General features: G+C 37.6%; 3 protein-coding genes and 1 long non-coding RNA gene across 11 annotated transcripts; 1 reads left to right on the top strand and 3 right to left on the bottom strand.

Annotated features, from left to right (window-relative positions):
• Positions 1-2,082: 2,082 nt before the first annotated feature.
• Positions 2,083-6,006, bottom strand: C14H15orf48 (chromosome 14 C15orf48 homolog). The gene is made up of 4 exons (XM_064389496.1): positions 5,848-6,006; positions 5,436-5,524; positions 4,619-4,679; positions 2,083-3,982 (listed from the first exon to the last, which is right to left on the bottom strand). Exons 1-4 carry the CDS (start codon positions 5,887-5,889, stop codon positions 3,914-3,916), a joined length of 261 nt encoding a protein of 86 aa, XP_064245566.1. The 5' UTR covers positions 5,890-6,006; the 3' UTR covers positions 2,083-3,913.
• A 1,619-nt stretch (positions 6,007-7,625) lies between these two features.
• On the bottom strand, positions 7,626-14,557 carry AFG2B (AFG2 AAA ATPase homolog B). Its single transcript, XM_064389494.1, has 8 exons — positions 13,279-14,557; positions 12,201-12,386; positions 11,429-11,593; positions 10,756-10,965; positions 10,126-10,353; positions 9,105-9,239; positions 8,328-8,453; positions 7,626-7,967 (listed from the first exon to the last, which is right to left on the bottom strand). The coding sequence occupies exons 1-8, from the start codon at positions 14,353-14,355 to the stop codon at positions 7,815-7,817; spliced, it is 2,280 nt and encodes a 759-aa protein (XP_064245564.1). The 5' UTR covers positions 14,356-14,557; the 3' UTR covers positions 7,626-7,814.
• Positions 14,558-20,927: 6,370 nt separating this feature from the next.
• On the top strand, positions 20,928-107,203 carry LOC135281132 (uncharacterized). Of its 7 annotated transcripts, none has more exons than XR_010347886.1 (16): positions 20,928-21,120; positions 23,473-23,561; positions 26,564-26,717; positions 42,883-42,963; positions 48,224-48,438; positions 54,962-55,077; positions 55,533-55,624; positions 66,094-66,192; positions 68,433-68,754; positions 69,328-69,518; positions 70,706-70,849; positions 75,823-76,010; positions 83,738-83,848; positions 85,127-85,213; positions 86,105-94,953; positions 100,485-107,202. It is a non-coding gene; the product is annotated as an uncharacterized LOC135281132 (long non-coding RNA). The 7 variants fall into 7 exon arrangements; XR_010347885.1 differs by lacking the exon at positions 20,928-21,120 and having other exon boundaries at positions 23,298-23,561; positions 86,105-86,180; positions 90,432-94,953; positions 100,485-107,203; XR_010347883.1 differs by lacking the exon at positions 20,928-21,120 and having other exon boundaries at positions 23,298-23,561; positions 68,642-68,754.
• DTWD1 (DTW domain containing 1) lies at positions 89,386-97,620 on the bottom strand. Of its 2 annotated transcripts, none has more exons than XM_064389758.1 (5): positions 96,665-97,620; positions 95,746-96,024; positions 94,547-94,690; positions 93,419-93,692; positions 89,386-89,679 (listed from the first exon to the last, which is right to left on the bottom strand). In XM_064389758.1, the coding sequence occupies exons 1-5, from the start codon at positions 96,665-96,667 to the stop codon at positions 89,450-89,452; spliced, it is 930 nt and encodes a 309-aa protein (XP_064245828.1). In that variant the 5' UTR covers positions 96,668-97,620; the 3' UTR covers positions 89,386-89,449. The 2 variants fall into 2 exon arrangements, with proteins under 2 accessions (XP_064245828.1, XP_064245827.1); XM_064389757.1 differs by lacking the exon at positions 96,665-97,620 and adding an exon at positions 96,354-96,629.
• Positions 107,204-107,927: the final 724 nt, after the last annotated feature.

The raw sequence follows: 107,927 nt of genomic DNA, 5'->3' as shown, positions 1-107,927 counted from the left end.
GCCCGGACACCTCCAGTGCACACAACCGTGCAGTGTCACAGCCCTGAACAGGGGCCACAGAGCCAGCCTGGCGCACCAGGGCAAACCTTGGAAGTCTTAAATGTGGAAACCAACACCAAATCCTTTGTCATGCACCTGTTGCTAAGAGATGAGGGTTTATTTAAACTAATTTGGTAACCCGGCAGTGAAGGCCAGCACTAGCCTATATCCTGATACCCAGACCAACTGTCTCCAGGGCTCCCAACTAGTGCTCTGCCACCCCCACTCTTACACCTTGCTCACATGGCCCTCAGTCCCCACCAGGAACTGTGGTGATGCTGCAGGACAGCTCTCACTTGTTGGGGTGAAATCTGTCCCAGGCCCCAGGCTCCCCATGAGGGGCTCTCCCATGTCCTAGGTGAGCCCTGAAGGGCAACACCTCCCCAGTAATGGCTCAGAACAAATGCACAACAAAATTATCTAAAAGTAAACACTAATTGAACTAAATCCCTTGTTCATCTGGGCAAGGTCCAGCATGAATAGGGGTGGCACAGCCTGGGTGAGGGTGTGTGATCTTTGGCCAGGGCGAGGCACACAGGTGAAGGTGCTTTGGATGCGGTGTCAGCTCACGGCTTCGCAGGGGCCATTACTGCGACGGCTGCTTCCCCACGGAGAGAGCTTTGGGCAGACAAGCTGCCTGCTCCCTGCTCACATCAGCACCTGAGGGACAACACTCACCAAGTCCAACCCCAGTGCCCCAGGCCAAGCCAGCACGATTGCTTTTATTTCTATTTCAGTGACACTTTTTATACTTTTTTTAGGATTTCACTGTCCGTGTGCTCCCGTCTGGCATGTGGATGTGCTGGACAGCAAAGGCTTCAGACAGCAAAGGAAAACCACGCCATGTTTGTTTAACCTGAAAGCTTTTTCAGAAGTGTCCAACACCAAATATTGGCTGGATTCAGTGAATCATTCCCATTACTCTTGTTTGTTTTCCACATCTAGTCCTAGGGACAGCCCCCCTCTGCGCTAAGGCAGACAGAACTGCAGGATGAACCATTTCCTCCAACAGTTGCATCAGCCCCCTCTGTAAATTACTGTTTTCTGCAGAAAGTCACCACTGAAGTAACCAGACAGTGCAGAACTACATTAATAGCACCTTGTGGCAGAGAAATGCAGGGGTCAGAAGGAGAAATGCTGACACTGGGGCTATCACATGTAGATAAAAAATCCCCAGCACAGCTCTCTGATAACCACACCACCACAAGATCTGCAGATTAAAGGCCTTGAAGTACTACTGTAACAACAAAAATTTGCCATGTATATACAATGAATTGCTAAAAGCAGTCTTCTTCTGTTCTTCCAGAAAGCTATTTACATATAGGCTACATAGAAAAATTTAGAGAAGCATGACTGTAGATTCTAATGACAGATTTCCAACAGTGATTAGAACTATTAAAACACATTTCTAATGGTATCTAACCTATACTGCAAACCCTAACAAACTAGTGACCACTTTTATTAAACTCCATAATTAATAGGAAATTTGGAAGTTATATAGTTCCATGTAAAAGTACTAGATATGGTGAGCAAAGATAGTGGTTGTTAAAAAAAGCCAGCATCAACCAAACCAAAACCAAGAACAGAATGGAACAGGAGACTGAGAGAGCAAAGGAAATAGAGAGAGATAAGAAAGTTGTTAAATTATTTCAATAGCCTCTAAATTGTTCGTGTAATTAAAATTAATGGGTTTGCATGACACAGATTAGGGAAGTTTACTGTTCTCATAAACATCAGCTCAGAAAATGTAACCAATTGAATCTTTACTGTTTGTAGAACAAGGAAATAACCTGTACCTTGCTTTATAGATTTATGTTGAGTAGCTGATTGGGGAGACACAGTAATTGCTCTTGGTGTATGCTACTTATAAGAAAAAACCCTCTATGCAGGAGACAGATTTTTAGGGATAGTCAGAGAAGACACAAAACCCCAATAGCTTCAACAACATTCATAATCTTTTTGAACCGCCAAAAAAAAATTGATTCTTATATTGTGTGAAAACCCTCCCCAAAAATCCGTATTAATAAAGAAAAACAGAACAGCTTACAAAGCAAAACAGTTTTATTACCAGAGCTGTTATGCTTCAGGACATGATAAAAGAAGCAGCAACCTGTACTGACAGCAGTCACACTGCTTAATGTGCTACTGGAAACATCACTGAAATGTGGCTAAATACAAAAATTAACTAAAATTTACTTATTTTCCCAATGTTGACATATACTTAGGTCATAGTATTTGCAGCCAAAAAAAGTGACTTACTGAAGAACAAACTCAATTAATGCATCAACTCAGGGCACACCACTTTGTTTTTGCTACAGTCCAGTAGAAATATGGAAATACAGAGAAATATTTTAAAATATTTTCTGTTTTAAAATACTTAAAACTTCCTCAGAGCTCTGTATTTTTGTGGTTCTCTGCTATTCAATCTTCTTGTAATATCATTCCTTAAATGCAAGCTAAGGATTTATTCTGAAGACTACTAGTTCCTCTCACTCTAAAACATAAATGCTGCTGAGTCATCCTTACTAGATAAACAAATATTTATGCAACATGTAGATTATTTTTTTCCTCAGTTGAAGAAAACAGCTTCTGAAGCCAAGCTACCTTGGAGTTCAGGAGACAGCTTTTCTAGATGAAGTCTGTCTTTGCTGCAGCAGAATAACCTAAAGCACTTGACTATTACTCATTTAAGGGGACTTTTCTCAATTAGCAGCTGTTTCACTTTTGGTTTCTTCCTCACAGAAAGGATTATGAGTTCTTACCATCCATTAAGAGGAACTGTAGAATAGATTGAGAAACTGCTTGGAAGAGGACACATACAGAAAATATCTACAAAAGGACTGTTCTGCCATTGGATGCATGTCTCATGATTTTACTGGGAACATTCTTTCCCTGGCCAACCCATAAGCAAACACACAGAAGCTTAAAGAAGAACTTCATAGAATCATCCCTAATTTTAATCTGTTAGTTTCTGTTTGATAAGAGAGATATTCCTAATAGCATGTAGAAATCTTTAAAAATATTGTTAATTGTGCAGTACATTGCAGCTTGCACTTGAACAACATTGCACAAAAAGAAGAAATCAACACTGTGTAGTTTTGGATAATGCAGATTTTCTAATTCTAGTACCATAAAAAAAATTAATCATGAACAATATTTAAATACAAAAGAAATTACCTGATTTTCATTTCCCTTCTAGCCATGCTTAACTCTTAGGTTTTGAGGTTCTAAATCTGCAGTCTCAAATACACCCTTACATAACCTACTGGACTCCTCAGTGGATAAGTTTCAGTATTTGCAGCACAACATTAGTTTTGACTTAATCTGTCCCCACATCTAACACAGCCAAGGAATGCAAGTGTACTGTATGACCACATATGCTGCCATACAAAGACATCCTCTGGCTGTGACTTTGGTCTCTATATAACATAGAAATAGAAAGGAAGGAGACCAGGAATCCCAATTCAGAAAGGCTTTTGGGCAATTTACATTAAATGCATAAACTTAGAATTAATTTTATTAAAAATGAGTAAAATGGCAAAACTAATGTATTTTGAAACAAATCCTGAAACTCTACAAAAACTTGAAGTTTTGATGAAGGTTTTTTTGATCCATAATTACCATCTGAATACTCAAAAATTTACATCAAATGCTTATTGAAAATAATTATTTTGAGTCAGATTTTTGGACTATATGGATGCTGTATGCCAGCTTCTAAAGCAACATGAAACTCCTCATCCAGAGTCCAAAAAAATGTAGGGAGACCCTAAAAATGTAGCAGAAGCATTTCCGCACACTGATTTCAGTAGTCAAGTTTGTGCAGAAGTGATTCCACTAGATTCATAGGGTACTTTTTTGAGGCAACAGAAACTTCTCACTTCGTAAGCTTTTTGACCTCTTCCAGCTCTTCTATAGGTCGCCACTGCTGATTGATTGTTACCAGCTGGAAGACATGGAAAAGATGGAAGTTAGTAAAATCCCAGTGAGCATTTCCTCCACTCCCACACCTCCCCATATCAAAGATCAGCTTATTGCTGAAGAAGTTCTAGTGGCTTTATATTTTACATTCAGAAATATGCAACAGATGACATAATAATTTGTTGAACAAAATCACTTGGATATTAAGTAATCATGCCAAATAATTTTACTTTTCCTTATCCTAAGTGCTCTAATAAACTAAGATATTTTTCCTTCAGGCTACACTACTTAAACATTCTTATTCAAGTCTGTAATTCAGGAACAAGGTAAGGGTAAACAGCACTTCCTCCATACTCCAAGTTTCCACTGTTATCAATGGAATTGAGTAAATGGATGTTTGGGGTGGGAATGGACATAGGACAACAACCAGAACAGCATGAATTTAAGATCAGACCTACAGTGCAAGAGATCCCTATCATTAGCTAATAGGATGAAGACATAAAATAATGAATTAAGCATTTGTTTCCACTTTTAATTAGATACACATCAACTTTACACTTGTTCTCTCGTTCATATTTTGCTAGTTCTTACACATTGAAAGAAGTGACTCCTTGTGTTGGAAATTTATGCTATTTATACATACATTATATGTACAAATTACCTTCTGAGGCTTGGCAGGATCAATAGTTTCCCATGGTTCTGAACTGCCAATCTTGTGAATGCTTTAAAAGAAGATAAAACAGGTATTATGTTTTAAGGTGTGTCCCTGAACACACTTTCATATGAGCAGCCTATTGTCAGTAGAGCTATTCACTTTTATAAGGAGCTCCCTAAAACACAAATTTACAGATTTGGGCACTATATTTTAAAATCTGGATAGGAATCAATGATGGGTTGCTTTGTTTGCAGCTTCCAAAGCACCAAGCAAGCCAGCACTGCCCACATATCATTGTGAGGGAAGCAAGCTGAAAAATCAAAACTGAGTAAAGACACAAAGTAAAGGGACTTTTACCCCAATAGTTAAAATACTACTCCAATCACTTTAAAATAAATAAATAAACTCCCAAAACCTTTAAGAGTATAGGATTTGCTCCATTTATCAGCCAAGCCACTGGAATACTATCAAACACTGCTCTTTATATACAAGTTGATAGCCTGCTTGCAATATATGTGCATCTCATCTACCTATGTGATTATATGAAATTCTTGATTAGAACATTTAAAACTTCTTATACCTAAAGCAAAGAAAAAAATATAATTATTAAATCAAAAGTTAGGAAATAATTTAGACTACACTCCAAATTAATTTTCTCACTATTTACAATCTGCAGATGCTTTAGTCATTATCAGTACTCCCAGTACTCTGGAACATGTGCCTGGCACCTTTTTTTTTTTTTTGTGTGTAAAACATGATGGTCAAATACTCGGTTCAATAAAACAAGTTAGGGTAAACTCCAAACAATTAAGTTTTTCCTTACATCACATCAGATTTGCGGAATAGGGAATAGACACAAAAAGAGAACGCCCCAGCTGCTGCCAAGGACAATATTCCGGCCAGGGGAATGAGCTGAAAGATAAAATAGAGAAAAGAGCTGATCTTATTTCCTAGACCCACAAACAGGGTGAGCAAGGGTTACACAGAACTAGGCAGGGATCACCTGTTCCTCTACATTAACTCTATATTACTCTTTACACCACCTCACTTTTGATATGCGAATTCCACTTCTATCTCTACATTGCCCTCCTCCACAGCTCACTTTTAATACACGAACTTTATGCGGGTCTCATTCCTCGGGAAATCAAGCGGCAATCCTGGTGCAGCCCCCCGAGCCCCCCGCATCCCTCCCCGCGGGCGGGTAACCACGGCCCCGAGCCCTGAGGCAAACTCACTTCTCTCTTCGTTTTAAGCGTGTGCAGGATGCCCTTGCTCATGCTGGCGGCTCGGAGCGGCTGCGGCTCTGGGCTCTCGAGGTGCCGCCCGGGCCCGCCCCGCGCTCTTTGAGCCCCGCGCCCTGAGGGGGCGGGACAGCGCGCCCCCCAGCGGCCGGCGCGGGGCGGGCCCGCAGCGCCCCCTGCCGGTGCCGCAGCGAGCGGCCGATCCTTCTCTCCGGGGCTGCAGCGCTCCCACCCGGCTTCTCCGCTTCTCCTTTGTCCTCTTGTCTGCCTCCTTCTCCAGACAGCTGCCCAAAGGACAGGGTGTCTAGGCAAAAGCCCAGAGCCTGCCTCTTCAGAGCTCAGAGAGGTGCCTATAGTGACCAAAGGAGGAGCCCGGTGTCACCATGTCCCCTTGTGCTGCAGCAAAAGCTCAACCCGGGCCCAGGTTCTCATCACTCTTGTGCTCCACAGCTCCTATCGCTTCCCAATATCCCTCTCTGAGAAAAACTGCCAGGGGCAGGCTGGAGGTGAGAGCAGCTGACTCCCGTACATTGGTTTCTCCCCTTCTCTCAGCCTCTTCAAGGAGAGGCTGCCTTTACTGCATGTTCTGCTCGCCCCCTGCAGCAAGAACAGAGACAGGGCAGCAGCAGCTCAGCTGTGCTTCTAGGGAAAAAGTGTGGAAATGAAGCAGCAGCATCTCTGAGGAGCTGGCAGCACCTTACTGTAACAACTTTGAGATCCAGCAATTCCAATGAAAACTCTCGAACACTGGGAAGCAAATCAGACAGTTTTCATACTTTTTCTCAGAAAACTTTGTGTATTTGGGAAGGTCATGAACACTGTCTATTTGTTTTATACCAATAAAGCTACAGGATGGGCCTTTCTATAAATTGGCGATGAAAGCCAAGCTGTAGGCAGTTGTTTGTATCTGAACCCTTTCCTGGGTTTCAACAGCTTCTACCACTGCCTTTTGCCTTCCTCATTCACCAGCTGCCTTGGAACTTCCCTTTGTGATCCATCTCACTATAAACCACACACTGCAGTCCCTAGTGTGCCTGTTATGAGAGAGAAATAATTGTTAATGGGCTTATAATTACTGAACCTCAGCTAAAATAAGAAACTGTCTTTGACAGTGGTGTATTCAGTTCCCAAGCATTTTCACTGGGAAAAAGGAAAGGTAATAAAAAATAATAAAAACCTTCCTACTCTAGTAAGTTAAAATGCATACTTACATACATGTAATGCCAATTTCCTTAGAAGTGTCTGTGTATTTTAGAAGGCCACCTACAAAAATGTATTGACAAGGAATGGCTGGGTGGGGAAAACAATTCTGCAGAAATTGTCATGATGCAAACTCTCTTTTCTAAAGAAGAAATTATAATTTGAGTTGATTACATACTTGGTGTCTGCTTACTCAATCCAAATGTTTGTACAGTAAGCAGTAACTCATCCAAAATTACTCCCAAAACCCCTGACATCCAAACCTACACCAAGGAGTTAAGCACTGGCAACCCTTTCACTGCCACTGTATTTTGGAATCTGCTTGTAAGGATGTAAGCCTAGGCAGGCACATGTAAAACACCTTACATTTTATATAGGGTGGGACTTCTTCCTATTTAACTTCCGGAAAGCTTTTCTACTTTTTACATATTTGCTGTCCTTTGGAGACTTCACAACACATCTTACATTTTCTTATTATGTCATTTTGTACTTAAAAGTAGGAAATCTGCAGTAACACTAAGCTGTTCCATGGTCTTTTATCTAAGTATTTCAATTACTTGTTTCATTGGATGTAAACCTACCCAAAGCAAACAAGATTTTAATTTATTATTCATTATTTAAATTACAAAACTTTTCAAAAGTGACACTTTCATACTGCCTGAAAACTACAGTAAGTACAGTATTAAAAAGCAGGAAAGATGCAAACCTTTTCAAAATCTCTGTAATATATTTTAAAATACTTATGCCACTCCTTTATAGATTCAAGGGGCTAATTCTTGATTAGAGAATTTTTCATAAAATTCCAAGTCTTTTATGTTTAAAGATGGTTTTACAATCTGCAATGATTTCACAAAATGTTCCTGTTTTACAGCAGTTGCTTCAAGTCCATTCTCTTGCAATGCCAACAAAGCAGCCTTTAAAAGAAGAAAAAAAAACCAACTTAGTCCTTATCATGCTTTAAATTGTAAAAGAATACTGTAAGTATTCTAAAATATCTTACAAGGAACAAAGCATTAGTTAAAGCATCTGAAAACAGCATTGTATAACTTATGTTTATTTAACAACAGATAAAGATCCAAGTAAGGTCACCATAACATTTTATTTAAATAATGAACCCTTGTTCAGTTTCTCTGTTTTAACCATTTTCTTTGGATTTTCAGTGCAAATTGGGAAAGTACCTCTACTACAGATGGCTCAGTAACATCTATGAGTTAGCTCTCTTTTTTTCATTCAAAGCTGTTATTTAGAGTTTATTTCACAGGAATATTTCTTACCTCCTTGCACAGGTTTTCAATATCAGCTCCAGAGAAGAGGTCTGTTAGGACTGCCACATCTTGTAATGACACATCAGTATCTAATGGAATTTTTTCAGTGCAGATTTTCAAAATGGAAAGTCTTCCCTGTAAAATGGTGCATATTATGCAAGAAAACAAAACCAAACAAAGCAAAAATTAATCTTTCTCCAAAGCAGTACCAAACTCGAAATTAGAGCCAAGGAAAATCCAGAAAAGCACCAGAACTACCTGGTTTTTGTGGAAGAATAAAATGCTATTAATGGAGATAATGCACTTCTGGTTGTCTCATATATTTAAGGTCTATTATTCACAGTCACTCCTTGCTTCATGAAAACACAGTATTTTAGGCTGAACAGGCCTGATTTGGCATGCTTTGGGACAACTTGTTTTTGTGAAGCCCAGGACAAATAGCTACACTAGCCTTGGGAACAGTACACAAAAATTATTTAAAGCAAGGACAGGCAACTTATTTTGATATTTCCTCAACTGTAGCTTGATTTTGTAAATATACATTTTCTCTATTTTCCATATGCAATATGATAACGACCTACACCAGTTAAAATATTATTGGTTTTTAAAATACAACTATCTTTATTAATTTTAATTTTTTTTTCATTGTACCTTGAATTTGGTGACTGATCTCCAGTGAAACACCCATCACTTCTTAAATATGTTACAGGAATATGCTCCCTTTGCTGTTAAAGTATGCTGGCAATTAATATCTCTCCCTTTAAAGCCACATATGGTGTGTAATACCTTCAGATCTGGAGGTGGAATATAAATCATCTTGTCCAGCCTTCCAGGACGGAGCAAGGCATCATCCAACATATCTGGTCTATTTGTTGCAGCAACTACCATGACATCTCTGTTCACAGTTTCCTGAAACTCTAGCTGAGTAAGAGATCATGTAAACAAATTAGTGCAACATGGTTCAGATAGATATTATCAAAAGGTATTAGTTAACTACTAATGAGAAGAGGGGAAGGGCAAAAAGATAATGTAATTTTACATGTAATTATTTTCCCTTCAATATTACTATTCTATCTTTCTTGAGGTAAAAAAATGCCTTGGTGCAGAGCAGATTACAGCAGACAAAGAAGAAATATAGTTTGTTATAGGCAATAAATACTTTCCTTTGACCAGATTGTAATGAAGAATCTTTTATATGCAAAAAATTCAGTATCCTACAATTCTGGAACTGTTTTCTTTATTATTCCCTCACAGAGTATCATAAGAAGAAAAAGCTTATATACAAAAAAGCTAAATATTAAATGTTGTGAACAATTCACCGACAAGTGAGGGTACAAGTTTGTGTTTAAATATCTAAATGATCATAACTGCTGCTTTTATATGCATCACGTGTGAGAAAGAGCTGCAAATGAAGTAGGGGGAGTACTTAGAAAAAGTAAGCTCAGGGAGGAACTTGTTTAAGAGCAAAAATCACACAATCAATCTAAAAATTTACTTTAGTGTCAAGAAAAGGATTTTTGTGACAGAAGATGAACACACAACTATGAATGGCTAGTAATGCTCAATAGCCTGTGTGGGTATTTTGGTCACACAAAGACTCATTGAGGAACAGTGTATATAAAAACAATCAGCAGCCTATATACAGTATATTCTAAAAACTAGTAATTGTGACAGAGTAAAACAGCTTCTTGCATGTTTTTAAGTTCAGGGGTTTGAAGATTAAAATGCGAATGCCAACAACTAAAATTTTTGGAACAACTGGACAGCACTTCTCATTGTTCCTATACAGAAAAGGGAGCAGAAATACCTTCCTTTCCTCGTCACTTTGCTCTTGGCACTGAGCCTCAAGCTGTAGCTTGCCTCCTCTTCTTTCTGTAACTTTCAGCCCAACCCCATCCAACTCATTGAGAAGAACAGAGAGAACTCGCTCTGAGACACCACGGCCAGCTCTGCAGAGTGCCCGAGACCCCAAGATAGAATCAATCTCATCTAGGAATATTATTGCTGGGGTATTTGCTCTTGCCTGGCGAAAAACCTATTCAACAAATGTTAAAAAAATAAACATTAATGCCTGCATTCCATCAGGTAAGGTGAAAAAAAAAATCCCATTTACATATACGCCGTATTTTATTTAACTTTAAAGGTGAATTTTTAATGATTCTTAAGAACTGTTCTGGCTTACATTTAATATTGGCAAATTCTGCTTCTTTTTTATATTCCTAAATGAACTGAAAATAAAAGAATAGAAATGCTTCTGAAGTTTAATTTTAGGGATAGACTCTCACTTTATCTACATGTGAATCTGTAAGCCATTCTTATTTTATAATCAGATGAGAGCTCTATCATCCTTTCAACAACAAAATTTAGGTCTAAGTAATACTTTACAAAAATCAAGCAAAAATACACTACAGAACCTTACACAAATTAAAAACTGTACCTGAGACAAAATCTTCTCTGAATCTCCAACGTAAGGTGAGAAGAGGTCAGCACCACTCACAGACAGAAAGGAACAGTGACAACTTGTGGCCACTGCCTTCACCAGCGTGGTTTTGGCACACCCAGAGGGCCCATAGAGAAGAATACCCTTGGGATGAGACAGGCCCATCCTGGCAAATGCCTCAGGAAATTTCATAGGCCACTCAACACTCTGGCAATACATAAAAAAGGGATGAAATTCTTAGTAACAAGCAATAAAACTGCTGAGTACATCATTTCCTCTCCTTGATACAAACATTAATTGAAAGTCAGAGAATAGTGATTTAGTCTTTCTTCATATATTGCCCCCTGCTTAAATTTTCTATTTGAAACAGAACTAAAAGCAAATATGAAGAGATAACAGCCAAGAGCCATCTCTGGATAAATATTTAGGAATGGAAAAATTATCTGCCTACAAGTTAAGTATTTTTCAGCTACTAAAAACATGCCTATTTTCCCATATTACTATGCTTAGTGGTGGTGTCTTGAGATTACAAAATAACACTGTAATAATGTTTAAAATACAATTTATAATCAGGTAATTTGCAAAATAAATAATTTTCATAATGTAGGGTACAGAATATCTTGGAGTACATTAGAAATTAGGTGTTATCTAAATTAGTTTAATACATTACCTGTTTTAACTTTAATTTCACATCTTCAAGGCCACCAATTTGCTCCCAAGTCACAGGTTTACACTCTGTTAGTCCAACTGCACTTCGAAAAGAGGATGGTTGAATTTTTTTAAAAGCTTCTTGGAAATCTCCCATGTTAATCAGGGCTTCAGTTTCACCTGAATCCTGAAAAAAAACCAAAACAGAGCATAGTAACAACATTTTAATGCAATACTTAAATACTGCATTAATATACAAAACGTTTCACATAAGGCTAAATACAACTAATAAGGAAGTCAATTCCTGACTAATGAGCTTAAACACTGCAGACACAAAAATGCAACATAAAGTAAAATATAACCTTTTTAATAGCAAGTTTTTACACAGGAAAAAAACAATTTTAACAGAAATTAACGTTTCAGGTAAAGTTATGATTGCCTAAATTATAGCTCCATTAGGCAGTCATCTGCTAAATCAGATAGTTGCTTTCAGAGTTAACACACATCACGTCCTACAATCTTATGAATAGAAATAAAAAAGTTGCAAAAGCCATTTTCACCACACACTGAACAATGTAACACATTTTATCTCAAACAGGCTATAAAATGCCACTATTAAACCACAGATGCAGTAACAGAACTAAAGTGAGAACTGAAAAGACAAGTAAAAATAAAATATTTATAATATGCTTGGTGTGAGTCTTCAACTTGGTGAGCTTTTCAAGTAAAGCATGAATGAGGAAAGGGTAGTACAAACATTACTGCCATTGTTCTTGACTGATTTGCAACCATACCAAAGAGCTGTGGGACACAGCCTGCATGGCAGCTTCTCTGCAGAGGGCTGTAAGGTCAGCTCCAACGTACCCAGTCGTCATTTCTGCCAGCTTAGCCAAATCCACCTCTGCAGAAACGGGCATGTCAGATGTAAGCAACTGCAGGATGGATCTTCTCTGTGTAACTGTTGGGGTCCCAATAATAACCTAAACCAAACAGAATAAACAAAAATTGTAAGTAGATAATTTGCCATACTCATTTATTTTACAGACCTAAGCAAGCAATTTTGTCTCTGCTTTACATTGGCTACTGAAAATTTATATATTCTTATATCCCAACTAAAGAGTTTTACAGGAAAGCTATTGCCAGCACTATACAAATGACAAGTATTTAAAATGCCATTAACTTTCCAAGCGAACAGTGTTTGCATAAAGAGTTTTTGATAAGACACTGTCAAATAGCATCTACCAAGTCCTGTAACACTGAAATAATAATTTCCTTACATTACAAGCACTAAATTAGATTAATACAATACCAAAAAATGAAATAGATAAACATTCATATGTTACTGAAAACCTGGTCAAACTTCATCATAAAAATACATCTCAACAATTTATAAATCCCAGAAAATTAAAGAACTTTATTAAACTGGTGACCTAGGAGTGGGTTTAGCCAGGAAAATAAACAATACAAGCACAAGCACTGTGTGCCATATAGCTGTGTGGTTTTCTTCTTTGGACTACTAGGATAATGGAAGTTTCCCAGAGTAGACCCAACCTCTGTTACTGAAACCTGAATAGAAGTTTTGACACAACAGGTTACTAGTTCTGCGTCACAATAAATTTTTAAGGAGAAATGCACAAATCTTCAGTCTAGGGTTTAAATGGAAAAAACCCAATCCTGTAAAGCTAAGCATCTGTAAGCAAACAAACCCCCTGAAGATCAGGTCAATATCTTTATGATAAAGAAACAAGGCACAAACCTATGGAATCCCACTAAGAAACATGACTAGAAGACATTAAAAAAACTACTAACTGCCCCCTTCCACCTCAATAAGGAAAGAAAAACATGAGTGTATGAGTAGCAGGGTTTATTTACCTCTCTGTCAAATCTGCCAGGTCTCCTCAGCGCAGGGTCTAAGGCATCAGGCCTGTTTGTGGCTGCCACAATGACCATCTTGCCCTCGCTCCCCACGCCATCCAGCAGCGTCAGCAGCTGAGCAACAAGACGATCTTCAGGAGCGTTGTTTGAACTTCCTCGCTTTGGGCATAAAGAATCAATCTCATCAAAAAAGAGAATGGTTGGGCCCTCGTTTGACATCTCTCTGCCCTTCTCAAAGACTCTGCGCAAATTCTCTTCACCTTCTCCTGGTCTTGAGCCATGGAGGGCTGGGCCACTGATGCCAAACAGATACGCACCCAGCTCCTTCGCTACTGCCTTTACCAGGAGAGTTTTCCCTACACCTGGGGGCCCAATTAACAGAACTCCATTAGGCACAGAAAGACCCAGCTTCTTGAAAGTTTTTGGAAAGCGGAAAGGTAGATCAATCATTTCTTTCAAAGACTTCCCCACATCATCCAGTCCCGCAATTGGAGTTTTTGCAGTGTCTTCTGACAGATGTCTGTACCACTCTAAAGTGATCACCTCCTTAATTTTTATGCTTGTTTGGGGAGTTATCAATCCAGCTCCCTCCTCCAAAGGAGACGCGGACAGTATTTCAACATACACCACGGGATTCTCGGGACTCGGGGCAACAGTAACAACATAACGAGGCGAAACATACACATTTCTTAGCAGTTCTCTGATTGTCTCCTGCAACACCGCTCTGGGAGTCGACTTTTTCAGCGCGGCGCTCCTGAGGACCACCCTGACGGCCGCCGCCCGCAGCGGCCCGTGCGGCAGCAGCTGCAGCCGGGCCAGGCCCAGCGAGAGCCCGCGCAGCCCCCGCGCCGCCAGCCCCGCGCTGCTGCAGCTCAGGTCGGCCTGCACGTACCCGTCCGCTCGGTCGTGCCGGGGCCACGCCGTGCACACGCAGCAGCCGCCGGGCAAGGAGATCCTCAGCGGGGCGCCGATCCTGGCCCCCAGGAAGGAGAGCGCGGCGGGGCCCAAGCGGCACCGCTGCGTGCCCTCATCGCGCGGGTCCAGCGGGAGCAGCTTTAAGACCGCCGCCTCCATCGCTGCCTCCGAGAGGGAGGGCAGCAACCTCCCCGCTCTGCGCCGGCCCGTCGGCTCCTCACTCACCGCGTCTCGCCCTCCCGCGGGGCTCTCGCTCGGCCAGCGCCCGGCGCACCGCGGCCGCCCGGCACTGCCGACCCGCGGCGGGCGGGACGGGACCGGAGCGCAGCCGAGCCGCTCGCGCGCTGACAGGCTGCCCCGCGCATGCGCCACAGCGGAGCACGCGCACTGCGCCCGCCTCAGCCCCTCACAGGAGCCCGGAGTGGGCTCGGTGGGAAGGGAGCTCGGGCATCCTCGAATGGAGCCTGTGTCCCAACATCGCCCTGTCAGCCTGACCGCGGCACTCAGTGCCACTCCAGTCTCTCCTTAAACACAGCCGTGGTGATTGCTAGGCAGGTCATTCAGTATCTAGTTGCCCTACCCGCGAAGGATTTTTTCTTAATGTTCACCCTAAGCCTCTCCTGGCGCAGCTTGAGTCTGTGGCCTTTTGTCCTGTCTGGGAGAAGAGGCCAAGCCCCACCTGGCTACAGCCTCCTTTCAGGGAGCTGTGGAGAACAAGAAGGTCCTGCCTGAGCCTCTTTTTCTCCAGGCTGAGCCCTCCATGCTCCCTCAGCCGTTCCTCAGGATTTGTGCTCCAGACACTTCACCATCTTCATTGGCATCCTCTGGACCTGCTCCAGCCCCTCAATGTCCTTCCTGAATTGAGGGGCCCAGAATTGGCCCGAGTACTCGATGTCCACCACCTCCCTCATGCCCTCCCCAGCCACTGCCCTGAGCCTTCCCTTTGAAGGGCTGTCAAAGCAATGCTGGTGAGGTGAGTGCTGTGCCCTGGAGACTTCTTACACCCTCATCCCACAGACAAATACACCGACCCCCTTTCTCATTGCCATCTGGCTTGTTCTCCACAGAGCTGGTCACCACTTGTTTGCCACCCTTTTCTTGCCCTCTTTTTGTCTCCTCAGCGCTGCCCGTTTATTCGGGGCTGCTGGAACATGTTCCCAAATGTTTGGCATCCCCATTCCTGTGCCCCTGCCAGTGCTTCCCTCTGCTCCTTTGTCACTAGCGGTCACTGTTGACTCAGCTGTGGGCGCTGGTTAAAAAAACATGGTGAGCCACAGCACTGGTTTGAGAAGCTGCTGATACACGTAATTAAGACACGGATATTAATTCAACATTTGGTAAACCTTTGTTGTGGTTCGTGCTCTGACAAATGCTTAGTCAGCATTTAAGAAAAGTTTTGGTCCCCCACCTTCTTAGATCATACCATGAATTGTGCAGTGCTTTTATAAACACTTTCCAGGAGGTCTGTCAGTGTTGTGGGCTACAAGATAAAATTTAGTATGTGCATCCTTGAAAGTAGCTTTGTTTTAAATAAAGTCACACATGAGCTGAAAACACACACAGACTTTGAGACCACAGACATACAAGAACTGGGATCTCAAATTCTCAATGCTAGTCAGACACAGTTAAATTCACAGAAAAGCCAGAGAAGGTGGTTTACAGCACAACTACAACCTGTCCTGCGTTGTATTCTGAAGATGTCAGGAGGGGCAGTGTAAGAAAACCTTTGTGATGGTGTCCTTGTTAATCACATTCCTTACTGAACCAAGGCTCTACACAAAATATTTCAGTAAGCCATACGAATAAAAGCAGGCAGTGTTAAGAGAACCAGTTCATAATAATTCTAAATGCTGAATAAGAACTCACAAAATTTTGTAGGGCTGCACAGTGTGAAAAACAGCAAGCCTTCTCTTTAAGCCTAAAGGGCAAATGCAAAAGGGCCTTTAATAGATTTCCTTTCAGTTCATGACCAAATTTTCTCATTTCAATGTTTATTTTCTATTCCTCTACTCCTGGATATCTACTTAATCTTTCTTTTCGTGGCACAATTCTGTACTGCACACATATGCAAATGTTTATATGGAATATGCTCATATGGAATATGTAGACTTATCAGGTATTTGGTGTAGGACATACTAATGTCTGTCCAGAGAATGTACAGACAAAAGATTATAAGGAGCTTTCATTCCAAAAAGGCAAATGTATTTTCAAGCCAATGTCTTATAAACATATTCTCTTGTTTTATTTCTTTCCATCAAAGGTTCTCATAAACATGAGTGCCCTCAAGTACGTACTCGATCAAACAAAAAACATACTCTGTTTAAAATGGCAGATTTGTGTCTCAGAGTTTCAAACTGTAAGTGGTAGACCCTCTGCTTGGTTTTAGAAAGTTGTGTTTAGGAAAGGAAAGTATGGAAAATTGAATATTTGTAATGAGCTCTGTGGTTTATATTCATATATAGTTATTCCCTCTAATAGACTTATTGTAACATCTGGAAAATCTGGTTTCTTATGAGAAAGAAAACACCTGCAAATCTCATCTTAAGTAACAAAGTAACAAAAGTAAGTGTCCAATGTAAAAACTCTGCTATTGTTGCTTGATGAGCACATTTCAGTAAATTTTCACTTAAACTTCTTTAAGTTTTTACTGTATTTTATTGCTGTAATACTGATTATCATACTTTAAGACACTGATAGTTCAGTTCTTTTTAGTATAGTGAAGTAAAGCCCCCCAAAATTATGTCCTATTGAAAGAGCAGAGGATTGGCTTATTCTGAACAAATTGTGGAATCACGTGTATGTTATTTATATATTTTCTTAGAAAATTTTGTTGAGTGACATTGCTGTCATGTCAAATGAATACTTTTTAATAGCCATGCTCCTAAAATTTACAAAGTGGCAAACAATAGTCCTCCAAGAATCTAGTTTAAATTGGCAAAAACCAAAATTGACAAAAGTAATGTTTTAAACAGTTTTCTCAGTGTTCACTAGATGGCAGCTCATCTTCAAGAATGGCTGTATTTCTCCTTTCAGATCTGATCATTTGGAGGGAGTAGTCATCAGTTCTTGGAGAAATCAAATATTATCCAGCATTGTCTTCGCTCTATTTCTAATATGAAACTGAAAAACCAGCACGGTGAATGTTCAGATAATTTTCAGCTTCATTACTTTTTCTTGTTGGGCTCGTTGCTCTCTATTTGTAGGGAAGCATGTTCCTTTTTATTTATTTATTTTTTTCATATTTAGTGTGCTGGGCTAACTTCTTTTAAAGGAGAGCATGCCATTGTTAAAGGTTTTAAAAGGAAAGAACAATATTTAATTGGTTTTTTCCCTCCTTAATATATGTAGTAGGTTTTGGTGGACTAATGTTCAAAATTCCCAATTATTATAATTCAAGAAATAAAATAATTGTCTTGTTACAATAATTCCCTGCATACAAAGTAAATAAAATATTAAACTGATTATTTTTAATATGTTTTATCTTATCTATTACCAGAATGGAAATTTTCATTTTAAATTGACAAGTTAACTGTGTTTTTAACATAGTCTTTTTTCATGGTAGATGGATTTGAAGATGTGGTCTGATTGCTTATTAATCAAATAAGGGTAGTTCAAAGTGAGTAGCTGGCATGTATATGCTTTGGGGCAGGATTTCAGTATTTGTGGAGGTTCTTTGACTAAGTATAGATGCTCTATTACACTTAGGCCAGATATTGCACATTTCAAACACCAGGCTTTGTTATAACAAAAGCTCATACAGAAACAGTAAAGACATGCTTAAAAATGGAATGGAAAGACCTTTTGTATGTCTGCATGTCTTTCTGGGAGGGCCACCCTCAATGTGTTTACTTAATTTTCTAGTGAGTGTCCAGTCTTGTATCTTTACATGGAAAAAGTTCCCATTGCAGTTAGGAACTCTGGATGGGCAAGGCCCAGGGGGTGGGCTAGGCCCAGGCCTTACAGTGTGGAAAATCTTTGCCTGCTGACAGAAGTTTTGGTGAAATCACTGCACCTTAGGGGGATACCATTGGTGCTGCATCCCTACCAGAAGTCATTGCCATCATGGCAGATGAATCAGGAGGAATGTGTGCCTGCACCTGGAGCCTGCCAGTGGAAACTCGCTTGTCTTAAGTTGCCAAGGAAAGGATTTTATGCTCAGGTTCTACATTTCTTTGGGAGTGACTGGAGTCCCAACTTCACCTTCTCTTGAAACTTTGGGGTGAAAGCTTCTCAAAGGGAGAATGGACAGCTGCAGATAATTTAGCAGGATACATTTTTCAATTTGTCAGTATTTGTCTATAACACCTTTTGATTACTGCCTAGGTGTGCTTGGTTGTCTGTTCCAGCAAAATATGTAATCCAGTGGTTCACTAAATCTTCTTTTGGATAAGGAATATTGAGATCCTTGTATGGTGTTCAGTATAGGAATGAGAGTAGATTGGTTGAGAATTAGAGAAGGGCCATACAAACCTGAGGGACTTAGCAGCAAAGTGGCATGTTAAATTCAGTATACAGCTATGAGAGCAAAGGGGAACAAAGGGAAGAGCAGTCAAAGGGAAGGGTCACTTTATAGCATCAGGATAGATGATTCCATGCTTGATGTGCAAAAAGCAAATCAATTGTTAGCCTTAATTTAAAAAAGGACCAAGAATATAACAAAAACAGTCTCAGTCCCATTGTGTTTGTGGTATCCCTGTACTTCAGATATTGTGTGTACTTCAGATCTCCTGTCCTAAAAAATACGTATTAGAACTGGGAAAGGTTCAGAGGAGGCAGCAAGAATTATCAAAGCTATGGAGTGCTTTCAGTCCAAGAAATTATTAAAAGTAGGTTATGTCTCCTCAAGACAGGAGAAAAACTTAGAGGTGCCTATGAAAGAGGTTTGCAAAATTGTAATTTGGATTGGAAATGCCTGTTTTAAATGTCTCTTCCAATGCCAGAACAACTAATGCTACTCAGACCTCTGTTCAAAACAAAGACAAGGAGGAAATCCATCACGTGGTGGGTAGTAGATCTGTAGAACTTTGTGGAAAGATGCCGTGGATGCAGAATTGTGTGTTGGTGCAAGAGGAGACTGGAGAGTCCTTATCAAAGGATTCTGTTCATGAGAGTTCTCAGGACTGAGGAGATCTTTGTGAGAACAGAGCTCGTGGGAGATTGCTGAAGAGCCAGCCTCCTGCTGGTGTCAGAAACTTCCGCGAGCAGCACTTGCTGGAAACCAGGAATGTGTGACAGTGAAAGTGTCACACATGCTCACCCTTTCTGTTTATTTCTTAGCACTGCTCTAAGTTTTCTCTTTCTTAAAGCATCACATACTTGTTTCTTAAATTATGCAAAGAAATCTATACAAGAATTGGTTTCAGGCACACAAAATGTTAGGCATGTGTTTTGTATTCACATTTTCCCTCTTAGAAAATCCCACATAGCAGTTACACAGATTTGTGCATGGTTTATGTAGACTGGTCTTGCAGCTTTCTAGGGCTTTTCCCAGTGCTTCCCAGGAATTTTCCCAAATGCTTACAAGGAATCCCCACTGTAGTGTCTAGGAATTTCCCTTGTGCTATTAAAGAATTTTCACCGTTTCTTCATAGGTTTGATAGAAATTTTCATGGTGCTTTCTGGAAGTTTTCCTTCCTCGCTTTGTAGGAATTTCTGCCAATGGTTCCTAGAAATATTCTATTTTCTCTTCTGCTTTCTAAGTATTTTCTGAGTGTATCCTAGGAGTTTGTCTGGTGTTTGCCCCATGTTTTCTAGGAATTCTCCAGGTGCATCCAGGAATCCCCTCTGTGCCTTCCAGGAAGTATTTCTAAAGAATTTCTAGGAATTCTCTCTATTTTGTAGGAACATTCCTACACTCCAAGAATCTACCCAGACCTGTCTAAAGATTCTGCCCAGGCACTCTAGGAATCCTTGCAGTGCCTGCTTTTTGAGCAGGAACAGAACTTAAAGGCTTTAGATCTGAAGCTGGTTGTTCAGTAGATCTGTTTTCCCACCTAGAACTTAGCTTGAAAAAAATTTAACAATTTGTTTTACACTTCCCTTCCTCCACAGCACAGCTATGTGTTGTTCTTTTTCTCTCCTTTCCTCCAATTCAGATAGGTAGATTTTCTTTTTTATCTTTTTCAGGTTTTGTCATAGGCCATGTTACTTTCTTCAGCACAGCTGTTATCACTTCCTTGCACAGTCACAGAGCAATCATGTTGGACTGATTTTTAGATGAGGAATGTATATGTAATTGAATCTTAACTTAAAAACTCCAGCAAGATCAGGTTATTTACAATTTTTATTGATAGGAGTCAATTAAATATATTGATCTACGAACAAATATTTTAATATAGAGGTAGCACAAAGACTAAATACTAAATCAGCAGCTGTTTAGAATAATTAAGAATAAGATGTATGTGAAACATCTGTAATACCTTGGCCAGCGTCACCTGCACTCAGATTATTATTTTTTCAGGTACTTGTTTTGCTCACTCCATTTGGCTTTGGTTCCTAATAATTGTTTTTCATGGTTAGGTTCAATGCCCTTATTTAAACTATTTTTGTGAAATTTGAAATCCCTTTCCTTTGGACACTGTAAAATTAGGTAAATGCATTAGCAATTAAACCATTTGGGTTATCATGGGAAACAATCAGCTTTTAGGAGGGGAGCTCAGTGTTTAATTATGTTAGAAAGCCTTTGATGCACTTGTTTTCACTTCCTTTTGTTTTGCTGTTTTTGTTCTCAAGCCCTGTCAGGACTCTGAGTCCAAGGGGCCTTAATTCCCCTGACCACATTTACCTGGGCTCCCCACCCACCCCTCTGCCCATGAGCCCCAAGCTCTATTTAAGCTCAGACTTGGGGTTTTTCTGGGTGGGATGGCTGATATTTTTACAGCTATCTCTGGAGTGCCTGGTTTGTTTATGGATCTGCTCTTGTTGGTACAGCTTTGTTTGATGGCCTGGGCTTTTGGGCATTACTCCTAGGCCTGCAGTGCTTGGGCTTCTTAGAGTGTGCCTCACCATGCTTCTGATCAAACGGGGCTGCTGGTTCCTGGGCTCTTCCAGAGCTGCTGCTCCTTGTTCTCCAGATCTGTTTGTGGTGTTGCTGGTGTATTGATAGTATGTAGCAATGTGTACATTAGAAAGTTTCTTTACATTGATGGTCTTCCTTGTTTGGGAACTGTTTCCTTGTAAGGTTTTCTGTTTGACTTGCATGCTGTCCGAGTTCTCTATAAACCACTCTCAGTTGGTGTGGGTTTCTGAAACTATTTGAGTAGTTACCACATATTGTCATCTCTTGTAACTTATTGTTGTGGAGTCTTGTCTGCTTACTTTTATTCACAGTTTAATTATCTAGTGGAATGTAGAATATTTTATTCAATTTTAAAAATAAGGAAACAAATTCATTCTAAAAAGTCCTTGTGTTTGAATGTTACTATTACTATTTTTGGAGATACCCTGAAACTTTTGTAATTTCCCTAGTTGAGAGTCCTTACAAAGCGTGTTAATACTTGTCATAGCAATTCTTTAGTCTTTTATTTATGCTCCTATCTAAAGGGTGGGGGGGGGAGTACAAGAAAGCATTAATATAATATTTCTTCACTGGGAAGGAATTCTGTTACGTAAGGGTTATAGTTAGCAGTTGCCTCTAGATCATAATTTTGATTAGACTGGATGGAACTATTTACCTACGAGTCAATTTTCTTTCTGTGGTGAGGTATATGAGTACCTTCAATTTTCTGGGACATTTGAGGTCTTGGTATTATCTGAGAAATGCTGATTAAGTTGGCAAAATCTGACTTCACCTTAGCACCAGTAATTTCATACCGTTATACCCCATGCAGTGGTAAGTTTTGAATTCTGTTAGTTAAACCACTATGTTCTCAACTAAGTGTAATGTATTTTTGTTCTGCTAAAGAAATTCTCTTTCAAGCATCAAATATGCCACAGTACTTATAGAAGTCATCTGTGCTCTTTGAGAGGAGCAAATTACAAAGCAGAAAAGGACTAAGACAGCAAAAAGGTCAGTGACTTGTGACTAGGGTATCTTGGAATAGGTTCCCTGAAGGTAGAAATAAGTAGGAACGACAGTATGAAGGGGAAAGCAGGCATTTTAAGAACTGAAACCTGCAGTTTCTCTGTCTTTACAGGGATGCATGTATTCCTTTTGGGAATGTGAATAATTCTACAGATATTTTTGAACTGTTATGTGTCAGAATAGCTGTGTGGTTTATCCACATTTATGCACATCTCATACTTTAGCTGGAGAGGTATTTTTGAAACTTTGGAGAGATAGTCAATCCAATTGTTGGTAGGAGGAATTGTCTGTGAGGAGTATAATAATTTTAGTCTCTGCCTTTGGGGGGTCCTCTGCCTTCAACATTCTTCTTTCCTGAAATAAATATCTTGGAGCATAGTCATGGCCAAACATGTCCTCCCTTGTCATCATCCCTTAATTAATTATTCTAATCTTGTATGAATTTTCACTTCACTGTCTGTATTTTTGTATTTCTATATTTAAGATGTCTTCTCTATTAAGGCTTTAAGATATTTAAGGCTACTGGAATGTGTTGCCCTTTGTACTTTCCACTCCAATTTTTGATGACTGATCTTACTGATGTGAGACTGTTACAACTTGACAAAGGGAATGGGAATGATCTCTACATTGTTAGAAGAGTTCCATACCTCAGAAAACTTTACAATGCAAAATGTTTCACATAATATCTTCTCTTGTAATATACTGACTTTCAGGTGTTGCTGGTTAAGTAATGTCACCCAAATGCTGTCATGAACAAAAATGGAAGAAAACCATAGCAAGAATTTTCAGTGACTGATTTCCTTAGCTTCAGACTTTGGAAGTTGGAAGATGTTTCTTCTTTTTCTTCTAACAAGAAGGGATTGGAGATTCACACAGAAATAATGACTAAGTCATATTTCTAGATTCCTAGGTGTGATATAAAATTCCTTAGAGTGGGCCTGAATGGAAAAGGGTTCAATTATTGCTCATGCTGCTTCTTTAAGGTCTTTTTTCCCATTTATTCTCTTTCAGAGTTCCTCAGTACTTGGGTTATATTGCTTAAAATTAATTCCCTGTTACCTTAGCTATTTTCGTGGAAACGGAATTTCTTAGCTACCAAAGAAATGGAAACAATGGAACAGGGTCTTTCTGTGTTGTGTCCCACTGAAACAGGATTTAGGTTTGTAGATCAACCTTGTCAGTGGATATAGAAAATATATTTAAGGTATTGGGAATAACATGAATTCTGTGTGGTTTTTTTTCTGGCATTCAAGAGGGCGAAGCTGAACCTGGAGAAGGATGTTCTCAGGAAGAAATGAGGTACTGCCTGCATGAATAACTTGAAGGCATTGATGATTTTAAGGCATGTATTTTGCAATTACTTTGAATTTATATTGGTGTCCAGGTGTTACCAAGGGCCACTCCTGTTCTTTTGTAAGAACTGTAGAAATGTATTACTTTGAAAAATTGCAATGAGGATTTCTTTTTCCTAATAAGGGACTATTCTTTTACTTCAGTTTTTCCTGGTGTAAGAATTACAAACTCATCCTGTTTACAATGAGATCAACTTAGTGCTGTGATGCAGATGTTGTAATTAGACTTTGATCTTAACTCAAGTAGCTTTGTTCATTGAAGTAACTAAGCAACGTTCTACTGATGGCATCAGTTTGAGGATCTTGCCTTGTGCTTTATGGAGGGCTTGCTAAAACTGTGCAAAAGATTATTTGATTCAGTTACTTACATTGTTTTAAAATTTCAACCTAACTATGTGTTGAGGTAGGCATGGAATTAGCAGAACTGAAAAAAGGGAAGGCTAGAAGTATTTGCAATAGAAATACCTTATTCTGCAAAGATTTAGGTGTTTTTAACTGTGCAATGAGTATCAAGTCAGAGGCTTAAGAACACTCTTCTAAATTAATGTTACATGGATCATTGATACTGCAGACTTTCACTGCTTGTGCAAACAGAAATAAAGACTGATTTTTGTATTTCAACCTATGAAGCCCGCAGCCTGACCACAGGCATAGTTTGTTACATCACCCAAACTGATAGGGCAGCTTGAAAAGCACCATGAACATCAGTAGCCTGAAGGAAATGTTGTTTTTCCAGAATGTTTTCCCAAAGGAGATTCTTGTCAAGTATAACTTCATTGTAATTGAAAATGATGATTAAAATTTGTGAAAGATTAAAGTGAATAATTAAAAAATAAAGCCACTTGTCAAATTGAGTCTTGTTAATAGTAAGCAGCTGTTTGTTATCGTGGTGAATGTAGGTCTGTGAAGCAATAATTAACCTGTTGAGGTTGGTGTAGCTGCATCCAGTCACAGCAAATTGAATTATGGCTTCAAATGTCCCTGTTGTAGTTGATAATTAGCAGAGTATGAATATTTTCCTTTCTAAAATGCAGTTGGATAAAATTTAGTTACTCTTCATAATGGCGTAGCCTGAAAAGCAGGGCTATTGAAATTGCTAATGCATCAATTAAACCATCTTTGTTATCTTTCTTCAATAAGTTGGATTCTTTAGTTAGGAAATTTTTGTTGGTCTGCAATTTGAGGAAAGAAACTATACAATATCTCAATTATTCTCTAAGGAAACCTAACTTTTCCCCCATTTTGGGAATTCTAAGAAATCAGAACTTCTGAAATAAATTAGAAATTAAACTTAGCTTTTACATTAATCACATTTTAGAGACCAGAGGAGTCATCTGATGAAGCAAGATGGTGTAATCACTTATAGCTGAGTACACTGTTAGTAATTTTTAGTGCAGATGTCCAGGAAGTATCCTTAGAGCATGTTAAGTCATGTGAATTGTGACTAGGGAATTAAACTCATGAGACACATGTGACAGTTCTCTCCCGTACATCTACAAGACTGAAAGTGACTACTGATTAAATATATTTAAAGGTGACTTCTTTCTGAAGACTAATTCTTCCCTCTGAATGTTCTATGTAGATCTGCTTCTTGAACATCTCTTTCATAAAACTAAATATTCTATTTTGTTTTTTCCAATCTGTTAGGAAATGAAACATTTCAGTAGAAACACTTTTCCTCAAGTCATGTGCTATGTCTTACCCACAGTGCTTTGATTCTTAGAGACAGGAATTTGAGTGGTCTCTGCCCTCAAGTAACCTGGTGAAATTCTGGTGATATTTTAAATAGTAGAAATGGATACTTTAAAGGGAGGAGTGCTGCAGAAGATGATAGTTATGAATGCTACGAGGTAACATTCTGAAAATACTTTGAATGTGCCTGCTTTTATCTGCTGCTGTTGGAGCTTTGCAGATATTCCTGTCTGATGAGAGATGAGGAGCATGGCCATGGATGCTGCCCCAGAACTGCAGGTCTGGGCTGTTCAGCAGCTCAGGGCAGACATGTGTTTGTTGCGTGATTTAGCCCCATTAGAGCTTCACTTGAACTGCCTGAAGGTTACATGTGGCTCAAGAACCACAAATTGGCCATGCCTACATTATGTGATCATAATGGAGCTTTCTGGACTTTATATAAACAGATAGCTCTAACTTGCTCCAATTTTTAAAAGTGCTTGAGATTTTTTAACAACTGAGATTGATTTTCCCCATGTTTTCTCTTGAATGCCTCTGAAAACCAATAAAATACGTAACAAAACCCAGCAAGATGTAAGAAAAATCAGACGCTTAAGATATTAGGGGGAAGAAAAAAGTCTTCTGTCCATTCTTCCCTGTTTATAGAGAATTTGTGGTTTCTCTTCAGTGTGGGAAAATCTGCTGTGCCCATGGTGAGAGACAAAGTAATTGTTCTTGGCAGCAAGACAGGTAGTTAGGAGGTGGGGTCTCAAAGGTGTAGTGTGAACAGCACAAATGAGTTTCAATCTTAGACAAAATATGTAAAAGTATCAGGTTTGCTGTGGCAGGATAGAGCCCTGTGCATGAAATGAAAGCCAGAAACAATTCTCTGTGCTGCTACACACAGGCAGTATAAATGCACATGAATTTCATGAGAAGCCACCTAGTCTCCACAGCCAAACTTCTAAAAGACAGTTTATTGTTCATTTTAGGAATTCGGCTCCCACAGCTACATGAACAGAGCTTTACACTAACAGTGCCTACTGAATAAAATTATGTTGGCTTAGAGTGTTTAATTTGACAGGAAACTCAAACAAGCTGCCTTTGTTACAGCTGCAGTTGCTGTGGGATCAGTAATGAGTGTACTTGTCTTGCATTATGTAGCTCACCATCATAGAGTTTAATATATCCAGCGTGATTATTTCAGTGCAAAACTTAAATATTCAATTGAATTTATAATGTAGACTTCCCTTAGGACCTTTCAATGTATGTGCTGGGATGCCCTGGATAGGTGGAAACAGCAGCATTGCTTCTTGTGCAGGATGGAGGAAAAATACACACGTGGAAATGCTGAAGTTGGTTCTGTCTCTGCTGTCTACGAAGATGCTGTGTTAGTGTTGCAAAGCACCACAAATTATAATCCCACCACTGGGCATCCTTCTGAATGCTGTGTCCTGAAAGAAATACTGCAGCTGGTAAACTTCCAGGTCAAGGCTTTGTTTAAAGTCACAGTAAAATGTTTCACCTGAGATCTGTGGAGTAACATTATGGTACAGATCATATCAAAACCAAGTTTTCTGACACATCACATTTAAAGTATTTGAGGGGAATTTGAGCCATTGGTTTTGAGAGAGATATTTAATTGGAAAAAACTCAATAAATTAGACAAAGATATTTTCTTTCTTTTTTTTTTTTTTAAAGGAGGACAACTGATTTGAAAAGCTGGGTTGCTTTCCATTTTGTTAATGTGTAATGGTAATGTAGAGAGACTGATAGTAGTAGATTACTTTGGGAGCAAAAACTTGTTTTAGCAAATGGTTTCTCAAAATAAATAAATTGTGCCAGCTTCAAAAAAGTAATAAAAATGTAATGGTTATTGGATGTTAGGCTGAGAATTATTTTTAAATAAAAAGTACTGACAACATCCATGTTAAAAATGGAAAAAGCCTACTGTAGCCAAAGTTCGAAGAATGCTGGACAAGGTTCTTCAAACTTAGAAGCAGCAGTATATTTATTCGAAAATAGGCTTATAGCCTGAATAATTACAGGATTTAGCCCTTTAACCTGTAACTGGGCTGCATGATGAGTGGAAAACTGCTTCTGAGAAATGTCAAGGGTCTTTTAAAATAATAGTAGTAAACTAGTTTGGAAAATATGTGCTATTTGGTATGTTTTTCACAGCAAACCTAAGTTGTGTCCCAAACACTTGGCTGTAGATGAATTAAATGAGAGGTGCTCTTGATGATCTAAAAAATTCTAAGTAATTTTATAGAATACTTAATGTCCTTAGGTTTACATTCAGAATGAACTCTTTTCATCTAATAGGATGGGAATTTTGGTCTTTAATGGAAGTGCTACATCTTGCTGAAATATTTTTCTTATGCTAGAGCTCACTTATCTTCATGTTTAGTGTTGCAATTTTGCCATAAATTAATAACCAGGTGAACAGGTGAAAATTTGAAGTGTTCATTGGTGACAGTATTGCAGCTAATTACTTAATTTTAAACTCTAAGTTTATTTTACAAGTCTAATAACTATTTATTTGCATTTTATACTGTTGAGTTATACATTTGAAATTTCAAGTGATGTTTTTTCAGTTTGAATTTTGAAAAAGTTTAAAGACAATTGTGCTGAGAACGAACTTTAGGTGATTAAAATCCAAGATCTTTTAGTTTATTCAGTTGTCTCTGTGATGCTACCACTCTTGAACGGAGTGCTTAAGGCACCTCTCATTATCATTGTGTATTGATGTGGTCCTGTGGAGCTTCTGTGTTTTTCTGTGTTGTGTATAACCCTACCTTATTCTCTTCCAAACGATAAAACCATCCAGATTTTTTTTCCCATATATACAGCAATGGAGCTGATAGTTCTTGGCTTTCCATGTTTAATCCTCCTTTTATATAAAATGTTAAGGCAGTTAAAGAATTCCTACAAAAGATGAGTCACAAACACAGATGTGTGTGGTACAATCCCCACCTTAGCAAGTGCAATGCAATGAAAAAAAGAAATCGGATTGCAGTTTGGAAGCTAAGTCACATCTTGCTACTCTTGTGAGAGTCCTCATCTAACCAAATGTTTTATATGTGCATCTGGGAATTTAAAAAAAAAAAAGGGTATTTCAGTGTGCTTTAAACAGGGAGAACTTCTAAAAGTTGTGCAGCAAACTTCTCGAGAGAGGTGTCACCAGTCCTTTTTTGGCTGTCCTTGATTTTTAGTGGCTTATGTGCGTAATAGTGAATCATACCTGTGTGGGTTTTATATATAAACTTTTTTTAAATAGAAGAGGTTAACACTCAGAACATTACAGTCCAAGGTATTAAATTTGTAGTCATTGAAACCTTTATTTTAATTCCTTAAGTCACATATAAAAATAAAACAACATACCCCATCTTAAATGATATTTAAGAAGCCTGAGTATAAACATAAACCAAAATTACTGCTTTTGTCTGGCAGTGATTTATGTGAAACAATGTATCCACAGAGAATTCACAGAAGTCTTAAATGTGTATTAGTGAGTAGAATTTGAAGCTTTTTTTAGATGGCCCAGTTTCAGAAGCAGACTAAGATTTGGCCTCTAAGTCACTTGATAGTAACTGTTGTATGGCCAAAGCAGATGGACTGCTTGATGCACAGCAATTTTTCTTGTCTCTCTGATGTCTTGCCCTTAATCTTTCACCACTTGTGCACCACATGCAGCAGACAAAGCATCCATCAATGCAGTTAGTCATAACCAGATAAGTGAGATCAAAATTCCTGACTTCATCTCTGCTTTATTTGCAAAACTTTTGCTTATAAACAGATGTTGGTGGTTCTTGTTCAAATCTTCTCTTAAAACAGTTTGCCCAGCATACTGTATTAAAATCATGCTGCTGTTATTATTGACACATGCAAGTCACACACTGAGCAGTAATAAAAAGCAGTCTAATCAATTTTGAATTTTGCATGCTGTCATAATTGCAATTATATTCTTCACATCCTACAAGTGAAATTGGAATAAATAGGATCCTTACTGGGATGAATATTACAGACAGTTTCTATTCCTGTTCTTTTCTCTTTTTTTGAGTGTTTCTCAAACATCTTGTCTAACGGATTTGACAGAAATAGCAGCACATTCACTTTTTCATTAGCAACAGATTCTCTTATTAAATAGTTTGAAAATTGAATAATACAGAACTTAGATCCACTGGCCTTATATAGCAAATGATGAGGGTAGTTCTCAATCTTCAAAAGCAGTTTTATATGTGAGTATATTTGAACATCTGTCCACATGCATTTGTGGTGTAAGTGCATCTGCCCAGTCAAGACGGAATTTTTTCCGTCTAACCTTCCTCTTATGCAGTACACAAAGATAATGATAGTTTCTCATTTTATTATTTTTAACTTTTCTCATCACTTTGGTGTCCATCTCAGTATTAGGAGAGATGTGTGATAATCTGACCAGCTCCCTTTCTGGTGAGTGGTTTTCCTCTAGTGGGGAGATGTATCTTTGTGAAAGCTCAACTGATGCTTGGCTGTTACAATGAGTAGATTTCTTTGTGTTGTCCTGGCCCTGTGCTCTTCCATGGGGTTTGAACAGCTTTATACATGGCAATGTGTTTTTAGTGCCTTACTGCTGAAGGAGTCTCTGGGATTCAGAAAGAACCAAAGCAGAATTACTGATGTCGTACAATATTTTGTGTAATGCCAACAAGGTGACTGATCATGGACTTAAAGAATTAGTACTTCAATTTATATGCACACGTAAAGTTCAAAATACAATTTTTTTCTTTATAGAATGGGAATGGATTTAAGATTATGATTTCTGATGTTCAGTATTATTGGTTTTAGGTCATCTTTAGTTTTTAATCAAAGTATCTTAGCAATTTTAATTTTACTGTGACCTAGAAACAGTACCAGAACAAAATACTCTTTTTGGAGAACCAAGATGTTTTGTTCAGTTCACTTGCACATTACATTTCGCATGAGACTGTCCTTCTGCTGCAGTATTGTGTGTGCAATGCTGTCTCATTCAATAAGTGCATCAATATCTCTCATAAGATTGAGCTCCTCTGTAATCAGAAAGCAATCAAGTAAATAAAACTGCATCGCTGGTGATACCAAAGATTATGCACTCTTTGCATCTGGTGAAGAGCCTGCTGGAGGTCATGCACACTTTTATAAGGCATCATAACTTAAGAGATGCACAGAAACAGTTTTGTATTTGGAAGAGTGGTTCAGCAGTTTCTGTTCACATGGACGACTCAATACCACCTAAAATAATTTTGACTACATGGGATTTATTTCTTGGCTGTCAGTGGTGTACAACCACTTAAAGATAAAAATTAAAATCACTAGTCTCACTGCAAAATCTTGTACATATGTGTGCTTCACTTGAGAGTCGTTCAGAATCTTCCTCAGATCTTTTTGTTTCCAAAATTTTCTTTCGAGAGTGACCTGAGGTGGTGCCTGGTTCACTTCACCCTAATATGCTCAACATGGGGAAAGAATTCACTCAAGTAACTGGGCAAAGCTTCCTTTGGACTTGCCTGAAAATCCTCATACTGAGGGCATATGTTGAATGAAGGGTTATTTGTATTAGTTTCCTCAATTTTTTTGTTGTTTTTAAAATAGTGAATAAAATCACAAAAAAAGAATTTAAATACCTTTATGTTTGGTTGTTTTTTTGGTGTTGTTTTTGGTGTTTTTTTTTTTTTTTTGTTTTGGTCAGGCTTTCTCTTAATTAAGAACCATAAAATATTAAAGGGTTTGATTAGGTTGCAATTTTGAATACATTTTCTAGCATTAAACTTAATTTTTGTTCTTGAAGAGATAGGGTCTTTTGCAACAACAGCCTAACTGAAAATTGCCATCCTTGATCACTTTATATATGGGTTGAAAGTTTTTCTCCAAAAGGTAATATTGACAGTTCTGAGTACATTCCTGTAATCATCTCCCAGAGCTCTTCTGATAGGCTATTCATAATGTTATTTTAGAGTTATTTTGACTTAAGCCACAAATATTTGAAACTTACAGCTCACTCTTCTGACTCTTAAAGTATGCTAAAAAGGAAAGCTGAAGTACTGTTCTCTTGATGTCTCAAAGCCAGAAACTTTGTACAGTGCCTGTTAAAAGGCACCTGACTTCAAAGGGAAATGAGGAAAGGTGAGAGGATCCAGTCTGTAACTGGATACTGAACTGGTCAAACTTTAATTGTGTTTAGAACTGAAGTATTTTGTTCCACTGCTATTTTGTAGTTGCTGGAGATTTTTTCATGTCTCAAACATGACTGGTTGCAGATCTCTAGAGTGCTGGACTCTGTGTGCCCAGAATAGGTTCCCTCACACTGATGCCAGCACCTTTCTGCCTTGTCCTGTTTCATGCTAAAAGCTCCAAGTTGTTCAGCTGCCCTTAAGTGTTCCCATTCTGTAAAAACATTCAATTCCTTGTTCTCGTGTTGGTAGGGCTGGGATGCCTGATAGCACCAGTGCTGTTTTGTCTGGCCTTTACTTGGTGAAGCACTTAACTTGACCAAAGTTTGGGTTTGCGTAGGTGAGTTCATTGCCCTTTTTCTCCTCTGTGACTGCAGGGAAGACTGTGATGTGGGGAGAGACAGAATCCTTGTCCAAATGTACTTGGTCCACAGGATGAAGTGTAGGGGGCAGATCTCCAGCTGAGGATTTGCTCATTGGAATCTTGATGATATACAGACAGCTTTGCTGATACTTCTGGGTTTTCTTTGATCCAAATTCTTAGCTCATGAGACATCAACACTTATTTTTCATTTTCACATCAACTGTTATGTTTTCACTCCAACTCCCTGACAGCTTTAGACTGTCTGGTTATGCTATAGAAGGAATGAAAATAACAGCTTTATCATGGACAGAATATCACTGGTACTGTCTCCTACTGCTTTTCCTGTTTCTTTTGGAATGGAGGACCTATTTCAATGGTTTGTAGGAGGTTGATGGGCCCCAGATATCTTTGGGGAATTAATAATAAAACACAGAAAATATAGCCTGTCTTGGAAACTTAGGAGAAAGCTGTTTTATTATATGAAAGGGATGCCTTCTCTTGTAAATTTGAATCCTCTCTTGCTGTACTAAAGTAGGTTTGCTCAGAGCTATAGGAGGAATTGCATTTGTAACATAAATTAAAAAAGACTGATTTAAAGTGCATGTAGCCTTTTTATAATTTTTACCAGAAAAGGAATGAAAGATGTTTCTGCATACTTTTAATTTTCTTTTATGTGCTGAAACATTATAATTTTATGAGCATTCATGAAGCTGTATTTTGCTTATTGTTACTTTCTGATAGAAGTTTGGCTGGAATAAACAGTAGTGTCATTTGGGTTATAAACAGATCAAAGAACTGGTCTGCTGCGTAGATTTAATAGGTATACAGCTAGTTAAAAGCCATAAAACTATTGGAATGAACTAGGATTTATAGAAATTATTTGAGCATATACTGTAAGTTCTGTGGATGGAAGTGCTTTTAGTCAGTTTTGAGTCCATTCCATTTAGGAACGGAGCAGAATGACAAAAAAGTCTTTTGGATATAGCTAGTGCCCCAGGATCACAAGTGCAAGGCAGTCCAAATATCGTGTTGCAAAAGGTCATCAATGAGTTTGCAAAACTAACCAAGGGAAAACTGGTAGTTTTACTATGAATAAAAGGCTTCCATAGTCAGAGGTCTCACTGTTTAGGTAAATTTCTACAGGTTATCTGTAGATGTCCGGCATGTATAAAATATTTATTAATGATTTAAAGGGACAAGGTCTAAAAAAATGCTTACTGAAAATCAACTTGCTTAGAAAGTGTTTCCAGGGGTGGAAGGTGTAAAAAAGCTTTTGAAGCTTTGAACATCATACCAGAGGAAAATGCATCCTATACGCAGCACTGTGGATAGGCTAAGCAGCCTGTGCAGGCCATTCCAGAAATTAAACTTTTTTGTTTCCAAATATGGATCAATACAGAAGCAGTTCATTAGGATATCTCTAGTCAGCTCTGTGTTGTTCTGCCTCTCACAAAAAGGAATAGATGGCTTGTGTTGAGCTGTGAATGTGTTATTCAGAAGCCTAATAATTTCCTCTGTGGAAAAAGTCAAAATATTTGGTATTTCACATGTAAGAATTCTGATTTTCTGCTTACTTAAGCTGCTGTGTTTTTTTTTTTTTTGGCTTCCTCAAGCTAGAGTCTTTAGAAACTAAATGCAAGGCATCATAAACCACAGTGATGTGTTACTGTTTACAAGTAATTTTTTGTGAAGCCAGGCATGGTTTCACTGCTTAAGAGCTCTCTCCTTTTCCATTGGTAAGAAAATAATTTCAGTAGCAAACAGGGATCTGTGACTTTGAGTTATCTGGCTCTGTTTTACAGGATCTCATGAATACCTGTTGCTAGTGAGGAGCTGGGGTTTTAATTGTGCTTATTGATTATTTCTGAATGTTGTCTGTCAGATTTCATGGTGACTTATTTCTTCAAAGGAAGGCAGTCCACAATTCAGTGTCTCTGTACAGGACTGCAATAGGATTGTGCTTAATTTCTGTATTGAGCACAATTTGGTAGCCAAGCGCTTGCTTTAATTGTTGATTTCATACTTAATCGATGAATAGTAGATTGCCTTGACAATGTCATCTAGATCTGAGTGAGCTAAGATGTATAGCATTTGTTTGGGGTATAAAACTGAAGACTGTGCATCTGAGATCCCATTTAGATCACTAGTAAAGATTAAAACTTCCATCTTGAAACTTCTATCTTGACTGGGCTTTCTTCTACAAATTATCTGAAGAAATAATCCTGAAGATAATTACATTTCCTACAGCCGTTTCTTTAAAGATTATCCAAATGCATTAGAACACCTGTAAAACGAAATAAAATTAAGATAAATATGCTGCAACTAATATACATTTCCCCACTTAAGATAAAGTGCAGAAGACAATAGAAATGGAAAAGGAGTGTATTCTGGCCCTCGATGAAAATGCTGCTATTGAACTGCTTCCAGAACAACATCTACTTGGACCAGTATTAAAGGGAAATATTGTGCATGTCTAAGCCAAATGACCTGGTGCATTGATAGTGCAGAGCATATTTCACAGTTCTATAAATACCTAAACTGGTTTCTTTTCAGTCTATTAAACAAGTAAATTAGAATTTAAGCTAAAAGTAAAGGAAAACTGTCTGCCTTAAGTATTTTTGTTCTGAAATTGACTCCAGTAGCTGCCATATTATTGTTAGAGGGAAGCATGCTACTAACTTAATGATTCCAAGAAACAAGACAGTGACATGCTCCTCTATTTAACATTAAAGAGCTCCTCAAAGCTGCGTTGTTACACTCACTGTGCCTTCAGGTAAAAATGTCAATAGGCTTCTACTTTATTTCAGTTCTTAAAGTAATATTTAGCAATGAGCAGGACTTTCCTCCTTATAGCAAATACCAATAAGAAGATCATTGCAAATACTGGCAACAGGAAATAATTTTCAAGGAAGTGAAAAAGACTGTTGTCTCATTTCTGCTTTCATTTCATTTATCTACATCTTTCACATTACTTTGCTTGTTTTAATTTCCTTTCTCTGTCAACCACTATTTTTGCTCTGTGCTCATGCATGCAGTGGTTTGTCAAAGACTGTTTTAGTCTGTATGAATCACTGAAGAATCTTGTGGAAGAAGTTAAGCACTTATGTCACCAATAAAAGAACATGAAATTTCATACCTTCTTTTAAAGGAGGCTGTTAATAAATGAGCACAGTGTTGATGTCTGTAGAGGATCTTAAACACCCATTTGGTACTTTAGCACTAGATTTTTGTACTACTGTAAGTTTAAATAACTATCTGCAACTTAAAACACTAGTAATTGAAAGGGCTTTCTTTTACACAGATTCAGAGTAAAAGGAGGAAAGTAAGGGTGACATCATTAAATGTGTGTATATGTAGTAGTGCTTGTTGCAAAAAACAAAAATTGATCAAACATGAATATGATCTAGATAATTCAAAGTCTTGAAGGTGTTACATGGATGTGGAGAAATGTGTAGAGAACTTGCTCTTTTGTGCAGAATCTACCACAAACAGGTGAGAAAGACTGCAGGCTTGCTCACAAACATAGCAGTCATATTTGTCAGAAAATAAGGTGTCTTGATAAATTGGCAACAATGATGCCAGGTTTTGGCCACATCTTTAATCTAGGAAAGCAATTTTTACTGACAGCATTTTCACCTTATTTTTCTTTGTTTTCCTTCTGGGTTGTTTTTTTTATAGGTCAGAGCGAAGGGGTAAATTATTTGAAGTATTAAAAGCCCCTTTTATTTTTGCTTAATGTGAAACTTAACCAGTCTTCTCAAGCAATAATTCTTAAGAACTTACATCCTAAGGTATTGTGTTTTGTTTTAATTTAATAGTTTGTCATGAAATATTTACAAAATAGTGTTTGTAAAATGCAATAAGCTTTTGGGTAATACTCTTAACTAGGTTCACCCGAAGAAGGGATTATTTTCAACATTAACACTGGAGGATAATAAAAATGAGGAGTTCTTACACATTTTATTCCTTTCTATTGTCCTCTGCCTTTATCCTCCCATTTGTTTTCCATTAATGATCTAAAGCAACCTTTCCCTGACTCAAAACCATCTTGAGCTTTAACTCTGTGACTCTGACAAGAAATAGGAAGCAAACTGTTCAGCTTTCACTGTTCTAGAGAGTCTCAGACTCACTAACAATGTTCTATAATGCAGTGCTCTGTGGGACATTGGTGTCTTCTAAACCTTTAATAGCTGAATAAACTTGAAATTTCACTCTGTGGCCAGAAAAGGGTATAACATAACTGCAGCTGTTCAATTTTAACTGTAATATCTTCCTAGTTCTGTTTACAGCCTGTGCACCACTACTCTGACCATGGAAATTGTTTGCTAGGCCCTCCTGCAATCGTTCTCAAGATTGGGATCCTAGTACAACAGTTTAGCATAAGATTCACTCAGAAATGTCATTTTTCTGTCTGTCACCCTCTTACTGCTTCTTATTAGTCGCTGGCAAGTGAAAAGTTATCCTGGGATTTCCTAAGGAAAGGGTCAGGAAGTTGCAAGTGTATTTTTTGGCTAGGTAGATAAGGATGCCAGTGAAATAAGTGCTTGACTTACAAACTCATTAATGACTTCACAAACAAATTTTGTGGGAAGAATATTAAATTATTAGTCCCCAAAACTGTAAGGTTTGTTTTTAGGATTTACTGATCTAACTCAATTCTAGCCAGCACAAAGGGTTTTTTGTAATGGCATATTTACAACCTTTTAATAATAATGAAAATATGAGATTTCTATCTTGAATAAATCTCGCTTCTTGATCTAGGAAAAAAATTGAAGTTTTTCTGAAATAACATACAATTGTTAAGCTTGTGCAGATACTTTTAACATTGGAACAAATATTTATACTGAACTGGAGTTCATTTCTTTGGTCTCTTATTAGAATTTTATAGGCATTGCAATTTACCAAGTAAGGGAAATCTAAAAATATCAGAAGTTTCACATACTTGGGTATTATTTCTGGATGAAAGTACAGTATATGCCATTGTGCATTTAATATAGTCTTGTCTAGCAGTCTGATTTTTGACTGTTGTTGTGATCTGCTTTATGTAACTTATGGCAAGTTTACATATTTTCATGACTGTTAATACTAAATTCTATACTAGCAAAAGGTTCAGGAGTCCTTTACAAGGAAACATCCAATACCATGTGGTCATTTTGACAATTTATGAAATGGGAAAGGAGAAAAATAAACAGCACCAAGCCTGACAGAGTTCAAGAAGCGTTTGAACAATACCCTTGGGCACATGATGTGACCCTTGGGGATGGTGCTGTGCAGGGCCAGGAGTTGGGCTGGATGATCCTTGTGGGTCCCTTCCAACTGAGCACATGGTGATTCTGTGATCTGCCTAGTGAAATAACCATGGTGTAGTTCTTAATTCTCCTGATACCATACACGACTGGAAATGTATTTATGTTTTTCTTCATTTAAAACAGTTCACAAGAAGAACTGACATAAAAAAACTTCAGACTCAAATCCTTGTTTTTAAAAAAGAAACCATAGGGAAGACAAACTCAAGTGGGACTTCAGCAAGGCATTACTTGTAATCCCACTATTGTCATCATCCCTACCTATTATCACCAGTCACCGAGGAGTTTTGTGCTCTTTTAAGTGATGTGGATGAGATTGAATAAGTTATACTTGGTTAATGCCATATTCCCTAACCTGCAAGAGTTCATAGTTAATTCTTTGCTTTCCTATGGTGAAAGCACTTAGCTTATTTGCAATGTCTTTTGGGCTATATCTAAAAAACCCCAATTTTATAAGTGAATAATTTAGAGTGAAAAATTGTATGGTAGGTTATTTGTGTAACACTTCAAAGGAACAAGGATGAAATCCAGGAATTCTAGCTTGCAGGCAGCCCAACGTAGCTGTGAACAGACCCCATTACATTTATTCTGCTGTACTGGACACTCTTCTAGAGTTGAGACCTCAAATTGTTTTCACCTAATGCTGGTGTAAAAAGAACCACTGAATAGCTGAGACCTTTGTATACTAAATAGCATTTACTTAAGGTTCTTTTTTTAGTGGGACAAAACTGAAATTTTAATGTGACTGCTGAAATTAACCTTGCTGAGGAGTCAGCTGCTCAGTCTTGTCCAGCAATAGCTCAGTGAAACTTTTACAGCCTTTGGGCTGTATCTTTACAGTAATTAACCAGTGTAAATTTAAATAGGTGAGATAAATAGTCATATATTAACAGGCTTACTTAGTACAGGCAAATAGGGAAATGATAGTCAAAGCAGTATGTTCATGTTTTTCAGTCTTTTCTTTGTCTCCATAGTTTATTTTTCTGGTTAAAAAAAAATTAAGACTCTTCCAAAAAGCTGTTCAGTGCACACAGCTTAAACACTATCTCTGAATGTAGTTCTCCAGAGGAATTACAATGTTTGTGAAGAGAAAGGGCAGTTACAGCCTATCTTTAAAATCTGATTTAGCCAGACAATGCAGATGTCTAAAACTGAATGGTGTTGGATAGAGCCTGACACTAAAATTCTAAAGCTTGTGTTTTATATTCAGATTTGAGTGTGGTATACATAGAGTTAGAACTTATAGCAGGATGATCTGATTGGTATTTTTAAGTTTAACTTATATTTATTAAACAGTTATGTGAATTTTGTATTTATTAATCTAAGTATCAGCTTTAAAACATTGACAGTAGTAATAAGGAAAATAAGTAAGTGGTGATGTACCTATAACACAAAATGCATAGTTCATGATAGAGGATTTTTGACTCTGGAAAATGTGAAAAGTGAAAATAAAGTCTGCCAGTGATTTTTAATATGAAATAATTTCTATCAAAATTAAACACACACTTTGAGGGATGTGTAAAACCAAATGTGCTTCAGATTGTGTAACAGGAAATTATTGTACATTGAATTGAGCTATGAACTTTAGCAACGGGTTAACTGGTGTTAACCAGTACAGTTGACTTTTGACACTTTATATTGCTTTACACTCTTAAAATTTAGGTTATGTGAATTAAGGACAAATGTTTAGTTAATTTGGAACCAGTGACCAAGCTTGAGGTACTTAATTTATGTCACCTCTGCATATGTGGGTGGCCAGTGATTTCACACTCACTTCTCTGTTCCTCCTACAAGCTGTAGGAAACCATCTCTGTCACTGTAAAGAATTGATTCCAGTTGGCTGCTACAAGTGTTTGCTTTTGTCTTGCATCAAAAGATGTCCAAGTTACTGTTAGTGGCATGTCTTTAGAATATCTTGCCATCTGCTGCACAGGACTATACGTTTTCTGGTTTTTCCAAATTTGAGCGTTAACTAATTAGGACCATGGAAAAAATTAAACAAAAGTTGAGGAGGGAAAAAGTAATGGGACAGCTGAAAAGAATCATTGGCATTCCAATACTCTTTAAATAAACACAAGCTGTTTCATGCACTGTACTTCTTTTGAGCCTTACTTTTTGGTTTGTAGTATACAGCATTTATCTAGGGGATCATATCTATTTTTGCCAAAATGTTTAGAAATATAAGAAGTGTTTTACTATAAAGGCTCTGAAAATGCAGCCTGACTTTGTAAAACAACAGAATTTGGAGCTTGATCACAAGCAGAATACTAGAAATGTGAAGTTTAAAAAAATTTCTTTCCTTCTATTTTCTTGAAAATAAGAATATTTCATTCTGAAAAGATTTTAGGGAAATGTTTGATAGGTAGATATCTCAAAGGACTGGTAGGATAATTTCAGTCTCAATGCTGTCCATTTAATCCCAAGAGCAGCTCAATCAGCAGGTTTTTAGTTATTGTGAGAGCAGCAGGTTTAGTTATTGTGAGAGATGAACAGCAATGTTTCTCTAGGGGCTAAACTGTCATCAGGTGAATCTGGAAACTGAGCTCTAAAGAATGAGATTTGTTCTTTGCTACGTGTAATCTTCATTACAATTCTCTGTTAATTAGTATTTGTCTGTGCATTTAGAGTTCTTTCTGTGGTGCCTAGAGCTGTCTTCTCTGAGCCAACCAATGCAAGGAGCCTGGGAGATACTCCCAAGAGTCAAATTTGGCACCTGATGTCATAATTTAAAACTGAGCTAGGAAGCCCCAAAGTCAGTGAAGTTAAAAAATACATTTGGGCTATTTCTCTGTAATAGCTGTTTTTAAAATTGGTATGTACAATAAAAATGCAATTAGATCTGGGAGATCAAACAACTTTTAAAAAACCCAATAACAATAGCTAACAAACAGGGGGTTTTGTTTTAAATTCTTGTTGTCTTTTTCATTTAGAAATCCCAGTGATCAGATAAAGCTTTGTTGTAAAGGGAGAGATACAGATAGCACTGTGTTTGAACAGCTTCATCCAGCAGTGGGGTACATGCAACTGCTCTGGTGTAAGTGCTTCTCTTGGGGACACTGATTCAACAACTCATTAGCCAGTCAGCATGTTCAGCTTGAAATAGAGGCTTAAAATATCATGTGGTTTGAATATTCTTCTTAATGTAAAGATATACATAAATGCAGGAGGACTTGTTAAATCAGAACTAGAATATTTTGTGCCGAAGGCAGGCAAATCCATCAGATTAGAGCAAAATCTACTGAAATGCTACGGGTTCTGAGGTTTTATGCTGATATTTAAAACACTTAGAATATCTACATTGTGCAAGTAATCCATATCTCAGAATTCCTAGCTTGAAATCTGTGAAAGTCTATGAATGTGAATACAATTCATGTTATTTTGAAATAAGTATCCTCTCTGCTTGTTTTCAGGGGTCTACCGTAATGTGAACTTAATTAAGAATTTTACCTAGTTTTCCTTTCTTGCTTTAAAAATTCATGTTCTCTGTAAGTGTCCATGCCTAATACAAACCATTCCATGATTTTTAAAATATGTCTGACATAACAAAACCATCATAACATATATTCAATATGGGTTACAAACATAACTATTGTTTTCCTCTCTGTAATAGAGCTTTCTTGGCTTTTTTCTAATCTTTTCCAGAAGGCCAACATGTTTTATATGAAAACAAAGTTGGAATCATAAGCATCTGATTTTTTTTTTTTTTTAACATTGCCTTAGATGATAAAACCTTGACTTTTCATTCTTCCTGTGCAAGGTTAAGTTTGTGTGTGTGGCCAGGGTAGAGCTGCTGTCTGGGTAAGGGAACAAGCCGTTGGTCTGGCTGATCCCCAGTGTGCTGTGCAGCACTCACACACTGAGTTAGATGATGATGATGCTGGCAAGTTGGGTTCCTGCCACCTCTTTCTGTCAGGTTGCACCTGTGCCTTCAGGGTCAGCTTCTCCTTTTTCTCTCTTCTCCTCTCCCTCCATTCTGCTTGTCCCCCTCACACTTCTGCACATCTTTTCCCCAAACAAACAGAATTTTTCCTTAATGCTTCATTCATACAGTTACAAAACTTTCTTTGTAGTTCATTAATTTGATTTTTAATGTTCTTTTCATTGTAATATCTTACTTATAGCAGAATTTATGGAAAAATCAAGATACATTGTTGTTAGTGGTAAAGCATACAAGAGCCTGTTTTGTTTATGTGTGTTTAAGATGAAAAACATTTCTGCAAAAACATTTTTTCCCTTTAGCAATGAAACTCCTCATGATCTTTGCACTTCAGACACATTTGCTCACTTAAATTTCAAGTTATAAGTACAGTAATATGTATTTCTTAATAAAAATGCCTCACGTAGTAGAGTACAGTAAAAGCACAAAATTTGAATGCCACCATGTGTAACTAAGATATACTAAGATTGATAAGCAAGAAATAAGTTACCTGAAGTTTTTGAGTTCAGTAGTCTGTCTTAGAGTTTACTCAGTGCAGCTGAAATGGGCATAGGTCTTTAGGATATCACAAAGAATGAAAATCACAATCACATCTGTTTGTTGATATGTTTGGAAGTCTTGTAATTTGGCAGTAAATTATACGTCTATGTGTACTGGCCCATTTTAACCTAATTATATCCTTATTTCTCTAGGTGTTAACTAAAGCTCAAAATGATCTTGGGGGCTTATGGCAAGGAAAACATAACTGACTTGGCCACAAAACAGCAATGTGGAAGTATTATAATTGCAGATTATTCTGCAAGCCTTTGTCATTGCTTAAACTTGCATTCTACCTCTTTCTGAATGCAGTACATAATTACTTGTATACAAGTTTTGTTCACAATATGCTTGAAGTATTAATTTTGAAGGCTAGGACAATTCCACAAGTGAATTGTGGCTTTTTTTGTATAAGCTTGTATCTCTAGGAGTCCACCTCACTTATTGCAAAAGAAAATCAAAACGTGGGGGGTGATGAAGCCTTGTTTTGGGGTTAGGGTGAATACAGCTTCCCTACCCCAGTGGTGCTGTGTGGATCAGGGGTGGGAGCACTCAGCCTGTGTGCTGCTGTGGCTGCTGCCTTGGCATGCCCTGCGTGCTGCCCCGTGCCAGCCAGTCTGATTGTGGGTGCAGGGGGCATCTTGGCTGATTTCTACACACTGCTGCTGCAGCATCTGCAGTAGATTCTGTCTGAGTGTCAAGCACTTGCTGTTGGCTGCTGAGGAGCTTTTGAACTACTTTAACACCTTTGATTTCAAAGATGTTAAATTGATAACATCATTTGTTTGTTGGAGATGGTTGTGAGTGGTGTTGTCAATACAGATGGCATCTGAACAAAGATTTCTAGACACTGCAATATTCAGCTTTGCTATGCCTAAGAGTCCAGCAGCCTTTCAACAGCCAACGCGTGCATGCACGAAGAACCTCTGTGCTTCTAAAGTTGTTATATTGATTATAGATTCCTGGGTCGAGCCTTTGGACAGCCTGTTGTCAGAGCTGGAAGGCTCAGGAATACTTAGCACACTCTCCAGAGCTTGTAACCCTCCAAACATAACCAATCCCTTACTGGCAAACAATTTACAAAAGTTTTGAACTGAACTAAGCATTATAGGGTTTATAGATAATACACTATAAATCTACAAATAGAAAATATGTACTTGCAAGAGTTACTTTTTTGTTTCTGCTTGTAATATACATGTGGTATTGACAACATTGTTATCTCAAAATACACAGTTCAGACTGTAAAAATCAGTTTTGCCAAATCAATTTTACTGTTTCATAACTTACTTGAAATTGTTGTGTGAACAGATTTAAAATACAGGCGGGAAACCAAGCACAAGTACTAATCGTGGAGCATTAGGATTTGAGAGAACATATGTTCAGAATCAGGTAAGAACAATATAAAACTATTCTTTTTCTCTTGAAAATATATTCCCCTGTTAGAGTTACCTCCAGGATTGAGTCTACGTGCTGAAATATCCATCTCAAACTCGTTATTAGTGAATGTTATATCTTAATGAAATTCCATCTTCCTAGGGTGACAGATTACTCAAGTAACTAGTACTACAGTGCTATCAGCTCTCGTATTTAAGACTGCAAATACGTGACATTTTAAAATGTGGTCTCGAGGCGTGTCCGACTTGTCCTTGGCACGCAGGGCTGGCCCTGTCCCCGCTGCCCCCCGGGCCGTGCCCGGCGTGGCTGTGAGCGGCGCCCGCGCTCCGCAGCGCCCGGCTCGGCCCGCAGGGGGCGCGCGGGAGCGGCAGCGCCGGGCCTGCGGGGCCGGCCCCGCGGAACGGGAGCGCGCACCCCGCTCCTCTGGGGCTGCCGGAGCCCGCGGAACGGGAGCGCGCACCCCGCTCCTCTGGGGCTGCCGGAGCCCGCGGAACGGGAGCGCGCACCCCGCTCCTCTGGGGCTGCCGGAGCCCGCGGAACGGGAGCGCGCACCCTGCTCCTCTGGGGCTGCCGGCCGCTGCTGCTGCCGCCGCACAGCCTTGGTGCTGCTGCCTGCTTTTGTGCAAGCTTACTCTTTGCATTGTTGCCTGAACAGCCTTCTGAAGCATGTATAAATTTTTGGAACAAAGCATCAAGACATCATCTCTGAAGATAGCATCTGCCTTGTGTTGTGGCCATTTTATAATAAGTTGGGTAGCCTGAGACTAGTTTCCTTTAAATCTACATTAGGATATAAGAAAGTAAGCTGAAATAATTTCTAGAATAAAACCGGCTAAAATCAAATAATGTGTACTGGTAACACCTGTTAATTGTTTCAGCACTACAGTTACTAAAGGTGCAAAAGTGGGGTAAAAAGATACCAATTTAACCTAATGATCTCCCTCTGGAGACGTATGAGCAACTCGGATGTGCCCTACAGCTGCAATCTCCCTTATTGCCTACAGAGTAGTTTGGCAAAGGTGCTATGCCAAAACACTTGTGAGCTACTGTCATGCCATAGGAATTATGACATTTAGAAAGCACTTATTTAAAATCCCTCTTTATGCATGTCCTGTCTGTAATAGTGTTCCATCCAAGAAGAGCTTCTAAGTAACACTTTAATTTGGAGTAGTGCCAGTATGATTTTGGTGGGTGGTTCAATAACTTAGTAGTGTTTCCTTCATTTTGAGAGAGAAAACTTCCTGGGCAAAAATGAATGCAGTAGGCTCAAAAGGTTATTAAATAAGCTCATGTAACACAGTGATTGTTTCACAGTCCTTATTTCTACTTCTAATTTTCTCCTTTCCTACTTCGAGAGCGTTACAGGGTATTCATACAACAAACACCCTAACAATGAGATTAACATTTAGTTTTAATAAATTTTTTCTGAACAGCTTTAGCTCAGACAATTTAAACTTGCACAAAATATTTAGAAAGCAAAACCAAAGACATACAAGGGAAAAAAAATTCTAATACTAAAATTAAAAAAAGGAAAAATGTTAAAAGCAAGAAGAATCTGCTGACAGACTTTCTGATGACACCTAATAGTTATTGTGAATGGACATGTTCCATCCTTACCTTATTCTTTTGCTTCCTTTCAAGAAAAAAATAAATACCCATTTCAACAAAATTAAGAACTTTAATTCTCAGTTACTTTGTGGAAAAGGTACAAAAAAGAAACCAGGACTCATTTTGTTACAAGTCTGTCACTGGTGTTTAATTGAACCCTTAGCAGTTAATGATTGTGGTCTCCTAAGTAGGTTTATCCTGCCTTGTACTTCCATTCCCACTGCAATTGTGTGTGTTCTGTTTCAGGAAAGAGAGGGGTTTTTTTCTCAGAACTGCTTCAATCTTAAATTTTAAATTTTAAATGAAAATAAACAAAATAATATTCTGTACAGCTTTTTAAAATAAATTTTACTGAAGAGGGTCTTGCAGTCAAAAATGTTTCACACAATCCTTTATGTTCCTTATTAAAATGTGCCATTGCTACTATTCAGTGCTTGTGTGGGAGTAGCCACACAGGACCAAGGCAAATTAACAGGAGTTTAAGTAAGTACATGTAGTACAACTTTTTTCCTAATTTTTCTTAAGAACAGATCCTGTGTTTAAAATCATTACTATATCAGATTAATGTCACTGGTACCTCCTTAGTGGATTTTCTAAACACCAGCATTTTATGAGAGTGCCAAAGCAGTTTGATTTGACTAGAAAATCTGGTTCCTTTTGTAAGAACCAGTCTGTGTTCCTTTTATGTTTGAACTCTTTAACAAAAAAATCTAAATTTAAATTAAAAAAAATAATTGATAGGGCTCTGGGCTTCATTCATGAGGATGTAGCTGCATTAGAAGATACAGATAGCAGTTTTACTCTCGGCCTGTTCTGACTCTTGACTCTGCAGTGCATGCTTTCCTCATTTCTGAGCATTTTCTTCATGTTTCACTGCCATATCCTGTGATTTGCAGCATTCCAAGACTTCTGATCTTCCCATTTTTTCCTTTCAGGAAATTTGCTCTTGATATTTTAATGTATCCTTTTTGGGATAAATTAAGTCATGTGGTGTATATGCAGGGTTGCAGAACTTGTGTTCCTGGCCACATTCTCTGTGTTTAGCTGTAGCATTGGATACAAATCCTGAAGAGGATTGCTGGAGGTTATGTAATGATAACTTCAGAAGTTACAACAGGACATTCTTCCAAATACTGAGTCAGAGAAACACATTCCTGTACTAAATGCCTATTGAGTTGATAGTTCAATTTAGTAAGTCTTTGTTTACTCTTTAATCCTCAGTGTCGGCTGGAAAACGGAATGTTTTTCCCTAGTAGCCAAGTTAAGGGAGTTGTTTTCTTTTTAGCATTTAGTAGGTAAAAGTGAAATCAGTTTTGCAAGAAAATGTGTTTTATAATCTTTTTTGTGTTGAGATAATATATGCTATGTATGTGTCTATGTACACACAAGAGGGCAATTTATAATGTTGAATAGGATTCCGTTGCTAAAAATTAGAATTTTTTACAAAAAAAAAAATCCTATATATTAAATTGCAGGAGTGATCAACATCATATTGTTTTTTAATAGTTATGAAACTAACTGACCAAAAGTTTTCAGGCTCTTGCTCTTGAGGCTGATATGGAGAAAATTCTTTGAACTTGACTGTCTGTGTAAAAGGGTGCCTGGCTGTTGAGTCAATCCTTTAAAAAATGCATGTCTCACAGCTGGTTAGGAAACAGGAAAGCAGTTACTTTAGCAGTAGGAGATAGAGCTAATGACATCGGCATGATCAAAAGTAACAGCAAATTTAGAATTTAAAATGTCAATACAAATTGTGGTTTATTAATGAATTTGTATTTACAGCAGGGCCATTACTTTTTGAAGAATTACTCTTCCTTTTATGGAAAAAAATAAGACCTACTCTGATCAACCTTTATATCTGGCACTTGAAAGGAGCTTTGACAAAGAAATTAATTAGTTTGTGAGGGGTGAACATAAACTGAGTCAAACCAATGACTAATCCAAGGTCCTATATTTGGCAGTGACCAAGAGCAGGTACTTAGGAGAGAGCAAAGGAAGAGGACAACCATTCCAAATTCCTTGTGCAACTTCCTCCAGTCTCTGCATCTCAGAAAGATGTGTGTTTTCTTGATGGGGTGTTTTTTTTCTTGATGTATTTTGTTTGTTACAATTTTGGTCATATTTTAAAAACATGGTAAATTATAGCTCCCACAAAATCTTCCAAATGGTTATTATTTTCCTGAAATGTATGGTTACTGTTACAAATGTTTGCATTAAACATAAATAATGGACTATGACTGAATGACTTGAACATGTTGCTGTGTTTCTCAAATGGGGGGGCTGACAGCTGCTACTGCTGCCCATTTTATTTGCCACCCATTGCTGAAGTATAGGATGCAGCCCATGTAGCAACAGAGAGAATGAGCAGAGTTCTTGATCCCTGCCTGCTGTCCTGGACATCCTTTTCATTCAAGGCATTTACTGAATACTGCATTAAGTAATTTCAACTGCCATCCTAAAAGCTTAGCTTTTCTTGTTCTTTAAGGAGATTTTTTTTCAGTCAAAAATGGTACATCTTTTTCTATTAGCTGGAGTTTCTTTCATGGTTTTATTTTACTCATGCCTATGTCTTGGGAATAAAAAAATAACCCAAGTTTGTTGCACAAAGATGCAGGTATTTTACCCACTGTTCATTCAAATGCTGAACCTGATGGAACTTCTACTGTTTAGGGGCCATGTGAGCCTCAGAATGTAGTACAAGATACCTGTATTAAGGCTCACTTAATTGCATGCAAGCAGCTCAGAATTAATGGTTCAGGAAAGCAGAGGACTATCATATTAGTCATTATGTTTTGATAGCCTGTAAAATTTCCCACCTGACTGATGTTCATATTAAGAACACAGTGTGGTGGGATTAGAATATCAGACACTATTAAGCATAGAAATGATTTACACTCAGTTAATATTTGTAACTGCTGTTTATTTTACTGTCAGATCCTTTTTATAGAACAATAGCTACATGAGATTATACAGGAAAATGTAACTTTCTAATTAATTGATGAGCATTCTTAAAATGATATAAGATGACTTCATGATGAAAAATGGCCTGAGTTGTTTGCTTACATTATTTCATCTTGTTCCTACTAGCTTTGCCCTATAAACTTGTCAGAGCCTTAAATTCCAGCAGCATATTGTTAAAGCAAGAGAAATAGCAAAATAGGCCTCCACAAAATATTCAAGGAATGGATTGTTCTGTAACAGTTGTATTTTATGTTTTGCTATGGCCACCTAGGTCTGGAAAGGGCTATAATTAGTATCGAGATAGGTTGCATTTTCTTATCTGTTTTGTGGGAAGAAGAAACAATGCAAAGGGGATTTAAACAGGATGTGTAAAGAAAGGAAGAGACACTGGCGAGACACTGGCTTAGATAAAAAGTAATCATAGCAATAAATTATTTTGCATAGGTTCCTTCTTAACCCTCCCTTGTGGGATGAGAGGGACTGTACAAACTGAGTCACAAAGGCAAGTGTTGATGTGAACTTTGATGAACACTTCTGGCGCTTATTTCAAATTTCCTGAAATCTAAGCTAATGCTTTCCATTGACAGTAATTATATCTATTGTCTGAAACTGTCTATGCAGTAGCTTAATACCCTAACATCTGGTTTTCAGCTGTTCAGTAGAAGTTTCCTCTCTTGGCTTGCAGGTGTATACATAGGAGTTGGCATCAGTGGCTAGGAAGGAATGGAAGCAGCCTTGGCCAATGACTGACAGCCCAGCTCAAATACCTCCAGGGGATCTTGGAGATTCCGGGCAGGCATTCCTGTTTGAAAATATGCAAGTTCTTATGTTTTCTTCCACAAAAATTTTGCTTTTGAACTGCTGTGTTTCTGCTCTGTCATCTGTGACTTCTCTACTCAGGTTTGTTTCTGGTTTTTAAGTTTATAAGTGAGCAAAACAGTGACTTGTACTCTTTAGATACCTAGACGTTACTAGCTGTCTGAAGAATGAGTTAAGCAATCTAAATATTTAAGTACAAGAGTTTTGGAAGTTAAAAAAATTAATGTTTCTTTTCTGTTTTGAAAACATAAATGTATCTGACTGCAGTTACTATACTTAATGATTGCCTTAATTTTCCCAGTTTGTTGAGACATACTGTTTTCATGTGTTATACACTTCTGCCTCATACTTAGAAAGAAAAGAGAACCATATGTTGTGCTTTAATGGTAAATCCCAGGGATTGTCTGTGTGGTTGCAAGGGGTGTGTAGATAAGCCGTGACAAAATTACTGCCCCTATCTAAACTACATCTACCATAGAAGATATCCAGTAAGTAATTCTGTAATTCTCCTAAAGTAAAGAGCTGTCTTGATATCTCATGCTTTTTTAGGGACTACTTAGGTTTCTTACTTTTTTTTTATGCTTGCTCTATAAGCATTTTTATTCAGGAAACATTAAGGCTTTTGAATCCATAAAAACCTGCAACTTATGCTTGAGTGAATATTTGAGGCCAGCAGATATGTTGTTACATCAGCTTTGGGCACTTGGGGGATTAGGTTTATATCTTTGATTCAGACTGTCACATCACACAGCTAGCTTGGGCTAGGGCTCTTTGCAGAGACTTAGAGATAATTGCTGTGGACAAGACTCTGCAATATCAAATGGAGTGAGAGAGAGCCCCCATAACTGCTTCAATGGGGTCACTGAATACACTGACCATTCTGTAAGCTCTACTGCTAGGTGATGTTGTAGCTGCACGTTGTTCTGAAGGTTTGTGCAAGAGAAGAAACTGCTGCTCGTGTTCCGATCTTCTTGCTTTGACACTTAATTCAGTTATGGACAATTTTTCTTAAAGTTTTTTTATGACAGTGTAACTTTATTGCCCTGATTTCTCCTGTTTTGTGATAAATGGATACAGTACAGACATTACTGCAGACATTTTTGGCCTGTATGAGATGTAAGGGGTGAAAACCATCTTATCTGCTAGTGTTAAACACCATCAACTGTAAAGAAGGCATAGTTAACAATTTTTTTTTTGTCTTTGTTCATATTTAAAGACATTGACTGGTAAAATCCAGCTGAGTAAGATCTGCTTATGCTTTTTCTTATCAAGAGTATTATGGGAAACATAACATCTGGAAGGAATATGTATGTCAGTAAGTCACATTTATCCTCAGGGTTATTGAGGACCATGCAGAACACCATTAGTGTATTGATAATTTACTTAAGGGAGCAATAGAGATACTGAGTTGTTCTAGTAGTGACAGAAATCTGAAACATTGACTTTGACAGGAAAAAACTCAATTTTTTTCAGCTGTTTATTTTGTAAAGTATCTTCACATGTAAGAAATAAAGTCAGATAAATCACTTGGCCCCTTTCTGCAGATTAAAATTTTCATCAAAATTAATGTGACTATATAAGGAAAAAATTCAAGTGTTTGGTAAAGTTTTTCTGAAATTATACATTTGGTTATTAATTGGCTACTTGCACTTTTAAAATAATTCCATAACAAATTCCTTTTGTGGTATAAAGCAGCTGCTCAGGATTAATGTCACGTCAACGTCTCAGGATGCAGGAAGAGGATGGATGAGTAAAGCTAAAACCTCAAATGTCAGTAAGCTCTTTATTTTCACAACAGAAGACTTTTGCAAGTGATCAAAACAGCTGTCAGGTTAGGTGAAGAAAAAAAACAATGACTTGAACACTATTGCCTTACCGGTGGCTTATTTTTTAAAAATTTTTTTATACATATAGAAAAATATCTTTTCTTAATGGCACATTGACATGAACTGACTAGGAACTGATTGCAATAGCAAGGACTGATCATCATCTGGTTTACATGCTGAGCACTTTGACATCTAATCTGGCTCATTGACACTGTTTTCTTACTCCTTGTTGCCATATACAAGAGAGATGCAAGCAACCCATTTGATAGCAGTGGGGTTTTATTACTGCCAGTTAATGGAATATTCAGGACTATCCAATGGGTTTTCTTTAGAAGGCTAATCACGACACGAAAGAATGGAAGGGGAAAAAGTCTGTTCCTGTCTTTGGGAAGGGAGAGAAAGTAGATACAGTGTTACAGATAAGTGAACTTTAGCTCAGCTCCCATAAAAACAAATATTTGTAAAAAAACCCAAAAAACAACACAAACCAACGTGATTAACAGTCAGAACAAATTTTTCTAGGGAAATTATACCAGTCTGGTTTAATTTGGTTTAATTTCTGTCTGCTATGGCATTAGCCCTTCTCCTCTGTGACTAGAGGAGAAGCAGTGGGACATACATCTCAACTCTGAGGTTCACATAAGCAGGCTGGTAAAACTTAGTCTTGATGCATCTTCTGTCAGGTGGGTACTAGTGTGTTTTGTAGGAGTATTTGGAGGCAGGTGTCAATGCTTCTTTAACTGGGAAGTTAAGTACTGAGGACTGGTGGGAGTCAGTCCTGGGTTAGGTGCTGCTTAATATTTTGATTAGTGATCTGGATGATGGAATAAAGACTCAATCACTGAATTTGCATTTGAGGTGAAGCCGAAGAGCACAGGTTTTATTATAGGATAAGATTTAAATTGAAATTTACCTATGCAAGTTTTGAGGTCCTCTGAGAAGGGAAAAAGAATACAAGTAACTGGCATGATGGCAAGCTCCCACATAGAGTGTTTAGGAGAAATCTGCTGCCTACACACCATGATAGCAACAACTGAGTAACAGTTCTGTAGAAAAAGATCTTGATGTTGCAGAGATTCAGTGTGACTTGACAGTGCTGCAAAGCTATGGGGAAGGGAGCCACCTTATGGTGTCCTACCATTAGTATGGCCAGGCTTGGTTGTCACATTTAAGGGAAGGTGTGGACCAGATGAAGAGAATTATTCACCAAGGTGAAGGATAAGAATGACTGAGTGCTTAGGAAATATGACTAACAAGGAAAGACAAATGGAACTGCGTTTTCTTCACTGAAACTTTTACATCAGTTCTTTGATATGTAAAAGTCTGTTGCAAACCCAAAATAGATGGATGTCTCTTGTGAAGATGTATAAATGCAGATAAATTCAACTAGGTACTTGGTAATTTAAGATAGAGGGAAATGGAATACATTTCCTAAGATATTGTAGTGTCCATAGTTCTTGACATTTCCAGGAATTTCATACATAGACTTGATACTATCTTGGGCCAGAAAATGGTCTCAATTGTCTTGAGTGCTTTCAAGTCGTAAGACTTCATGAAAATAGTTGTATTTACTTACTGATGTTATTGGTTAACATTTGGTCTCAATCTTCAATGATTTTTGTTAGAAAATCTGTTTCATATGATATGTTTGATTCCTGGGGAAAGGAACACCTGTACTGATGATGATTTATGAACAAATTAGCACACCAGGTCAGTGAAAGTACATTTCAATTGGAGTGGTGTACACACATAGCTGTGTGATTTATCAGTGTAACCCTGGATAAGATCTGGTGTCCCTGCTAACCTGAAATAAGGATGAACTCTCATGTTGATCACTACTTCCAGAAAGTAAAATATTTACATTAAAAGATAGAAGTAGCACAAAGTGAGAATGGAGAAAAAACACTGTTACTTATAGGAACACGGAGAGGAAGTAGAGCTTCTTGATGTTTTATTGTTCATAATCCTGTAATCTTGCTAGATCTCAAATTGCTTCTGGGTGTCAACTTCTTTAGCCAAAAGGTGTTTTCAGCAAGGTAAATTACTTTAAAAACTATGTAATCTGTGTCCTTTGCACCTTGAATAAAATAATGCATTGGAAGAAAAATTAATCCCACCCCCTATTTTGCTTTCTGCTAAGACTTTCCATTGAATTTGTAATAAAAAAGATAGCAAGTTATTTTTTTTAGCATGATTTCATTCCAATACCAACCAGAAAGGTGACAGTAACTTTATCACTAGCTATGAAATCTGTAGTCCTTTTACATGGAATCTGTAGAGTTAGACCATTTAAAAAGGCTAAATTATCTGTGGAATAAACAAAATTTAACTTTCTATACCTATTTTATTAAATACAGCAATCGCAGCTCAGACGTTAGGTTTTACAATAATATACAGGATGTGGTGATGTTGTAAGAAGGTATTATTCATTTATCTTGGGAAAAATGGGAACAGATCTTGCCCAATATAGGAATTATTTTGAAAAAACCCTGAACAGCCGAAAACCCCTAAGCCCAAAACATATCTCTGTCTCTTTCATTCATAGTTCATGAGTTCCATTTTTTACTGTGAAGCAGAATGATTTCAGTAGATTTCATGTTTAATTGGCTGAGTACTCTTCTGTAAAAGTGAATGCTTAAGAATTTCCCCTCAGAATCTGTCTATCCATGTGTTTTGCATAGTCCTTCTGAAGAGATTATTCCCAAAAGAAGTTGCTTTCACAATACTGTTGGTGTGCTTAGGGATTATACATCCTTTTTGGAGGGGAGACACAAGGGATGCATTAAATGTTAATATTTCCAAAAGTTTGGTATGACATAGTTACTGTCAGAACATTTGTATTGTAACAGTCTTGTATTTACATATTGCTGTTCTTCCACATGAACAATGCTCATAGAATACTATTTTTTCCTCTTACAATTTCTCAGTGTGCAGTTGGTTTGTTATGCAGAAAAATGTTGACCATGACTGTGTGTCCCTAGAAGAGAATTCTTCTCCTGAAAAAAGCCTGACATATGAGAGCTGAAACACATTGTGAAAATGTTTTTCCTTCTGATGAAAGTACTTGAACATAGCTCAGGATCTGCATCTAAAAAAAGATGAGAATTAGTTAAATTGAATCCTACTCATCCATGGCTCAGACTGGGCACCTAGAACACGAGAAACATGTATATTGTGGGCAAGTAATTATTTTCCCCCTTTAATGTAAGTAAATTATTTCATATTAATAAAATTGGGAGATAATTTTCCTCCTTACTTATGATGCAGATTTAAAAACAGGTCTAAGAACTTCAGCAGCAGTAAGACAATTTGACAGGACACTCCTATCCCACAGTAGAATACCTGGGATTATGTGTAAAAGGGCAAGAATAGCACTAATGTTAAAATCCAATAGTACCAACAATGCAGAAAATTATTTTTTTGCTAGTCTGTAACATTCATGCAACTCACAGTTGTGGTGTACAAATGATTCTCCAGGTATAAGGACCAAACCAAGTCTTGGGGTAAGCTGTTCATGATACTGGCTGAAAGTTTTTTTGCCTACATTGTCTTATCTGTTGTCTAAAATTTGAATTATTTACTCTGAAGGAAGATGTCAGTTTTACAGGTTCATAATCAGCCTGCAAAAGCATTTTCTTTTTAACTTCATTTGAAAGAAAATGAAGTTATTTGAAGAAAAATATAGTAGTGTGGCTATATCACAAAGCTCATTCACAAGTGTGCTGAAAGAACACAGGCTATTGGTGCATGTCTTGAGAGAAAAATGTGGGTAGGTGAAAGCTGCTGCTTCATTCACTAGACCACTTACGTGGGAACTTGAGTGGTAACATGATTTTTTTCTGAAAAAAAAGAGGTTATGTAAGCTCATTTAAAATAATGTAAATTGTGAGCAAGTAATTATTTTCCCCCTTTAATGTAAGTAAATTATTTAATAACTGTGTCTTCAGAGAATGAGTTGAGGGCTTTTAGAACTAGGAAGCTTAGTCCAAAGTAAAAGAAAACTACTAATTCTATTTTTAACAGAGACTACTCTTATGATTTCTGTAGGTTATCAGCCCTGAAACTCATTCAGATGTTTTGGTGTGCAATGGAATGCATGAAATAAATTATGAAACTGATATAAAAGGGAAACTTGTAGAGAGTTTAGGAAATTTGTGCTCATTTTTTTCCACAATAAGTTAATATATTGGTGGTGGTTAAGGAAACTAGCTGAAACAACAGAAAGATTCCATTTCAGAGTAAATAAATCCGCAAAACTCCAGAGAAAGGTAGACATCAGGCAGAGTTATAGGAACTCACTGTCACACTAGAGTCAGTATTTTGTGACAAATGTAAGATGAATTCACTAAGCATGCTATTTGTAAGAATTTATAAGAAATTTTGTATTTACTCAAAGCCCAGTTGGATTGGATATTTAATGTATTTGAACTCCTAATGAGGTCAAAATGAGGTAATGAATCTCCTTGATAAGCATGAGTATATACACATGCTTTCACAAATATTGCTGAGCCAGAGAGCTTTGCTTCTTAGCTAATGAATCATAAAATGATTTGAATTAGTATTATTATTTAAAGATCCTGCAGTCCAACTCCCTTCTATGGGCTAGATTGGTTACTCAACCTGACCTTGAGCTCTTCCAGGGACAAGGCATCCACTGGGCAACAACTTCTCTGGGCAACCTGTTCCAGTGTCTCACAGAAGTGTTTCTCTTCCTTAGAGCAAATCTAAGTCTATCCCCATTCACTTTAAATTAGTTGTCTTTTGTCTTGTCACTGCAGACTCTGACATAAGTGGTGACATAACTTGGAGGAGGATTGTTCCTTGATGTGGCTGGGCACTGAGATGAGGCTGACTGCCTGGTAACCCCCATGGCGATCCTTATCTTTTAAAATGGGTGAGATATTCCCACTTTTCCACTTTTACTGGGACTTTGCCTGATGGCCTTGAGTTTTCAAATATGATGGAGAAATCCTTCTCAACTACATCAGCCAATTCTTTCAGGATGCATCTCATCAGCTCAATCATGTAATTAAGCTGTCAGTGGAATGAATTGAAATGTGTGAGCATTAATGGAGTTGAAAATAGAACAAAAATTTTAGAGGATGTTCCTTCTCAGCCTGTCTTTGTCTGTGCTATCTTGCCTTCCTCTTGGTTTCAGGTTGTCTTTCAGTATCTTTCAAGAGCATTAATAAATGTACTGTACTGAAAATTTTTAAAGTAAACAAGCCCCCACAATCTCTTCAAATCTACCAAATGTATTTCATGATGCTAAACCATTTATAGCTGCTGGAATGCATTTTTCCTAATGGTATTAAACTGATTTATCTGCATCTACTTCTATGAACACAGGCTATGAGTTCCAAAGTGCCTACTTTCTATACCAAGAGTGATTCATGCTGCCTCTAAGACTTGTGTATGTGGTTCCAGAAGATCATCGTCAGGTATGTTGGGCTGAAATAACGGCTCTGACACAGTTTTATCACTGTGATGCCAATAAGAACAGGATAAGAGTATGTATGTCTGTCTTTTCCAAATGTACCATTTCCTGGTCAATAATGTATCTGCTATAAGTGAAAACACTCATTTGGCCACCGTAATGTTTTTATCTGGAACTCAATCTTGTGGCAAATAAACCCAAGATTAGGAGTCTCTGCAGAGATACCACAGCACCTATTTACAAGCTCTTTCAATTGCACAATTTACTCCTTGGTGAAAGCTTTCTTCTGCATTACTTGTTTATCACTGTGATATTGCAATAATCATCCCTGCACTGTGAACTGAATTAATTGGTATTTCTCAACCACAAATGCAATCCAAGCAATTGTTTTTGTAATTAAACTCAGTTTCCAGTTTACTTTACTTTGCTTACATTATCTGGTTAGGCAATCATTGTCTGGAACATAATAAAATAATCTAAATTACTGTTCTTGTAAGAATAAGCCAAACAATAATTAATAAGCCATTGCTTCCTTAGGGACCTTCTTTGAAGATTTCAATGAAAAATTAGAGAAAACAAAGAGAAGTCAATAGACGATGGGAATTGTGTTGCCATAAAGGCATATTTGATCACTTCTTTTCATTTGAAGTGCTTAGGGAATATTAAAGAATTAAATAAAATAAAAAAAAAACTAAAAGGTTTTCTATGGCAGGGAAGCCTTTGAGACAAAAGTGTAATGAATCACATGAGGAATATTGTTCAAGTGCAGTTCCTGTTCTTGGAACTGAACGAGTTAGACCTCTACAAAACTGTGGTGTTAAGTGTGTATGCTTTTGTGTACATGTGTGTGTGCCTTTTTTTTTTTATTCAGAGTATTATGGGCATAGTTAAACTAGATTAGCAGCATTCTGCACTGTAATCCATAGCAGACTTGTGAGAGTAAATACACAAACAAGAGCCTGCAGCCAGGCTTGCTGCCACAGACAGGTATACACTACTGGCTGGTTTTGAGGTAGTCACTAGAAAGATTGATTTCTGCTCCTAAATGAGGCCTTTAAATCCCTTGCTTTGAAAATAGTGACACCTCTGCAAACAAATTAAAAAAACCTCAAAAACCAACAAACAGCAAGAGATGCTAACCCTTCTCTAAAGCTGACTGCAAAACCATTTCATACTAGTAATGCTTCCGTGTTTCGAGTAGACTTCACTGATTGTCATGATTGAAAAGATGGCGCCTTTACTTGCTGCATACTCCACCTGTATGGAAACAAGTTAAAAATGTTCTGTGCCTCATTATTTCCCAAATACATTTGCCTTTCCCCTGAGAGCAATGGCAAACTCCTGAAGATTACCTCGGTAAATTGTTGGATGCCACTGTTCATGTAGGAAGGAAATATGCTTTAAAAATGCCTTGCCCCCATCTTCCCTCACAAATCTTTTTGTGCATTGCTGGTTTTTGCTATGAACTCCTCAGTGAAGGGCTATCTTTTCCTGCATTCCTGGAAAACTGTTAGTATATTCTGTGAAATACTATGGACAAATAACACAAGTGTTGTGTTAACTGAATAGCTGCTAACACTGAATAGCTGCTATTTTTAAAAAGGTCTAATGTCTTATTGCAAAATATATTGCTTTATCCAGCAAACTTCGACCTGGAGTGGGCTATTTGTGTATTTTATAAATATTTTTGTCCCAAACAAAGCTGTTAGAGTTCCTTTAGAATGTAAGAAGACATAAGGATGTAGTTTAAATTGCTGCCAATTATACTGAGATGGAGAAGAGTTGTGGAAAATCTTAATTTTCTGGAGATGGTTAGACTTGGATGCACCAAATACTACTTGCAAGGGGATTTTAAACATTTAAGTGTCCAACAGATACTGTGTCAGAAAGGAAGCACTATAAATTCTTAGATTCAATGCACAGTCTATGATCTGTGTGGAATGAAACAATAAAACTAGTGCTGTTATTACTAGGAGAATGAATGTAGATGTAGAAAGCAAAATCTCCTAAAACCAAATGTCCAAGTTCAGCAATATGCTGAATTATACGTGATGCATGCTACATGTGAGGCAGCTAAAGAAGATCTTAAACCAAAAGAATTGTACAAATGATTTTCAGTAATTTACAGGTATCTGTCCTTTCTTAATGGACATAGCACTTGTGTTCAGAAAATACATGTAACTAATGAGTTTACTGACCTGCAGGAAGGAGCATGATTGTAACTACCTTTATAGATGTACACTAAATTGTTTACTGGCTCACCTTCTTAATGACTTTTAAATTTGTTTTAAGACACAAAGCATGATTATTCAAAATTATTTAGATAACTAGAACATTTCAAGACCATAAAATTCAGATGTATTCCTGTGGTTTTGCTTATGGCACCCAAAACAATGACAATGTATTTCACATCCTAGTTAAAACCATAGAATGAAGAAATATATCTGAATTCTTCAAATGCTGTAGCAAAATTTCCTGTAATTATTCTTTCGTCTCTACAATTGGAGGACTTAAATTTACCTCTTAAATTTTCCCTATTTACCCTAGGCAAGCATTCAAAATTTGTGTTATTTTTTATTAGCTGTTTAACTTGATGTAGTGCCTGCAGTCTACTGTATTGTACCTAACAATACCCAATGTAACTTGGACCATCTGGTAAATGTGCTCAAAGAAGGGTCAGGCCTAAAATAGGTAAGTTTGCAAATGAAAGGTTCTCATGGGAGCTCATGAAGCTCCAGATTTAGACAATGCTGTGTTTCATTAGCAAAAACTTGAAATAATCTCCAGCTTTGTAATGGAAACTAAGAGAATATAAGAGAAAGCAGTAACATTCAGCTTCAGATCCCATTCTGGCTTGATTACAGCCTGTCTTTGGGCTTAGAATGGGTTGTTTTGGTTTTAGGTTGTTGATTCATGGTTCTGAAGAATCTTTTTTTTTTTCTTTTTTATTTTTCTTTTTTCTTTTGGGGACACTACATTGGTGAGTGTAGAAACATATGCAGGTTTAGGCTGTGAACAAAGGTGTTACAATGACAAGTTTACAAGTTTGAGGGGAGAAGTATGAGTCTGAAAATATCTGTTTCACAGGCTTGCTCTCAAGCTAAAGTCTGCCAATTTTCAAAAAAGTCTTATGGAGATTTGGATCCTGTTGATTCTAGGCCTGCCAGAACTTTTACTGCTCTTGCATGTATAGAGATAATAAAAAAAAAAATTGACCTTTTCTTTCCCCCAAAAATGCTATGGAAAGAATTGTATTAACAGAAATATTAGGTTTAAGGTGTTGGTCTTTTTTTTTTTTAATCAATGTGGTTTATTCTGCACAAATTTCTAGAATAGCATTTCACTTTTGGGCTATAGTGTTTGTGACTTGCACAATATTGAAGCAGTGATAGGTTGTGCAAGAGATCTGAAGATTAAGCCCTTTTTAAACTTGGTATATAAATGAAAATACCATTTCCAATGTAAAACTGGAATCTAAACTCAAAGACCAGATGCTGGTCTGTAATGCTCTCAAAACATCAAAGAATGGAAGCTGATATAGATGACGTATAGAAATGAATACAGATTGAAGGCTAGTGCTGAAAACCAATTCTTCCTATATTGTGCAACCAGTGTGCAAAATATTAGAATGATCTTTGGGATTAATAAATAAAATAACAGTGCCTTTCTGTCTGACCTTAGAAGAATCTAGAATACAAAAATTACTGTGGGTTAAATCTTTTTTTTCTTAGACTTGTATAATTCCATTAACCCTGTGGGGTAGAACAGGATATAGGTTAAGCAGTTCCAGAATTTATTTTTGCTTCTCCTTTGGGTTACTTAGAACTCTCATCAGAGGTATTCTGTGTTTATTTCTTTCCTTCCTACAGCAAATGGGCAGGGATTAGAGGGAAATTTTGCTTTACTTTACCTGCTACTCATTAACCAAGCAGCTGAGATACTGAAAGTGCACTGTAATTGCTGATAGTGAGGAATTACTGCCTCTCTCCCCAAAGACAGGAGAGAGCTTTTAATTGTGTATCTGAAGTACTTTTTCTTTCTTTAACAACATTGATTATGTATCTTTTCAGAATTGTAACAAAAAACCTGCCAGTTTTCTGTGGTACTTCACAAAAAAAGTACTTAAAAAAAAGAGAATATTTTCTTCTAGTTTTTGTTGCCTTAATGGCCTGAAAATATCATGTGCACATGTGCAGGATGGAGCTGAATTTCTTTTTTTTCCCCAGTGAACTCGTTATGACACTTTTCTTTGTAGAATTATAAATACTGGCAGTTATTTCTTCAGTCAATTAAAGTTCTTATAGTTGTTCCCAGCTTTGCTCTAATGCCATGTGTATATCTTTTAAGCAAAATGTACTCTGTACTAAATGACTTTGTTTAGAGTGTTTCTAATAGAAATGTCCCTGCCACATGTATCTGCTTGGTCTGTGTAATCTCTTGTAGAATGTTTTCTGGCATTGAACTGACTGTATGTTTAAGCAAACATACTTCAGTTTTGCATCTCTGCTAGTAATTAATGTAACTTGGGGTATCCCCAGTTAATTATGGGGACAACCAAGTTTTATGGAGATATCTGCAATCATGCATTTGGTTGTATATAATATTTAAAAAAACATTACAGAAAACCCTTTGAAGTTATGTGGGTGTGGTGAAATATCTGTTTTCCTTTTTTAAATTGTTCTAATTTGGGGCTAAATGTCAGGTCCCCTTGATATTTGTGAGAACATTCATGTTGAATTGGACAGAAATAGTGCTTAGATGAAACTGAGTCAGCTTCCAAGGTATTTCCCTTATTCTCTGTGCCTACTGTTTTAACAGACAACATTGGATTTTAAGGGTATTGTGGAGTATCAAGCCATGCAGGTAAACTGAAGTAGTTCAGGGAAGCAGAATGTAACCCTTCAATCACTCAAATTCTGTTTTGAAAGCACAGGCAGGGTTTGGGTGTAATAATGACCTTGAAGCAGTGCTCAGCACAGGGAAGGTGTAGTGCTTCAAAATCCAGTTTCCCTGAAGTCAATGAAAATCTTCACAGACTGCAAGGTAGGGCAATGGTAATCTAGGACTCCTCTTCTGTGGATCATCATGTGTAGTATGGATATGTGTGTACAATCAGACACATATATTTATAAATAGATATATAGATAAAATGTTTGTATGCAAATATGTAGTAAGGAGGAAGAGAGATGTTCCTTAGCCTGCTTCACAGAGAGGCTTCATTTCTTTCCTAATAAAACGCGCTTTATTCACATGCAAGCCAGGAGAAACAAAGTGTCCTTTCCTAATCCTGCAGTTTTGTTATTGGTTTTCTCACCTCATGTGTGAGTGGAATTGAGGTTGTCACCTCATTGTGGTCAGTTCCACACCTTTTTCAGAGTAAACAGCATGCAAACTTGTATAAGCAGCATCTGAGCCAAGGCCCTTTTATAAACCAAACTTTAATTTGTTATTGTTCTGGCATGTAGGAATGTGTGTGAGAGACCATGTGGGCTGGCTGTGGAAGGCACTATAAAAACTAACAGTGGAATGTTCATCTGGAGATGTTCTGTGTTATTTATGAAAACTTGGGGCCCAATCCTGCCACCTTCTCTCACGCTAAGCATCCCACTGAGGTCAACCAGTGATTGCACCTCTTTAAGAATAATATATGTGCATAAAACTTTACTGGATTGGATATATGGATGGAATTTTCAAACTTCAGAGAAACCATGTCTGCTGACATCCATTGGATGGTGAAATTTTTGCCTTTGAAAATAAATAAAACTAAATTGATATGACCTGAAGAGGAAAAAATCCTTTGTATTTTGTTATATATTCTGTTTTAGAGGTGTTCACTAGAAGAACTTAATAGTGAACACCTCTAGTGTGGGATTTACCAAAGAAATGCCATGGTGAGAAGTGGGTTGCACTGTTCTCCTTGTGTCTAGTCCTTGGTAAAACATCAAATAAAATTGAAAGTGGAACATAAGTTGACAAAAAGCGAAATTCTCTGCTGAACAATGCAGACAAGCCAGGGTAACAATTAATGTTTGAAAACTATATAAGTAAAGATAAGTTTGTAATTTGTGAATAATGTAACCATATTTATTCTGAAGACTAATTTGTGTCAACTAAATATGATCGTCAGTTTAGAAACTATAGGGATATTCCCTCATTTTCTAGCTTCACCTTCAGACAAGCAGATCTAGAGAAGTGGTTTTGACTCCTTTTCCAAAAAGTTGAGCTTTCTTTTGTTTCAGGGCACATATGTCATTGTTTTGGGTTTTTTCCTGCTGCTTGAACATCAGTCTTTCTTTTTGTGAAATACTTTATATATGGCCTAAGACCTATAGCTATTATAGGTATAAAACAAAACTAATTTTAGTAAATCCATTGAGACATATGGTAAAAAATTCCATTGACAGCATGATAAATGTGTCTTGTATTTGGCATAGCTTTAACATACCACTTTTTATTATTTTTCCAAAACAATCTCTCACATAAGTAGGGCTGTAATCTAAGATTGTTTGCAATGGGGAAGTGTGAACTGATCACAACATGCAAACAGGACTGGCTGCAGTCTGGAGCTGACAGTAATACTGTCTTTGAAGCTACCGTGTTTGTTTTGAGGCCTTGCCCCGGGGACAGTATGAATTTGGTAAAAGAATTTGTTACCTTCCCAAAACTGCTGCCTCTGACAACTAAAGGTGCAAAATTCTCCCTGCTGGTTCTGAATTCTGGCTCCCCATGTAGTATCACATTGCATTAGTGGCCAAACAACAGTCAAGAGCAGTTGTCATTCAATATAAGACACATTTTGAAATAATTCAGATTTGGAACTGATTTCAAAGGCAGTTAGATTTCTATAAGGCATTCATTAAAAAATTGCCAAACACAAACAACTAGTTTGAATGCTGAACCAATTGTTTATGTACATAGACTGTATATTGAAACGGTTTTAAATTTGAACCAGTTCATATTACGCAGAATCAATTTGGTAAAGGTATCAAACACATAACTGCTTCATTAAACAAGGCATTTTCCCTGCCACTTGCTGCCTTGCCACTATTGTATCTATAAATCATCTGAAAATAGTTTTCATATCACTGTATGATACAGCATTCCACTGGAGGTAAGAGTGAATGTAGTCCTCTGTGTTCCACATCATGCATAACAGGCTGTAGCAAACTAATTTTATGCACTTCTCTTCTGCTCTCTGTATAAAGGAAAAATTTTATGTGCCCTTTCATAGCAAGGAGGATGTTTGAGCCCATCCCTGGGCTCTGCTAAGTGTGTGTTTGTATATTTCCCCAGTATTTTTATTTACACAAAAACTGTCCAGGATTTGGATACCTTGAGTGGCTTGAGAATCCATAAACAATGAGCTTAACTTTTAGTGTTTAACTGTTAAACATCTATACTATGAAAAACTTTCCTTAAATTTTGATGAGCTTTAAGGATAAGTTACATCTGGTCTAATGTTTTTGGTTTCCTGGTGTCAGGATTCCTCACATCATCCCAATGAGAAACCTCACTTGGGATGAGATGGAGGCAGCTCTGTGCAAATGGTGGCAGTGACCTCTGTGTCTAAGCACTACCTCTGACCCTGGCCAGATCAGCACAATGGTGCAAAGAAGTTTTCTGTGACCCATCTGCTTGCAAGTGGATGGAAGGAGGTGTCTATTATGTATCCTCCCTGCTTTGGCCCTCCTCACCTTCAGTAAATCATAGAAAACAATCTGCCATTATTTTTTCCATCTTGGAGGGAGATTGTGGGGTGTTTGCAATGGAAAGAGCCTCATGATCTAGACTGGGGGCTTCAGTTGCAACTTCTTACCTTATTAAAAGGGATATTTTTTTCCTTGATGAAGAAGATGAAGCAAAACAAATCACTTTGCATGTAATAAACCACAGTGAAGTTAAGGGGAGGAAAAATTACAAGCCATGATAAATGTCAGCAGTCAATATTGTTTCTCTTTACAGAACCATAAACAAAATCATGCAACTAGTCTCTAAAAGGTCTCGATGACAGCTCTGGTAAATTTAAGCAATCTGGCTACAAAGATGAATAGTATTTTCCTGTTGCACATTCTCTCTCTCTCCCTGAAACTATTTAAATCTAATTAACCTAGTGTCAAACTCTCTGATTTCACTCCAATGTTCTAACACAGGACCTTAAACAATGTTGATGTTTTTTAATACCAACTTCTCTTAAAATATTTGGTTTTAACATTTATCCTTTTATTTGCCTGTGTACCAAAATAAATTATTACCTCAGTTATATGGCTATGACACTGAATCAGATGGTACCCACAGAAGAAAAACAGTTTTTTCTCTAGTACAGCAAGCATGTGTATACAATGGCTGTCTTGCTCTGGCTCAGCTTGGATATTAGCAACTCTTGTTTTTGCCAGTATTTCATTTCCTTCCACTGCATGAAATTTCACTTCAGTAAAGCTAGTAAAAATTTTGTTATTAAGTTCAGTAAAGAAAAATTTCTACGTACCTCTAGCTACGAAGTATTCATTTTCTGGATTTGTATAGGAATTCCCAGAATGACTGCCTATCTTCTCCTGCAGTACTGACAATGGACTAAATTTTCTGCTGCCCGTAACCAAGGGGTCAGGAGAGTTGCCCTGGGTGCACCTGGCTTCAACATTTAGATAATTGATATTAAATTGGTTTTGTATCTGTTACTTCTTTGGGTTGGGATAAAGAGGATTTTATTCCCTTGCCCAGTTTAGTTTGATTTTTAAGCTTTGAAAGTAAGAATAGTATAAAGATAACTGGATTTCCAAATTGTTCAATTTTGTTAAGTAAAGCCTTGAAGTTGCTGGGCTTTTAGGCCAAATACCATAAAGGACTGAGAAACCCATAGTTATCTGCTTTGAAAATCTTTTGTTGACAGAACAAGCACAAAACATCTGCAGCTCTTGTTCAAATTACTACATACCTACATAACTCTTTTGAAGGAATCAGTAATTAATTTCTTAATTCCCTAATGAGTAAAAAAACCCAACAAAAACTGCAAAGAAAACATCCTACAAGTATTAGATGTTGGAAACAAAAAAGTCTGTAACAAAGGTATATTCTAGTGGGGTCCATGTGAATTCAAAATTCACACAAAACATCATTTTAGGGACTATTGTTGGGGCTACCTCCACTTCTTTGAATGAGGAACAATAAATTGAAAATATTTTTGAGCAGTAACTTAGTGGGAGAGATGCATGCTACTTAAGCATTCATGTACAATTTAACAATGTAGGGAGTATCTGTTTCAAACATATTCTCTTTTGAAGGGAGCTGAAGTCTTGCACCTATTTTCCAGTTCATGTAAAGTATATGCTCATCAATCCCCTCCTTTACCAAGGGGATCTATGCTGTAAATTCCTGAAATAGCTATGAGCAGCCCTCTGCACTGTCCATGTTATGTGCAAGTGGGCTGGCAGTGAAGTACAGGCTTGTCAGCTGATCCACAGAGGTAAAAAATAAAAAATTCAGATACTGCAGTCCTAAGAAGCACCTTATGCTATGAGCCACTACTTTTGATATACATTTTTCCCAGCATTTGTCCTCCGACAAACTCTTAAGTTTCAAGCCACTGGTATAAATTTTAATTACTTTTGAGTGTATTATTTGAAAATTTATTACTTTAAGATGTCCATTATCCTATTATTAAGAGAATTCTGTTAATTATCTAATTGATTTGGTTGATGGATTTGGCTCTGCTTCTCTAAGTTGTGTCCTGGCATCTGAACCCTTGGGAGTGTCATCCACAATGTTATTTTATCTGATGGTCACAACTTATCTACAATGATATTTGTTTACTTGTTATAGGTACAAATTGGTAGTGCTGGCATCTAATGATTTTGGCAAAGATTTTACTGGTCAGACAAGGATGGCAGAACAAGTTTCTCCTGTGAAAGTACAGTTGCACTTAAAAAATAAAATTTTGTACTGTAAAGATAGTGAACAAGGCAGTTCAGCTCTCCTACATGACCTTTCCAAGAGATACCTAACAGCATTTGATTCCTTGGGATTTTATTTGGGTTTGCTATAGTGTGCCATCCTCTGAAAGTTTATTTAAATGCATTTGAGCATTTCTGAATGCAGGATTTACTTGATCAGTACCTTTTAAGACTTCTTCAAGGGCTCAAAACTAGATTCTTTCCAGGATGGTCCCAAAAAAGACATTTTACTTGACCTGCTTCTGCTTAGGCGGGACACCAACATAAAGGACTTCTGTTTGCTGTCTCCTGCCTTAATACAGTGCAGCCCAGGGCAATTGAAATTTGTAGTGAATGTATTATGTACATCTAAGTTCAGCCTTGCATTATTTATTTATTTGTTGGCAAATGATTGTTCAATTATTTTCAGTGCAAAAAACGCATTGTCACATCCTGCTTCAGAAGGATGTTCTGTTTTTTAAGGGACCTTATGCCAGTCTATTTCTTCATTCTAAGACTGAGCCCTGCCCTGTGATTTCTGTTACAGCATACCTGTCAGAATTCATAGCTGAGAAGAGCTACAGTAAAGGAAAGCACTTGCATAACTGGACAAATAATGTCACATCCTTTGCTATCAAAGTTTGAGGTAAGATCTGTGTCCTGTGGAACAGAAAAAGTGCCTCTAGTCATGTCTTGTTTAACTTATTTTTTCTAACTTTTTTCTCTGATTTTCTACATCTGGTACCTTTTGTAAAGATGACCACCTGCTCTTATAGACCAAACCAGCTGTTTAACAATGTTGTATTGTTGAGATAAGGGATTTTTTTATTTCTCTGAAGTGCTTAACAATTTTTAGCCTCTGATGTTCTTTAAGGTTCAAGTGCTTTTGAAGCTAAGGCATATTGCAGATACAGCATGTGATGGAATAAGTGAACATAGAATGCACTTTAGTCTCTGTTTGATCTCTCTAGATGCTGATAATTGGTGGTGGCGTTGCGGGCTGACTGCAGCAGTAGCTGCCAAAGCAATGGAAATTGCTGTCAGGGGATTTGATACCAGGTGGAGTAAGAAAATATGGCTTAGAATCTAGAACACTGTTAACACTTTATAAAACATTCTGGTTAAAGTTCTGCTTTGCTTTGCACCGAAGCAAAACATTGTCATTCAAAAATAATCTGGAAGTTTCTTTCTGTCATGGGCCTACCAGGAATTTTAGTTACTTCATTGCTAATTAGCACAAAATTCAAATTATTGATTTCAATATCCAGAAAAAGAGAACATACTTCCCAGGTCCAGCTTAAGAAAAGCATTATCTTCCCCCTTCCTTCCTAGACTCAACTTTCCTGTTTTCCCTGTATATTATACCCAGTCTATCCCAGTCCCTTTGAATGTGGGGTTGTGTGCAGCTGTTTGACCCCCACCCCTCGTGGCTGTCCCTACTCCAGCATGGGTCATCCCTGGGCTCCTGTTCCTCACCTAGAGAACTCCCCATGGTAAGCAGTGCTGGCTTCCAGGAGGGCCTCTCCAGCTCCCTGTCAGCTCAGCACTCCGTGTGTCCCTCTGTATCTCTTCCCATCTCCTGCCTCAGGAGCTGACGTGTGTGAGCAGGGCTGCCCTGTGCTGCTGGCAGCTTTTGGAGGGTGAGAGGCTGTTTATGTGGGATTTGGAGCCAGCTGGAGCTGGATGGCAGAGGCACTGCTCACACATGAACACATTAGGCCCTCAAGTATACCAGGGGTGATTTGCCTGGTACAGTGTTTAAAAGTGGTACTTGTATTAGTTCAGGTCTTATTCCAGATAAGATTCTACTTATGGCATTGGAGAGCTCAAACATGCTAAAGTCCCTATTGGCATAAAATGCTTAGTCAAATGTGCATGTATCTAGGTATTTACTAAAAACTATTAGTAAGTAATGGCTTAATGATTATTTTACCTGTTATAAATCAGTGATTTGGAGTATTTGCTTTGCTAATGATTTCCTAGTAATTTTCGATTCAGACTCAAAGTAATTAATATTTTATATTTACTTCTGAAAGCACCTATGTGTATGACATACCTCCCTATTTACCCTCTCTCGTAAGACTTACCATTTCTAATAAGAGTTATTAAACTTGTTTGGTTTGCTGTCTTAAACGTGAAATTGGGGAAGAAATCTTCAATTCTAAGCAGTAGGAGTATGATGGAATCAATGAAAGAATGATCAGTATTTATATGGAGCTGAGGTTTAGGAGTAAGTAGAAATTACTCAGCCTGCAGAATTTGACATCTTTCAGGTGTAGATTATACACCAGTATTTAGGAATAACTGATATGCAGGGAAAACACAAATAACATTACTTTGCTCTAACAAATGAAAAAGTAATCAACATTGCAGTAATAAAGATTGTCTTTCCTTGAAGTCACTGCAACTCTGTCAGGGAGTTCTTACAAAAGTGTTATGGGGTAATAAAGCAAAGCCTTTAATAAGTAATAAAACCACAAATTGGAATATTAGAGATAATTCTGTCTGTTTTATGCACTGTGACTTTTATAAGCATGGGAACAGCTTTTTAAACAACAACATCCATAAATGCTTTTAAACTAATTCCTTCATTAACAAGAATTTTGTGTTCAATTCAAGATATAGGAAAAGAAAAACCAATTCAGAGATTTGAATTTTCACTATTTTCACAATTGTAAAGTAGTGGTATAGAACAGTTTTTAATATTAATGGTAGATTTTATGGGATTACCATTAAAATGAATATAAATTTTAGATGAGGACTACATTCCAGTGTGACATGGAAAAGCAAAGTCATACGAAATATGACGCTACTATCTTCTAAAGGTGCATCTATATGTTTGTAAAGACCCATCAGCTGAAGCAGTTTAAAATGCTGTCATTTCAGTATTTGTGAATTTACCCAAGAAGGATAATTCTCATCAGGAACCAACCTGGGCCGTGGGCTATGAAACAGAATTATTGCTGCCACTGTCCCCCAGGTAGCAGATCCCTGCAATGGCCTGTTCTGGAGAGCCAGCTAGAGTATTTCAATTTTACCTTGTATTGATGACTTCTGGGGCTGCCATTCTTCATGATGATGTTGATTTACTCCAGCATGTGTATGGAAGCCAACATGTCTGACTTCATATGAGATAAACCGTCAAGTTTAATGTCCAGATTGCTATCCTGGAATGAAAGAAGCAAGGACATAGGGTACGGTGTCCAAGGTCAGAATTCAATGTAAATTGTTTTCAGAGCATGGCATTAGGATTTTGTTTGGGGCTTTTTTAAATGTTCTGCTTGCATAATAATACTAAGGGATGTTAGAGACGTGGTATTAATCCAGATGTACTTGCAAGGAATTTAAGTTTTGAAGGTATCACTATCTTCCTCCTTGGGATTGTCTGGAGTGCAGTTAATCTGTGAAACACATTGTGCAATGTGATTCTTATCAGACAATCATGAGGTGTTTTTTCATTTGAAGAAGTACTTGATTTCTTATTCTCAAAAATAAGCACCATATGGTTTTGTAACCAGTTCCCTGACTGGCCTCCCAGCTCATTTAATCTCTGGCTTCCTGACAAAATTGCTGAATTTCTTTGGTCATGCATCAGAGTAAGCTATTAGTTTTATACAGAAACCTTAACTTGTAAAAGAAAGCTTTAGTAACTCATGTCTGTAGTAATATGCAAATTTGATTTACTAGCATGTATAAAGCAAGCATCAGATCTGTGGAGAACATGTGAAAAGTTTCCAACACATGAAAGCTTTGACAACTATTTATTTTGCTTTCTCATCAGGGTGTGGTGAACACTGGTTACAAGGACTTGCCAAGTAGAATGGCTACTCAAGCCAGTAGCCTTTTTTCCAACAACATCTTGAAATTATTAAAGCTGTTTCTCCTGAGAAAGAATATTTTCACTTTGAACAAAAGGACGATTTAGATTATAGGGCTATTGATCATGTCATTAGAAGAATTTGGGTAATAAAGGTAAGTTTCAACACTAAAACATTTTTGATAAAAAACATATAAAATGTGTTGTCTGAAAGCAGTAATTTTGTTAGGGAATTTAGTCATTCTGAGGAAATGTTATCATTCAATGTCTACATGAAAATGTTGGGAAGGGAATTTCTTGCTGGTTTCAAGCAGTAAAATATGGGGCAAAAATACTTATAAAAATGTCAATACTCTAAAATTACTTCTGTCCTTTGAACTCATATTTTAAAAGGATGTGTTTTGAGAATCAGCCCATCCCCTGAGCTACTGAGCTCTGCCTTAGCAATAGAACTTCAAGTGCTAGAGTTTATGGACTCAAATGAGCAGGTATTGAACACAGGAGCTGATAAATAGGAATAGGTGAGCTGTGTGTGATGCACAAAAGGACTTCAAGTGCAAGTACTTCAAAGGCCAAATTATCTGGTGACACTTTACTACATCTTTGCCCCAAGGTCAGGAGAGGTGGAGCATTGCTAAAGATACAGTGATTTTCTGCTAGAACAACCTGAGAATATGTTTAGACCCTGATATGACATCGTTAAGCTATACCCTGTGTAGTTTCTGTTGTAATAACAGCAGCCCTCATGCCTTCCTATAGCCTTCAGCCCATTCTTTTGGAGGAGAAAAGGAACTAAATTTACAGTTAAATTAGGAGACAGCCTTAAGGTCTGTAAAAACTGATATTACTTGTGTGCTGACTGCAATTTTCTGTATGCAAGATGTTTCTTGAGATAAACTGTTTCTTTTTCAGTCAAGTTTATTTTGGATGTAGTTAAAAAGAAAAATTAATTTCTGTAGTTGTGGTGAATTGAAGATTGACAGGAATCCATATTTGCCTGCAGGTAGCATTAGACCAAAGTACAGACATGCAAAGCATCTAGATATTGGCAGACTGGAATTACTTTTCAGCTAAGGAAGTGTTTGTAAAGAGAAGCATATTCATGTTAAGCTTTTAAGGAACACAGTCTAGGATTTAGCTATGTTATCTTTTTAAAGTGTTTTTCTCTGCTTTTTTTGTGTTTGCTTTGATTTTTTCTTGAATTTTTTGTTTGATTTTTGTTCTTCCCTCTTCAGTGGTAAGTGTATTACATCTGAAATCTATCAGGCCAAAACTGGTTTAGTAGGAACACAAAATCGTTTCCTACAACTGACTGCATTTAGTGGTTGGTGCTATTTTGCAGATCAAGGGTTATAGTAATCAGTAAAAGGTAAAGGCCAAATCCCATTCTATTTACTCATGTGAGTAATTCCAATGATTTCAGAAGGACAAAGAAGTCATCATGACAGAGCTTTGCTGAAACAGCCAGCCCATAATATAAAGAAAGGTAAGATACAGTAGGAATCCATCATAATGATTATCTTTTCTGCAACAGGAAAGTGTAAAGCATTATTTCAATAATCTTTGCCAGGGACAACACTCTTTTCTATTGAAAAAAAAGATCAGCACAATTTCAGGAAGAGTCATATCCTTATAATCGAGGAAAATTATGAACACAATTGGAGTTTATGTAAGAGGTACAAGAAAATTTATCTATATTTCTTGTTAGCAGTTGGCATTTTGATGATGAGCGATGCTAGGGATAATTATGTAAAAATAAAGTGAGCTTCTGAAAGGTACTGTGGACTAACATTGAAAAGCCACAGATAGTGGTAAGTCAGGTTTGCTAACGTGTCCTGTTGATTTCCAATTAAATAAAAGGCTAAAGATTCACTTTTCAGGGTCCTTGGTGAATCACCACATGCCTTTTGTTACCAATAAATTTACTCTGATATTAATTATGTATGAAATAAAGAGCCAGTATAGTATAGGTTAGGAACCCAACCCAGGGCCAATTGAAATGAACATAGGCTGTTCTGATAAGCTTTTGGATCAGGGCCTGTGTATACTGCATAACTCCAGATGTCATTATCTGTGCTGAAATATATGTATGGAATGGATAAATGAATCATATAGCAAGGTTTTGATTATGTTCAAGCGTATTCCTCTCATAAACAAGATTGTTATGCACTTCACATTAAAAATAATGATGGAATGAAAGAATAATGCAAATTATAAGAGAAAAGGATATGTATAGCCCAGCTTTTCGAGGGTTCGCTACCTTAAAGACTGCTGTTCAAGTTGAATGAGTAACAGTAGAAATATCTATTAGTTCAAGGAAGGCAAATTCTGGAAGTATGAAAAGTTGATTTTAAAGGAGGAAAGCAGAGAAGTAAGTCTGTTTCCCTCATTCTTTAACCAAACTTTTTACAGTAGCTGAAAGTCCTCCCTTACTGTCTTCTCTTAGGGTCATGGACTTACCATGTTTTGTCCAAAGTATCATCCTTGTTTTAAGATCTCTTCTCTTTGATTAACAGTGGGCAATTTTGTATATGTGTTTTAAAGTTTTTGTTAAAAACTTTCTTAAATGACAGTACAACTGAAAATTAAACTGTCATTTCTCAGAGTGAGATTGGACTATCTTGCTATTTTAGGCTTTGTCTTGATCAGAGAAATTAATTCTGTACAATGATTTGCTCAGAGCTTACTTGGGTGTATTGAACAAAACCTTGTGAGAGTGATGACAAAATATGGCTCCAAGTAGAATATCATATTATCTTGGATTAATGAAATGATCTGGTCTTTTCCTAAAGAGGGTAAAACATTTCCTCAAACCACTAACACATATGGTCAAAGAGACTAGAACTGGAAGCAATAATATTTTCTCCCAAGGAAGTGTTGTTGAACTCTTTGTGTGGTCTGCATCTTTTAACAACGTTCAGATGCTACACTGTGGTCTTTATTTCTACTAATGCAGTAAAGGTTGTGAAAAGCCACTGGGGAATTTATGACATATTTGATTTTGGAGTTTTTTTGGTGAACAATTTCTCCATATTTGCCCAAGTGGAATATTTTTTATTTCATAAATTTAGTTTGGCAGTCCCATGTGCATCTGCTGAATCCTGTGGTACACGCTTTGTTGTCACGTTGGCCAAGAGTCTCTTATTCCAAAATTAATTTTCTGGCAAAAACAATGTACACAAGATATGCATGCAAAAGCATGAGCAGGAATGGGTGTCTGTGACAACTTCTGTGGAAGACGGGTTTGGGTTCTACGTCTGTTTTTATTTTATGATTAATAAAGAAAAATGCTTTTTTACTCTAAGTGCATAATTTTTTTCTTTATAGGTTTGGCAGATATTTTAGGACTGATGCTTCTCTCTCCCAATTCTTTTTAAAACCAAATAGTGAGCAGATTTATTCTTGCTTGGAGTAGTGGTTATCACTCTACCCAGGGAGTCACACCTGGCCTTCCTTTGCCTCTCATAGCAGAAACTGTATTTATTATTTCCAAGTGTATAGTCTGCCTTCTTCTCTAGTATGCTTCTCTGTGGCATATTTGAGTTCAATTTCATTAAAAGGGACCTATAGGAAATGAAAACAAGGTTAATGACTTCTCCAAAATGAATTACAAATGAGATTACAATTTTAGTTCCTGCCTCAAAACTTTTACCCCTGGCACTAACTGATTTTTTTCATATTTACTTTAAATTTGTGATGCATATTCAAAGATCTACTGGCAACCAAATCATCATATAGGAATGCCAACAATAGCATCAACTTCATGTTTATACCCATTGTCTTTACAGTAAATATATGTAATTTTGTGAGTAATGACAAAAGAAGAAAAAGTTTAACGGAATTAATGGAATAGTGAGAAGTGATGATAAATTTTGATGCAACCTCAGGTATCTGTATCCTTTGCTTTTCCCTCTCCATAGGACCAGCTCCTTTCTGCCTGATTAATCCAAAAAAGAATCCATCTCCCAAATAAGGGAGAGTGTTTCATCAGTTGATGAAGCTACTAGGTTAAATCTTACATTCAGGGATGGGTTTGTCATGCTGATCAGCACTCCACACTTACCTGTCTGTTATTTGAGCAGATGGAACAGATTTTTATAAGCTAACTAGCTGGTTTCTGAGTCATAATTTGTGGTGAAAAAAGGGACCCTGAATCACAATTTAATATTTTCAGTGATTAAAGATAAGCAACTTCATTTTAGCATTTCTCTAAAATACTCCCCAAAACTGCATGTGGAGACGAAGTCTGCAACTACAAAAAAGAAGGAGTTGGGAAACCTATGGAACAGATAGATCTTGCAGCAGCAGGATTGATTCTGTTTATTGAAATATGAAAGACTATTGACACGTTAAAGAGATTATGGGGTAGTTTTCAAAACACAAGACTGGGAAAAGCAGATGAGTTAGATATCATAATCTAGCATGAAGTTCTGTAGCTCTCAATGTAAAACAAAGGTAGAATTTGTTCAATAGCTAAAAAACCCAAAGCTAGTAGGGTGGTCTTGGCTAGCAAAATGAGTAATATGAGCAAGTAAAGAGCTGGATCCTGAGTGAAATATTAGTGCTGCAAGCAGCGAGGAACAAGGTTTGTGTGCAGAATCAGGCCCTCTTGAAAAACAGCCTTCTAGGAAAGCCATTCACTTATATGGGCAAATATTTGTCATCCTTCTTCATTAGACCATGGAATCTGGCATCCCTAGGGCCAAGGAAACAATTTTATAGCCTTTTTGTTTTCTACTGTCCTTATTTGAGCATATTCCTTTGACTGTGCTATGTTTCATTCAAGAGAAAACAGCTTTGCATTTCCAAGTCTATAATATTCAGTCAGTTACAAAAGCAGCAGTACTCGTCAAAGAACTTAATTCATTTGCTCAGGTACCAATCTCTAGCTACATCAGAGTTTATCAGGAGACAATTTTTACTTTTATTTTCTCCTTTAAAATCCATCCTCTGATGCATTTATTTGCTATTTTTTAATCCATATCCAGATGCATGTGTTGTTGAAAACTTATTAAAACTGAGATATTTCTTATTAGAGAAATATTTTTAGAGAAAGATGTGGCATTCATCTTTACTAAATACAGAGAAAGGATGTATTTTGGGAAGACAACAATCTGATAGTAATCAGACCTGAACTGTTTTTTACCTGCCCTTAAGGCTTCCAACATCCTAGAAAATTGTTCAGCACTTACTCTGGAAGAAATGAGGTGTTGAATTTCATTAAGCCTTTAAAATTTTTCAAACGTTACCATCACTGGAAAAAATCTAATGGATGTCCTGGGACTTGTCAGAAGGTTACATAAGGTGTAAAAATCACCAAAGCTAACTTTTTTCAGTTGTCTTACAAATAATTACTTGAGAGGTGTTCTGGGAAATTTCTGTTGCTTCTTGTGTTGAATCCTTTCCACAGACCATAGTGAAAGCCACGGTGATACAATCATACAGCTACTCTGTTTAACCCCAGATTTCCTCAGGGTACAATAGCTGTAAACCTGCTCCATCTCAGGATTGTTCCTATCCTTAATGTGACAGTTTCCCTTCTCTCAGCTTGAAGCCCTTGGGCTTAGACTCCTGAAAAGCCCATAAATATTTCTTGCAGATACCAGCCAACACATGGTCTTTGGCCTTTGCAAATGTTTCAAGAATGCTGTTGAATGGTTATGATTTGAGCATCATGGATTTTTCTGACTATATTGTTTTGGATCATACTTTCAACTCCTTCAGTGATGTAGGTTAAAAGACAGTTTATTATTTAAAATTTTCACCATGTGCTCTTCAAATATCAAAAGGATGACTGCATGTTTACTAAATGAGGTCATGTAGGAATTTTAGAGAATTTTTTATATCAAAATATCTAAAATCAAAATGTGAGAGAATCAGAACTTCATATTTACCTTGATAAAATATAAAAATTCTACTCATGAAGAATATAATGGTCAAAACATTTTTAAATGCACGCAGGGCATCTAGCAAAGGTATTTTTTTCATCTTTCAGCTTGAACTAATGTGCTAAGGATTTTTCTATAAGGGCAGAGTATCAAGAAATAAGCATGAAAACCATAAAGACTAAGGCAGTAATTGAGGCATTTTTAACTAATATTAGAAAACAATACATCAGTGTTGATGATAATTGAAAACATGTACTCAAATATATGTCAATGGATCCTGGAGCTGAATTGCTGGGATGCTAATTAGTTTCATAGTTGCTCGCTGAATTAGTATCATAAAAAATACAGAAACCAGAAAATGTTGAGAGGAGTGTGCAGAAGTCTAATAATCAAAAACGGATATTCACTCACAATAACAAACAAAGAAGAAATCTTTCCTCTTTAAAGACAAACTATCTGTTCTCAGTCCTCCTAACAATTATAAAATAGTTTGAAGTATATCAATACTACATGTTGTTTTTTTTTTCCTTGGATTTTTGTGTTTTGGTTTTTTTCACCTAATATATTTCAGCTCAGTTGAGTGCTGTGCTGGAGGGATGGCAGGGCTGTCTACTCAGAGCACTTCTGGATCTGGGAACACCCCTGGTACAACTGAGGTGTCAAAACTTCAGGAGCAAGCAGCACTGAAGCACTGAAATCTTCAGCAGAACTTCTGGGGTGCCTCTGGGTGGCACACTGGGCATCTGCACTTCTTGTAAGGTAGATGTGCTCAATCCACAGCATCCTTGTTATTGATTAATTTACTGTTCTTTGAGAGGATAGGATAATATATAGTATGAAGACATAAATTCCTAAAGGTGGCACTTGTATCTAAGGGGTGAAAGATCTTAATTGCTGATAAAAGTTTGTTTTGTTCAAATCAAATATTGTTCATTGTTTACAAACTAAAAATTGGTAGCACTTGCCATGGAACTTCCCATTTGTTTTCTTACATGAAACAATTTTCTTGTTATGAATTTACCAGCTGCCTCAGTTGATCTAAATTAAAATAAATTTAGGGGAAAAGAAATGTTTGAAAATTTCAAGTTAGTTTTAATGCTGATTTGTTAAGGAGGATTTTGTATCCAATACTATGGAGGCCAATAGAAATTCTCAAAAGCTGAGCCTGAAAATTGGTAAGAGAGAAGGGAGGGGAAGGTACTACTCTGCCAGTTTGTCACTTAGATTGTGGCAGTCTTCCTGTTTTGCCTGCCTTGATTGTCTGTAGGCAAAATGTGTTTGGAAACTCTGGCGGGTACATCCACACAACTCTCTCCCATCCATGAGAAACAGTGGCTTCAAAGGAGCTGTTCTGGCTCTGTTTCTTACAAGCTGTCATCCCGAAATGTTCTAGCAATGTATTTTTGGAAAAGACTTAAATTAGGTTAAAATTTCCTATAACTATTATATTTCTAATTCATTGTATGAAGAGGAAAACAACATAAGTAAACAGTCCTTTCTTGCTCAATGGTCTGTTTATGTTTTGAGTATGAAACACCATGTAATATTTCATTTTGGATCTAAATAATTTAATTTTGCAGGTCTTACCATTGCAAAATGAATTGAAATCTCTGACCTTCCTCAGCCTGTAGCTTCATTTCACAGTCTAGTTGGCTTGGCAGCAGCAGCTCTTACATGAATTGCCAACTATGGAATTGAATAGCCACACCTTGATGTTCACTCTTCTGCCAGTGCTCTCCAGATTGTGGCATATGTGGGCACTGTATGGGGGTGTAGTTTCAGTGCTTCTTTAGTGACTTTTCTAAAATTGCTGGGTACTCTGCTGTAGTCTGTCATATGAAATTTAGTATGCAGTTCACTAGAGGCCCTTTTCTGTTTTCCTCAAAATCCAGTTGGCTCCTAAGAGGAGCCAGGGCATAATTATCTTAGGCCCTTTTCAAGGGAAGCAGTCTTACACAATTTAGCTTAACAAATTTGGTAGGACTGGAACACAAGGAAAAACAGGTTAGTGACTGGCTTTTGCGTTGATTAGGAGAGATACTGATGTTAGTCTCAAGGATTTTTTTTTTTTCTGGATTTGATAAACAGTGTTTGTTTAACTGAGAATGTGACTTAGATTCCATAGAGCTTTATTCCTAAGAGACTCATGTGAACAATTGGTGGCTAGAGGAATTGTAGTAAGAGATCTTTTAGGTCCTTAAGTAGCAATTATTTCCTACTGTGAGGTTATACAGCTATTAAAACTTCACATTCTGTGTAATTGATGTCCTATTTGATATTACAAAGCAATCATATCAAACTGCTTTTGTTTTCTCAAATTACCAAGGCTGATAGAAGGAGTCACAGACTGTGACAGGAAGAGGAGCTGGAGCACTTCTGTTTTTGAGAATTCCTTACAAAAAAAATTCCTAACTTTTTCTTTTCTCTGAAATTGGTCGATCTTTCCTTCAGCTTAACTAATCACCAAGAAGACCAGTTATCTTTGGTATTTTTATTCTGTACTGTAACTTTTCTTAATTTCTAGGCTTTAGCATTAAAACTATTTTAGTGCTAAAGGCAATACAGCATTAGAGCAGCCACGCTCACTTCCAGGGGTGCTGAACTCAGCACCATTTCTTCCTTGGGCACCACTAGCTGGCTTGCTGACAGCATCCATGGCTAGCATGATCCATTTCTGCATTGGGTCCAAGCTGAACCCTTGGATTAGTAGGCACTCTTGGTGTTACAGGATTCTCCTCAATTATGGTGGAAGTCTCCAGAGAGCAATTCTTGAACTGTTTCATTGCAAATGCACATTTTTTGCATGCACATCCAGCACTTGCTGAGTACTGTCCACAAGGGAGTCTTGCATGTCAACGGAAAAAATTGGCATAAACTATGAGGAATCAACAAAGCACTCTGCAGAATGTTTATCTATCCCTATAGAAATTCCTTAACAAGTCTGCAAGACCTCGTAGGATCCCACTAACCACACTGCAGAGATCCAAAACTTTCTAGCCAGCAGCAATGCTGTAAAATAAGCTGTGGATGTTTATCTAGTCAGATGTATATGTAATCCTAGCCATTGCTGTAACTTTGGACTGGTTTTGGAAAAAAATAAGTGAGTAAGGGTCTTGTCCTGCAAAGTAACAAATTGTTTCTGCTCCTATTATGCCTGTAAAATCTTTGAGCAAAAATTCTAAAGGCATATTTGCTTACATGACCAAACCCAATAGAGGTCATAGGTAACAATCTTCTGCTAACTGGGTGATTAAATGAACTTTTATTTGCTTTTATTTCACTTAGTAAATATTTTAGGAATGATATCATTTCTTGAAATGTTAGTTCAATTTTTATTTCCCTTATGTGGTGCATACCAGATTGCAGGGGCTGACAGCTGTAGGTGGAGCAGCTATGCCTGTTACTCAAATATCAAACAGTCACTCTGGCTGAGCCTTGTGTGCAGAAGGTTTTCTTGACACCAGTCTTGACAATTGTGGATGTCTTGATTGGCTCCTCTGGATGGAGCTATCCTGTTGTGCATTGTGTGTGTGGTAAGGAAATTCCACTCGTTTGTCCTCTTTTCTGTGTGAAAAAAAGACAAAGGCATCTACTTTGGAAACTTTTACAAATAAGATGTTGCAGGAGATTGGATGACTGGACTGGCTCTGTGACAGAATTTTGCTCATATTGGTAGTATAAAAAATGAAGTTATGACAACTGGAGATATATATATGTCTGGTGGGTTTTCTAGAATTAAAATTTGGCAAAAAAACTCCTAAAATTCCCATGACAGCAAAGAAATCAAAATATGTCTGGGCTGCATGATGTGTATGCTGTGGAGATATCCAGGCAACAGAAGGATTGCAAGCAGTATATATGTGCTAGGAGAGCTCTTCCTCATTTTTACCCTGCTTTTTAGTAACTCCTTTACCCGGAGCTCAAGCACTTCCACACAGCACTTCCCTGAACAGTGTGAATGTGCCATCAGTTCAGTTTTGGCTGGTCACACTCTGAGTCATGACTGGCACTCACACGTTGGCATGGAGTACAAACCAGTGGCCTTGAGAGAGTTGATTCCTTCTGATTGAAGTGGTGATCTTCTGCCATGAGAGAACTTGCACCGTTTTGCACGAGGTCTAGCCCTGCTCTATGTAAACAGGTCCCAGTACACTAAATCTGGGAACTGAACTTTACAAACTACTAGAAAAAAAACAATAACAGCAATGTGATTTACTTGTGAAACCAGCCATGTAAGTTAATATTTTATAAAACACTGAATGGCCTTCACTGAAAGATCTCACCCAGCAACTGGCTTTGAGGAAGTGCAAAATGTGCTGTTTCATAACATGCAAGATGGGAAATGTTGTTTAAACAAAGAACATCTTTGTTTCACTAGGGAAAAATGTTAAGGTAGTTTAAGGAGGGGAAGAGAAATAATTTGAAAATGTCTGAAAAACAAAGATTTCTCCAAAGCATATCTGAAAATCTGTTTGAAATGTAATTTTTATGCCAAGTGGGATCCTGAAGCTTTGAAAAAAAAAAGGCAATGCAATATTAAACTGTTGAACTATTTCTCTATCAGCTTCACAGCTTGTTAAAGTAAACTTTAATGAGCTGAAAAATAATGCAGTCTGACTTCCCAAACAAACTACATGGGAACTTACAGCAAATGAACAAATGAACTATTTATTTTGGGATTCTTTTAATGGACTTGGAACTCTTGTTTTGACCAATATACTCATTTAATATGTTCACATTTGGGCTTGATCTTTGCCAAATGTCACTTTTGGGTGGATATGGCACAGCATCTACAGCAGGAAGGAAACCTATGGAAACTGTTGGAACTTGAACTGAAGCTGGCTTAGACCAAGTTATTGAAGAGATAAAGGAGTATGATTCTGTCATTACCCTGGGTGAGAGTTCAGATATTTGCTGTTCAAATTACTCAACAACAAGCTTTCCAAGCCACCTCACGTCTTGAGTAATGCTGAGTATTTCACTGTTCACTTCACATTAATCATGTCAAAGTCTCTTGATCCCACTTCTTTTGAATCTATCCAATTCACACTTGTAATCCAAATATTAAAATTGTTAAATACCTCTTCTCTCCTTATATGCTATCTGTATCTCATCTGATGTTAGCAGTCATTCCTTTCTTGGTTTTGCCCATAAATACAGACCTTTACAGTTATTAGTCAGCCTCAGAGCATACATCTTGGTAGTCCAACAGTGCTCATTCTTCTGTAATGATACAGCATAAGGCAAAAGGGTGAATCAAGGCCCTAAGACTAATTTCATCAAGTTTATACAATTTGTCATATAATGAAATGTTGAGGTTTTGCAGTTGATGTGTATTCCACCTCCAATGTAAGCCAGTCCTGTTCTTTATGATTAGACCTTCATGAATAATGACTTACTTGATGTCTGTGAACTCTTCTGGGAATTTTCCTCATCTTAAAAAAGAATGAAGGCCTTCAGTGCCGGAGTGGGGATAGTGGAAATACAAAGAACTGGACACAAACCTAAATGGTTTTGGTTTTTTATCCTTTGAATAGTAGTGGTTTATAGTGAAGAAATAAGAGATGAAGTCACTGGCGTTACTTTACTGGGCCTCCCTCATTAATTCTCGTTAAAAAACCCTCCCAAACTTGCTTTTCCTAAAAATGGGTAACCCAGTACTGACAAGATTTAGGCAGGGTAATCAGCTGCTCAGTCTGAGATTTCTCTAAGAATGGCAAGCTTTGGCCAACATCCATTTTCAATTGCAACAATAACAAAAATGCTTGTGTCATGGCATTTCAGGACTGTAGCATAATATCCATGGAAAATATTAATGGAAATCAGGAAACATTCCGTTTTCATGCATCCCATCTACAGCACAGTATAAGCCACTAAGTTGAAATGTGCTAGCTAATCATTCCTCTTTCATTATAAAAAATTGCAAATGCCTATGAAGGCAAAGGAACAAAAGACAATGGTTCCAAATATGTAGCAGACTATTCTTAAATATAATAGTTTTTGTACACTGAATTGCCTGAAGCAATTGAGCAGTTGCTATGTAGCCAGCTGAAATGTTCTGCACCTCTGCTGAAGCCTGAGGGGAAGCCTGGGTCTTCTGTGCCCTAAGTCACAGGCGTTGGAGGTGCTGTACATCCCTACAGCTGGAATGAAGCTGACTTCTCCAGCTGACCCAAGAATACAGTTGGCTTCTTTCAGAGGCAGCTGCATGCAGCCTGTAGCCAAATGAATGGGTCATCATGATGAGGGGCCTCTGAGAGGAGAGGGACGTGGAAAAAAAGGAAGGGAATTGCCAAAGTGCCTCCCCCAGCAAAGCATGCTGCTGTAGAAAGTAGTGTTAAGTGCAGTTCATTTGGTATAGTCACATTAAAAAAATCCAGCAGAAAACACTCAAAGTCTTAGAAATTTTGATAAAAATAGAAATGTTTAGAAATGTTGATATACTCTTCTCCTGAAGATTAAAGAAATTATTTTTAAAAGGGTCAGGGGCTTTACTTGTAATAAAATAGTGAATTCCAAGTAGAATGCTGCATTGTTAAAAATATGCACATAAAATTTTCAATGTTTAGGGTGTTAATGATTTGTGGTTTCAATTTTTACTCACTTAATGGTCTTTTGGACTTTTTTTTTAAAATAATTCCTAAGTTTGTAAGGATGGCAAATATTTCCTAATATATTCAACACTGCATAAGTAAGGAAGGCTGTAAGAGCTGTGATAATGTCTCTGGACATGCATATGAGCTGCAGCATTAGGAAGAAAGGCAAAGATGGCTCTACAGTACCTCTTTCACTTCCTTCTGAGGCTGTCAACTATTAAAGTAGAGACTATGTAGGCCACTGATAGGTGGGGATGTGGTCATTTCAACAGCACCTTTTCAGATCTTTGTATCACCTTGCACTCGCTGTATTGCCTTCACAGAAGAATTCTTCCCTGCTTTATCTGGTTTAGAGCTGCTTTGCATGTCTGGACCCAGCTTTAATGGATGGGAGTCAATATAGATGACTTTGTTCTAGGTGACTGTGCAGGAGATAGCTCATAAAGGAAGATTTACAAGCTAAGTTTAGTACCATGGGATCTTGAATTTACTGCTTCTAGAAAACTCAATGTCAAATGTTTTCAGCTGACAGTCTTGAAATGTTTCACTCATTGTTTATCCTATAAACTCAGATTGGAAAGACAAGATTATGTATGTGTGTTTCAAGAACATCTGAAATAGGTGTATCTTCATTGCTGTCAATGAGGATAATCTGCTTGTATTGATGCATTCAATGCTGTAAGTTTGTTGACATTACATTTGCATGCACTTTAGGAACTTGAAGCAGTAGGAAAATCAGACATTTTTGTATCAGACTGCTTTTATTCCCTTCTATGCTCAAAGTAGACCTATGGATGCCCTAGACCTGCTCTCTGTGTAACAGTACACTAAATTCCTTTGGCTCATGCCCCTCAGTTACTTGGAGGATTCTGGCAGAAGATAGAAAAATGGTACAGCCAAACATTCTTCTCTCATTTTTCTCAGGTTGCCATGCTCCTGGGAAGCACAGCCAGCCCTGTAGTTAGAAAGGTCAAGAGAAATGGAAGCTCTAACATGGTGCTGATTTTAATACAGACTCTAGGAGACCAAACAGATGTACAGACTGTTAAGCTTGACTTTACTGGGCAAACTGTGAACTTTGAAAAAAAATAAAAATTGGTAGGCACAGGGGTGAGTATGTTGAGCAGAGGGAGTAGTGCTGCTTCTGCAGATATTTCACAAGCCTATTAAGAGCTCCTTGAAGAATTCAGTGAGCATGAAGAGGACAAGGGAAATCTATTTGATACTGCTGGCGCTAAAGCTCTAAATAAAGCCTGAATTTTTATCAATAGTGTTACTCTAGCAATATACCTTTCATGACCAGCATGGCTAGAGGTTTTAGGAATTATAAGCAATTTTTAGAGCTGTGTTCTGCTATCTTAAGTGGTGGAATCTTTTGAATAACTAAAATGTTAATTCCTGGTGCTGCACTGGATTGGGTGTAAATGGAGTGCTTCTTGCATGCAGAGCCATGGAACTGAGGAGCTGATCAGAACAGATATTGGAGGTTTGGCCTGTAAGTGAGCAGTGTTGAAATACTCTGTGTGGTATAGCATGATGCACGTCATCCTCAGATCCCACACATGTGCTCTTTTTAGTGACCTCACCACAGCCTTGTGTAACACTGCCTCTTAAGTCTTAAGAGTATTTATTTTTATGATATCTTGCATAGAGAATGCATGAAATTTTTTCAATAGTTTTCATTAGCACATTGAACTGCCAAGATTGGATTCTAGGTTTGAACACCAACAGATGGATTTAATTTTTTTATTCAGATGAAACAACAAACTGTCATCATTTATTGTATGCTTGATTAATGTGCTTTGGTGTTGTCTTGATAACTTGAAGCAGTGGCTTTTCCTTTTATAATAACACATTTTGTAATAGATTTCCTTTTTGTCTGAGATACAGACTTGGCTCTGGTCACTGGTGCAAATGACACAGTAAACTCAGCAGCACAGGAAGATCCCAATTCTGTTATCAGTAGCATGCCAATACTGGAACTTTGGAAAACAAAACAAGGTACTGAAAGACAGTGACAAAATTTAGTACAGAGCTAGTTATGACATATTAATTTCTTACAAGTGCCAACATATAAAAATATAAACTAGAAATCTATTTTCTGAGTCAATACCTCAAAGATGAATACACACAGGCACATGTTTAGCTGAAAATGACCACTTCCTATATTGAGAGGGCAGAACTCTGCAGAGGCCCAGAAAACCAAATCCTGGCCATTGCCATCAGACCATCCACATGTTGGAACAGCTGAAGTATTGCATGTTACCTTAATTGTTTGAATCTACTGTGTTAGTTTTCATGGGGTTCAAAAATTCAAGGTTTTTTTTTTTGTTTCTTACTCCATTATTTTTTCAATAAATTCTTTTTAAATGAACAAAATCAGCTCAGCCATGCCTACCTTAGATGGCATTCTGCATTCAAGAATTTGACACTAATTTTGTTGGCCAATTCCCTGGCAGCTGCTTTGGGCATTGGTTTTAAACCAGTTTTCTGGAAAAAGTAAGCCATATTCAAAGAAAAGAGGAAGCTTTTGGTGATGTAAAGCTTTTTATGTTATATTTTTTTGTTAACCCAGTCACAATAGAATAGAATCAAGCACTTTTGTATCCTTAACCAACACAGGTATGCAGAGCAAAGCCAATATTGTCACCACACTCAGACATGTGTGAGGTTAAAAGACGAAGTAACGTGATCTAACTGCCTCAAGTAGTCTGAGGTGTGTTATGTGATGCTTCTGACAATGGAAGCTGTATCAAGTTGCCTCCTTGTCTGCTGTAAACATGAAAAAAGAGAAACACTGTAGCATTGATTCTGCCCAAAGGAAACCTGCGAACAGAAAGTCTATACTGCATGTTTCAGCTGCATCAACTAATCACTTGAAAATGCAGTTTCAGGTCACCTGAAATTCATGCTGCACTTGGCAAACAATTTAGTCATGAAACTGAAACATCAAAAATAATTTTTTAAAGAAATAAAACATTGTGATATTCTTGAAATAAAAAAAAAATTAACATTAGTAAATTAAATTAAGGCTGAGTTTCAGCTTGAACAAGCTTCTTTTGCTAGAACCCAAAGTACTGTTCTTCTCTAGAAAAGGCAAAAGGATGCTTTTTTAAATCTAAAGGAGTTTGATTCTCTTCAGTTCATTAGTATCCATCTCCAAAGCAAATAAGTTCAGAAATTGTACTAAAACTTTTAGATTTCATGCCAGTTAAACTGGCTTATGGGTCCAGTTTCATAGATAGACACTTTATTCAGAGGCAGAAATTATTTTTACAGGTAAGGGAAGCACAGGATCAGAGAAGGAGCAGGACTGAGTCTGGAGTATGTTGGTGGAGCACATTCTCTTCTGCTCACTCTTCTGTGGTATGTTTCTAAACATCCTATTGCAACACCAGTGGTCTGAGAAGGCAGCAGTAAAATCATGTGGCAACCGCACCAGTATTGCTAAAGTTAGACAAAAATTTCCACTTTCCATGAGGTGAAACTACAGTCTGATGTCTGTTTTGCATTAGAGAACTAATTCCCACCTCTTACTCTGGAACTTCAGAATTATTTGAATTTATTTCTGGCAGATTGGGTGAAGAAATCACACCACTATGAGTAGTTTTATGTGATATACTACTTTCTAAATTTGACAGCATCTGATTTCTCTTCTGAATCTGTAAAATGGCAGCTATGTGTTATCTTTCCCAACAAACAAACAGGAAGAATGTGGTAGATTTTTCATATAAACACTTCCTTTAAATGTTTGTATTACTAAGTTTGATCAGTCACAATTAACATTCTTAATGACAGCATTAGCATTTTACTAAAATGGTGTCCCTCAAGACCAGGAATAACAGTTCAGGAACTATGCTGAGTCCTTCAGTACCTTAGTAGGTGACCTCATATTCTGGTATCAAAGATCAGGAGTTTAACTGCCACATATTTTGGTCTCAGTGAGAAAGCTTTCCTGTTCTAATTGTGCTGCAATCACCATTAACTTTTGTGTCCCAGAATACTCTGAGACACAAGTTAATGGCACCTGGGAGTGTATTAACTGCATTATAGTAAATGATGGAAAATTAATAGCAAATTTCCTTCCCTCCCTTCTTCTTTTGAAGCTAGGGGTAGGTAGGATGGATTTTCATATTACATTTTGTGCAAGTATGCTATAGCCATTATTTACATAGACTGATTTTTAGAGCATTCAGGCAAAGCACTGAAACACAGTGCGAGGGCAAGGTAAGAACAGATCCTTGTATTACTCTGCAGTTGGGCCTGAAGAACACTGTGGAAAACCAGATGGACTCAAAAATTGCAAGAAGCAGTAGCAAAGGATTTAAATCAGGTAAAATTACAAGTGCTTTGGGAGGTTGTGCTGTAGATTCCAAGTTGGCATCTCTTTTCATTCTCAATGTATCTTTACCCCATGTGCTGTCATGACCCTTTATTCAACCTCGGCTTGGATGACATTTCTGCTACCTTCCAGGAAAGGAATTGTTTTTTTGCAGCAGCTCCCTCTCTTATTCATTTTGAGAAAAGGATTAAATACTCCCTCTGACCAAGCTTACAGGCATGCTAAAGTGAAGCCACTTCATGCTCCTGGCCAAACAAAGAACAAAAATACCCACAATAAGCAAAAGCAGATGGCTTCAGTGGCAGGAAATGAATGAGCCAGACTGCAGGTAAAATGGATCTCTGAACACATCGTGGAGGTTTGCACTGACAGGTTCTTTGTTATCTGGGGCCTCCCCACAGGAGGCCAGATGTCTCCTGTTGTGAGAGGAGATAGAGATGCTCTTCCTTTTCCTCCCCCTTTAACTTATGGCTGTTTAAGTTACTGCTAATGGAAGCAGAAGCCTGTTTTTCTCTCTTGGTCTCTGATGTTTTTGGAAACAGAAGAGATAGTGAAGGGGTATTCCCATATGAAAGAAAAGGCCCAGAACTGGCCTTTACCTCCCCATGACCCTCAACTTAAAGAACAGGGAGGTCAGTGCTGCTAATTGCACTTGAAAGGATTAACCACTTGATTGCTTTCATTTAGTGGAACAAAATTTTTCTTTAGTCTCAAAGCTGGGGAAATGTATCAGTTGTACTAAGATGCTTTCAGTGTGAGATGGATGACGTGGTTTGGCTTCTTATACCAAAATCAAAATTAAATAAAAGGATGTAAATATTTTTATATATATGAGAGAAAGGGCAACTACATCTGCTGCTCAGACAGGACAGATTTGCAACAGAAGTGACAAAAACCTCCTTCCTGCCCCCATAAATGGTTATCAGAGGAATAGCAACAGACTGTAACTAATTACAGATATTAGGTGTGCCTCTGTCCCTTGGTATAACAAATGATTCTTGCATTACAGTGAGGTTGCACTGGAAGAAAAAGAATCTGAACCCAGTTCCTGGACACAGTATGCCAGATTTAAAATCCTTTCTGTACATTAACTTCATCTGAGAGTTAAAACTAATTTGCTTTTGGAAAAGGTTCTTAATTCCCATTGTTCAAATAAAGTGAGATACACAAAACTTAAATTTGGAAACAATTTTTCACCTTATGAAACTATTTTCCAAAAGTAACGAAGAACAGCTTATACAAGCTTTTATCTGACCTCTGCTTCTTAAATAAAAAACATGTTTTCAGGGAAATCTGTCTTGGAAATAACTCCCCATCTCCCCCCAGATTTTTCTCTCTGGTTCTTGTAAAACATTAGGTCAGTGAGTTAATTTTATGTTTGTTTGTTTAAAGTGGGTGAAAGTTTGCTTCTCAAGCTATTATACTTGTGTGATTTAAAAAAAATAATACAACAACCTTTGTTTAAGAAATACAAGAACAGACTGAAATATCAAAAGATTATCAAAATTCATACCAAAAGAAATAACATAAATAATTTAAAAAAGCCAAAATAACTTTTCAATAGCAATAAGAACCAAATGAATAGGTAGTGTTGTTTCAATAGCACTGAGTCATGACTGCTGATTTTTCTCATTGCTTGGCACGTGAACTCAATATATAGGTAGATATAAAAATTATCTTTCTCATTCTGACTTCAAGCCTGTGTTTCCTGTGGTGCTGTTATAGTTCATGCACATTTCATAATTTCATAGCATAACCAGCATTTTGTTCTGCAAGTGGGGACATGTTGTCCACTGAAATGCATTTTTATATGCACTTGTGCAGATAAGCACACCAGTATGAGGTATGATGTAAGAGAGTGTATTTGTAGCTTGTGTTTGAAGCAACATTAAGATTTCACTATCTTGAAGCATTAGAAATGCAGTACAAACCAGCTATTTGAGCCTGTATGGACTGCTGTGTAAGTATAAAAACATTTTGTTGAAGTATTTTCCAAGACACTATTTCTATGTTCACCAGGGTGTGTGAGTGCCCTCCTAGAGAGTATGCTACAAGTGACAACAAAAACTTGGATGTTTTGTTTAAAAAATAACCTATTGTAATTTTTCAGTCTGTCACTTTGACAAGACATATTTTGTCTTTAGTAACACATTTCTAAGAATATTCAGAAATATTTATCCATCTTATATTTTAACTCTAATGAAACATTTTTTTCTGCTTTAGGAATATAATTATCAATGTATGATCTAAAATATATTCATAGAACTCTGCTCTCAAGCTCAGGTCTATTATTTCTGCCAGCACTGGCTGCACTGGTGTAGCTTGGCAAAACTGCATTCACAAGTGATGACTTTGACAGCAGCACTACACCTATGACAAAACTCCCATCAGCACAAAGTCTTACTTAGACTGTTCTAATCTGCCCCATTACTGCAAAAGGAAAAACAGAGCAGATTCACAGCCTGCTTAGTTTAAGGAAGCCTCAGAAATATTGTGGTCAGAACCAATATTTGTGGTGCCTAAAATGTGCCACAGTGATATTAATAATAATAATGATAATGTATAACAGTAATAAACACTTAACTAAATTTGTTTGAAGAAGTCTAAAATTACCCAAGAAGTTGAGAATAACCCTAATATAAGAGAACGTGAATGGTACTACAGAAATCATACATTGTATAACAGTGTTTAAAGAGACCACTTTTTTATTACTAGAAGAATTTCCCAGAATTAATCTTGAAAGTATATAACTCATATTCAATTAATGTGCTCTTTCATTCTCTATTGCTGCCACTCTCTCCAGCAACTAAACACCATCTGCTCATTCAGTAAGCCTTTGATGCCACGAAGGCAAAATCAGCATTGCTGTGTAAAACACAAAGAAAACATCTGCCATAAGTATTAGTAACAATGAAAAGCCAGCATGCTAATTCCTGCTTACAGTTAAAAGATATTACTCCTTTTACTCTAGAGGGGCAAGTCCTCCACTCCCATCTCAGGAACTGTGCTCATCACAGTGAGCACATCAGGCCTGTAGGTTGAAGTACAGCAATATTTAGGAAAATGTAAGTGTTTTCAAATAAGTAACTCTAATCAGACTGCTCATGTGAGCAGTTGTACAACCTCAAGTGTGCAGAAGGAGGTCTGCAGCTCACTTCTGGACATTATTTGGAGTACAGTCTATTTAAAAAAAAAATCCTAGTTATGTTTGTGCCATTTATTATTAGAAAAAAAAGTAGTGTCATGCACTGAGAGACAGCTTACTCTTTTCCTGCACAACACTTGGCATCTTTAATCAATGTATACATAAATGAAAAGAAAAAAAGCAGATTATCATATTGTCCTTTGTAGCTCTCTTTCAAAATCTCCTGATGATAGTCCACAAGGAAATAATAAATTGCTTCTATTGTGGAAAGGTATGTATCTGGTTTTCCCTTCTGATGACGCCAAAAGCAAGTTTTCCTTGTCTTCAACTCAATTTGCAGTAACCCTGTCAAGGAAAAAAAAATGACCTAGATTAGACAATGTGGATTGGTGGCAAGAATGTCAAACAAGACTTTAGTTTTGTTTTCTGACTTTGCTGCTAGCCTGCTCAGTGCCTGCATGAAAATAATTTCTTTTCCTGTACCTACATTTTTCATCTCTAAAACTGAGGCAATAATTTTATCCTCCTTTTTGGACCACTTTGGAATTTGATGAAGTGCTGTAAGTCCCAGGTTACAATCTCCAAATCTGCAGTTAATTATAAGTTATCCTTTCATTCAAACAGCCACACAGCCCTCAGTAAACTGCAAAGTTGTTTCACGTGGCAAGAGTGAAACTCACATCTACCAAGACTCACCAATGTTCAGAAAATTATTTCATCTTTTGCACAGTTAATACTTTTCAAGAGTAAAACAAAATCCCTTAGACTATCAGTGTTGCTCAAGTGAGAACTATTTGCAAGAGTCAGGAACTTTAAATTTCTGCTTGTTAAGTAACTGAAATTTCACTGAAATTACTCAGGAGTAAGTATGACTGCATCTTGTAGTTAACTTTATTAGATACTAAAAGCATTCCCACTTAAGATGAAAGATGAAATTTGGTGTCTGTATGGCACAAAAAAATCTTCAATCTACTTACAGTCTCTGTAACTATTCTATTATTCAGATGAAATTTAAACAGGTATCTTAGTTTTTATGTCTCCTAAGATGCACAAACTATTCAAAATGGAAACCAACTTAATTATCACTTTGTAAACAGGATGGGCACTTGGATCATGAAGAACAGGGTACACACCTGTCAACAATATCAGAAGCAGATTGTGAAGTTACCTTTTTCTATCATACTCTGATACTCTGTCTCATGGGACAATTTAGTACAGGTAACAGTACAAAAACTAAGAATTGCTTGGAAGTTATGGACAGGGAAGTTTCAGTAAGGTCCAAATTCAGGCCAGAGCCCAGCACTTGTAATTGCACACTTTTAGCCTACAAACCGTGTTGAATTCTTTTCAGTGTAATCACAAGAGGAATTTAATTGTTTGCTTTGCAGGTAGAGGTAGTAATGTATGGTATCCCGCATTGTGGAAGAAATCTCAATTACAGGATTTAAAAAAAACCTGAACAGGAGAGTCTGTCCCTGAATTTAAATGTTGTTATTGGCATTTCAGAACCAAAACCTCAAAACAGCATAGTCTAATTATTACCTCTAATAATGCTACATATGTGAAACTTATAATAGCAGTAGGAAACTGCATCAAGATTGTTGCCCTCAAGAGTTTTCAACACTTGAATTCTCAGCCCTAATGAAAGTGTAAACTTCCATCAAATCCACAGTTCTTTCACCATAAAAGCAGTGAAGTAAATCTCAGGGATGATTCCTCCAACGTAAACTCCCACGTAATTGTGGTTTGAATACAAGCAAAAGTTCACTGAAGGCAAGACCATGGACACTACTGAGGTTTCCACAAGTGCAGTATCAGTAACTTTCAAACAAAAGACTTTAGGGCCTTTCATAAAAAACCCCAAAAAACAGAGGGGGTTAAGGATAAAAGTTCACTGAGCATTTTTCATCTGTACTGGATCTGTACACAGCCAAAGGCAATGTTTGCTTAAAAATATGCACTGTTCACATGAAACCCCACAATACTTATGAATAAGCTAATAAAATATTTGGCTGATACAAAGCAGTTCAAACTTAAAGGGAAAAAAACCCCAAGCAATCAGTTTCTTTAACAATCATTGTGATATTGCCAATAAGCTCCATCACTCATGCGAGAAAGTCATCATTAACATTAGATTCAACTGTCTTCTGATCTAGGGATCACTTTTAATGAAGTAATCAATCCTAAACATTACCATCTCTCATGTATTTCTTGTCTTTAGCTGATTTGGTTTTGTTTTCTAAAGATATATTAAGCGCTTTTCCAAGATATAGAAGTATATTTTGTCCAAGTTCTCTCAGCTTATTTTAAGATCGATGTACTCATTTGCTTTCTCTTGCAGCACAATTTACTAGATTTACTGTCTATATAAATACAGGCTTACAAAACACAAGGCATTTCTTTAGGTTTTCTTGGCTTCATTAATGTTTTCATTCAATATTTCTTGTAACTTAATCTTAATAAGTATGGCAATTACTTTTTATTTGGAATTATGATCACTTCTTTTTGAACTTGAACATATGATGGATATTTTGTTGGATGATGACTTCATTTGCAATTGAACTGAAAAATGAAAACAGTTCTCTATTTTTCATGTATGTACAACATAAAAATGTCATCAGTTTATGCCTAAGGAAACTCTGCCCCATTCATCTTGGAAGTGAAAACTGCAATCTCTAAAAGGGGTATTAATGCAATTTATGTTCTTTACGACAAGCACTAAGGAAAGCGATACATGCACAGGCTGTGCACACTGTTACACCCAACGTGTGGATGGGTAAAATTCTCCCATACTAGAAACTGACTTGCATGACACTATCAAACCTCACAGCAACCCTGAAAGGTGCCCAGGAACCCAGGGGGCTGCAAAACAGCTGGAAATGACTGAGATGTTCCAGAAAGCAGAGAGCAGTCCACCAAATCAGCATTGTCACGGGGAAACTGGAAACCATTCAAGAGCTCCAAAGTAACACCAATTAAGACTTTTTAACTATATGTATATAGTTAAAACTATACTATAAGTAACACCAATTAAAGTAACTTTAACTATAAGTAACACCAATTAAAACTTTTTAGCCTATATGCATAGGCTTCCATGGAAATTTTCAGTTCCCCTGGCTGCCTGTTATTTTCCTTGAATTTGTCCTCTTAAAAGAAGTTTCAAATGCCTTACATTACATGCAAAATGCAATTCCTCTAATCTTTACAGTAATACTTCAATGTAGCTGATAGAGTATGTTTCGTGTTAAACTAAATACTTATAACAAGATTTTAATTACCCAATACATCATACATGTGGGATTCTTTCATAAACTGACTAGACAGCAAGGCCACATCCATCTTCTATGCAAGAAAGTCTGTGAAATTCCTTGTAGGATTCAGTATGAAGCAGTAGTAGTGTGTATATATATATATATATATATATATATATATATATATAGAATGCTTAAATGTAAACTTCTTGTAAAGAACCTAAGACAAAAACTTTTTGCAGAATTACCGGTTTCTGCTCTCAGAGTTGGAAGGGTGTGGAGGGCAAGCAGCCATTCCCTTTTTGTCTGGAGTAGTAAGATCATGGAAACGTCCATTAAAAACTTCAGGAGAAAGAGAACCCAAGCCATGACAAACCTGTGCTGAACCTCATTTACCTTCTTGGGGCCTGTCTGCCACAAACATGGACACAAATGGTCCCGTGGGTCTCTGGAAAGCAGGCAGCCACCTGCAAAAGGATCTTCTGGCTTCCTTCAGAAGCCATTCAAACCACTGTTCTACTGTCTAACATGGCAGCTCCTGTTCTGTGAGACTGAGGAAATTTGCTCCAATAGAGAAGTGAGACAAATAAATGTAAATGTTTTCTCAATACTAATATTACCTTTTTGCAAAATAAATTATATGACATGAAAAGTAACAGAGTCTTTGGGTCAGGAAGTATTTTACAACCCTGGAACAGGCTGCTGAATCCTTCATATACACTCAGAGATAGGGGTACATACAAGCTTACATTGTGCTCAGGTCTGTTATAGACATAGGTCCTTTAATTATTTCTGCAGCAATAATGCCTCAGTATCAACTTGTATTTTTTTACCTTGAAGTCGTTCATCAGTTATTATCTTATTAGTTTGATTCCAGGTACTGTCAATAAATATTATTTTCTTCAGTCTAGCGCCTTCACTCCTGCTGCTTGAGATGCATTCATTTGGATTTTTTTCTTCTTCAGGTTCTATTTTTGCTTTTTTAAGAAGGGGCTCTCTGGAACAGTCATTGTCACTAGAACAGACACCTTTCTTGGTGTACTTTTGGAGATGGAAAGCAATATCTTTTACTGAAACTGAATTGGGGCCAGGAAATATAAGTGCTACCTAAAAGAACAAAACAAAAGAGATCTGAGTGTCAATAAAATCTAATAGAACAACAGGAACTGTTATATTAAAGAACAGACATTTTCTACCATGTCTATAAACATTTAACTCAGGACAGCATGAAATAGTATCTCTTAAAAATATTCTATAGTCTAATACGGTGTTAAATCCATGTTAAAAGCACGTTAATGAATTAAGATCCTTAACAGAGATTTTTAATTAATGTTATTTCCATGCCTCTACTACCAACTCTAACACTTCTGGATAAAAAGATTTTTCATCCAAGACAATGGTGTCAGCCCTGAGGAAGTTCAAATGTCACTTGTCACTGCAGTATATGGGGCAGGAGGGCCAAAAGGGATAGTTTACCATTTAAATGGACATATACATCCAAGTTTATAACTCACTTTTTTTGTGCTCTATGCTATGACTTGAGTCAAGACGTGAATTTTAGTTGTTTTCCTGTGTGATAGTCAATGTTAAAAACTTTAAAAAGGTTTAAATACTGAAGCTGCTAAATATGAGCATAACATTCAACTGCTGTTTAACTTGCTCAAATTTGAATTCTTTCATTTACAGGCAAAATATTTCTTCAGATACACAGTAAACCCTATCTCCATTATGTGAGGAGATAAACATAGAAAATTCAAGGTGGTTAAATAGTGCTGCAGTCTTTCTCAGCTTTGGAGAAAAGGTTACAGTCCAGAACTGTGTGTTTGCAGTTAAGCTTTCAGAGAGCACAGGATGGGATGCACTAATGGAACAGTGGTTTCCTCCCTGCAGGGCACTATCACTGCAGGAGGAAGCTGCATCTCCCCAGCATTAAGCCTGGCTATCTCTAGAGGATCTCTTACTTCGTGTCTGCTCTCTCCATACTCTGGAATGCAAGGGTATTTATAAATTGTAACGTCCTCAGGTGCCAGGAGCTTAGCATGCACAGCAGTGCTTTTGCCGTCAGTTTCGTTTGGGTGCTTGATAATGTCAATCTTCAAAGGCAACTAGAGTAAAAGAAGAAAAAAGCAGTATTTATCATCATATTTACAAACATCTATACAAAACATTCAAAATTTGGAAGAAATTCCTATAGGTGTGTAATTAAAATGTATCTGATAATTTTTGATAGGTTTAGAACTAAACTGGAGACAAGTTAGAAGAAGCACCTATTAAATTCAATTTAAGCAAATAGCTAAGTAAACAATGATGCACTTTGGAATGCTGCCACAGTAGCATAAATAAAATCTCCAGAAACAGAATCAATAAGGTAAGCTGGATGTGGTCTTAATTTGAGCAATATAATGATTCTAAATACGAATACTTATCTCTATTAGGTATTCACCCAACTGTGAAAATTTCAATGAAATAAGTAAATTAATAAACCTAAAATTAGTAAAACCTAAAATTAGTGAACCTAAGTTTACCAGGTCAAATTTCAAAAGTACTTCTAAAGTATTTTTATGATGCTTTCAAACTCCAATGTCTTCAAAATGCATCTTAGATCCTAACTGATTTTGCAAAATTTCTCAGTCCTCTCTGATAGTTTTCCCAAGTAACTCAGCTGAAAGGCATTACACTATTTATATTTTAGGAGTAGTTATCTGAATTATAGAACCAGGACATATAGGAATGTCTTTTAGGTCACAATTTATGTAAAATTCACCCTTGGTTTTGGACAATTTTTTTTTTTCATAATATAACGTTTTCTGGCCAGAGTTATTATAAACTGAAGAATGTGCAAGAGGACCATAAAGAAACTTTCAACAACTAAGTGGAAACACAGATGCATGAGAAGCTGAGTAACTTCAGCCTATATTCTCATCTAGAAGACACATAAATGTTTATGTGAGGATTGGAACATTTTCAGTGTTTGTACATGTAATTCCTCAAGTAAGAACAGTAATTTTATCTAACTGTAGTTTATTCATTCTTATAGCTGTGTTCAAAATGAATGTCTGTAAAGAATGAGTCAGAAAAGAAATGGTTGCAGACAGACTATTCTCTGTCCACAGTAACTAAAACACAAAAATATTTTAAAAAATCATTAAGGAATACTAACCTTCACAGTTGGAATTTCATTGGTAGGGACAGTTTCAACAGGAACAAAGCACGTATAACAATAAAACATCCTTGAACTATTGCATCGGGGGCATTTTGATCTCCCACTCTTTTTTGCCTTTTCCAGTACTTCCTGGGATGCTAACCGTAATTGTTGGAGTGGATTATCTTGAATCAGTGATGGAGTCTGCAGTAGGCTTTCCAAACACTCAGTATTTCTTTTTGTTCCTTGAGCGTTTTCTTCATTTAAAAGTGTAGAAGAATTTAAAGACATAGCTAGCTGAAACAGACACAGACAAGATGTTGTTAAATAAAAATTCAATTACTATGAACTAATCTACTGGAAAATATTCTGTATTATCCCATTTAACAAAACTATCTCATTAAAGAAGGTATTTCCTACAACAGAAAGAATAATAAAATCATCTGATTCAAGAAATTTCAGGAGAGCAGGAGATAAACAGCTGGAAAGAACTTGAGATCTGCATCCTTAATGCACAGATGCACATTCATTATCCCACTCACTTAAGTCCTGCACAAGTCTATTATTTCTCTGTTGTTAAGATCTGTGCCTAAAAGTTTATAAAAACACTGATAAGTAGTGTTTACCTGGATGAGCAATCCCATTAGTCTCCAACATGACTACTGACAAGGAATTATATGCCTACAGGATATACATTTATAAGACAAAAATTAATTGTGCTAATTTAGATCTCTATCCTAAAATTTATTGTATGTGGGCCAACGAAATAACCTGAATGAAATCCCTCTTGGATAGAACTCTGTGAAATAGAAGAAATTTTCCAGGAGAAGAGCTTGAGGTGAAAAGTAACAGCTAGAAGAGGGCTTTGGTGCCCTACGTTCCAGATAGTAAGTGCTGACCCAGTCTAGACTTCCACAAGTTTGTGTTTATGTAGTACCATTGATGGATTTCTGTCAGGCTTTCCTCAGGACAGCTGTTGTCTCACCCTCTGCAGCTGGAACAGGATTTCCACCACGTACTGTGAGCAGGGCATGAGAAACATGACCGTGTGCCACCGCAGGGCAGACAGAATCAGTGCTGCTGTGCTGCCACAACCCCTCTCACTGACCCCCAGAGCAGCCCCAGCCTGCAGTGGTTATAAACTGCCTTTGGCACTTCGTGCTGCATCTCATGCAATGAAAGAAGTTATTCTCAGCATTTACTTTCAGCTAATTTAGATTTACTTTTTCATGTCAAGGATCACACTTATGAAATCATGTAGCAAAGTCACGTTTAACAAAAACAAACAAGCAGTAAGTCCTGAAATGTAATCCAAAATGAAGCGTTTAAATAAAATCAAGCGTAATGTAATTGGAAAGTAACAAAACCAAAAATCTAAGCTAAGTTTCCAACACCGAATTAAAATCAATCCCAGAAAAAATTGTTATTTTCTGCTAAAATTAAATACTCATGCATGCTATGATACCTTCCCCTCTGGCTCTGCCAAGGTCTAACTTTTGGAAGGTCAGGGAAGTCCACTCAAATAAACACAAAATCTAATATGCATACAAATTTTCTAGTGCAATTTGCTTTCAAGTTTCTCTGAGATAAAGCCAGTATACTTTACATCTCAGAGTAACCTGTGCTATTATCAAGTTTCCTCAAGAAGCAGAGGGCGAGAGGCCCTGGAATTGGACATGCATTCCCAGCCTGCAAACCGATTCTTTTCAGGGTAATGTCTTGCACTCTGTGCCGCTCCACGGTGACACCCCGGAGCACTTTTGTTATCGATGCTACCAAGGGACACGCTGTGGCCTCGAAATAATGGCTGTGCCCAGGCTGCAGCACTAAACATACAGTACCGTACACTTCAGAAAATGACAGACCAGAATTTTAAGACCCAAATCTCATTTCAGACACATATTTTTAAGACTAAATAACAACTCCATCTGCACCTCATCTCTAAAGCCCCGGTAAATCGCTGTCGGTGGAGGGTGCCCTGCACACTCCAGCCGCAATTCCAGCACTCAGCACGGCGGCCGGTGCAGCTGGGGGGCTGTGCAGGGCTCAGGGGGTGCCACAGCCCCTCCCTGCCGCTGCCCGCTGCCATCGCCCGGGCGGGGCGAGCGCGGCCCGGCTCCGCAGCTTCTGCGGCGGACAGCGCAGCGCTCCGGGCAGCACGGCCCTCGGCCGCCGGCCCGGCCACCGAACGCAGCGCGGTTCCGCCGCCTGGGCGTGTCGGACCGGCCCCGTCCCGCCGCCGCAGCGGCACCGAGCCCCCGTGGGCGCACAGCCGCTTCCGACCGCGGGCCGCCCGAGCCCGCCCTGCGCTCCCGAGCGGGCTCCTCTGTCCTGCCGCCACCGCCGCGGCGGGGCGGGAGCTGCTCAGCCGCTCCTCGCCCGGCTCCGGCCCCCCCGCACCGCCCGCTCCTCACCCGCCGCCCGGCGCGGCTCCCGCGCGGCCCTCGCAGGCCCCGGAACGAAAGTGCCGGGCTCGGGGAGGCGGGGAACGGAAACAGCCCGGGGCTGAGCGCGGCTCCCTCTGCCTGAGGCGCTTGTGCTGGTGTGGGCGCCTCACGCCCCGCGGGGGCTGTTCCGTGGTTCGGGTCACGGATTCTGGCCAGAAATCACTTCCAGCTGCTCGGGCAGGGGGGAGAATCCCGCCGTTCCCAGCTGGGCCCACGCCAGGTGCTTCCTGCCCTGCGTGCCCTGCCCAGCGCTGCCCTCTCCGTGAGGCGGCACCGCCTGGAAGCCGCTGGGGTGTGAGGGTGCGGCTTTGACCCCCATGAGAACTCCAGCAAACATAGATCAGAAGTTTTTTTGTTTTTGTTTTTACTCTCTATTTTTTCCCCGCTCCCAGTAGTCTCCTTAAAGCATATTTATTGGCTGGAGGAATTGTGCTGCCGCATTCCTCTCTGCTAGTTTTGCATATCTCTCTAAAGGGAATATGGGATCTCTTCTGTGGGATTCCTTGGCCTGGTTGAGGATGCTGCTCCATTGTAGCATTTACCCAATATTCAGCCTTTAGGGTGAATTTCGGCTAATCTGCAACCTTCACAAAGCTTCCAGCTTGTAAACAAATTACTGAATATGTGAGAATATGGCAGATTTGTCACTTTTTCTTCAGTGTGCACTTTAGAAGTGCATCAATAATAATAGTATAATATTGTGGAGGTAGTGAGACAGAAATGGAAGTTCTGTCTTTGAGATTCACTGCCTTTACAAATCTTTCAGGTATTTATAATTTTTCTCAACATCTAATGAGATGAAGTCGTATTTTGTGTGTTAGAAGACAAAACCCTGTGAATGTAAATACTGAGAAATGAGTTGGAGCGTAGGTTGTATTTCCAAGACCTTTGGGCACTGCAAAAGAGCTTTGTAGAAATGGCACACCTTTAAGAGAGCAGCCTCTCTGCTGTTAACTTCCTATTTCCTTATATCTGTACCATGGAGGAAAATGCCTGCGTGCTGTACAGCAATGTTCTGTGGTTGGAACCTTGCTTGAGTGATGATCCTGAATAAACCTTTCTTTAAACGATTTGATCAGGCCATGCCATTACTAACATAAGAGAAAGTCCTGAACCCTGAGGCAGAAGGTTCTGATGAGGATGAAAGGGAGAGTAGTTGGCTCTGATTTTACCTTTCTCTCTTTTCTTACACTAGTAGGACTGCTAGGGAAGTCTTTGACTACATATGCCTTTCTGGTTTGTTGAAGAATTCAGTATAATGTGGTTACCAGTGATTTGTCAGAATGACATTATTTTTGGAAGAAGCAGGACATTTCTTTTAACCTGCCTACATTATTTGCAAGTATTAATTCACTCAAATATTTTAAACCAGAAAATGTGCTCTTTTGAGCTTTGGACCAAAATTTGTCCGCCACTGGAACAAAGAAACAAAAAATTCTTGAAAAGATGTGGAACATTTAGTTATAAAATATATTTTTTTTAAAAAGTAGATATCTAGGAGGAGGAACCTGACATAAAAATGGAAACACTTAAATTTAAGATAATATCAAGACAAAGTATTGAATTGTTTACATTTTTAAATTGGTTTTATTTAACCATTTTACCCTGAAATCACAGCATCACAGAATGAGCATGTGTGTGTTAATAGTTTCAGTGCAGTCAGTAACATTTCACTGATTCACTTTTTTAAAGAAATAATTTGTCTTGCTGCCCTGCTATTAAAATGGAGCATGTCAATGTCCTTCAGCAATACCCGAGTGCTTAAAAATACACTGATTACTTGTTTTAATGCTTACTGAGTTATTTCAGTGGAGTGATCAATTTGGAGTTCAAACAACTACCTTTGGTTCCAACAATTTGCTCAAATATTTAAGCTGCTAGTTTAAATTCTTTGCTAGATCAAGGAACAGTTTCCTCCTGTGCTTCCAAGGCTGCTCTCAACAGATGGAAGGCATTACTGGCCTTTCCGAGAACTTAAATTGCACATGATTTTATTTGTCTCTTTAGAAACATAATGACCCTTTTTTCTTGAGTTATCTCCTTCTCTAACTAAAAAGTTATAGTCTTTTTAATTACTCTGTGTCTGCTGTAATGGGCCTCCCTGGTCTATTTCTGTTTTTCTGGCTCTTTGAGATGATGTAATCCTCTCTGAATGCAGTACATGAGAGAGGAGGAAAGCACAGTCTGCATTGCAATGTTGCCAGAATTAGAGATTCTTGGATGTAAAATGCATTTATACTTGTATTGCAATTCTTTATGTAAAAGTTCACAGATTACTGAATTTCATATTTACATTTCTGTCATTTTCAGAAGAGGCTGTTTTTACAATGTGCTGGTTGCAGAAGGAGTGGCTGTGTTGAATCTGTTGATGAGCTTTACTTTTTGGTGGGTAAGTTACAAAAAGATTATTCCTTTAGTGTTATGTGTAAATATCTGTATGAACATCAGAGCACACTCAGACTTGGAGAAGAGAAGAAACACATGTCACTGAAGCCCAGAAACGTGCTCAAAAAGTCTTCTCATGCCAGTGTGGCCCTGTGTATCTAGAGGAACATCTCACTGCCCTTGAACAGAGCACCCAGCAGGCATTGGCCCAGATAAGTGTTTACAGCTTTCCCTCTGTGAGTGTGAAGTGTCAAGTTTATAATTTGAAAAAAACTAATAAACTAAACGCCCCAGGTCTGCCTGGGTTTTAGGAACATTTTGTTTCGGCCTAAACAAAGTGCAGGCAAAAGTCTATGCAAGCCTGTTCTCCACAGAGTGAGGTGTTAATAAAGGAAAGATGGACCTAAAATGGTCACTTCCAAGCCTGCAGTCCTTCCAGGGATGCAGGGGTCCTGTACAGTGTGTTAAGTTGTGCAGAGTGAAGGACAGATATAAAATTCAGGTGGTTGAACTGCCTTGATAAACTCTGTGTCTGGACACTGAACTGTTGATAGCACTTGCCACAAAACACAAAAGCAACATTTTTGAGGAAAAGTGTTAAAAGCACACCCAGGTTGAAGTTGACAATGTACAGAAGTAATCACTAAGTCCTAAAAAATATTAAATGTCTTTTTCTTCCCCACCATAAAGCCTAATGTCTTGGCACCCAAAGAATGGCTGTAGATCTTACTGCTTGCACTGGGTAAAAGTCTTATGTGAGTTTATAATCTGCAGCTATTCCTCTTAGGGACATTTGTAATACACTGACAAAAGCTGATGATGCTTTCTGAAATGCCTCCTTTGGTGGACTGATAACATTTTTTATTTGTGCTTAAAGATGTGCAAATATATACCCAGACAAGCAAGATGCAAGAAATATGGAAATCCTATTAGCACTTCTTCACACAGTTTTGGTACAGCTCAGGATCAATGCTTGCCTCCTAGAACATGTTAGTCCAATCTACTTTTTAATTGTGATTATTTACAATATTTCTGTTCTTACATATTTTTAAATTATGTTATAGATTTAATACAACAGATGTGACTGGATGCCTTACTAATTTTGTATCAAACAAAAACATTTTTGTGGTTTAAACTTTAGATGTTTAGACATTTGATCTCAGGTTTACTGAAAATTGAAAAAAAAAATCACTAACAGGTTGAGAGAGTTGCAGGTATCTGGCAAATGCAAATCAGTCCTTGTGTTTTTACAGCCTAATGTTGAGATACCCAAAGAAGCTGCTTTTGTTTCTCTCAATAAAAGCTAAATGTTCCCCTGCAAGTTTTTCCCTTCAGTACTTCTGCAAGCTGAAAGAAGTTCCTATATGCTTGTGGATTGTGTTTCAAATTAAAATCCTTGTACTTTTTACCTTTGTCTAGTTATGGTTTGCTTTGTGGTTTTAAGAGTTTTTAAATCCCTGCATTCATTGTACTGAATATTTTTGTTGTTTTGATAGAAAATTGTTCTCTAAGTCTGGAGAAATCTGTTTCTCTCAAAATAATCTATTGCAGTGCTTCAGGATTCTTTGTGGTCATGGTTTCTCCAGAAGTTTAACATATAAATTGATTTTAAATGTTCTTATAGCTGTTATTATGAAACAAAAAATCTGCATATCCCACAAGTACAAAAATGCAAGTGTTTTACTCATGCAGCTCAACTGCATCAGCTGTAGGTCCAAGATTACCTTTTCATGTAAATTTAAGGAGCTGTAGTTGAGCATATGAAGAATTAGTTTAGTTAGCAGGTTTATATCATGAAGCTTAAAATAAACTTTTAGATGAAATTGACTGTTTATTTTACTTTGCTTACTTTGTGTAATGGTGCTAAAATTTATAAAAGGTATCAGTTTGGAATATTTAGGTTAAGAGCATAAATCAAAAGTGTGTGGGTTCTGTTACCTCAGATGATCACTATGTTCTTTATTAAGAAGAGGAGGAAACTATTCCTGTGGCAGAAGCTGTGATTATGTACACTGGCTTTGGTTCAGTACATCACTTAGATTCTGTCTTAATTGTTGGCTGATAAACTTAACATATGCTTCAGATAATGCATGTTTTTCAGTGCTGTTCTGAATCAGGAACTACTTCAATTTACTCAAAACCAATTAAACACTTAGAAGTCGTTAAAATGTTTAGAAGAACGACGTGTTGGAGTAAGAGAGGGCACTAATTTAGGGATATGTGTTTTGGTGCTGTTCCTTTGTGTTGGCAGTGCCTCCCCTCAGATACCTGAGGGTTTGACAACCCAAGTTGTGCAGCACTGTTTCGCACACAGCCATATCTGAATTCAGGTAGGTATCTTTGCCCTGATTTTTTTCCCCCTTGAAGCCTAACCAAGAGCACTTGTTTGACAGAATGGCAGATTTTGTGGTACATTTTCTTCATGTTCCCAGGCATACTAAAGATGCTTTTTCTCAGGTAAGAGTACCAGTAGCATTTTCAGTGATACATGGGTGGCTGCTGCATTTTGGTACATAAAAGTATTAATGTGACACACAAGCCAATGTACCTGCATCCAGATTGGCAGCTTTTGGCTCCAGAAGATACCTGGAAGCACTTGCATGTAAGTACCTGAGAGACAGAGCAACCAGAACTGGTGAGGAAAAGCTGGAAGTTATCATGGGCAGTCATTAAAGAGAATTTTTTTGGCTCATATAATATGTGAATAGTAAAATGAAGATAATAAATGATGTGATTTTTAAAAGCTTTCTTTTCTCTAACAGAAGTTTGTTGCAATTGTGACAGTTCACTTAAATATTTTTACATTAATTAAAAAAATTACAATATGAAATCTTTTTTGTAGACATTTTAGATATGGTGTTATTTTGTCAAGTGTATCCTGATATCCAAGTCATTGTGTTGCTTTTTGGGCAGTATTTCCTGAATCTATTAAGTATGTTGATGATGACTTTAAGGAGGGATTGGTAGACTTAGTTTTTCAGTGGGTATCAGGTACTGGTAGTTTTTTTCCTTTCCCTGGGGTATATTTTGCCCAGAGTACCAGCTGTGCATTTCAGTGAGAACCTATCACCTTTATTATCTGTTGCCTTGTGTGTGTAATGCCATACATGTATACATACATAGGAAATGCAGTACTAGAAATACTGATGTCAAAGCTAGCTTTTTCTGCTCAGTAATAATAATTATGATGAGTTCTTAATACTGGTTGTAGGTGTACAAATATGAATAATTATTTTAAAACAGTACCCTGGAAATGAATCTGAACTAATTATCCATGGCATTATTTTTCCTAAAGAAAAACAAAGTGGATCAAACAGCTCAAAACGATTTTTGCAAAAGCAACTGTTTGTAGGTGGCCTTGAAGGTATCTCTCTATAAAAAAGAGCCACTTTTTACAAACATTCTTACAGAATTCAGACTATACCTGTCCTAGAAATTTCTATTGGAAGTAGTATTACATTGCCATTAAAGGAAGTAGTATTATATTACCATTGAATACCTGCATGTTTTGACAGTAAAACTTTATGATTTTTAGATTGCATATGTCATTTGATATCCATTCCAAAACTTAGATTTAGAGCAGATTTCTATCTCTAGTGCTCATTTATTTAGATTTCATGGCAATGTGGATTTCATTATCTTATATGTTGAAACTGATTGACAAATGCAAAAGAAATATGTTTTTGAAGTAAATGTAAAATACAGAAATATTTTCTCAAAATCTTTCTCTGTGTCAGTCACTGTGTGTTGGGCAGAATTTTCTTTTTAGTTACAGACAGAGAAAATTGTATGTAGGAAAAAGATCACCCTGAAAAATTTAATTTAGAGAAGGTTTATATACATCAAAGTTATACATGCTCCAAACTCCTAAAGGGCCTTTAACTTGGAAGAGCTGGATAAGCCCACAGCGTTCTCTGTAATGTGTAACCACTATAAACAGATAATGGATGGATTTAAGTGAAATTTAGTCAGAGCAGAAAAAATCCCAGAACTCCAGGAGACCACTGCTATGGCACAGAGTCTGTGTCTGCATGAAACTTACGGTGTGGGAGCTGTGTGAAATTCGAGTGGAATGAAGACTGAAAACCACGGAATAAAGTAAATTAAGTATTGCTGCGAGAGTAATTCGCAACCTCAACAAAACATATGCAAATGTATTAAATTACCAGAACTGGAACGACCACAAAGTAAGGATATTCACCCATGTGCAAACCCAAGCAGAAGCAGAAGGGAGATAGCAAAAACTGTTCTGGTTGACTTTAAGTATATGAATGTAATTATTTCAGTTAACAGGCTTGGATCTCATGCCTAAAGTTGACAGTGGCATAAAAACTTGCACATTTGAGACAGGAAATAAAGCAATTTTAATTTCATTTGGGGATATTCATAGGGTGGTTTTCAAAATTCACATAAACGTTTTTCTAAATTTTTTTTTTTTTTAATTTTAGGTCCAAAACCAAGGAAATGTTTGTGGAATAAATGGAATCTCAAAAGCCTTAAGGCTGCCACAGTAATTCATATTAGTAAAGATGCTACTGCTAAAATACAAGCTGGTGCATCTGCCAGTTCTGCAGCAGCCATTTAGTCTTGTAAATATTTTAAACACATAATCCATGTGACCATAGACTTTGGAATTAAATTTATAGTACACTGCAAATTCTTAATTGCCAACACAAATTGTTACTAATATTTTCAGTTTATTTTGCACAAACCCAAAATGTTAAAGCAATTAAAAATTAAATGTGAATTTTGATCAACTCTAAACATATATCCTGCCAATATATTGATAAGTCAATTGGATTAAGCTGTGAACAAAGCATTGAAAGGAGCTGCTGATAATCCATCTTGGTTTGATTTGTCAGTTTTCTTATACTAATGACAGCCACTCTTTTTCTACTCCTTTCTCTGGTACTGGATCCCATTTTCAGTATGTCTTGCATTGTAGCCTCTTTTACCCCCTTGTTTTCACTGTCACGATGGATCAGACCTGGATTTTTATTATTTCAGTCTAGCCTTCTCTTCCTTCTCATGGCCACTACTTTAACCTTTTTTTCTTAACCATCTTGTGTTGATGTTGCTTCTAACTTGCTCCCTTTCTGAATATTATCCAGCATTTTTTTTCCTTCAGGGTAGCCAGTTTCTTCTCTCTTCCCCCTTCTGAAATTATTGTTTTCCTTCAAGCATCTACAGCCACAATTTTATGCAACCCATCTTCTCTTAATCCTTTTTTTAGTCTGCACCAACCATAACCACAACTTTTCTTATCCTTGCCTTTTTCCCCCCATCATTTGTTTTGTTTTCATGGGCTCTTGTGCTTTTTCTGAATTTAGATAATTCCCCTTTCACCAAGGTAGGAAAACCTTACTTTTGTTGTGAAAGAATTCAGAGGAAAATAACGGAGCAAAAACTTCTAAGTTTGCATTCCCAGTTTTCAGTGACACCACTCTGATACCTTTTCTCTACAGCTAGGTTAAATGCCCAGGAAGAGATGGTGGGCTGTCTCTTGTGTGTGTTCTTGTTAAGCAGAGGAGGTTTGGAACGTGCTGTACTCAGAAATCTGAATTAATGAGGTACTGCAGACACGTCAGAGGATGGGAAGAGTTCTGTCATGTGCCATTATTTCCACAAAGCTTTCTCTTGTAATGTGGGTGTGAAAGAGCTGTGTGAGGCTATCTAAGCAAAGTGGAGAGTTCTTCTTGAGACCTAGCTGAGGGATGTAGTGTCTACAAATGAATATGGCTTTATAGAATCTTTGTACAGATTGCCTATGCACAGTTCACTTAATAAAGTGAAATATCTTTTGCTGTCATTGTGTATTGCCTGTTAGCTTTCCTGAATAATTTTCCTTTTTTACTTTAGTGTTTTTTTATAAGTACAATTAATGTGGTTTCTTTAAAATTGAAAGTCTGTGTTACTCTTATCAAGTTACAGTCTTGAAAGGAAATTCTTGTTTACAGAATCCTTTTTTTGTGTGTTGCTCAGTTTGCTGTACAGTGTTTAGAAACAGAAATGTATCTGTGTTTTTGAACACAGGAACGTTTGGGTACTTTTTTAAACCCAAAAATCTAAACCCAGTGGAAACATTTGCCTGATTTTTATAAAATCTAGTGGTTCCATTCCAGTATAATCATATTTCCTTTTAGAGCTTGATACTTCACTAGTATATAGAAACAAGAATATGAAAACAAGTAGAAAGTGATTATTTGTGAAGCAGGGTCAATAAATCACCTCAGCTGTTTATTAACACGTCTGACCTCAGGGTGCCTGTTATAATGACAATAATTTTGAAGTCACTGTAGCCTTTGTTTTGATGTTTTTTTGCCAAGATGCAATGACTTTTTTTTCCTGTGGCAATAAAATAAAAGGGAGAAGCCTTACTATTTTAGCCCTTCCAGTAGTGATCTATCTTAGGCTTTCAGGGTGCTTGCAGTTTTGTTTAATAATCTTGTTCACTTTCATGGCCAGTGAGTAGTTACTTGTTCGGATCCACTTTTGTGCCTGGTGAAATCAATAGGAATAAGGTGCATAGGCAAGTTAGCTGAATTATTAACCTCTAACAGTCTCATCCCATTTTTCTGCACTGTGCAGTAACGTCACAGTAACTCAAGAAGGAATAAACAGCCTTACCCTGTTTGCTGGGGTGAGCAGAGGCCCTGATGTGCCTGTGGCACAGGGGTGTCCTGGTAGCAGCAGAGGTCACTGTGAGTGTGGGTCCTCTGCTGCCCTGCTGTGATTAGTCAGGTAATTTCATAAGTCAGATAATTTGTGTATGTTCGATGTTTTAGCAGTGCATACCAGACTCAAACTTGTTTGTCTTTTTTATCAAATAGGACACTGAAAGTGTCTTGCTGAAAGTTGTATAAGAAATCTGTAGCAGAGCAAGGTTTCAAAGCCCAGTAGATGAACCCTGAAAACTCAGCAGTCACTAACTGAGGACTGAATTCTTGTCCATCAAAACTGGTGCTGTCCAAGGTAATAGTGAACTGTGTTTATGTTTGGACAGCCAGTTGTAATTCCAAAGGGAATTGGTCCTGAATTCTGATTAAAATTATGTGATATAGCATTATAAAGAACATTTCTAGGGGTAGGAAAGATATTACTAGATTAGCTGAAAGAAAAGGGAGCTGAATCTTCTGTTGTACTCAGTGCTGGTAACACCAGAGCTGGAGTACTGTGGTCAGTTCTGGGCTCTGAGTACAGAGACATGGACAGAAGAGAGCCCAGGGAGTGGCACGAGGGGACTGGGGCTGGTGCATCCCTCCCATGAGGAGGGGTGGGGAGCTGGGACTGTTTAGCCTGGGGATGGAAGGCTTAGGGGGAAACTTAGCAGTGTGTATAAATTCCTGAAGGGAGGGGTGCAAAGAGACC

This window comes from Passer domesticus, chromosome 14 (assembly GCF_036417665.1).
Source record: "Passer domesticus isolate bPasDom1 chromosome 14, bPasDom1.hap1, whole genome shotgun sequence".
In the NCBI taxonomy this organism is placed as follows: domain Eukaryota; kingdom Metazoa; phylum Chordata; class Aves; order Passeriformes; family Passeridae; genus Passer; species Passer domesticus.
Note: the sequence above shows the minus strand (reverse complement) of the source record. Positions and strands in the feature narration are given on the sequence as shown.

What these genes read in the sequence shown, in the direction of transcription:
- C14H15orf48 (XM_064389496.1), bottom strand. Translation starts at nt 5,889, where the DNA reads ATGAGCAAGGGCATCCTGCACACGCTTAAAACGAAGAGAGAA. An exon ending in CGCTTAAAACGAAGAGAGAA is followed by an intron (nt 5,525 to 5,847) that starts GTGAGTTTGCCT and finishes TTTATCTTTCAG; the next exon opens with CTCATTCCCCTGGCCGGAAT. An exon ending in TTCCGCAAATCTGATGTGAT is followed by an intron (nt 4,680 to 5,435) that starts GTAAGGAAAAAC and finishes CTTCTTTTAAAG; the next exon opens with CATTCACAAGATTGGCAGTT.
- AFG2B (XM_064389494.1), bottom strand. Translation starts at nt 14,355, where the DNA reads ATGGAGGCGGCGGTCTTAAAGCTGCTCCCGCTGGACCCGCGCGATGAG. An exon ending in TTCCACCTCCAGATCTGAAG is followed by an intron (nt 8,454 to 9,104) that starts GTATTACACACC and finishes ACCATTTTACAG; the next exon opens with GGAAGACTTTCCATTTTGAA. An exon ending in TTGAAAACCTGTGCAAGGAG is followed by an intron (nt 7,968 to 8,327) that starts GTAAGAAATATT and finishes CTTCTTTTAAAG; the next exon opens with GCTGCTTTGTTGGCATTGCA.
- DTWD1 (XM_064389757.1), bottom strand. An exon ending in ATGAAATTCCAACTGTGAAG is followed by an intron (nt 94,691 to 95,745) that starts GTTAGTATTCCT and finishes CTTTTACTCTAG; the next exon opens with TTGCCTTTGAAGATTGACAT. An exon ending in ATGGAGAGAGCAGACACGAA is followed by an intron (nt 93,693 to 94,546) that starts GTAAGAGATCCT and finishes TTGTTCTTTTAG; the next exon opens with GTAGCACTTATATTTCCTGG.